This window comes from Trachemys scripta, chromosome 7 (genome assembly GCF_013100865.1).
Source record: "Trachemys scripta elegans isolate TJP31775 chromosome 7, CAS_Tse_1.0, whole genome shotgun sequence".
NCBI lineage: Eukaryota > Metazoa > Chordata > Testudines > Emydidae > Trachemys > Trachemys scripta.
In genome coordinates, this window is record NC_048304.1 from 30,926,976 (window position 1) to 31,050,956 (window position 123,981).

At 52.5% G+C, this 123,981-nt stretch overlaps 8 protein-coding genes across 25 annotated transcripts; 6 read left to right on the plus strand and 2 right to left on the minus strand.

The window, feature by feature from the left end:
- The first annotated feature begins 578 nt into the window (after positions 1–578).
- LOC117880856 (dual specificity protein phosphatase 10-like) lies at positions 579–11,149 on the plus strand. 3 transcript variants are annotated; one of them, XM_034777422.1, is made up of 4 exons: positions 579–749; positions 5,298–6,472; positions 8,181–8,513; positions 9,410–11,149. In XM_034777422.1, exons 2-4 carry the CDS (start codon positions 5,311–5,313, stop codon positions 9,679–9,681), a joined length of 1,767 nt encoding a protein of 588 aa, XP_034633313.1. In that variant the 5' UTR covers positions 579–749; positions 5,298–5,310; the 3' UTR covers positions 9,682–11,149. The 3 variants fall into 3 exon arrangements, with proteins under 3 accessions (XP_034633313.1, XP_034633314.1, XP_034633315.1); XM_034777423.1 differs by lacking the exon at positions 579–749 and adding an exon at positions 1,344–1,469; XM_034777424.1 differs by lacking the exon at positions 579–749 and adding an exon at positions 3,151–3,646.
- A 1,276-nt stretch (positions 11,150–12,425) lies between these two features.
- Positions 12,426–18,071, minus strand: SPINDOC (spindlin interactor and repressor of chromatin binding). Of its 3 annotated transcripts, none has more exons than XM_034777552.1 (8): positions 17,989–18,071; positions 15,704–15,890; positions 15,301–15,561; positions 14,929–15,042; positions 14,669–14,815; positions 14,390–14,509; positions 13,861–14,004; positions 12,426–13,611 (listed from the first exon to the last, which is right to left on the minus strand). In XM_034777552.1, the coding sequence occupies exons 1-8, from the start codon at positions 18,058–18,060 to the stop codon at positions 13,169–13,171; spliced, it is 1,488 nt and encodes a 495-aa protein (XP_034633443.1). In that variant the 5' UTR covers positions 18,061–18,071; the 3' UTR covers positions 12,426–13,168. The 3 variants fall into 3 exon arrangements, with proteins under 3 accessions (XP_034633443.1, XP_034633442.1, XP_034633444.1); XM_034777551.1 differs by lacking the exon at positions 17,989–18,071 and adding an exon at positions 16,690–17,684; XM_034777553.1 differs by lacking the exons at positions 15,301–15,561; positions 17,989–18,071 and adding an exon at positions 16,690–17,684.
- A 351-nt stretch (positions 18,072–18,422) lies between these two features.
- On the plus strand, positions 18,423–29,896 carry C7H11orf95 (chromosome 7 C11orf95 homolog). Its single transcript, XM_034776683.1, has 5 exons — positions 18,423–19,634; positions 20,586–21,050; positions 21,896–22,291; positions 22,656–23,081; positions 24,451–29,896. Exons 1-5 carry the CDS (start codon positions 19,568–19,570, stop codon positions 24,990–24,992), a joined length of 1,896 nt encoding a protein of 631 aa, XP_034632574.1. The 5' UTR covers positions 18,423–19,567; the 3' UTR covers positions 24,993–29,896.
- Positions 29,897–30,762: 866 nt separating this feature from the next.
- RTN3 (reticulon 3) lies at positions 30,763–65,911 on the minus strand. 3 transcript variants are annotated; one of them, XM_034776491.1, is made up of 9 exons: positions 65,636–65,911; positions 54,467–54,517; positions 44,411–46,693; positions 37,981–38,188; positions 36,290–36,428; positions 35,715–35,784; positions 35,002–35,048; positions 34,584–34,642; positions 30,763–32,764 (listed from the first exon to the last, which is right to left on the minus strand). In XM_034776491.1, exons 1-9 carry the CDS (start codon positions 65,763–65,765, stop codon positions 32,719–32,721), a joined length of 3,033 nt encoding a protein of 1,010 aa, XP_034632382.1. In that variant the 5' UTR covers positions 65,766–65,911; the 3' UTR covers positions 30,763–32,718. The 3 variants fall into 3 exon arrangements, with proteins under 3 accessions (XP_034632382.1, XP_034632383.1, XP_034632384.1); XM_034776492.1 differs by lacking the exon at positions 44,411–46,693; XM_034776493.1 differs by lacking the exons at positions 44,411–46,693; positions 54,467–54,517.
- Positions 65,912–66,013: 102 nt separating this feature from the next.
- Positions 66,014–91,286, plus strand: ATL3 (atlastin GTPase 3). Of its 3 annotated transcripts, none has more exons than XM_034776494.1 (13): positions 66,014–66,033; positions 77,989–78,206; positions 78,343–78,486; positions 79,095–79,199; positions 79,823–79,873; positions 81,734–81,790; positions 82,925–83,017; positions 83,713–83,851; positions 85,392–85,519; positions 87,623–87,679; positions 88,321–88,392; positions 88,800–89,231; positions 89,710–91,286. In XM_034776494.1, the coding sequence occupies exons 2-13, from the start codon at positions 78,000–78,002 to the stop codon at positions 89,794–89,796; spliced, it is 1,572 nt and encodes a 523-aa protein (XP_034632385.1). In that variant the 5' UTR covers positions 66,014–66,033; positions 77,989–77,999; the 3' UTR covers positions 89,797–91,286. The 3 variants fall into 3 exon arrangements, with proteins under 3 accessions (XP_034632385.1, XP_034632388.1, XP_034632387.1); XM_034776497.1 differs by lacking the exon at positions 66,014–66,033 and adding an exon at positions 70,384–70,466; XM_034776496.1 differs by lacking the exon at positions 66,014–66,033 and adding an exon at positions 70,429–70,540.
- Positions 91,287–93,182: 1,896 nt separating this feature from the next.
- Positions 93,183–98,787, plus strand: LOC117880705 (phospholipase A and acyltransferase 3-like). 6 transcript variants are annotated; one of them, XM_034777104.1, is made up of 6 exons: positions 93,205–93,362; positions 94,210–94,335; positions 95,456–95,580; positions 97,149–97,251; positions 97,549–97,817; positions 98,482–98,787. In XM_034777104.1, the coding sequence occupies exons 2-6, from the start codon at positions 94,233–94,235 to the stop codon at positions 98,581–98,583; spliced, it is 702 nt and encodes a 233-aa protein (XP_034632995.1). In that variant the 5' UTR covers positions 93,205–93,362; positions 94,210–94,232; the 3' UTR covers positions 98,584–98,787. The 6 variants fall into 6 exon arrangements, with proteins under 6 accessions (XP_034632996.1, XP_034632995.1, XP_034633001.1 ...); XM_034777109.1 differs by lacking the exon at positions 93,205–93,362 and adding an exon at positions 95,260–95,338 and having other exon boundaries at positions 94,208–94,335; XM_034777107.1 differs by lacking the exon at positions 93,205–93,362 and adding an exon at positions 95,178–95,338.
- Positions 98,788–101,848: 3,061 nt separating this feature from the next.
- On the plus strand, positions 101,849–106,312 carry LOC117881009 (phospholipase A and acyltransferase 3-like). The gene is made up of 4 exons (XM_034777760.1): positions 101,849–101,988; positions 103,227–103,329; positions 104,270–104,538; positions 106,045–106,312. The coding sequence occupies exons 1-4, from the start codon at positions 101,968–101,970 to the stop codon at positions 106,144–106,146; spliced, it is 495 nt and encodes a 164-aa protein (XP_034633651.1). The 5' UTR covers positions 101,849–101,967; the 3' UTR covers positions 106,147–106,312.
- Positions 106,313–110,743: 4,431 nt separating this feature from the next.
- On the plus strand, positions 110,744–119,773 carry LOC117880937 (phospholipase A and acyltransferase 2-like). 5 transcript variants are annotated; one of them, XM_034777545.1, is made up of 5 exons: positions 110,744–110,812; positions 115,606–115,665; positions 117,528–117,630; positions 118,207–118,475; positions 119,083–119,773. In XM_034777545.1, exons 2-5 carry the CDS (start codon positions 115,651–115,653, stop codon positions 119,194–119,196), a joined length of 501 nt encoding a protein of 166 aa, XP_034633436.1. In that variant the 5' UTR covers positions 110,744–110,812; positions 115,606–115,650; the 3' UTR covers positions 119,197–119,773. The 5 variants fall into 5 exon arrangements, with proteins under 5 accessions (XP_034633436.1, XP_034633435.1, XP_034633439.1 ...); XM_034777544.1 differs by lacking the exon at positions 110,744–110,812 and adding an exon at positions 112,462–112,663; XM_034777548.1 differs by lacking the exon at positions 110,744–110,812 and adding an exon at positions 112,462–112,663 and having other exon boundaries at positions 118,207–118,385.
- Positions 119,774–123,981: the final 4,208 nt, after the last annotated feature.

Here is a 123,981-nt window from a genome sequence, read left to right on the forward strand (position 1 = left end):
TGTATGGGCATTGATAGGTAGATAAATAGATGTGTGGGGGATGGATGGATGGAGATCTGGTTAGATGGATGTGCATGGGGATGAATGGATAAATAGATCGTCTTGGATGGATGGATGGATCTAGGGGATCTATGGGGTTAGGTAGATCGGTTGCTGTCTATGGGAGTGGACGGATGGATCTAGGTCTCTACGGGGTTAGGTAGATCGGTCGCTCTCTGTGAGAGTGGATGGATCTGGGTCTCTACAGGATTTGGTAAATCAGTTGCTCTCTGTGGGATGGATGGATCTGGGTCTCTATGGGTTAGGTAGATCAGTCGCTCTCTATGGGGGTGGATGGATCTGGGTCTCTATGGGGTTAGGTAGATCGGTCCGTGTGTTTCTCCAGCGCCCTCCCCCGTGGACAGACAAACACACAGACAGGGCCAAGGGGGTCTCCTTCCTTCCTTTCACAATGAAGCCAGCTTGGGTCACGTGCCCCTGTGCTTCACCATCCCGGAGATCCGGGCTCGCTCTCATTGGCTACAGATGATGTCACCCCCCCATAGCCCCTCCTCCTCCTCCTCTTCCTGCTCCCCCCCCATCAAAGCAAGGCTTCAACACCAGATAGTGGTGAGGGTGGGGGGAGTAAATAGACAACCCGGGGGGTGGAACCTGCCTGGGCATTGGGGGGACGCAGGGGCTGGCTTCCAAGGACCCCCCTAACCCTCTACTCACATGGGCATGAGCCACAGCGTAGGGATCTGATGCAGGTAAGAGGGTGGCTGGGTATCTTGTACCCCCTCACCCCTGGGGACATGGGGGGCTCTGATTGGCACTCAGTGGTGCTAGGGGGTTGGCACGGAGGCTGCCTCTCCCCGGGGGATTTGTTTTGGGAAGGGGAACGTTCTGGGCAAAGGGGGGGGGCAAACATCTGGCTGGCTCAAGGGGGCCGGGGTGCGAACATGCGGGGGAAGGGCGCAGCGCTTTGTGGGCAAGGGTGCAAAGATTTGGAGGTGGGGTAGAAGCGTGTGTGTGTGGAGAGAGAGAGGAGACCTCCCCGAAAGTGGTGACCCCCCAGCGTAGGGGTTCCTAGCATGGTAGCAGCTTGGGGGTGTATTGTAAAACAGCTGGTGGGGGGGCGCCCATCTGGAGCGGGGGCGCCGGGCGCTAATGAAGGAAGCTGGGGCAAGGGACCGGTTGGAGCCAGGGAAGGGTTAAGCTGTCAAAGGTGGTGACTGGCAGACAGAATGGCGTGGGGTGGGGGTGGGGGGATCCTGCTGTCTAAACGCGGGGGACACGGGGAGGAGGGGTGCGGGAGCGGGGACACCCAGCAGAGCGTGTGGTGGCTGGCAGCACGGCTTGTTACGGCAGAGCTTTGGGGCGCGTGGGAGGGGAAGGTTGGAGCCGCGATCATGGGTGACAGACGGGCTCCCACTCCGGGCAGGGAATGCCAGGCGGGGGCAGGATAGAGAATCGTGATGCCAGGACAGGTGATGCCAGGCTGGAGGGATGATGCCATGCTGGGGAGACGGGGGGGCAATTCCAGGCTGGAAGGGGTGATGCCATGTTGGAGACATGTGGGGGCAATGCCAGGCTGGAGGGGGTGATGCCATGTTGGAGAGACGGGGGGGCAATTCCAGGCTGGAAGGAGTGATGCCATATTGGAGAAATGGGGGCGCAATTCCAGGCTGGAAGGGATGATGCTATGTTGGAGAGACAGGGGGCAATGCCAGGCTGGAGGGATGATGCCATGTTGGAGAGACAGGGCAATGCCAGGCTGGAGGGAGTGATGCCATGTTGGAGAGACGGGGGCAATGCCAGGCTGGAGGGGACCAGAGGCAAAGCAAGATTGCAGGAGTGGGTGGCTGCAATGTCAGACTACGGGGGGGAGGATGGATGTGGGGTGATGGCAGGCTGGGGGGGACCATGGCAGACTGGGGAGATGGGGAGCAATGCCAGGCTGGGGGGATGGGTGGCAACGCCAGACTGGGGGTGCAGGACAAGTGTGATGTCAGGCCTTGGAGGGGTCTGAGTGGGATCCTGCAGCTGCAGGTGGTAACTGGGTTCATGGCTCAGCGCCATGGTGGGAGTGGGGGTATTGTCAGTCTGGCCGGCTGTGACCTTACCTTACAGGGAGCTGGGAGGCCCGTGGGACCTTGTGCCCACTCTGTGCTCAGAGCTGCAGTGACACAAGGGGTTATTTTTGGGTTGTGATACCATATTCAGGGGCTCAGGAGGGAAGTTACTGGTGGCACTCCTGGGGATGGCCAATGAGCTCCTGGTCTTTACACCCCCACCCCCACATGAGCCGTGTACATGAGCATGAAAATGACTGCTAGAGGAACATGCATGATTGCACTCACCTATGCTGTGACACACACACACACACACACACACACACACGCCCATGCTCAGGTATACAAAAATAGACACCCACCATAACCTGCAAAGCTTGCACAAACACACACAAAACACGCAAAGTGTGCACACACACCCTCACCAACCACAACACATGCTTACCACAACACACCCTCCACAACAAGCCAAAGCTTGCAAAGTGCACACACCCACCAGAATACACATTCACCACATCATGCACAAGTGCACAAACACAGACTTGCACAACTCAGCATGCCAAAGCTTGCACACAGATGCATCCTAGCATTGGTGCATGCTCACACCACAGCACGCAAAAAAAGTGCACATGCAACATACAAAAGCTTGCATAGGTACATATCCCACAGTGTACACTCCCTCCCCCGCATGATGTGCCCATGCAGCCCGCTCAGCATGCGTATACTCACACATGCCTGTCCTGACACACACAGACACCCAACCACCTCATGCTCCTGTTAATTACCCCCAATCTCTCCATCAGAGGCAGGCAGCTGCCCACTAAAGAGCCACATGCTCCCAGCACTGGGATTATTTCTCAGCTTGGAATGGGGCAAAATGTGGGAGAGGGTACACCCACCCTATGTGGGATGGGGGCTGTAGCTCTACTATGGGTGTGTGTGCAGGGAGATGGGAGGGGAGGGCTGGGGGTAAGCGAGTAGGAGTAGTGGCATGGGGACAGGAGCTGGAGGGGGGTCTAGGGACAGGAGGAGACTGTAGCAGGAAGGTGGGGTGGGGGGCAGAGGGGCAGGAGGAGCTGCGCAGCATTGCCCCTGTCCCTTCCACTACCCCCAGCTAGAAAAGCAGTCTGGTCCCTAGCCAATCAGAATTTCTGCAGGTGGAAGAACAGCCCTCTCCCCAACCAGTCAGAATCCACGGGGAATCTTTACGGCTGATTGGCTGGCAATGAGTATCACATACTGGGAGATGGGGTGGCCAAGGATACAGCCCCTTGTCCCCAAGAGCTGGGGGTGCTTTGGTTCATGGGATTAGGGCTGCCCCCTGCTGACAGAGATGGGGACAGCTGTCTGAACAGTCCCCTGCCCTCCCACCTCACTCTGCCCAGCACAGCACTTCTGGGGCCAACTGGTGAGCTCACCCCCGGGTGGTAACCTGAGGAAGCACGAGCCCCTGTCGGGCGCTGCCAGCCCCTGAGCTCAGCTGGGTATTTTTAGAAGTGCCGTGATTTTGCTTTTCAGGGAGGGACTAAACATGTTGCCCCAGGGACCTGGACTCGCCAGCTAAAGAGCAGAGCATGTGGGCATGCATTGGGGTGAGCGTGCACCAGTATGAGTGTGCACTGGTGTGTGCATGGGCGTGCACTGGGATGAATGTGCACCAGTTTGTGTGCTCTGATGTAAGTGTGCCTATGCATGCACTGAGGTGGGTGTGCACCAGTATGAGTATGTGCCCTGATGAAGTGTGCCCTGGTGAGAGCAGGCACTGACGTGAGCACACATGTCCATGAGTACAAATGGGAGTGTGCATGGGGGTGAGTGCTGGGGGTGTATGTGAGTTTGACTTCACATAGGCGTGTGCGTGCATGGAGGTGAGTGTGGATACAAATGTGCATCTGTGCGCGTGTGTGTGTCTGAGTGCGTGTGCTGGAGAGCGTGTGTGAGCGTGCATCTGTGTATGCGTGGGGCTGAGTGTGCAGGAGTGTGTGAGCCATAGGCCTATGTATAGCTGCGACTGTGCATGGCTTTCCTCTTACGTGGATGCACGTGGGTGTCCTTAAGAGTAGCTCAGCCCGGGCTCTGCAGCCCTCGATAGCCCCTGGTCTGTTGGGGAAGGATCCCAGGCTAGAAGGGCACAGACACTCCTCTCTAGTGAGGGGGAACCCCCACCCCCAGTTCTGTCCCTCACGTTCCCCCCGCTGCCAGAGGCGCTGATGGGAGTAGCCGGCCCTGTCACCCCGCTTTAGAGCAGAGCTGCTGGCCTGGGGGAGCATGGGGAGCGAGTGCTCTGGGGCTGGCCAGATGGGGGACAGAGTTACGGGGGAATGCTGACACAAGGCAGGTGGTTGTGGGGAAAGCAGAGACCATTACAGGTGTGGGGGGGATGGAGAGGGAGTCAGAATGGAATGGGGGATGGGGCATGGACCCTCACTGGGAGACGAAGAGAGGAGTGGGGGGAGGTCAGAGTCACTCTGGGGGCAGGGGCTGTGTGAAGATGGGGGGGATGGAGTGCTGGTGTGGAGATAGGCTGGGTTGGGGGACACAGAGTGTAATTTCCCACATGATTCCTTCATGGCCCCAGTGGGATACGCTTTCCCCCAGGAGCCCTGCACCCTGGCCACGTGGGTGATGTGGGGCTGCTGGTAGCCCGAGCCCCCCAAGGCATAGGGGAGGGGGGGTTTAAATCTCTGTTGGCGCAGAGAAGGGAGACAAATTGGACTCTTTGAAGCTTACTCAGCCTCAGGGGAGCATGGGGTGCTTGGAACTGATAAGGGACCAAAATGTGTGTGGGGGGGAATCTGCAACCAGGAGCTTGGATCAGGAGGGCCTGCCCAGAGCACCCCCCAACCCATCTACTCTCCCCGCCCCCCAATTGCTATGGTTTATATAGGGACCTCCTTCCCAGCACTGGGATGCAGGCACCTGAGGGGGAGGGAAGGGGACTATTTAACTGCAAAGCCAATAGGGAGCCAGGACTCTAGTGCTCCACCCCCTGACCCTGGCTGCAGTGACTGGACCTCATCTGAAATATCAGAGCCAGAGTGTGAAGGGTTAAAAAACTTTTGGAAGGGTGTGAAATGAGTTTACAGGGTCTCAGCCCTGGTGCCCATAGCATGGGGGGCAGGGGGTTGCACAGGGAGGCACAGCTTGTTTGGGATGTGGGGAGGATCGCTGGTGTGGGGACCACCCCTCTGTGCCCCTTTAGTATCCCACACATCCCTGACCCTCTCTCCCCCCTCTCTGCAGGTCACCCTTCCCAATGCCTCCCTCACCCCTGGAAGACCGCCTCTCCGTCCTCCAGCGCCCCAAGACCTTGGCTTTGCGCCTCAATCACAGCTTCCCTGCCGACAAGCAGCTTCTGTCGCCCCGGGTGCGGAGACCCCCGAGCCACCCACCCCCTAAGGACCGAACCGGGGCTACCCCACCCTATCAGGAGTCCCAGGCCTGCCTCCCACCCCCCCACTCCCACACCATCGACATCAAGCTGACGGTGGGGGCTGGGCAGAGCCGGGCGCGCGATCGCAACCTCTCCCTGCAGCTCGACCTCCAGCAGGGCAGCAGCAGGTCCTGCGGGGGGCCGGAGCTCAAGGTGCTGCTGCCTCAAGCCAAGCTCAAGAAGCGCTGCTTTAAGGAAAACTCACGGCCGGCTGGGGGGGACACCCCGTCACCTGCTTCCTCCTGCCTCTCCAGCCCCAGAGCGGGCACCATGCACCCCTTGAAAGGCGGCTGCCGGGGCTGCTGGCGCTTGATGCGCTGTGACGACACCAGCCCCAAGCCGGGGCTGCGCTCCCTGGGGTGCCTGTCATGCCGCTCCAGTCTGGCCTCCCTCAGCTGCTCCCCGCCCTCGGTCAAGAAGCTGGGGTGCTTGCCCTGTACCCCATCAGCCCTCAAGTCCCTGGCCTGCCTGGCATGCAACCCCTCAGTCAAGTCGGTCAGCTCCTCCTGCAGCTTCTGCAGCAGCGACCCCATTGTGGCCTACGACCCCCCAGCCAGGGGCTCGTCCCCCTCCAGCTACGACGAGGATGACTACAGCGTGCGCACCATCTGGCCCGAGGAGCTGGCCAAGAAGATGAGCCGTTCCCGCACCCAGCAGCAGGGGGCACCACTGATCCTGGATTGCCGCAACCTGATGCAGTACACCAAGAGCCAGCTGCAGGGCGCCATGCACTTCAGCGTTTCGGATGCGGCCGGCAGGCGGCGCCTCCAGCAGGGCAAACTGGCCGTGCTGGACTTCATGGCCTCCAAGGACCCCCACGACTCCCTGCAGCGCCTCTGGCCCAAGGAGCAGCAGAACGGCTGCTGTGCCGCAGTGGGGGAGACCCCTGCCCCTCCGGCCCCTCCCGAGCCCCCCAAAACCCTGCCCGCCCAGAACCTCCACCTGGTGCTGGACTCGCTCAATAAGGAGGTGCAGGGCAGGAGAGGTAGGTGGGCATGTGGTGACAGTGGTGCCAAGGGGGCGGGAGGTGGCAGGCTGTGGTGGGCATGGTGCCCCACCCTCTGGCAGGCTGCAGGGGGTTGGATGGGGGGAATGCACAGAGGGGAGAAGAGAGAATCTGTCTTCTCAAGCATGCCTGTCCTGGCTGAGACCTGACAGGGCTTCTCACAGAGATTCCTAGGGCTGGGGAGAGATTTCCCCCCCCAGCCAAGACCCCTCCCAGTGCACCCTCCCCTCTCCCAGGCTTGACCCCCAGGCCCCTTGCAGTCCCAGACCCTCCAGCTCCTGCACAGTGCGCCCTGCCTTCCCTTCCTGCCCCCCAGCCTTGTACTGCCCCTCCCATGGCCTCCCCTCATCCCCTAGCGCAGGACCCTCTGACCTCATCCCAGCAGGATCCATAGGGAACAGATGGTGGAGTTAAGGGGGGGGGGGGGTTAGTGCAGCTGTCCCAGGCTCCCCCCCTCCCCCACCTGCTCTGAGCCTGTTGAGCGGGATTGATCTCAGCCCAGCTGGTGACATGACATCACTCCCCTCACTGCCCCTCCCCCATTCCCTGCTGGGGCACTGACAGCCATTGGACAAAACTGTGACCCCCGTTTGTGATGGGAGCCAGGCACTGGGCTACTACCATCCCCCAGCTCCCCTAGTTCCATTGGCCCATCCCCCCAGATCCCCCCAGCTCCCCTAGTTCCATTGGCCCTTCCCCCCCAGCATTTCCCTTCCCTGTCCTTTCCCTCCAAATCTCCCCCCTCCCTCCACCCCAGCTTGGGCCCACAGAGAGACTCCTGCACATTTTATCCAGCTGGCCTTAGGGCGCTGACTGCACCCCCAGCCCAGCCCAACAGTGCTTGCAGGCTGCAGAGTCAGGGTGGGTGTGGGGGGGTGCCATTTTCTATATCCCCTTGTGCAGCTCAGAATTTGGAGTGAAGGGTTGGAGGGAGAAGATCAGAGATTGGGGGTTAGTCTGGGTGGGGGTAGTTCAGGGCTTGAAGGTCAGTGTTCGGGGTCTTTGGGGTCAAAGGTCAGGGACTGGGGTGCATGGTGTGCTTGGGGTGAGGGTTCAGGGCTGGGGGGACTGAGGCGATGAAGGTCAAGGTGGAGGAGGTTTGCAATCCGGCTGGGTTGAAGGTTCCAGGGCTGTAATTTGAGCTGAGTTATGAGGCAGGGCTGGTGTTTGGAGGCTCAGGCCAAGTTTGGGGGATTCATAAAAGCTGTCGGGCTGGGAGGGTCTGGGGTGAGTTTCTAGTCTGGAGTTCAGGGCAGAGTAGGAGGGGCTGAGTTTCAGGAGTTCTCAAGGGATGGTTTCAGCTGGGGAAGGCTGAGTGTGGGTGGTCAGAGTGTGGAGTCAGGCAGAGAGAATCTGGATTTGGGGCCTCAGGCCAGAGGGGTTCTGAGTTTGGTGATTCACAGGCTGGGGGGCTCTGAATTTGGGCCAGTCTGAATTTGGGGCATCAGTTGGGAGGCTTCTGAGATTGGGGGTTCACAGGCTGAGGGTGTAAGTTCAGGGGATTCAGGCCAGGGGCAGCTGAGTGTGGGGGTTCAGAGGCCAGAGGTCTGAGTTTAGGGTATTCACAGTCCGGGGTCTGAGTTTAGGGGGTTCACAGGTCAGGGGTCTGAGTTTAGGGGATTCAGGACAGGCACAGTACTGAGTGTGGGTCCATGTGCCCCCTGTGATGTTGAGCCGTTGCCTGCAGGGAGTGTGGCGGTGCCGCCATCAGAGCCGCTGGAGGAAGCTGGGGGGGTCCTGGAGGGGGTGGACGGGGACCCTGAGGGGCCACCCCTCACCCCCGACCTGGAGAGCGCCGAGCTGAGCCCCATCCTGCCCTTCTTGTTCCTGGGCAACGAGCGCGACGCACAGGACCTGGAGCGGATGCTGAGCCTCAACGTGGGCCATGTGCTGAACGTCACCACCCACCTGCCCCTCTACCACGCCCAGAGTGGGCACCTGCGCTACAAGCGCCTGCCCGCTACCGACAACAGCCGCCAGGACCTGCGCCAGTACTTTGAGGAGGCCTTCGAGTTCATCGGTATGGGGGGCAGCTCGGGAGCGGGGCTGGGGTGGTGTCCCCAGGAGTAGAGGGGGTTGGGGACAGGAGCTGTACCCACCCTGAACACTGCACCCCTCCAACCTGAGGAGATGGGCCAGCATGGCAGGGGGGATAGCTCAGTGGTTTGAGCATTGGCCTACTAAACCCAGGGTTGTGAGTTCAATCCTTGAGGGGACCACTTAGGGCTCTGGGGCAAAATCAGTACTTGGTCCTGCTAGAGAAGGCAGGGGCTGGACTTGATGACCTTTCAGGGTCTCTTCCAGCTCTATGAGATAGGTATATTTCCATATATTTTATATTTATTTATATTTAATGCAGGGGATTGGATTGAGGGTATGCAGGGGGTTAGGGGTGCTGGGCATAGTGGGGGTGCAGGGGATTGGGGGTGCTGGGCATAGTGGGGGTGCAGGGGATTGGGAGTGCTGGGCAGTGGGGGGTTCAGGGGATTGGGTAGCAGGGTTGGGGTATGCAGGTGTTGGGGCAGGGGGTGCTGGGCATAGTGGGGGGTGCAGGGGATTGGGTAGCAGGGTTGGGGTATGCAGGGCATAGTGGGGGGTTCAGAGGATTGGGCAGCATGTTGGGGGTGCTGGGCACAGTGGGGGGTTCAGGGGATTGGGTAGCAGGGTTGGGGATGCAGGGCAGAGTCAGGGGTTCAGGGGATTGGGTAGAAGGTTGGGGGTATGCAGGGGGTTGGTGTGCTGGGCATAGTGGGGGTGCAGGGGATTGGGTAGAGGGTTGGGGTATGCAGGGGGTTGAGGGTGCAGAGGATAGGGTAGCTGGGCTGGTGGTGCTGGGGATAATGGGGGCTGGAGGGGGTTTGGTGCAGGGCTGGACCAGTAAGAGGTGCTGACCCCCCATCTCTCCCCTTCCCCCAGAGGAGGCACACCAGCGGGGGAAGGGTGTGCTGATCCACTGCCAGGCGGGTGTCTCACGCTCAGCCACCATCGTCATCGCCTACCTGATGAAGCACACACTGATGACCATGAGTGACGCCTACAAGTACGTCAAAGGCAAACGCCCCATCATCTCGCCCAACCTCAACTTCATGGGGCAGCTGCTGGAGTTCGAGACAGATCTCAACGCAGGGGTCACCCCCCGCATCCTCACCCCCAAGCTCAAGCTCACTGGGGTGGAGACCGAGGTGTGAGCGGGGCCTGGGCTGGACCAGGCCACCCATCTCAGGGCGGGGAGGGGAGGGAAGGGGAGTGTGTGCAATAACTGGACGGACAGGCTTCCAACAGGCCAGGTCTGGGGGCCAGATACCAGGGCACCAATGCCCATCCTGCCCACTTGTGCCCCATGTGCCGCCAGGTGCCCGTTGATAGAGGGCTGAGGAGAGGGGCCAGTTTTTACCCCAGTTTTTAATCCCTGCGTGTGCGTGCGGTGGCGAGGGCTGTTGCCTGCTATTTATTGGGATGTGTGTGTATATTTTGGGGGTCCCCATGGCCTGTTGCTCCTTTGGCCTCTCCGCTCTGGGTGCTGCTTTGCTGAAGTCCACTGCGGAGAAGGGGGGCCCTACAGGGATTTGGGAGGAACACAGGCCAACCCCCCCCCGCCCAAAAAACAAACAAACAAAAAACTAGCAGATTTTTTTGAAAACTCAGGACGATCACAGACTTTCTTCCAGACTGATTCACAGCGCCAACATGGATGGAGTTTGGGGGCCCCCATAGCCTCCCCACCCTATATTCTTTGGATTCTGCTGCTCCATACCTGACCGTCAACCTGTTATACTGACTGATGTCTTAAAATGACAGTAGCACCTTTCCTGTGTACATGGAGGGGGAGGGGATTACATTGGACGGGGAGGTCTCCTCCCCCAGTGCCCAGTGTAGGAGAGAGACCCCCCCACACACTCCCTCCAGGGCAATACAATTTAGTAAATCAGAATAGTCTTCCATTAGGGGATATTTATTTTTAAAGACTTGGGGAGGGGCTCCAAAGTGGGGGGTGCCTCCTTTGCTTTTGTACCATGCTGGTCCATTTCATGAGGCTGCTGGTTACTGTCTCTTTAAGATGCCCTCCTCTGGGGGGAGGGTGAGATTTGGGGGGTCTGGGGAGAATTATGGGGAGGGGAGTTTCTTATTTATCTGAGATGTAATAGGAGTTTTTGGCTTTTAACCCTTTCTTCTCCCTCCTCCCCCAAATGGGGGGGCCTCTACAGTTAATGGTCACACAAAATCCAGGGGAGGGGGAATTTCTCTTCCCCCCATTTTAATGTCTTCCAGTCCCTCCCCCTTCTTTCCAGTGCTAAGTTTGGCTCCCCCCCACCATGGAGGGTACAGATATGAGGGGTGGGTGGGAGTGTGGAGGAGCCAAAAATGAAGGGATGGGGACAGTTTATGTTGGGGAGTGACAGCAAAGAGGGACCCCTCCCCCTGCACAGAAAGAGGCACTTCCCACATTCCCCCCCGCCCCACCATATGCACACTCATCCACACCCCCTCTCAGGCAGCCCTGCACACATACTGCCCACAGCCCCTGTGACCCGGGCACACCCCACAGGAGCCCCCATACATGTCCCCCCCCCCCCGAGCCATGGACATGTGCCCCCTTGTGCCCTCATGAGTTCCCAGGTGCCCCAACACCCCAGCTGGAGCTTCAACCACAGGGAGGGACCCGTTCTGCTGGCTGAGCTGTAAGGCCCAGCTGTTAGCTAAGGCTGCAGCGGGGGCTAGTCAGGGCCCAGCCCCCACTGGAGGAAGGCAGAGCCCCACCCAGGGCAAGAGTGGGTCAGACATGTAGGGGCAGCCATGCAAGTGCATGAACCAAAGCCCCCCACGCACTCACCTGCCCCACCCCCATTACACACACATTCACAAACCCCCCTCTTCTCCCCGCAGACACCGCTCTCCCCATTCACGCAATCCCATCCTGACACAATCACACCCCTGTCTACCCCAGAGCCAGTCATTCAACCCCCCCCCCTGCCCTGCCCTGGCAGCTGGCTAGGGGGCACTGCACAGCCAGGGGCTAGCGAGCGTGCAGCAATCCCTGCCCCCTCATCCCCCAGGGTGGAGGCTCGTATCGGGCTCCCCCCTTTTCCCCACGGATCTCAGAGCTTTGTATTTAAAGAGGCTCTCCCACCCCCAGGCGTAGGAGCTTGGAGTGGCGGGGAGACTCTGCTGTTTCTCTTTGGAATTTGTCTTCATTATTTATTGAGGCCAGGAATAATTTATTAAATGTGGATTCATTTTTGTAACAAGGCTGCCATGTGCTCCATTGGGGGGTGGGAGGGACTTGGGAGGGGACAGGGAGATCTGCGATATGGGGGGGCCTGGAATGGAGGCACCCCCTGGTCACCCCCGTCCTGCAGCACAACCTCACCTAGAGGGATGGGAGCCCCCCCCCGACACTTCTGCACACCAGGGTTGAAGGGGCCAGCCCCCACGAGTGCAGGGCATGCTCTGTGTGGGGCTGCGCTAAAGCTCAGCCAGGGGGCGGGCAATTCGGCTGCTAAATGGCTGTTGGTGAGATAGACCCCCCTCCTTTGGCCATGGGAGCCCCCAGCTGGGCTCCAGCCTGGAGGAGAGGTGGCACAGGACAAGCGGCCTCCAAACAAGGAGAGCGCCAAGCCTGCCTAACACCCACTGACCCCAGCCTAGTGCCCCTCACCTCACCATTCCCCCCCCCCCTGAGTCCTGCCCCCCCCCCCCCCCCCCCCCCCCCCAAGACAGCCTCTGCCCACCCCCATCCAAGCCCCAAGCCTTCCCAGTGATGACCCGGCTGGAATGAAGGGGCTTGCAGCCACCGGGATGGTGCATGAGCCGGGCCGGAATCCAGCTCCCCCAGGGGGCAGCAAACAACCCGCAGCACCCGGGACGGTGAGGGCTCCTCCCTGGAGACAAGCGCAGCATGCAGGGTCAGGGCACTCCAAGGATTAAATGCCACTCGACTTCATCAAAAATAATTTATTGCTCCTGGCTCTATTTACATTCTGTGGGGGTGCCCTCATGTGGCTGCTCTGGGTAATTGCAGGGGGCATTCATCCCACCCCTGCCTAGGCAAGGGTGGAGTGGGAGAGATGGGAGCTTGCTGCCCCCTGCAGTTGGGGCTATAATGCAGCTTAGGGAGGGCCAGTTGGCACTGTGCCCCAGCACTCCCTGCCCCCACTGGCAGGGGGCACAAGGACAGGTATTTTGAGGGGAACAGTGCCAGGGGGCAAGGAGGCGCTGGATCCCCCCAGGCATGGAGGGAGAATGCTGGACAAAGGAGGCAGAGATCAAAGGCCAATTCCATAGGGTAGGGGACACCTATAGTGGGGAGGGTTGGGGGTGTGTCTCAGTATCCCTGTATGGCTGGGTCGATCGGGAGCGTCCTACCTCACCCCCCCAAGATGCTCCTGCCCCCCCGCAGGTCACCCCCGGCAGTATGTGGGCAGCCTCCCCTGTGGCGCCCTGTGCTGGGGTGGAGCAGGGACAGGTCCCCAGGTCCCCGTTCCCCCTTCAGCCTCACTCCTTTCCCTGCAGCGCCCCGTGCTGGGGTGGAGCGGGGGCAGATCCCTGGGTCGCTATTCCCTCTTCAGCGCCCCATGCTGGGGTGGAGTGGGGACAGGTCCCTATGCCCCCCTCAGCCTCACTCCTTCCCCTGCAGCGCCCAGTGCTAGGGTGGAGCAGGGGCAGGTCCCTGGGTCGCTATTCCCCCTTCAGTGCCCCATGCTGGGGTGGAGCGGGGACGGGTCCCCGGGTCTCCCACACCTCACGAATGGCCCGGCGCACCCCCCGAGGCAGGTGCAGGGTCTCGGCATGGCACTGGCGGATGTGGCGCATGACAGTGCCTAATCGAATAGGCAGCAGTGAGTACTCGCAGACCATGCACACCATGGTGCCAGCACCGGCATCGTAGTCCATCAGGAAGTCGGCACGCCATGCTGGGTCAAAGGGCTTGGCCTGGGGTGGGGAGGGTGCTGCTGGGGCCTTGCCCCGCGCCTGCCAGCTCTGCAGGGTGCAGCGGACAGTGCTGGGGCTCAGGCGGAGGCGCCGGGTGATGCCATGGTGAGAATAGCCCTTGCGGCGGAGGCGGGGGACACCTGGGTCCAGATCCTGGCTGGGCAGCGCAGAGACGGGGCAGTTGCCAACTGCAGAGAGGGCAAAGGGTTAATGCTGAGAACCAGCAGCCAGCACTGAAAAGCAGCTAACTCTGGGGTGGGGGCTGTTTATACAGGCACCCGTCACCAGGCACTGAGATGCAGCTGCCTCTGGGATGGGGCGTATAGGGGCTGTTAATATAGGGATCCCATGTCCAGCAGTAAGATGCAGCTGCCTCTGGGCTGGACTCTAGTGGGCCACTAGGGACCCTCCCCACTAACCCACCTTGCCACACTCACCTGGGTTCCCTGCGCCCCGTCTCACGGTCCCTGCTTTGCCCAGCTGCTTCTGTCTCTTCCCCAGTGCCTGGGTTTTGCCCCTGTCCCCTGGGCTTTTCCGTTCCTGGATGCTTGGATTCTTCCTTATTTCTCTCCCTCCAGAAGCTGCAGGCAGAGAGGGGTCAGCGAGGGGGGGGGGATCGCTGTGCCTCCTCTCCCTTCACCACCCACCCATGGGTGTCCTCCCCAGCTCTCCCAAGGCATGTAGGTTGGGAAGGGAGTGCCTGCCCCTTGTCTCCACCCGGGTCAGGATGGAGTCACCAGTGGGTGGGAACTCAGCTGGCCCCCAGCCAAGGGGAACCAGCATCTGGGGCTGGGAGCTAGCTGAGATCCTGGAGGCTGATCTGTGGGGGCTGGGATGCAGCTGGGACCCTGGAGGGATAGGACAATGGGGGCGGAGGGAGGGGGGGGAAGAGGTGTGCCTTCAGCTCTGCTCTGGGGGAAATGGGGGTGGCTGCAGGGGACGCCCTCTTTCCTACAGCGCCCTCACCTGACTGGGGTCTGCAGTACAGCCTGAGCGTGAATCCGGCTGGGAAAGAACCGTCAGTGAAGAGGCGGATTTCGGGGGGCGCTGAGCTGGGGGCAGCCTCCTCTGAGGGGGACGTTGTCCCTGTGGGGAGAGACACAGCAGTAAGGGTAGGGTAGGGACTGAGAAAGAACCAAGATCCTGGCTCCCAGCTCCCCTGCTCTAACCCACAGACCCCACTCCCCTCCCCGGGAATTGAACCCAGGAATCCTGCTCCCTCTCCCCTCCACCCCTACCACTCACCTGGACTCACGGTGCCCCTGTCCCGTCCCTCACTCAGCTGCTTGCTCCTCCGCTCCCTGGCTGGTAGCGCCATGCCCTCCACAGGCCCCACGCTCTGTCGTCTCCTCTGGCCCCGCGGGCGCTGCCCAGGCTCCGGGGCCCTAGCATCTGCGATGAGACACCTGGTGTCACAAGAGGAAGCCCCGAAACAAAGGGGATGGGCACCCACATGGCTGAGCATGGTCCCTGACCCCCAGCACCCGCCCAGGCCTGGCACTCACCTGGGCGGGGGGCAGGGCGCCCTCTGGGCTGCCCACGTTTCCGGGTCACCGTCTGCTCCTCTGGGTCAATTAGAACCTCGATCTCGGCCGGTTCCCTGGCCCCATGGTACTGACCTAGAGGGGGAGTGAAATTCTGGGATGGCTGCATCACTCCCCGCCCTGCTGGTGCCCTTCAATCCCAACCCATAGCCCTGCTCCCTCCCCTGCCACAGCTCTCCTGGTGCCTCTTGCTCCTGGTCTGCAGCTGCCTGCTACCCCAGCCCTGTGCTCCTCCCCACCCCCACTCTGCTGATGCCCCTCAGTGCTGACCCACAGCTCACCTGCTACCCCAGCCCTGGGCCCCCCTGATGCAAGAGGGGCTGGGGAACATACCTGGGGTGCAGGGTGGGGGTGCCCCCTCGGGCAGGTTGCCCCCCTGGCTCCACGCCTCCAGAATGTTGCGCTTCTCCTCCGGGCTGAGGCTCAGCGAGTGGGCGTGGTGCTGCAGAACATGCTCCCGGGCAGCACTCGGCCCACAGGTACCCAGGAAGGTGCCACAGACCATGCACACGGCCCCGCCGCGCCCCGGGCAGTCTCCCACTAAGTACTCCTGCTGCCAGGCCCTACCGGGCCCTGCCTCTGCTGGTGCTCCCCCTAGCCAGAAAGACAAAATGTGCTCAGGGGAGCGAGAACCCAGGAGTCCTCGGCACCCAGCCCCCTTAGCTCTCACCACTAGACCCCGCTCCCCTCCCAGAGCAGGGGCTAGAACCCAGAATCCTGACTGGAAAGTCCATACCTCTGTCTAGAGGCTCCTTGTCAGCCTCCTCCAGCTTGACCCCGGGGGCGAGGCCACCCACGGGGGCACAGAGCTGGGCACAGGCTGCAATTGGCACTGGTTCCTCTGCCTCGCACTTCAGCGAGACGGCGATGTACTCCAGCCGGGGCACCTCTGCCTTCACCTCCATGGCTGGGCCTGGGCAGAGCTAGGAACAATGGGGGGAGGGGGTTAGTCAAGGCACTCAGGAGACCCCGCCCCACTCTAACCACTAGACCCCACTTCCCTCCCAGACCTAGGGAGAGAATCCAGGAGCTCTGAGCCCCTCCCTCCCTAGGCGCTGGCTGACCTTGGGCAGAGCTCCCCCACCTTGCCTTCTCTTTCACTGCCCCCAACTTCAAGGCCGCCCCCGCCCCCACCCCCTTCTTATCTCCAGCCACTCAGGCCTAGCAACAGCCCCTTTGTGCTCTTCTGTGGGAGGCAGAGTCCCAGCTATGGGACAACCCCATCCCCAGTCAGGCCACTGTGGCAGGGAACCCCCAAAAGGACACAGTGTCTTGCCCCTCTCAGGCCAGGGGCCTGGATCCTCTCCCTTTCTACCCTGGGAAATACATCCCTCTCCCCCCGCAATCCCTGTGAGCCTCCTCCCAGTCCCCCCACATCTGCTCACTGACCCCTGAACTAGGGATGCTGGAACAATTTGTATAGTAGGGGTGCTGAGAGACATTGAACCAAATTGTAAACCCTATGGAAATTTCTTCAAGCACTCCCCACTCCAGCACCTAAGTCCTCAACACTTCATTCCCAACCCTCTTTCCCCACTGACCCTGGAAACCTCCCCTTCTTCCCAGACCCCCATAACCCTGGGCATCCCCTCCGAAGCCCCCGCCTTTTCAATTCCCCTGCTCTTGGGAGTGCCCCCCACCCCCAGGAACTGTTGGCCCCAATGACAGTTGGAGCCTTCCCTTCCCAAGTGTCCACCCCCACCCTCTTGACCCTGGGATCACCTCCAGATTCCCTCCTTCCCAGCCTCTCCAGTGACCCTGGGAGCCCAGCTGCTCAGTTGTCCCTTCATCCCCGTCTGCTGGCTGCCCCACACGGGATGGTTGCAGGGCCATCCGGCAGCAGGAAAAAGGAAGGGGGAGGGTCACTCCCACTGGAGCCTGCGTGGGGCCTTTAAGGCACCAGCTACAGGGGGGTTGAAGAGCCAGGGATCCTCTCCCAGAGCCAGGGAGGGAACCCGGGAGTCCTGACTCACTGGCTGAAAGATTCCAAGATGGACACGCCAGATTGCAAAAGATCCCAAAGTGGTTTATAACCAATGCACCAGGTACCAAGATGCAGCCACCTCAGGGGCGGGGGGCAGGGCACAGGGGCTGATTAATAACCAGACATCCTTTGCTATGGAAGAGGGGCCCTCAGAACAACAGACCAAGCTGCACCCCACCCTGCAGGAATAGAGAACCCATCGATCCTTCTATGGGTCTGGCCTCCTGCCCCCAATCCATGCACAATGACACCCCCTACTGCATCCCAGCCCTCTTCAATAATCCACTCTCTCCTCCAGCATAACCTAGTCCCCACCTGGAACCCATTCTTCCCATGAGAGTCTGCTCAGTCCCCTAATTCTCCTTCCATAGGGCCACCCCACTGGATCCCAATGACCCCATGCTAAACCTGTGCAACTCTTCCCATATTGGATCCCACCCCCCGAGTGACCCGCACCATCCACTGGATCCTGATGTCAGCATCTTCTTCCTCCCCAGTGGGACCCACACCCCCACTCGATCCCAGCCCCTCTTTCCTCCCCAGTGTGACCTGTGCCTTCCACTGGATCCCATCCCCTCCCCATGTGACCCATTCATTCCACTGGATCCCAGACCCTACTTCTTCCCCAGTGTGACGCACACACCCACTGGATCCTAGCTATAGGTGCTGGAACTAGGGGTGCTGGGTAGCATCCCATGGCTTGAAGTGGTTTCCACCATATATGGGGTTTATAGTTTGATTCAATGGCTCTCAGCACCCCCACTATAAAATTATTCCAGCACCTCTGATCCCAGCCCCTCCTTCCTCCCCAGTGTGACCCACACCCCCGCTTGATCCCAGCCCTACAGCACCCCCATTAGATCCCAGCCTCCAGCGCCACCCGCACCCCCACTAGATCCCAGCCCCTCCCCCAGCCTCCCCGCTGGATCCCAGTCCCCTCCCCCAGGCTCCCCGCTGGATCCCAGCCCCCTCCCACCACCGGATCCCAGCCCCTCCCCCCGCTGCCGGATCCATCCTGGCGACCCCTCCCCATTCACCGGCTCGCGCTGCTGCTCCCGGGCCCGGCACCATAGAGTTTCGCGGAGGGAGCGGCACCACCCACCTCCCATCCAGCCCCCACAACCTCCCTCTCTATGGTCTCATTGTCCCGGCTCTCTTAGCTTGGGGCTCCCTCCATTGCGCACAGCCAATCGTGAGAAGCCCGCCGTCCTAAGCTCCGCCTCCTTCAGCGCCGGCCAATCAGTGCGTGGATACGGGAAGGAGTAGGAGGAGCCTGGGGGCGGGGCTGGGCCATGCGCCACCTACCGACCGAGAGGGGGATTGCAGGATGTGGGAGGGGAGGGGCGGGGATTGTAGGGGTGAGCCCCGCTCTGTGGGGACAGGGATGGGGACTGGTCTATATGGGGGCATTCTACAGGGGCAGGCAGAGGCCCACCCCCGGCACAGGGAAGGGAAAGGGCTGAGCCCAGCCTCACGGACATAGGGAGAGGGAGGGAATTCTGTAGGAGCTGAGTCCCGTTCCCTGGGCACAGGAAGGGGATTCTATAGGGGAGGGGATAGTATAGCGGCTGAGCCCCGCCCCTGGGGGACAGGAAAAAGGAGAGGGAATTCTATAAGGGATGGGGATTCCATAGGGTCCGAGCCCCACCCCCTGGACACGAGGGGGGCGATTTATATGTGCTGGGCTTTGCTCCCCGAACACAGCGAAAGGGAATTCTTCAGGGACTGAATCGTGCCCCTCAGGAACGAGGAGGGGGAGGGGATTTTATAAGGGACGGGATTCCATGGGGCAGAACCCGACCCCCAGGACACGTATGGGGGATTTTGTAGTGGATGGGGGTTGGAGCAGTGAGACAGTATGGGGATGGCACTGGGGATGCCCGTGGAGTGGGAGACAACGTTGGGGGCAGAGGTTTCGCCCAGGCACAGGGATCGGTCTCCTCAGTGCGGGGGCGCTCTGTGCTGCATGGGGTATAGTCGCTCCCAGCACCCCCCTTCGATCGGGGTAACGGGGGCCTGCAAGGAGCGCACCGCTCTGTGTTAGAACTGGGCGGTGCATTGATGGGAGTAGCAGAGACCTGGGGCAGTTCAGTGTATCGCAAACGCCCCCTTATAGCCCAGCTCCCCCACTCCCTCCTGGGTTGGGGACTCAGAGTCGCGGGGTGTGTGTGAGAGAACTGGGGCTGCTAATAACCATCGGAGCCCCCTTATATCCCAGCCCTCTACCCCATATATCCCCGTTCCCCTCCCCGTATCCCAGTCCCCGCCTTGAGTCCTCGCTCCCCTCTCTAGGGCTGGGGAGGGGACTCAGAGTCGGGGGGGGGGGCGGATGAGACCCGGGGGGTGCCCCCATCTCCTTCCCCCCACGCTGCAGAAATAGAGCGCGGCCCCTTTAAATTTACCCAGGAGCCCTTAAAGGAGCCCCAGGGGCCCCAGGCAGGAATCCCCACCCCGGCCGGAGCAGCCTGGCTCGGCCGCAGCCGCCGTACGGAGCCCGGGAGTCCCCTCCCCGCGCGGGCAGGGCTCTGCGGCAGCCCCGAGCCTGCCCCGCGGCCCCGGCGCGGATGGACAGGCGGCCGGAGGGGGGCGGGTGCTGACGGACGCACGGACAGAGGGATGGAGCCGCCTCCCTCTCCTCCCCCCCGCCGCCCCGTCAAACGGGAGCCCCTGGACCCGGAGGCAGGTGAGAACAAAGGGGGTGGCCGGCGCCCCCTGCCGGCCCTGGGGTGTGCAGGCGCCCAGGGGACCCGGGTGGGGGGTGACGGTCCCTTTAAGACTCCCTCCAATGGTCCTTTGAAGCCTTAGAACCCCCCCCGCCCCTTTAAGACTCTCGCCCCCTCCTTTAAAGCAGCAAGCCCCCCATTTTGTAAGGAACGAATCCTCTCTCCTGCTCCCCCTATGCCCCTTTAAGACCCCCCTTCCTAAAGACACAGTCTTATAGAGCAGGTCTCCCCCCGCCACTGTCCACTTCCCCTGCCGCTTTAAGGCCCCCCACCCATCTTATTGGTCAGGGTTCTTGTCCCCTGCTTCCCTCCCCTCCCCCAGGTCTCTTAAAGGGGTAAGTTCCTCCATCCCTTTTATCCTGTGGCTCTAAAGGTGTCTCTAGGGCATTTAAAGGGGAGGGGGCACCCACGTTTTTGCTGAGGACTTAAAGGGGCAGCAACCTCTTCCCGTTGCGCTCTCAAGCCTCAGCTCTTAAAGGGGCAGGACGGTCGTGCCCTTTGCTGGGGTCCTAAAGGGCATGGAGCCCTCTGGTCACCGGACTTCTCTCTTTTGGGTAGGGGAATGGAAGTTGAGGTTGATCCCTCACCCTTTGTCCCTCTAGGTCTTTTAAAGGGACAAGAGCCCCTTCTCTTCTGAGGACATAAAAGGACAATGTCCCCAAACGGTGTACATAGCTCTGCCAGTGCCCCTCAATCGCCACCCGCAGCCCCCTGCTATCGCAGCCCTGGGCTCCCCCCCACAGCTCTGCCAGTGCCCCTCAATCCCCACCCGCAGGCCCTGGTCTTCCCCCACAGTTCTGCTGCTTGCCCCTTCAGTCCCCACATGAGACCCATCCTCCCATGCATACACTCTTGCCAAGATGCCAGGCTACAGTCTCACACATCCCTGCCCATATGGTTTGTTTCACCAGGGGAATCCCCAAGCCAGGACAACTCCGGCAGCACCGAGGCCCCTGAGTTGATGCTAGGGGGGTCCCTGGCATGGAGGACCCCCAAGGAGCACCCTTTAATAGCCCCAGGGGGGCGGAAGTACTCAGATCACTGTGAGGAGCGGGCATCTCGGCCTGGGAAGAGCCGCATCCCTGGGCGGGACCATCGGCGCTATTATCACGAGCACTGGCGGGCTGAGTACCTGATGGACTTCAACCCGGCACGGCATGGCATGATCTGCATGGTGTGTGGCAGCGCGCTGGCCACCCTCAAGCTGAGCACCATCAAGCGTCATATCCGCCAGAAGCACCCCTACTCCGGGGGCTGGGGCCCCCGTGAGAAGCAGGTCATCATCCAGAGTTGGGACGCCCACCTCGGGCTGGACGGGGAGCTTGAGGGGCACGGAGACCTCGCCCAGGCACCTGACAGCCTGCAGGGAGCACAAGGTAGAGCACAAGTCCTATGCCCCAGGCACGCCCCCCCATGCAGCCCTCCGCACTGTTCCTGCACATCCCCATCTCTGAATACCCATCCCCCTGCCCCTCTGCACCCCCAGCACTCCTCCACTGCCCTGGGCACCCACATACTGCCCTAGGCAACCCCTCCCCTGAGCGCCCCTCTCCTGAATACTGACACATTCCTCAACCCTTGGCACCCCCATTCCCTGGGCAGCCTTCCAAAGCATCTCCCCACCTTTCCTTTCCCACAGGCATGCACCCCCACTCCAGAAATCTCTCCTCTAGTCTCTGGGGGCACCTGGGTCTCAATGAGGGCCTGCCCCCACTCCCTTAGGGAATCCACGTTGCCCAAATCCCCATTAGCACCAGGGACCTCGCACTCCCCCCTGCCCCACGCACCCTTCTTGTTGGGCAGCTAAGGCCCTTCCGCTGTAGGGGATGCTCCACTCTGCCCTGGTGTGAGCCCACGTGGTGCCTAGCCCTCCCATTTGTGATGGGGGCAGCTAGTAGCTGGGGAGAACAAGATGGGGGGGGTTAGTGGGAGGGTGAGGGCATGGCAGGGGATGGGGAACTGGGGGGTGACTGACCCATCTCCATGTCCATCTCTCAGGGGGGCTGAGAGGGAGGGGTATGCAGAAGAGCTGGGGTTCAGGGTTAGGAAGAAAGGGTGGCTGGTGCCAGGGTTAGGGGTATCTGGGGAACTGCCCCATCTCTGGCTGCTCCAGGGCACTGTTGGCAGGGGCAGATACAGCCTGTGCCCCATGCCCATTTTGCTCAGGTGGTGGGGTCAGGGTTAGGGTGATGCAGGGCGCTGACCTGTCTGTCTCCCCCAGGGTTGCTGTCGGCGGGGGGCGGGTTCCGGCGTCGGCGCCGTGCCCCATGCCCATCCCCACGGGGGGCTGCCCGGCGGCCGGCGCTCGGAGGCAGGAAGGCATCACCCAGCGCCCGCCGGCTGGAGCGCTACGTGCGTGAGTCCCTGCAGAGCTGGTTCCAGGCCGAGTTCCTCATGGATTATGATGCCCAGGGCAACCGGCTGCGCTGCATGATGTGTGGGCGTGGGCTGCCCAGCCTCAACCTGGATGACATCAAGCGCCACGTGCTGCAGGCCCACCCCGCCTCGCTCGCCTTCAGCCCCGCTGAGAAGGGCGCCATCCTGGAGGCCTGGAACTCCCGCGCCCTGGTGCTGGCTGCGGGCAAGGGCTGGGCGCTGCAGGGGGAGCGCCCTGCAGGTGAGGGAGCAGGGAGACCAGGTTGAGGGGACCCCCTCGTGGATGGGGGGGCTGGGGTGGGTGTGGGACCTCAGTGGGTGAGGGGGAGGCTGGAGAGACTGGGGTGAGGGCTGGAGAGTCTGTGGGTGAGGGGAACATTCCCTCTCCTGTGCCCTCTCTGAGGGGGTGGGCTGGGGTAACAGCATGTGTCACAGGTGGGGGCAGTCCTAGCCTGTGATGGGGAGGGAGGGTGTGTGTGATATCGATCTGTGGGGATGGGAGCAGAGTATGTCGGTGCTGTTGTGGGACAATCTGTCTGTGCCTATGGGGCACCCACATGTGAACACCCCCGAGCACCTCTGTCTTGATCCCCATCTCTTCCTAGAGCCCGATGCCCCCTCCCCTGGGGACCTTAGTGCTGAGGCCTCTGAGCCAGGCTCGGCAATGGCTGCCCCAGAACCAGAGGAGAGCAGCTCCCCGGAGAGCTGGGCCAAGGAGGAGCCTGTGGCGCCGTGGGAGCTGGATGCGGGGGGGCCGCTGCGGGGTAAAGACCATCGGCGCCACTTCCAGGAGCACTGGCGGCTGGAGTACCTGATGGACTACCACGGCGAGCGGCACGGGCTGGTGTGCATGGTGTGTGGGGGAGCACTGGCCACCCTCAAGATGAGCACCATCAAACGCCACATCCGCCAGCGGCACCCTGACTCCACCCTGCTCAGCCACCAGGTCAAAGCCCTGATCGTGGAGGAGTGGAACCGCAAGGTTGCCCAGCTGGTGGAGATGGGGGCACCCCTGCCAGAGCAGGCCTCAGGTGAATGGGGGTTGGGGCTGGGGCCAACCAGCTGCTGGCCTTCCCATAGGTACTTGAGACGCTGAGGAGCAAGCCCTGCCATCCAGCCCTGGGCACCGGGGTGTTCCATGGGGCAGAAGCCGGGGGCCATGCCCTGCCATCCAGCCCTGGGCACCGGGGTGTTCTATGGGGCAGAAGTTGAGGGCCATGCCCTGCCATCCAGCCCTGGGCACCGGGGTGTTCTATGGGGCAGAAGTTGAGGGCCATGCCCTGCCATCCACCCCTGGGCACCGGGGTGTTCCATGGGGCAGAAGCTGGGGGCCATGCCCTGCCATCCAGCCCTGGGCAAGATGGGTAGGGGGAGCTGCTGCTAGCGTCTCATGGGGAGAGGGACAAGCAAAGAGGATTCAGTGCTGTGTGGCTGTCTCAGAATAGCCAGGGACAGGGTGACAGGTCAGATGGAGGCAGGGCTGCTGGGGACTTCGTCCCCCCAGGGAAGATGCCAGGGGGTGCCTAGTGTCCAAAGCAAGTGCTAGGGCTGCAGGGAGTAGAGGCAGCTGGGACCACATGCAGAAGCCCTGGCCTGTACTCTGAACGGTAACAGCCCTCGTCTGCCTCCCTCTGCTACCTGCAGTGCATGTGCTGCAAGGACCAGAACCCCACCTGGTGGCAGCAGGTGGTACTGCACCCTGCAGCCCCTCCTGTGTTCCCCCACAGTAGCCCCAGGGGTATTGCAGCCTGCAGGAGCGCAACACGTCCCCCCCTAGTGGCAGCAGGAAGCATTGCACCCAGTAGCAGCTCCATGAGTCCCCCTGGTGGTAGCGGGCGGCACTGCAGCCAGCAACAGCTCCACAAATGACCCCCAGTCACCAGCAGAGAAGCTGTGTGCCTGACCCACCCCAGGACCTGTGTGAGCACTGGCTTCTTCCAAACCAGCTCTGAAAAAGACTGGATCAGAATCAGCACCAGAGAGGCCCTTCCCCCACACAGAGCCAAGCTGGATTGGAACCAGTGTCCAAGAGGCCCTGAGTCCCCCTGCATTTGGGCTGGATCAGAACAGCACCATAGGTGAATGTCCCCTCCCCCTCCCAGCCAGGCTGGGCTCAGCAGCAGTGATCTAGAGACACCCCCCACCACACACTGCAGCTGGGCTAATTCCCCCTTCCATGGGGAGGGAGGTGGGATGTGCCATGTGACATATCCCAGCTGTGCGGTGATCTCTGAGCCATGAGGGTGGGGCCATGGAGCTCTGCTGTGGAGCCACAGGGTCAGCAATTCCATCAAGCCCAGGGATGTGGGAATGAGGCCTGAGTCTGTGCAGTGGGGGGGGAAGCAGGGGGGCCAAGCACGGTACCTAGCTTGACTTGACCTCGCTCTGTCGCCTTTCCAGGAGACTCCCAGAATCCTTTGCAGCCATCTAGCCCCGAGGAGCTGGATGAGGATGTGCAGCTACCTGCAGAGGGGGAGGGGGAGGAGGAGGAAGAGGAGGAGGAGGAGAGTGTGTTGGTGGTGGGGACGCCCCCATCCACCCCACAGAGCCCCGCTGACCCCACAGCTGGCCCCCAGACGGGCCCGGCACCTGCACCGCGGCGGGAGCAGCGGCGGAACTACCAGCTGCACTGGCGCGTGGAATACCTGATGGACTACGATGGCAGGCGGCATGGGCTGGTGTGCATGGTGTGCGGGGGGGCGCTCGCCACCCTCAAGGTGAGCACCATCAAGCGCCACATCCTGCAGGTGCACCCCTTCTCCTTGGACTTCACCCCAGAGGAGCGGCAGACCATTCTGGAGGCCTACAATGAGACGGCCCTCTGCTATGAGCCTGCTGTGGGGGAGGAGTCTGAGGTTAAGCCCTGCCCCTTCCTCCAGGCCACTCCTGCTGATGGGGAAGAGGCAGAGTTGGCCTGTGCCCCACCCACCAGCACAGCATAGTTGATGGACAGGACTCCATCTTGACTCTTGGGAGCAGGGGTGGGGGGTCCAGGCTATGGACAGACACCCCTTGCTTAGAGCGCTTGTTTGGGAGTAGGCTAGGGGGTTCTGCACCCACCCATGCTACAGACGTTGCCCCGTGAACTACACAGCACCTTCCCCCACTCCCATCCCCACCCTGATGCATCTGGTCCTCACGCACTGATACTCCATAGCCCAAGCTGCGGGGTGGGGGAAAGGGCCTCGCATGGCCCCCTGTAGCTTTTAATCCCCCCCATCCCAGCTGGGGATGGCACAGAAATGGGGTTGTTGGGGATGGGGACACATGGGGCTGGAACCCAGCTGCTCAGCGAGCCAGTGGGATAGGGTGTTTGCAAGACATGGGTGGTGGGGGGAAGGGATGAAATCATCTCCCTGCCTGGGGCAGGCACTAGTGAGCAAGGGGGCAGCTGCTCTATTTAAGGGGCCAGTTCCAAACCCCTCCTGGGACTCTTCCCGGCCCCCAGGATAGCTGGTTTGAAAAGCTAATGCTCCCCGGCTGCTGCTACCAACTCCCAGCCTCCCCCGGATCCCATCTGGCCTCCAAACGGGGCGCATCTCTTCCTGTCATCCCCCCCCGCATCCTCCCCAGCTGCAGGTTTTCACCCCAGCAGCCTCTTCCTGGCACAGGTGCAGACTGGAATCCATGTCCCTTGGAGCTAATTGGATGTAAGCCCAATGCTCCGATTGACCTCCCCTTTCCCCCACCCACTCCAGGGAAAGTGCCACCCTCTGTGGAGAGTCTAGACTGGCCTTTGCAGTTGTTTATTAGCTTAATTAGCTGCTGGAGTCATCGCACCTCATCTAGATGCAACATCCTAAGAAACTTCCTTGGGCTGAAGTTAAACTGACCCTCCCCCGCCGGCACCAGAGAGCCCCGGTAAGTAACCCGCTCCCCTGCCGAATGCCAAGCAGTGCCGCTCACGTGAGCTGTGCAAGGCCTCGGCCTCCATCACACCCATTTTTATACCAGCCCCAAGGGCGCGTGGATGGTCACCCAACTGGACCACAGCGTTTTATACTCGCTTCCATCTGGTGTCAAGGGGGGAAGCGGGGTCCCTGCCTTGAGCCGTGGGGGCTGGAATTTCAAGTACTGAAGCAAGGTCGGGAGCAGGGCTGCGGCTGGGGGGCCTCGGACGGGGGTAAGAGAGGTCGAGGCTGGGCTGCAGCTGGGGGGCCTCGGACGGGGGGTAAGAGAGGTTGAGGCTGGGGGGCCACGGACGGGGGTAAGGGAGGTCGAGGCTGGGCTGCAGCTGGGGTTGGGGCTGAGGTCTGGAGTGGGGACAGAACTGCGGCCAGGGGCCGAGGCTGGGGGCGGGAGCAGAACCACAGCTGCCAACTGGAAAAGGATGGGTCATTTTCTGCTCGAGCTGCCAGGCTTCACAAGGGTCCTGTCCTAAGCTCCCAGCTGCCCCTTGTGGGGCCAATAGCCCTGTATCCCTCCACCATGCAGAGGCAGCATCTGTTGAGTGGCAGCGATCCCTCCCCTTCATTCTTGGCTCTGCACTGGCCCCCCTGTCCCCAGTGATGGGGGTGGGGATTGATGTAGGTGCCCGTGGCACTCCTGCATGGTCCTGTCTCTGACGTAGGCTGGCAATGGGATACTGGGCTAGATGGGCCTATTGTTGTAATGAGGAGGGGGACACTGGCTTTGATGGGCCCGTTGGTCTGAGCTGGGGCAGGGAGAAGGGAGACCTGGCCCCATAGGATGCAGGATGAAAACTCCTTGCAAATCCTTGACAAGCTGGAGCCGCTGGCCCCTGACTGCCGTAGACAGACAGGGGCAACGCGGTCTCCCCCTTCCCTGCTTGCCAAAGCTGCTCCTGCTGGCAGCAGAGAACATGATGCCGCCCTACACTGAGCACACGGGGGCCTGTTCCAGCTGCTACTTTGCTAATGCTAGCCAATGTGCCCCTCCCTGCTGCATTCAGGGGCAGTGGTAAGTGGCTGCCACTTTACAAGGGGGAAACTGAGGCACAGAGGGGCTTTCCCTGTGCTTGACTCTGGCTTTCTGGAAGATGGCCCAGCCTTGCAACTCCAGGGGGTGGGAGAGCCGCTGGAGACAAACCCACCAGCAACCGCCTGTACTTGCACCCTTGCTCCTAGCCTGCTCTGAGCAGGGTACTGAGCCAGCTGTGGATCCACACTAGTGCACCCAGCCTCCTTCGCACAGGGGTAGAGTGTTACCCTAGAGCGTGGGGGGAGCCCTAGGGTTACCCCACCAACCCCTTGCTGCTGCCCCCACTTCTCCTCCAAGGCACTGGGGCCATTCAGTTTTGCTCATGTCACTCTAATCATCCATACTTGGAGATCTTTCAGTGCTTCCCCCCCGTGTCATCTCTAGGCTGGGGGAGGAGGGGGACCCGCTTTCTGCTCTCTCTGACACAGCAGCTGCCCCCTTGTGCTGGGGCAGCTCTGCTCATGTGCAGCCAGGCTCCAAAGTGATGGGTTTTAAGCAGCCTCCTCTTCAAAGTGCACCGGGACAGCCCCCTTTGAGGCTCCATCTCCGAGCAGCTGCATGAGCCCATCATCTCCACTTGCTGTAGAAGGGTTGCCTATCAAAGAACAGCAAAATGCAGCCCTGGGGCTATAATGCTGCATGGGAGGCAAGAGGGAGGCAGACCTAGTGGTTAGAGACCTGGCTTCAATTCCCTGCTCTGCCATAAACTTCCTGTGGTTCCTTGGGGAAGTTATTTAGGCTCAGTGCCCCTCTCTCTACAATGGGGATAATAGCACTGCTCTGCCTCTTGGGGGGAGGAGGGAGAATAAATGCATTAAGGATTCTGGGGGGCTCAGATCCAGTGGTACTTTAGATGAAAGGTTGCAGCTGATGGGCTGTAGGGGTAGATGGGGGCCCATTGGTCTGATCTGGGAGCATAGGGGAAGCAGCCTGGCTAGGCCCATTGCTCTGAGCCGGGGAAGATACTGGAGGTAGGAGGGGCTCGAGAGGCCTCTGGTTCTGATCCATGCTGCATAATCTAGACCAAAAAGGTGCTTAGATGTTACAGCAGAGTTGCCTTAGCACAGCTGAGGGGGAAGTGAACTGGGGATAGAAACAAGGCCTCATTCTCGTACAGCTCCTCTCCTCTACCGCAAGGAGAAACCCTGGGCCCTGGCTTGGCTCAGGTTGTGACAGTGGAAGGGGGCAGAGCTAGCACGTTACGATCTAGAGCCCATTATGCAGGGCTGGATCTGCTGCTAAACACTCCCCTCCTCAAGGAGGAATAGTCCCCGGACACGCCGGGCTCCGGTAGCTGTGAAGAGCAGAAACCAGCCATAGCACTGGGTGGTGCTGAATTCCCACCCCACACAGCTCTCAGCCGAGAAGGGGCAGGTCCTCCTCCCAGCCAAGCTCTGCTGCAGCCCAGGGTTGGCGGGGGGAGTGAAATGCAAATCTAACAGCCCTACGGCAAGCCTCACATTTACTGCCCCATGGCAAGCCCCTCCTTTCAAGAATAGCTTCGTGCTCCAGCCAGCACTGTGGCCCCTGCCTGAGCTCTTAAGAGCTGGGTGTAGCGATGGGAAGGCAGGAGCTGTGCAGCAGGCAGCTGGTAGAAATACCCAGCTCCCAGCCTTCTAGACTGAATGGCTCTTTCCTGTGAAGCTGCATAGCTAGTGTTCAAGAGCTGCCTTTGTGTAATCACGCTTCCTCACGCCTGGGGAAGTGAGCTGGGTAGGGGCTGCGCTCCCTTGTGTACACCTGGACACCAACAGCACTAGGGCCCATTCGTGCAGGCCCACCCCAGCCACGCATGGAGGTTCATAGCTCTTCAGCTTCAAGGTAGAGGCCTGAAGAGCAAAGTAGGACCGTGAGCCCAGAAATCCCTTACCCCACACAGCAGGTTTGGCGGGAGGGTGGAAGACACAAGTTAACATTCCAGGCCTTCATGGGTAACACGCCAAGTGACATCAAGCCCCTGCCCCATGGCATGGGGCTGCTTTTTCACAGGAGCTGCAGGCTCTCCCTCTGGACTCAGAAGCTGCCTGCACCCTGGAGGCATTTTGCTTGTAGATTCTTACCTTGGTTTTAGTGCTAGCTCCAGCATCTCAGAGCATGCTCTAGTGACCACGCCTGATGTGTTGGAAGTGGTTATCCAAGGGGAGTCTTCGTGGTTCCAACGCTGTTGCATGGTGTTCAGAGCCATCTTCTTGGGCTTCCCTTCTTCCATTCCAGCTCTGTATATACCCTGCTCTGGAGAGCAGGGAAGGTGGGTTCTTAACATACAAAGATATGCAAAGTTGGGACATTTCACCGTCTCCATTGGTGCATGCTGCGGGCAAGTCCAGCAAAGCCGGTTTCAGACTCACATGAAGTCTATAGTGATTGGTAGCTGCCATCGGTTTAGGTTTTTATACTTTACCAGCATAGGTACCACTAAGATGGTAGGTCACTAGGCACGGGAGCAGTCACGCTTGCCAGTGTAGGAGGTAGGTAGCCCAGCGTAGAGGCCTCACTTTCCAGAATTTTCCAGGCGTATGGAGAGTAGCAGCTTGATTCAAATCTCAATCTTCCCTACCATGAATGACGTTACAGAAACCAGATGGCAGGTTGGTGTCATTTGTTACGGACTTAGCTGTGCCCATCTTGACTAGACGCTACAATCATCTCAGTTAAGCCCTACCTGAAGCTTGAGTGGTTCCGAGTGAAATGTTTTTATACACCACCCCTCCCTCCCCCCCAGAGAGCGACTTGCTCCTTGTAGCTACCATGTAAATGTTCTGAATTATATTTATATGCCTATGTTACACTTTAGTGACAGTATTGGAATATTTGTACGTGGTCCTCGTGAAAAGGTGTTTTGCATCAGTATGTTTTTTTATATGCATATGTTTTGTAAACATGTTAAATAAAGCCTTTCAAAAGATGCAGTTTTGAAGTGCATTAATTTGCAGGGTTATCGCCTAAAAAGAACCCTACTGCCATTGCTTCTCCACTGCTTAAGTCTGCAAGATCCTTGCTTTAGGAGCTGGAGTCAATTATAATCCTTTAGGGAAAGAGGAGCATTCAGAAGAATAACTAAATGGCTCAACTGCAGAGTTTTGTTCACTGATTGAACACCTGGTCTAGCGCAGATGCTCTTAGTCACTTTAGCCGTCTTAAAAATGGTTTAGTTTCTTCCTAAACCAGGTGAACTAAATGTGCGTAGAAACAGATTTAATCATTCAGTGCTACACCTCAATGCAGACAGACTCTTCAAAACTGATTCAAGCGTCTGAGATGAGTTTGGATTCCTCTCGACCTGAGTTAGGTTGGTGCCCTGAGCTAAGCAAACTGGTAGAAACGGTCAAAGTGGTGGATGAGGTGAGTGAGTGTTTATAGCTCAATGGCAACTTCAAAATACCACACAGCTATTGCGCCAGGCAGCATGTCTGTGTTGCCATCTTTCCATAGGAGTCTTGCTGATACTCTCCTGCAGAGATGAGCTTTAGCTTGATGACAGAACGGGCCTGAGGAGTGGAGTTGTCAATCACGATCCTCAGCCCAAAGCTTTTAAGATAAGGCCTGAGACTCAATGGCCCAGCCTGAAGAGCAGGCCCGAGACCCTGACGTCAACAGAGACAGTGGAAGAGAGCCAGAACAACGCCCCATGCTCTGCTCCCTGCTCCCCCAATGACAGGTGAGCTATGGGGAATGCAGATGGCTCGCGTATTCCAGCTGCTGAAGCTAACTCCATCCCACCCACCATCTACCCCGACAATCCCCCAAGACGACTGACACAGGAAACGAAGCTGGGACCTGTCCATGGTGTTTTTTATTAATACCACATCATTTGCAGTGTGACAGGAACCGGGTTATCAGCTCCCGGGGCACTACTGTAATTTATGCTGCACGCACGCACACGCACACACACACACAGAGCTTCATTAGTAGTTTGTTTCCGGTTTTTTGTCTACATGTTCTCTTTAAAAAAAACAAAAACAAATTGCCTGGCACAAAGATCTGTTCAACGTATCTCACAACAGCAGTAACAGAACAGATGTAAGAGCTGGGCCGACAACTTCCAGTGCAGAAGAGGTCCTGGGGAAGGGGTGGAAAGAAGTCAGGGCAGGATGATCAGTGCAGTTTCCACAGGGGAAAGCAGAGACTGTGGTTTGTTGCGGTGATGCTGAGAAAAGACCAGGGCAGGAGCAAAGAGGCTTTGAATTCCCTGCACTCATCCCCACAAGCTTTGCTTGGGAGGAAGAGAAGGTGGCCCAGCCAGTTATAAGCCCTATGGCTGTCAGCACGTGGCTTATAAGGCCTGGGGGCATATTCCCTGTAATAGACTACCTGCATCTAGGCTTTGAGTCAGTTGGGCTCAGTTCAAAAGCAGAGTTGTATTTTTTGTTTGAACGCTGCCTCGCAGGGCTCGGAATTCCCATCTCCATTAGCAGATGCTGTGCTAAAAAGGAGCCTGAGCGTCTGTCTCTAAAGCAGCCAAAGCCTCCCTTCTCCCTGCCCCACTAAACTGACACGAGGGAGGTGAGAATCCCCCTCGCCCCCTTGAGCCCAAATGCTGAATGAATGGCTCATTCATCCACTGGGCATTTTCCTTCCTCTCCCCTTAGCAGTGCTTCCTTCCCCCTGGAAAAGCAACAGAGGTGGGCTTTTGGTCTAGGTCTCAGCGCCGCCAGCTTTCACCGGGCACAGCAGGCTGGTTAAAGACTGACTCCTTCTGACCAGAGGAAACTCAAAGCTACCTTCAAATAAAGTTCAGCGAGTTAACAGTGTACAAAAAATACAAATTGTGAAATATGCCGCTCTAAGACTATTCTGCACACTAGAGTGTTAAGTACCATTTCTCCACCCAGCTGGGGTTCAAAGGGACCTTTGCTCCCTGCTGCCAGGACGGCAAGCGGGCAAGGCAGCATGTGGCGCTGTCTCAGTAGTTCAGCTCAGTGGTCACCCGCCCTCCGGGGGCTGAGATAGGAGTTATGACAGCAGAGGAGTCACATGCAGAGTTCGGGGGTTGGGGGGTGGGGTGTTGTTTTTTCTCTACACAAGTTTACAGCAGTGTACAGCAGATACAGACATTTTCATCTCAGAGTAAGAAATAAAAGGTACAACCTGGGAAAGGGGTGGGGAGCACATTGCAGGAACTGGAGAGGAGAGGGATGAACCAGACTAAAGCACAGAACTGATGTCACGTAGGGGTACAAACCCCCCTTTCGATCAGCAAGGGGGAGGAGGCAGTTTCCTGGACTTCCCACCCCACCCTTTTCAGTACAAGTCCCTGACCCCCAAGGAGCTGGCTGGGGGAGTATTTGGGGAGCAGGGAATGTGGAAGTGTAGGAAGCCAAGGAGAGGGAGAGAGGGATGTCTCCTTGCAGCGATTCCCCTTGGCAGGCAGGCAAATGTTTGGTCGAGCAGAGAGCCACCCTGCCCTCATTGGAGGCTGGGAACCGAAGAGGAGCCAGCGTTCAGAGCAGCATTCGGTTCCCTGCGATCGGGGACAAGACCCTTACAATCGTTCAGGTGTGCTGAGGCCTCCCCTAACGGCTTTGACACCAGGTCTCCTTTAGTCTGGTGCACGTTCTGAGCCCAATTCTAGGCTTAGAAAAGCAAATGCCAAATAATAACAAGAAACGCTTGGAATGCAGGCTCAAGCTGACTCAGCATGTTCCTTCATAGGTACAAGTAACAATGGTTATAACTATCGCATGGAGTTTAGTAATGGCTGGATCCTGGGGCTGCCCACCCCCCAGCTTATTCTGGCTTTTTCTTCACCATTCCTGGAAGTTTTGCTTGGATCCTACAGGAAAAGAAGTGGGGAGAGGGTGAGTTTTAAGGGCCAAGAGGTCAGCTGGATGCTCATTAACGTGCGACAGGCTAGTGGTTGGATCATGCAAGACGTACATGAGGCTACAAGCTACTGGACCGGAGGCTTTGGCTCAGGCAGCAGACACCCATGCTTTGAGGCTTTCTACCTCTGCAGACATGACTGGGTTGTCACTGCACTAGGTTTACTGAGGACCCTCTGTGTGGCTCTCTTCTTTCTGTTCAGCACCTGTTCTGAAGAGCATCTTGTGCCCCAAACGCTCTTGGCTTGAGGGCTTGTGGAGGAATTTAGCGCTCACGGAAGCTGTGGAAGAATCAGACTAGACTGAAAGCTTTTGGGGCTGGAACAGTCGCATGTATGTACACACGGACAAGCACACTACACTGGGAGCTACTGGAATGCAACTAAGGGAGGGATTTTCAAAGTGTCCAACTCCCCTTACAAGTCAATGGCAGTCAGGCATCTAGAGCAGAGGTGGCCAGACTATGGTTCGTGAGCCACATGTGGCTCTTTTACAGTTTAATGGTGGCTCCTGGAGCCCACCATGCCCCCCCTTCTCCACCTAACAGACTGGCAGGGAAGGGAGCTTGGGGCTTCTGCTCTCTGGCGGGGCTCTGGGCTTCAGCCCCGCGGGGTGTGCCTGCTGGGGCCCCGAGCCTTGGCAGGCTCCTCCCATGGGGCAGAAGTCTCAAGCCCCACCTCCTGCTGCAGGGCTGAAGCCCCGAGCCCCGGCAGGTGTGCCTGGCTCTCGAGGTTCTGAAGATTATCGTATGCGGCTCAGAGAGTCAGTAAGTTTGGCCACTCCTGATCTAGAGTGTCAGATGGAACAGGCCCAGTAGCTGTAACCGCTGCGCCAACCACCAACATGCCCAGCAGAGATGTTTCTCTTCTGCAGTAGGAAGCAGCGCTCACCAGCAGCGTTCCCTCTAATTTTTTATGTCCATGTGTGGAGTGAATTTTGCTTTGTGCACCAATATGGTGGTGCACAGAATTCATGTGATGGTGGTGGGGCCGAGGGGTTTGGGGTGGGGCTCGAGGTGGGGCTCAGAGCTGGGGCAGAGGGTTAGGGTGTGGGGGGAATGAGGGCTCCGGCTAGGGGTGAAAGCTTTGGGGTGTGGCCGAGGATGAAGAGTTTGGGGTGTAGGAGGGGGCAGAGGGTTGTGGTGCGGGCTCTGGGGTGGGGCCAGGGATGAGGGGTTTGGGGTGCAGGCTGTCCCAGGGCTGCGGTGGGGAGAGAGGACTCCCACAGCCCTCTCTCGCCGCAGCAGCTTGGGGCCAAGGGAGAGGCACCTCTCCCCGGCTGCGGAAGCTCCAGTTGGGCTGGGCCAAGAGAGGGGCTCCTCTCACCAATGGCGCCGATGGGGCCTGGGGAGCTGATCCTCTCCCCCAGCCACGGCAAGTCCAGGGCAGGTCCGCACTGGGGCTGGCGAGAGGGGCGCCTCTCCCCTCCGTGATAGGTCTGCGCTACTTGCCTCCAAGGAAGCCTTACTAGCCAAGAGCAGTTTGAAGAGACAATGAACTTGCATGGTCCATATGAAGTCAGCAGATCAGGTGCACCCCAACCCCTACTAGCAATGCCTCTCAGTCATGGCTCATTCACAACAGCTAAGTCCAGTTCAGATTGAGTCGGTACTGCTGCACCTAGAAGCCCCACTATGCTGGCAGCTGTACAGACAGAAGGTCCAATCCTCAGGAGAGGAGTCGTCCTCTGCCTGGGACTCCTGGCTCTCAGGTGACAGGGAAGGTGCTATTTTGATAGTGGGGTTTTTAGAGAAGTGCTGAGTGGACTCACTTTGCAATAATCGACTTAGTCTGGTCCCGGATGATTCCAACGTAGTGATCGATCTGCGTCTACGGAAGAACCAACGGGTTAGGACAGCTGTAAGGGGAAGTGTATCCAACAGACAGCAGTAGTGCTTCCCTGAATGGCTGCCTCAGTTTACCTTTTAAGGCCAGATAGGGCCATCACGACCAACCTGACCTCTGTAACGTAGCTACCAACTTAGCATAGGCAAACTTTAGCTAGGACCATGGAGACTCCAGATATTTCTGCATTTCTCCTCTGACGAAGCCACTGCCTTAAATTCACATGCAGCACATGGGATTCTGACAAAGTCTATTGCAGGGTATTTTTACAGTGTTTGGAGGAGGATCCAGTAGCTAAACAAGCTGCTAAACGACGCGTGTGCTGGGAGACTGTGATGACTCACCTTATATTTCTCATAGACAACTGGAATACCGAAAATCAGCAATTCTCCTGCAAGAGACAGACAGGTCACTGGGAAGACAATAGCTCTTTGTACTCTGGCTGCCCATGGAAACGTACTGCCTTGTGTAAGGAGCAGCCCTGTTGCTTTCAGAGAATTACTGCAATACAGTCAGCATCAGGACAGGGCTCTATCTATGCCCTCTTTACTTCAGCCCCTCACAATCTCTAACAGAGCTATCCTCCCAGCACCCCGGAGGCAGGGCGGTGCTGTTATCCCCATTTTACAACTGAGTAACAGGCACAGAGAGACCAAGTGACTTGCCCAAGGTCACACAGGATATCTGTGCCAGAGCAGGGAATTGAATCTGGGTCTCCTAGGTTCCAACCTAGTGTGCTAACCACTTGGCCATCCTTTTGGCTCCTTAATACCCATTAGTAAATGCTATGGGGTGCTCAGAGTAGAACCCTGGTTTCCTAACTGCTAGTCCCTTCCCGTAAGAGAACTAAGGGGTTAAACAGAGGTTCGTTGGTTAGGGACGGACAAACTAGAAGCTGATGAAATGGCTCCCAAAGCCTAGTCTTTGAGGTCCACGTTAATCTACACTGGATGGGCTCCTTGACTGACAATGAAAGGAATAGGTTGCTAGATAGACCAGGAAACGCCCCCACCTCACAGAGGCCCATTGCCTTCTTGAACTGAGGCCGCTCTCTTACCAAGAATGAGGAGGGTGATCCCATTGAACACAGCCCCGACGTACGTCATCAGCCACATGACAACTGCCAGCTGGAAAGGGAACAGTGCAGTTCTGTTAACGGGACACAGCCATGCTGCTCAGCAGCACTGACCTGCTTCCATGCAGGCTAGATCGGCGCCATGTTAGCGCACCAGTCACTGTATGCTGATCTGGGCACCTTGGTATTGAGTTTTGTTTTATTAGAAAGGTCACAACAACACTTAGATTCTAAAGTCTTTGGGGCAGGGAATGTCTGTTGTGTGTGTACAGCACCCAGCACAAAGCCTGGCCCATGACTGGGGCTCCTTGGCGCTGTAATACAAATTTCTAATGTTATTTCACCAACTATCTTCCTCAGGCAATGGCCTGTCCCATTGATCTCTGGTTTATCTGTTTGTGCCACTATTTTCCCGCTTCAGATCTGCCCAGAATTTAGCTCGGGCTGCAGAGCAATAAGGAAGATTCCCCAAGGCAGATATCACCAGAGCCAGGCTTCCCTCCTGAAGAGTCACTGCCCAACAATACCCCCTGCCACCAGGGAATCCCCCCACCAACCTTCAGGGAATCCACCAGGTCCTCCACCAGGAAGAGGCGGATGATGAGTTTGAGAGCTCGGTTGACATGCACCATTGCATCATTTACGTAGTTGTGGAAGGCCTCTGAAGAGAGCGTGATATCGAGGTCCAGGTAGGCTCTGGAAGAACAAGAGAGTTGCACCCAATGAGAGACATCCCTCTACTAATAGTATGACTCTCCCCCCGCCCTCGGGGCCAAACCATGCACAGAGGTAGAGGAGTGTGCTATTGCTTATGGTCTAATGAATCCTTTAGCTCAGGCAGTAGAGCCTCATCCTTTTAGATTCGGAGATCCCAAGTTTAGACCCCACAGATGATATGTTCGGGGCATTGTTACTCAGGGAGGACTAAAGGTAAGAAGCCCCAATGGACTGGATCCTTCCAATGCCTTCCACTAGGAGCAGAGAACAACACTGAGCAGGCCCCACGGCCAGGAGGAGAGGGGAAATTATTTGGGATTTGACCCTGGAAGTTCAAACCCGTTACACTTACTACAAGAACCAGATAGGGTGGGAGAAAGGGCAGTGGTGGGGAACTGGGACAGCACCATCCTGAGTGATAACTGAGGGAAGAAGAGGTCTTCAAACACATTTACACTTGCTTTGGAAGCACCTGCTGCATTTGAAGTGGCATCAGCAGGATTAGTGTGGAAGAACATCCCAGTATGGGAAATCTTCAGAATTGTGTGGCTCCGATCCAGTTAGTTCTTCCCTGGAGGATGCGGACATTTGCAGTGTTTATGCACTGACCCCTTCACTGTGGACTTGACATGAATATTGATGTTGAGAGGTGTTTTTGAGAGAGGAGATCACAAACTGTCAACTCTGCGGCAAGGGTAGTCATTTAATGTTTGTACAGCACCTAGCAGAATGGGGCCCAGCCTGGCCGGAGCTTCTAAGTACCACGATGATGTAAGATGGATAGTATGGATATCATCACTGTTCGGGTTCTAAAGCCACAGGTTCCACCAATTACTTTGGGAATCTTCTCTGCTGCAACCACTGGCAAAGTAAGGGCTTGTCTACATGGGGAACTACTCCTGATTAGCTACCTGCATGGATGCTCTTATTCTGGAATAAAAGCACTTTACTCCAAATTATCTTAATCCACTTCCAAAATTCCAAATTAACTGTTCCTAATCTGCTTCAAATTCACATCCGATTTTATTTCAGATTAATTTTCAGGTTTAGATAAGCCCTAAACCATTTGCCTGATTATGGTAGCCACAAGGGACTACAAGTCAGGATTGCGACCCCACTATACATACACAATACGAGGCAGTCCCTGCCCCAACAAGTTTATGTTTAAGTAGTTTTGTTGCCCCACAAAGCTTGCTGTGTGTATAACAACCAGGATGCTGCTAGAAGCTCTTACTCCAGCAGGGGGCACTGACAGCTAGTATCACAAAGTCGCTCCATTCTGGGCAATGGTTCCAGTGGGGTGGGACGGTACCTAGCTCATGAACTGCAGGGCAGTCGCTCTCCTGGCACAGGACACAGATTAACCAGAAGAGGGGAAGGGAACATGATATTGTGTGACCCATCTTGCTCCTATTTCCACTATACCAGTGCTACCACATGCTGAAGAGCTCAGGGCACGTCATTCCAGTTAGCTATGTAACTGTAGGGGCTATCCAATGGCTACACCTATAAGAACAAAGGATTGGCTCACTTGAATGGATGTCCCTCTTCAGACTTCTGTACGGCTTGGATGACAGACTTGTAGACTCTAAAGCTGATAGTGACTGACAGCAGCGCCAGGATGAGGTAAGAAACCACGCTGATGACGCTGAAGGCAGCCAGAGAGAGTAGCATGATCAGTGACGTGCCAAAGACAAAGCCTGTCTTCTTCACATCCCGCCAGAAGATCAGATCGTGCACTGCCAAGGAAAGGGACAAAACAAGAGGAAGTTACGGAGGCGGTAACAGAAGTGGAGAGTGTTGGACAGTGCGGGATCCAGTACAGGCCCTTGTTAATCGTCACTCAGATGTAGCTTTATTGGCCTATAGCATAGGTTCCCTTGCACTATACACTATGGATAACAGGTCCAGAGGCCCAATCATAGTCACAAACGCATTTGCAGATATGTAACATTAAGCAGCTGTATACTTCTTTAATGAAACCAAAAGGGAAAATCCTTTCTAACTAGTGTTTCTTTAGCACCAGGTAATCAGTCTCCATACAACATATCTCACAGAACACAGGGGATGGACTCAAAGCCAGACAAGAGGCAACAAACCCAAGGCAGAATTCTCTTAGCTTTCAAACTCTCGGCCCCACTGAAGAGAGGCAAGTATGAGCCTTGCTTCACACTCCAGGAAGCAGCAATGTTAAGCAGTTTGTGTGAAGTCACTCTGCAATATCAACAGCACAATTGGTAACCTCCCATCCTCTGCTCCTGCTAGGCAATGTTACCCTGTCAGAGAAGTGGGACTGTCCAGAGTAAGTGGTCATGAAAGACAGTCTGAGCAGGGAAATACCTGCTTGTCAGTCACAGTGACAGCTTAAAATCAAGTCTTTAAAAACAGCATGTAAGTTTGCATGGAGAGCATTGCCTTTATCATTGCAGATTTGTGTTTGAGTAAGGGCCTCTCCCTTCCATCACATCCCATTCCTTCGAAGCCTGAATGTGCCAAGAAGTCAGCCCTGTGCCCCAAAGGCCTAGGAATGGTTGGGATATTGCAACACAGAATTCTGATTTTGCTGGAGGGTTAAAGAGCAAGGCCACGCAGTGATGCACCAAGAAATATGATGGAGGGAGTCACCTGAATGGAGGAAGGCTAGCAGTCAAGGACACTCACTAACTGTAAAACGAGAGGAGCCTGTTTAGTGCTGAGCAAGTCTTAGCAAAAGCGACACACTGGGCAGAATTGAGTGAGCCGAACTCCAGAGACTGGAAACACAACTGCAGTAGCTTCAAAATGTCTATTAGCTAGGATGAAGTCATCACAGTCCACTTATTACACTACCGCCCCCATGGGTCTCATTTTCAGTGCAGCCCTTGTACGTTTACCCGAGAGGGACTGAAGATAAGTAACATTTGTCTTTCCCCAAAGCTGATACACCAGGTTAAATCACACCCCAGGCAGCCTTCTCATAGCTTCCCACACCAGTGTGTGGTGGCTGGGTACATCAGCCCCTACCTGTCACCAAATCTACTGCTGGGTCTGTGGTGCTTTCACAGCGCCCACTGCTGTGGTATCGAAGTACTGATAACATGGGTGACATGTCCTACTTACAATACAACAGCATCATCTGCAACTATCTTTGGACTAACTTCCACACCACAAATTGCTCTCTAAAGCTCTACTCTACAAATAAGCTAACTTCTTTAACAGCTGTTTAAAACTGCAATTGGGGAACCTGGTCCATGCCCAGAGTTTAATCTCCGTTCAGAATAAGGCAGATCCCTTTGTGTAGCCCCTAGATTAGAGGGGCTTTGTTTTTCCAGCCCTTGTAAATAATGTCTCCTGATAGGAGGTGCATGCTTTGGGTATTAATTGCTTTGCCTGCAGTATGCTGCTTCCGCTAGAAGAGGGCGCCATTGTCATTAATGGCAACACCAAGCTGAAGGATTTGCAGCAGTTCCCAACCGGTTTCCCCCTGCCGTTTATTCTATTAGTGACAGGCTGCTGGGGGGAGTTGGGGTAGGGGGGTTGGTAGGGAGAAGAGAATTGGGCAGCCAGTCAACCAGCACCACGCCCAGTAACACTGGCACTTGTCCATGCTCCCAGCTCAAACTCTGCAAGAAAACTATTCAGGTCTCCTCCAGGCAGAACAAAAAGAAAAGGAGGAATTTCCAGGGTTTATCCCATGTTTTTCATGGCTGCTTTAGATACGTTTAAGGCAGGGGTCGGCAACCTTTCAGAAGTGGTGTGCCAAGTCTTCATTTATTCACTCTAATGTAAGGTTTTGCGTGCCAGTCATACATCTTAACGTTTTTAGAAGGTCTCTTTCTATAAGTCTCTAATATATAACTATTGTTGTATGAAAAGCAAATAAGGTTTTTAAAATGTTTAAGAAGCTTCACTTAAAAATTAAATTAAAATGCAGAGCCCCCGGACCGGTGGCAGGACCCGGGCAGTATGAGTGCCACTGAAAATCAGCTCGCGTGCTGCCTTCGGCACGCGTGCCATAGGTTGCCTACCCCTGGTTTAAGGGTTTGGTGAAGCCGCAACTTTGAGAGGGAAAGTTTTTTGTTTTGTTTAAATATCCAGAGATGAACCCCACTAGTGTGGCAGCTTATTTAAAAACAGACCCAGCAGCGTAGTGTGTGGGGGCATTGTGGTTAAAAAACAAACCAAAAAAAAAAAAACCTCAAACTCTCCCTTCTGGCCATCTTCAGATTGAAACTGAGCAGAGAGCTAGCCGTCTGGTTGTTTTGGAGAAGCATAAAGGATGTCCATTTTCTCAAGTTCCTCTCCCAGGCAGTTTCTGCACCAGCAGCTTGGCATAATTGGTTTTCAGTAACTGTCAGAACAGCCAGAAGGGAAGTGTGGTAGGAGAGGAAGTGAGAACAATCTAAGATCTCTACGTTTGAATTATAATGCTGTTGAAGGCAGATCACAGGCTGCTGGAGAATTAGCGATTTTATATTTATCTTGTGCAAGCATTAAGGAAAGAGAGACAGGGCTGATGGATGAATTTTGATGAACATGGGAAGTGCAGTAACTCAGATCAGAGGTTAAGGAAACATTCCAGAATCTCTAACAGACTTTGGTTCCATCTAATTGCTCTATCTTTGCCTGCCTGTTTACAATTCCCAGCCTCCTGCTGGTCTGAGGATCATAGGCTGGAATCAGCTGCACCTTCATGTGTATACAGTATTCTAGCTTGGATTCTTGCAGCCAAGCAAAATATGAAAGCGGTGGGTTGGAAGGGAGGAGCCATATTAGGCGCCTGGATTCCTTTAGCATGCAGTAAGGACGCTACATGCACTGTGAGCACAGGACCAACTGCTCAGGTTGTGAAAGCAGATGCTTCAACCCCCTTTGGTTCAAAACACAGCCCTCTCCACTCGCATTAAACTCCTACACTGCACAGGAACCAAACTAGGTTAATGGAGTCCGCTTCGTTCTTTACAATTCATCCCCAGCCAGATCCAGAGCCCTCAGAAGAGGACAGAGGAGCCATTTACAAAGCAGCACAAGGCTGTTACTGTGAGAGACGGGAGAGGCGCTCTCTGTGCTACGAAGGAGCCTGGCAACGGGCCAAAGATAAATTTATAAAAAGCCCTTTTCAAATGGGTCGCTCTCTCCTGACCTGTAGAAAAATAGTTTATCCATGAAGAGATGCCTGGCTGTCAATCTCACATGTAACAATGCAGAAGGGAATCACGTCTGCTAGCCAAATTGCTGGAGAGAGTGAAAGCCAAAAACCACAGTTTGTCTGCACGGTATTAGACTAAAGGAGAACAAAGCCAGCCTCCCATAGAACAGGCAGGAAGAAATACACCGAGGGGATGTAACTGCCTGGGACACATTCTCACCACAGAGAATTTTGGTTAGCAATTCCTAGGTCATCTTTCTTATGCTGGAATTAGAATCCAAGCGTCTCTCAAACATGCTTTTAGCCCAGTATCCAAGGATAAAGCTCTCAGCACAACAGCCATATGAGGTGCCTGGATTTTTATGCCTCAACACAATGCATAATACCTCACTTTTATGAAGGCTGGCTTCACTTGATGAAAGCAATGCCTATGGGTGAAGTGTGGTCTAATTTTCACACAACAGCATCTTTTTGTTTGCTGCCCACACCTCAGGTGAGTAGGTTTGTCAAACTAAACTCAACTTCCACTTGGCTTTCATCTGTTACTTAAGCTTTCCTCACTTCCCTAGAGAACTGAGGGATTCATGACCTTGCATTTGTGAATGTAAGATCAATGATGGGATGCAAATCACTCAGGTCATTTAAAACCCCACTGAGATGTATTCTTGTATGAACACTACTGCACTGGCAGTCTTATCTACAGTTCCTATGGAAATATACCCCTCTGTGGGCTGAATAGAAGATTTAAGAGATTCACAGGAACTGGATATGGAAGGGTCTCATCTCCCAGGCAGTGCAGGATATAGAATTGCTCATTACCATGTATTGTCTAATGCCCAGTCCAAGCAATGCGTCTTCCACTGCTTCCCTTGGAACCTACAGATCACCCCATTTCTCTCAGTTATCCTCCCAAATAACTGAACTGTCCTTGGTGGTTACACCCTTTCCCAACTCATACTATCCTCTCCCAGGGCTGCTTCCATTGAATCTCAAAGAAGAAAGACACATGGTATCTTAATTTTTTTGAAAACATGACTAAAGGAAGATTACACATTCTGGGCCCCACCTCCAGCCGACTCAACCACGCTCTCGGCTTTCCAGCGTTTAATTGTTCCTTGCATTCAGCCAGTATCTGAACACCAAAACAGGGGCTGGTCACACTGATGCTCCAAAGACAGAAGCGATTTCATTCAGTGCAGTTCAACAACTGATCAGGACAGACTATGGCCCCTCGCATTAATGGAAATGTTACTGGTGTCACCAGTGCCGTTCCATTCACTTGAATGGACGCTAACTGAACCCAGCTATAATCTGTGCATGAACTTCTTCCCAATACCCTTGTTATTTTATGTCCATACACTAGATGGGGAGCTTTGAAAACCAGATTGAAATTCATCTTCCCAGCATAACCACACTGGAAGTGTGAACAGAGTTTTTATTCAGGCCTCTTTCCAATACATACTTCCCTGCCAAACCAAGCCTTTATCTTCTGTAAAGAAATTTTCACAATAACCTCTTACAAAATAATCAGTGCTTGTGTTTGCAGACATTTCGAAAATGAACCACATGATGCAAAAGCCTCAGGGGCTTCATGTTATTAAAAGAACTGTTTGTGGCCCTGAGTATTTGCTATTCTAGCGGGCCAGCTGATTTGTAGGTAATCTGGATTAACATAGAAGTACTAGTGGAATGGACATCGGTGGGTCTTTTATTCCCAACCTTCTATGCCCCAAATTATTCCCCAAGCAGAGTTCTGACCCCAAGACTCCAGGGAATCCACTTGGGACATTGCTATTATTTTTTTTACATGGAAGGCATTTAGAAAATACAGAAATGGGTAGCAGTAGATTCAGATTACAGAGCCAGAAGGGAACACTGGGATCTAGTCTGATCTCCTGTATAAACACAGGCCCACAGGGCTGCCCTGAATTAATTCCTATTTACTCTGATTCAAACCTTTCAGAAAAACATCCAATGTGGATTTAAAAAATTGCCAGTGATGGAGAATCCACCATAGCCCTTGGTAAATTGTTCCAATGGTTAATTCCTCACTGTTCACGATTTGCAACTTATTTCCAGGCTGAATTTGTCTAACATCAGCTTCCAGCCATTAGAACTGGTCAGACCTTTGTCTGCTCAACTGAAAGGCCCTCTATTCTATTCTGTTCTCTTTGTAGACTGATCAAGTCACCGCTTAATCTTTGCTTTGTTAAACTAAACAGATAGAGCTGCTTGAGTCTCTCACTATAATGCACGTTTTCAAATAATTTACAACTACAAGACAGACAGACGGACTTCAGCAAGCAAACAGCCCTGTTTGGAGAATGGTAGAAAGCACATGGACATTAATGAAGAAAAGTTCTCAAGGAAGGAGGAAAATATGATTAGAACCACCCAGAACCCAAGATGTGCTCTTATACCCATAATGCAAGTTGGCTGGTTTCCTTTGTAAACCTAGATTTCTAAGGGTACGTCTACACTACCCACCAGATCAGCGGGTAGTGATCGATCTATCGGGGATCGATTTATCGCATCTCGATCCCCGATCGCTCTGCCGTCGACTCCGGAACTCCACCACAGCGAGAGGCAGAAATGGAGTCAACGGGAAGGGGCGGCTGTCGATCCCGCGCCGCAAGGACGTGAAGTAAGTGATTCTAAGTTGATCTAAGATACGTTGACTTCAGCTACGCTATTCTCGTAGCTGAAGTTGCGTATCTTAGATCGATCCCCCCCTCCTAGTGTAGGCCAGGCCTAAGGGTATTAACAAGGTGAGTGTCTGACAAGCAAATAAGGACAAGAGACTGGTATTGTATTTCCAATATAAAACGTTTACCTGAAAACCCAGTCAGTAGCCTCACTAGGGCATGTTCTACTGGAGATCCAGCCACACTATCCCAGACAGCTTCTTTGGGGATTTCACCATCAGTACTAATGTGAGCTGTGGCAGGGGCGGGCTTCATATCTGTTTGCTGATGGATGCAGAGAGGTCTTTTCTCCAAGGGAGATTTCTGAGCTGCTGAGGGGTCATGGTCCTGTGCTTTTCTTCCCCCTCCCGGCAGGGAGATTTTACTTTGTGTTGGAGTCTGCTCGTCATCCAGTTTTCCACCTAGTTCTTTGAGGGCCTTAATTGTCAGCTGCTCCTGCTCAAAGTCTTGAGCTACCGTGGGAGATCTTTGAGAGAACAAAGGTTTCTGGAAGTTGCCCTTGTCATCAGTGATGCTTTGCACAGCATAATCACCATCCACTTTCACATCTGACCTATTTACCTCATCTTTATGAGGAGCTCTTCCTGGAGCAGTGGTTTTTAGAGCTGCAGTTTCAGCCTCTGAGAAGGTGTCTGTCAGGTCCTCCAGAGAGTCATTACCCTTGGACTTCAAGCATTCCCGCATGAAATCCGCCTCGTTCTCCCCACTTAAGGCATCTGGATGATCTTGTTCTTTCAAATTACCCAAGGGCAGAGAGAGGGGGACTCTCTCGTTCGGCATGTTTTTAAGATCCTTCAGTGGAGCTGCTGTTGGAGAAATGCTGAGAATTTCACCAGCCTTGAGTGGTTTCCCAAGGAGACCTGGATCCCAGTGGCCTGAATGCTGCATATTTATAGACGTCAAATCCAGAGTGGATGACTTGGGATATTTTGCTTCAGCAACTGGACTCCCTCCAACATCTGGATGCGCTTCTATAGTTTCAAAGTCATCAGTGAATCCCTGATTATCTTCTGGTGTCTGAGAGGGCAACTGACCCTCTCTGCTGTGTTTGTGCAGCTTGTTAGGTGCCTCTTCATTATCTGCAGTTATCCAGTCTCTTGTTTTGCCAGCAGTAACTGGAGCGAAGGTCAGCTTCTCCACTGGTGCCACGCCGCTATCTGTGGGTTGAAGGACAAGCTTCTTGTTTCCATAGGCCAGATCTACGGGCACATCCTCTATCACTGTGTCATCAGATTCGCCAGAGCTGTCTGCATCTGTGATTTCAGCCAGGCCAGAACTTGGCCAGCTCCCATCAGCCTTCAGTTCAACTGCAGTAGGTGAAGCATTCTTCATTTTAACAGCTTCTTTGTCCAGAGGAACATGTTTCTCAAATCGAGGCGATGCTAAGTCTGTATATGCTCGGTCTTTCTGCTGGACACTGACAGTAACAGGATGAGGCGAGGGTGCTTTGCATGCTTCTGTCCTGTTGCCTGCTGGCTGCGTAGGAGTGCCGCCAAACTCTTTGGAGGGCACTGCAGGTAGGTCTGAGGTTTCAGCAATCTTTTCAGAATGCTCTACTTTAGGAATCAAGTCCCAGTTCAACAGCTCATTCGTGAAGCTGTGCATCTCGCGTACACACTTGGACACTTCTTCCAATGCAGCTGTTGTACCTGAAGACTGGCGTGATAGCCCGGGTCCTGCTGGAATGCTGCTCCCGCTGCGAGGTTTCACCTGGAACTCACAGACACGGTCTTCTGGGATATCCGTAAGAAGCTCTCTCTCACTGTGCATCACCCAGTTGCTACTGAGATCGCTGGAGTTGCTAATTAATGAATCCTTGTACTCTTTATCAAATGCTGCTTTGTCGATAATCACCTCGAATGGCGATTCGGGAGAGTCTTTTTCTAGAGCAGTCTCCCCACCAGATGGAGTGGAAGACTGCGAATAGACACCTTTGCTCAGAGGTTGCTCAGCATCTTGCTTCTGGTCAGTCAGGAAAGTAAATCTGGATTCACTGCCTGTAGTGACTCTCTTGTTTTGGTCCATAAAATCTTGGTCTTTCAGTCTGCTTTGTTCAGCCTTACCATCTTCTGACAGGCAGATAATGGTGCCCCTCACATATGTTTGTTCTGGGGAACTAGTCGAAATCACTGGGCTGTAGGAATGAGGTTCTGCTCCAATAGAAAATGGGGAGCCTTCCGACCCAGGGGACCCAATGGATGTTGCCTCTATTCCAGAATCAGCACTTGGCCCACGGAAGCTATCCATTCTTTTGCTGTCTACAGCAACCACCAGTTCTTTCACGTCATTTGAGGGAGGGGGCTTGCTGTCTATTTCTCTGCTGCTGTCTGCCCAAGCTGTCAAGCCAGGGGTTTGATTTTCAGATCCCAGAATCCCTGAAGCTGCCTTATCAGAGAGAGAAGCAGTCCCCTCTGAGGCCAGGATTTGAGAGAGGGAGAGATTCACAGAGTGCAGTTACAAGTTAAAAGTCAAGCAGGCAACATGCTATCTTGGGATCTAGAGGAAAAAAGACAAGACCCGAGACACCAGCCTTGGCAAACATGCATGGAACTGCCAGTCGTAGGACAGGGAAGCCACTTTACACAAGAGGTTGCAATCTACACCAATACTTTCCAAGCTGCCAGTTTATAGCTGTGATTTCATAGCACATGAAGGGGAGTGTTAAGGCCTGCAAAATTAAGTACGCAAAGCAGCTGTGGAGGAACTTAGGCATGCGGAGAGGGTTAACAAAAGCAATACAAAATAAGTGTGAACTTCGCTGCGTGCTACTTAAGGCACTGATGGGATTGCAAAACAAACAGTTCCAAGAAGAGCCTAAATTCACCATCACCCAAATTAAAGTGACTCCTGAAAAAAACCTGAAAGCATCAGGACACTTGCACTCTAGTGTCAATGCTATAGCTATTGCCTCCGAACTATTCACCTCAGTATATGGAAAGAGTGAGTTCTAGTTCGCTTTCTATGTGGAGTGGAAGGCAACTAGTCCTCCCTTGCTCCACTCAAGCATGTGGGTAGGGTTCTGCCCTGTTCTTGCAGCAGGGGGGCAAGAACGTTAGTGGCAACATACCCTGCAGAGCTGGGATGGCAGTCCCATTCCAATAGTGTCTAGAAAGGCAGTCTGGTTATAACATCATCAGGTGGTGTCTCGTCTACAGCCCTCACAGTCTGAAGTGCGGGAGTTTATAGGGTGTGTGTGTCCCACCATCACCACTCAAATCTCCTTGAGCTTTGATGTGCTATGAGAAAAGCTTCACCCAGTGTTATTGCAGATTTGCTCAGAGCAGTTTCTCTGATTGCACTGCCAAGGGAACTAGTCTGGGCTACATGTGGTGTAGAGTCATTGGGGAAACACTCCCTCCAAACGGAATTACAATTGTGAAAGAAGCAAAGGTGAGGCCAATCCCGTTGCAGGTGGGAGCGAGTGCACCTCTGGCATAATTTAGGTCTATATGGCTGCTGTTCCTGAGTGATTCAGCCATGTTGATCAGCTTCTGAACAACTTCATACAAGATGAATCAGAACAAGTGCCTGGGAAAATATGTGCTGTATGCTAAGTTGAGCTTCGAAAAGCCCATCATAGAAGAAAGCTGCTCAATGCAGAGCCATTAGGATTTCACACGGAATGCTGTCCACTTCCTGATTAAGTTATTTACATTAAAACATGTTGCTGTTTCATATTGAACACAGATGTAACAAGGAATAAACCCTTGAGATCTGTCTTAACCTACATGCGAAGAGGACACCTGTGATGAAACCGACTTCCTTCCAACCACCACCACAACAGGCTTCCCAACACAACACTTCAAAGAAGGGGTTTAGAAAAATAAATGGCCAATTTATTTTAATAGTTTAGCTTATACCCAGATAACATTAATTTCTACTATCTGTTGTATGATCTGTTGAGTCTGGAAAATTTTCACTTATATCCACCTCCCTCTCTGCTGAAAGATGCAAAAATGTAGATTTTTTTTTTTAAGCACACTACCTATATTTCTAGCTTGTCCAGGAAGATCTGTCAGGATGTTGTGAATGTCAAATGTGATGCAAGTATGCTTTACACAGCTCCACAATCACACTTCAGGCAATATACAGCTTCACACATGAAAGTTAGTCTCCAATATAGGGTTAACATTACAAGCAGGACTGCAAATGAAGTAACATATTTGGATACAGCCTGTCTGCTGTGCGGGCTCTGTGCAACAAGCAGATATTGACGGGTCTTGCTACTATTATATGAAAATATTACTAGCATCCTAAAAGGGAAAGGTTTTGTATGGAAAGTTAACTTTTAGCCCTCTGGGGCACCTGGCACTGACCACTGTCAGAAGACAGGACACTGAGCTAGACGGACTTTGGTCTGACCCAGAATGGCCACTCTTATGTGCTTAAATGGCCAATAGGAAACACAGCTTCCCATGATTTCAAAGGGAGGTTTTGGAATCCCCATCAATGGAGGGTTAAAAGAACAGGGGGGAGGGGAGTTTGCGGGGTGGGTGCTGTGGTTCTCAACCTGCAGACCATGTAACACGTTTAAATCTGTTGAGAACCATTGTTCTAATGTAATGGTTTTTAACCTTTTTTCATTTGCAGACCACTAAAAAATTTTAAGTGGAGGTGTGGACTCCTTTGGAAATCTTAGGCATAAGTCCATGGACCTCCAGGGGGTCTGCTGACCATTGGTTCAAAGGCACTGTTTTAATGGATCTATAAAGGTACATTTCACCAAAAACAAGGGTTTACAATTAAAAGGTTCATCTGAAACACAGGCCTCCTATAGGTGATTGACTTGTATTTTCCAAATCAGAATATGCACAAAGAAAGAAACTAGAATCACACTACAAAATCCATATTCAAGTCAGGCAACTTGGAGAGAGTGATCTTTTAGTTTCTAGGGGGAAAACACTCAGATGTTTCTTATGGCTTGAGGGATAAGAGACTGAAGGAAAAAATTCACAGAGTAAGGCCAGAAGGGAACATTAGATCATAAAGTCTGACCTCCTGAGTATCACAGGTCAGAGAATTTCATCCAGTTTGCATTGAGCTCAAATGAGGCTCTGTCCCTATTCATTCATGATGCATTAAGGTGGCATGAAAAGCTGCCTTTTAAAAAACTGTCTCCTTTTGCTTTTTCATTTTAAAATGGAGGATCAAGACATCTCTACCCAGCTTCTCTATGGAAATATGAAAAATTGTTAGTATCTGTTTAACTGCAATGGCAAGCATACACTTAGGGAATACTGATCTGGTATGCAACTCCTCTGTTCTTATAGCCACAGGACTGTCAAACTGGACCAGATCTGAGTCCTATCTAGATCAGTATCCAATCTCCAAGTGTCCAGATGCTTCAGAGGAAGATGCAAGAATCCCACAACAGGTTTCCTCATTTATGAAGTCAAAAAACAGGTCAAAGGTACTAAATTGCCCTCTCGACACTTTAATATGAGCACTTCACAATATTGAATATATTTATCTTCACACCCCTTTGTGAGGTAGGGGAAATGTTCTTATCTTCATTGTACAGAGGGGAAATTGAAGCCTAGAGAAACTAAGTGTATGTTTACACTAGAAACGCTACTGAGGGCACAGCAAAAACACTGTAATGTAAACACTTAACTACAGGGATGGAAGAGGTTCTTCCATCATTGTAGTAAATCCATCTCTCTGAAAGGAAGTAGCCTGGTTGATGGAAGAATTCTTCCTCGACCTAGCACAGTTGACACTGGGGCTTAGGTCAGGTTAACTAAAAGTGTCTCAGGGTTGTGATTTTTTCATACCCATAGCAATGTAGTTAGGTCAACCTAGCTTTCTAATGTAGACTAGACCTAGGTGACTTGCTTATGGTCACACAGGAATCTGTGGCACAGCAGGAAATTAAATGTGGGTTTCCTGAGTCCCAGGCAAACTCCCTAACCTGACCATCCTTCCTCTTTGGGTTCAAAGCCATTTTAAGAAATCCTATAAAAGCTACCCTTAGAATGGGAGATATCTGTAGGAGCCCTGCTCAACTTACAGGTCAAACCAACTTGCTATGGACTCTTCCATGTGATAGAATTCAGTGTTGAGGTCATTTCTCTTTCAGATTTCAGAGTTAGCTTATATCTGATTCTCCTTCCGCAGTGTTCTGCATCTTGCTGTCTATACTGCTTGCTTAGTTTGTTTTCATAAACTCATTAGTAAAATTTGCTACTTTAAAATCTAACGGTATGTTAGCTGATGGAAAAACATGAATTTACATCAGAGATCTGTAGCATGCTAATAAAGTGGTGTAGCAACCACTACATACTTATCACTTTAATAGGGTGATAGACACTTGATTCAGAATCTTTAATAGCACGTGCACGCACACAAACACACACCAAGTGATTAGCTTAAAAAAATATTCAGGCTTTTTTTTGCCACTGAACTAATTTGTGTTATTTCTAATCCAAGCAAATACAACAGACATTAAGATTGAAGCTAAAAACGTGCAAAGCAGTATCAGCACCTGACAGCCACAGCACCAAGATAGGAAGTTAGCCAGCAGACACTTTGCAGTCAAGCTAGGTTGCAAAGGACTTTAGTAACGGAGACAGAATAGAAAGAAAAATGTTTTTTAAAAGGCTGTAACCGGCTAACAACTTTGTTCCCACCGCTTGCCCCAAAGTTCTTCAGTATTGCAACTTCCTATTCCAGATGCTTGGAGTGTACTGTGCCAGCTGGGTGAATTGGTTAGACAGGCAAATAAAGAATTTGTATTTCTGATACTGCATAGCAGGCTTTTCTTTAGATTATCCTATTCATGTAAGTCGGGAATCAGCTCTTTTCCTTAGCCCTTTTTCAAGGATGACCAGCTTGGAAGTTTCCTAACCTTCTAACTAAGGCATGACAATCTTTCATTCTACGCTGGAGTTCTGGTTGTCTCTTATATGCAGGTGTAACAATTTAGTCAAGTTTAACTGTGCACATGAAATCAGGGTTAAATTAGTAACTCTGGTGGCTCCAATAGACCCAACTTTTTGTTTATCAAGTTAAATGAACAGCACCTCCAATGACTGGCTGATACAAGGGCTAAGTTGATGCACTCATATCTTGTCTGAATACTTCTGGTGTTTCCAGCACCCGAAGTTTCCTAAATTTCAAAAGGTCTGGGCTGAAAAATTAGAATTGGTGGATGTAGGTCAAATCCACATGAGAACACACCTAGATTACACTCTTTCGCCCCATTTGGTTTTCAAGAAATCGGATTGCTAAGGGATTGGATCTAGTTGAATTTGCCTATAACTATCTTAGGCCTTGTCTTTACAGAAAACGTGTACCATTTTAACTATGCTGGGATAGTTAGGGCATTACAACATCCCTCCCCTCCCCAAGTGCAGAGGCATTTATATCAGGATAAAGGTGCTTCCTGCTGGTATACCTATTTCTAGTCAGGAAAGGAAATAAGCTTTACTGGTATAGGGCATCCTTCTACTAGTATAATTGCATCAAATACCAGGGGTTGTACTGGTATAACTGTCAGCTAAACATTACAAAATCTATGTGTAGACAAGCCTTTGGTTTAGTGAATGGCTTTGTTCCTGTAGAGCAGTGGTTTTCAAACTTTTTTCAGGCGACCTAGTTGAAAATGTTTGATGCCCGCAACCCAACGCAGCTGGGGATGAGGGGTTTGGGTTATGGGTGGGGGCTCTGGGTTGGGGAGGAGGGGTTTGGGGTGAAGGAGGGGGCTCTGGGCTGGGGGCAGGAGGGCAGGTTGGGGGGGTCAGGGCTCTGGGCTGGGATAAGGGGTTTGGGGCACGGGGGGCTACGGGTTTGGGGGGACTCAGGGCTGGGGCAGGGGATTGGGGTGCAGAAGGGGGGCAGGGCTCTGGGCCGGGGATGAAGGCTTTGGGGTGCAAGAGAGGGCTCCGGGTTTGTGGGGGGACTAGGGCTGGGGTAGCGGATCAGGGTGTGCAAGTGGGGTGTGGCCTTACCTGCGGCGGCTCCCAGTCAGTAGTGTACCAGGGGAGCTAAGGCAGGCACCCCGGAAGCGACCAGCAGCAGGTCTGGCTCCTAGGCAGAGGTGTGCAAGAGGTTCTGCGTGGCTTTCGCCTGCAGGCAATGCCCCCGCGCGCCCTCCCCAGCTCCCATTGGCCAGGAACCGGCCAATGGGAGTACGGAGCTGGTGCTCAGCACTGGAACGCCTAGGATCTGGACTTGTAGCTGGCTGCTTCCTTAGCCGGGCAGCACCGCTGACAGGACTTTTAACGGCCTGGTAGGTAATGCTGACCAGAGCCGCCGTGACCCAGCACCTTACATTCTGCGATTCAGGACTGGGTCGCAATCCACAGTTTGAAAACCATTACTGTATAGAATGGAAACTTAAGTCATTTCAGACCTCAAGCAGTTTTCCTAGCTTAAGTTCCTCCTTATATAACAAACTATGGGCCAATAGTTTATCTCCCCATCCCAGATTAGAAAAAGGTGGCATATTAAGGTATTTGTTGTCTAGTCTTTTCTATTCTGTCAGCTACTGTACTTTAGCATCCTATTAAATATATGGTTTAGAAAATATATTTGGTTGCTTCACAGGTATAGGATGGTATCATTTGCATTCATGACAAGACATGGGATGAGATGTGAAATGGTGAGAGAACACAGCATTCCCCACTCCTACCACTGCCTGAACTATACCGGTATCAATTTCCTCCAGGGAATCCACAGCATAAGCTAAAGCACTGATGCATTTGCATTACTGTACTTACTGTTAGATGCATCACTATACGGTGGATCAGAATTTCATACCAACAGCAAGCTACTGTGGCTACCAGAGAAAACATAGGGAGAGGCTTTGCTATTTTCTCTCCACAGCTGTTAGGTCAATGCCACTAAGACACTGCATATACTAGTAGCCCCAATACCAGTTCTGGTGGGACCCACTGTTGGCAACCAATTTAATCAACAGGTCACAATTCCCAGCTTTTAGAAACATTATCCTACCCAAGCCTAAGCAGAATTATTCAAAGAGGAACAATCACTTATTTTAACTCTGAGCTGAAAGGATTTTACTGGGATTTTCTAAACAGTTTTTCCACTGACCAGGTTACCAGCACAACATACACCTTCCACTAATACAGATATAAGCTATCATCTTTGTAAAATGCTTTCTGATGGATATTATCCCAATTCCACAAACTAGCAAATAAGGAGGGGAAGTGACTTGCCCAAGGCCCATATGACAAGTCAATATATCAAAGGTAGGGGTAGAACCTATGAGCCTCGGTCCAAGTTGTCTTCTCTAACTACTACTTCTCAAATTGGGGGTTGGGACCCCTCAGGGGGTCACAAGGTTATTACATGGGGGGGGGGAGGTTGCAAGCTGTCAGCCTCGACCCCAAACCCTGCTTTGCCTGCAGCATTTATAATGGTGCTAAATATATAAGAATGTGTTTTTAATTTATCAGGGAGGTGGGTCGCACTTGGAGGCTTGCTATGTGAAAGGGGTCACCAGCACAAAAATTTGAGAACCAGTGTACTAGACCATGCTGCCTCCCCTCAAAATAATGATGCACTTCTAGCAGGACAAGTAAAGCACAGTGTTCCCCTCCAACCTTCTCTGCATTGCTGGCAGGACTGCACCCAAGAAATGCGCAGACTACAATGCCAATTCTCAATCAGCAGCTGGATGAAAAGAAAAGCCACAACATACTATGGGCAGCCAGTCCTACATGTCAACCGACTGCCTCCCTGGATTGTGGTACTAATCCACAAAGAATTCAGCAAAAGACAAGACTATCAGTAGTTTCACAGGCGCTTTCCACATGGACAGCAGCAAACCTGTCCTGTTCTTCTAAACCTGTATTTCTTCGGGGTCATTGTGTACATTAGGAAATCCCGCACGTGCTTCTTGGCTCACAGCTATAGATCCCTTTTGCCAATTTGCTGTTGATCGCACTAGCTAACTGCTGTATGAGGGGGGGAAGAGCATGTCTTTATCTTTCTTACACCAAGAAGAAGGTATTGTGCACTAGCAACCAGGCCATAAGAGAGTAGCTTGGCTGCACCAGATCATTAGCCAACAGCTGCTGAGTGGTTCATACGGTGAACTGTTTTGAAGCTACTTATAGATTTTTAAGGGATAATTCTGGACAAGAGAAAGCCTTATGCCCCAGTTACAGCCTTTCTCAACATTTTTCTTTTATTAGTGTACAAGAAAATGACAGACTTGCCTTGTGAAGTTGAAAAGAGAGAGACAGGCTGAGAAGAAGAAACAAAGGAATCTGAAAGAAAATATACAGGATGAGAATTTGACAATTATACACACTGCTTTGCAGTGAATCTCAACAGGTTCAGAAAGGCCGGGGGGGGGGGGGAGAGGAGGAGAGCATCTTGATCCATTCACTCACCTTTCTGCAACAGCTCATTACCTTTTTTTTTTTTTTTTTTAATAAACGAAGCAACTATGAACATTAAGCCAAACAGTCAGTTTCACCCCACTTGCTTAGAAAGGATACGTCTCCATAATATACTGTTCCATTGTTACTTTATGAGGGAAATAGGGGACAGTCAGTGCTTGTGTGAATTCATTAGGGTTTTGCAAGTGTCTTCAGTACTAAGTGCACATCTTCTGAAGTGGTGGTAACTGCATCAGCGACACCCATCTAATAAATGGGTTTTCAGTACTGCCACAATAGACTGTTAATGCAAGTGACACCAATGCAAAAAAGCTTGAACACATGTTAATATATGTGGGGTTACTGAATGATGCTTCCCTTGTTAAAAGTTTGATTCGCACTTGTATGAGCTATAAACTACACATCTCCCCAACCCCACTACAAAACAAAATAAGTTTACTCTAATGAAAGCTGCATGGGAAGTGTACTATAGATCCATTCTAAACATCCAACTTCAATGACAGAATCACCTCTGGCAACTACATAGACCACTTTCTTTAGATATGGTTTTCTATTCTCATAGCATCTCCTAACAGGTATCTAAAACAGCCTTCATTAAAATCAGATACACGTTATACAAAGAAAAGCAAAAGACACATTTTAATTCTGTGCTTCCTAAAAAGAAATACTGAAGTTCTATTACTTCATTTAATGTGTGCACTTTATCTCCAAACCAAAACCCCACCATTACACCACTCTCCCATTATGCACCAGTTCTTATCTTAAGACCGTCTAGAAACAAGGGGATTTATTCTTATTTTTACTTGCAACAGCAGAAAGGAAGTTGTTGGACTCTATTCTAAGAAAGACAGCCAACCCAGTGGGATTTTTGTCTCTCACATGGATGTGAAACTACAGTCTTTAGAATTTTAACTGATTTTACCATATACAGGATGAGTACATCAGTCTCTGCATATGAAATTTCAAAAGCCTATTTTTCACATTTCAAGTACATGATATACCATGTACTGGAGGCAGCATGGTCTAATGGACTGAGCATGGGACCAGGAACCAACTATATTTGTTATCATCCTGTGTGACCTCAAGCAAATGCCACCGCCTCAGTTTCCCACCTCTAAAGCTTTAATCTTGAGGTCCAATAACAAGGCAGTAGCACAGAAGAGAACAGAACCCTGGAGTCCTTACTCCCAGTCTCTTGCTTGAAGCACTAGACCGTGTTCCCTCTGTCGTTTTTTTTTGTTTGCTCAGAACCAGTTTATCCAACTCTTCAGATATCTGCAGATGACTCATTTACCTTCCACTATAATCCTGTGGAAACAGAAGGACAGCAAGTTCTGGAACTTCAGGAACAAAGTTGCAAACGTTTTGCCAAGAATTCCACTGGGTCTACACCATGGGAAGAGAGTCTACCAGTCTAACTTGACAGCCGTCTATTTTTCCCCACTCACAAGGCCCCTTCTTAACAGCAGATTTTAACATAAGAATTATTTATCTCTGCTTTGCATAAACAAAAGTGGCTGTTTATATTTGTTAATCAGTCATGATTGGGATAAGGAGTCTGCACACGGTCTCCTACTGACAACAGCATATTGTATGGCTTCAGATTGCATTCTTCAGTCCTAGGTCTGTATAGCTGAACAGAGATCCAATGGAGAATTATGAAGATTCTTTCATCTCAAATCCCGTGCCTGCATTCATTATGCTTTTCAAACCCCGAGATGCTCTACCAATGAGGCTATTTAATGTCTTTAACCATAAGAATAGCTTCAAGTAAACATTTATTTTGATTTCTCAGACTTTGTAAAAAGCTTGCAAAGAAGTCTCGGAAACCAACTGCAAGCCTGACATTTTTAGTGGTTTGAAACTCAGCTTGTTTTACGACAGACCCTGCATCTCAGACCAAAAAAACCCAGTATGGCCAATAGCTATAGGATTTTGTAGTTTCAAAGGACTGCAAATATTTTCTACCTGGTTGTATCACCTCTCAAAATGCCAGAAAGCATCCCAAAACAAAACAATTAGCTCCATCCAGAAGAGATATACCTTAGTAATATTGATCTCTGAACAAGCCCTTTACTAAGGCCTAGGATTTTCAAAAGTCACTAGCAATTGTGGGCATCTCAGTTTTTGATTAACCAGTTTGCCACACTTTAAAGGAGCCTCATTCAGTAAATGAGGAGCACCTGCCCTCTTCAGATCAAGGTGCTTTAATGGTATCTTAAGGTGGGCACCCAAGAAAAGTTGAGTTACTCAAAACCACTGGGTACTTGTGAAAGTGTTGGCCTAGTGCTTCTTCTACTTATTTCCTTGTTGCACTCTCCTGCCCTTTTATATCAGGAATAACCAACAGGTTTTAACAAGAGATGCTCCAGTTAATTAAGGCTTCCTCTACTCCACAAGAAAGCCTGGAACTGTAGTGTCTCAGTGTTTTTGGTCTGAGTGAAGGCTTTAGGTGCTAGCCTAACAACTATTTAATGCTGTCTAGGAAGATAAAGCTCAACTCAACGACATCTGCTCTCCTCTAATGATGGGCCGGAGAATGGTTTGTGCTGTGATCAAAGTTTCTCATTTAGGAGCTGTGATTGGGTGAAAAAGAGCATGTGAGCTCTCTTCAGCAGGACACCTGTGAAGACAGTCTAGCCAAATGGATTAAGTTTGGAGGCCATATGGGCAGGCTGCCGGCATGGTGATAAATCTGGTTTAGAGAGCACATAATGCTGGGAGCTACACTCACATTCAGACAGATTAAGTGACCTATGGACCATGTGTTCTATGGGTATTATGAGAGGCCTGTAGATTTAGACCCAGTGCTTTAACAATGGAGATATAATAGTATTCTTAAAATACACTAAGAAATATCTAACAGGTGGAGCATAGCAAATTAACCATGAGTGGTGTGGTTATACTGAGACTTAGCAGGATCCAGTAAAATAAAGCATTCTTGTGCGCCAGGAGACCCAAGCTCTCACCCTGTTTCTCAGCACTTGTTATAGGACATCAGAGCACATCACTCCCTATGTGACTCAATTCTCTCATATATAGTACTTAAAACAACTTATTGTGAAGTGCTTTCAGATTCTTGGATATAAAGTGCTGAGTGCTAAGCATTACTGTCGGCACAGTTCTGGGTCCCCATTGGTTAGATGCTGCCTTTTATCTAACAGAAATCCATTATATTTTAGCTATACAACTGTTTATTGTATAAACACAGTACAGCACAATATAACTAAGCAGCGTGATCATTATTTACCTAGTCAAAAATGGTGCTGTTTTCCCAACAAGAACTTGTGATTGTCATCTTTCAGCCTCTCTAAACCAAAGTCAAAGATCTTACTTTCTGGTTTGAAATACAATTTGCTTTTCTTATTAGCTCTGGCATCACTTTATTGGTCTATGTATAATATTACTACTTCATTTCTCCCCCATCATCAAGCTGGTAATTTTTAAGTGGATGCTGATAAGCCTGTGATCTTAACTGCTACAAAACCAAACCAATTACTTTAAAACTCCCAGCTAGGCAACAGCCTGTTGGATTCTGTAAGCAGAGGGGCAACTTATCGATTAGATAAAGCCATTTTGGCTAGCTGAGTTGGAAAGGACTTCTGATTCATAACATGCAGCTTTGAATTGTCACAACAGATGGGTTTCATTATTTAAAAGAAAGTTACATTCTGTAGCTTCAGAACTTCATTCGTCAGACACACAGCCACTGGTATTTTACGTGTTTTGAGATTCAATTTTTCATTAGAAATTAGTGCTGGTTTCACAGCCTGGAGACAGAAGTCCTCCTTATCTATGGATCTATGGATATATGCATCTGAAGAAGTGGGCTGTAGTCCACGAAAGCTTATGCTCTAATAAATTTGTTAGTCTCTAAGGTGCCACCATGGATATATGCATCCGAAGAAGTGGGCTGTAGTCCACGAAAGCTTATGCTCTAATAAATTTGTTAGTCTCTAAGGTGCCACTAGTACTCCTGTTCTTCTTTCTGATTAAATAAAGTTATTGTTAAACTTGATCTGAGCTATGTTAGAAGTTCAATTTCAGGTCACGGAATGGTTATTTGTCACAACTGCATCTGCATCATTGTGTCCCATCAGACACTGAAATAATGGATAAAAATACTTCAAATTAAGCATATTATTTTTATCAAGAGCTACAAAGCCATGCAATAGTAATAACTATGGGTGAGAGGGGATAGCTACAAACTTGACACTAATTCCACACATTGATGCTCCCCAACGTTCAAACCCCAAGCAAGAAGTGGAAGAGGAATATGAACAGCGGCTACACCTCTGAAGCCTTCCATTTAGTTGCAGTCAAACACACACTCCACTAGCTATTTAAAATAAAGCTTTCTGGGGCTCAGAGAAGCTTTCAAGGATACAGAATGCTTGTTACTCACTCAAGAGACTAGCTTCTGAATCTCATCTAAAAGGGCCCTTTAATATAAGGATAATGCTTAAGAAACTACACTTTCATACAAATTCAGATACAGTTGAATAGACTTTTCAGGCACCTCTTATGCCTTTTTTTTTTTTTAACTTTATGTTTCTATCAAATCAAGTGGAGATTTCTACTCCAACTGCCTATGTAACATTCAGTCATGGATGTAGCAATTTTATCAACCTTTTTAACTAGCTCTCGCAATCAACCAATGAAGTTAAGGGGGTCTCCTGGCCTGCAGATTCCTCCACCACCATTTGTGCCCACCTATTTGTATAAAGCCTTGAAATCAGGTTTTATCAGTGAATTTGTAGTGTTTGATAACCACAGACTGCATGGTATAAGTTTCAAAAATACTATGCTTGTTAGACCAAAAGGTTTTACAACCTTAACCATGGAGCCTCGATCACTTTTGTTGTAAGCCACCCCTGTGATTTTCCATTAATTAAGTGCTTGCTTTTGTTGTTAGGACAAATGCAGATTTCCCTAGTTAACAGCAGTTGTGAAAGATTGGCTACAGAATGCGGTACTAAGTACCAGTGCTTGGATGAAGTGTTTCGATGCCTTTGCCTTTACCACTTAGTGGAACCATGGTTATGGTAGCGGTAGAGTTTTCTTACAGCAGCATTGCCATAATTAAGGGTTTCAGTGTTTCTTAATATCTGACCTCTCACGCACCTCCCAATGGAGAATATTAAACAGGATTGACTTGTTTTGCCAACCAAAGTCAGAACCACCAATAGCATCCTCCTTCTCCCTGACAGAGTTTTAAGGACAGCCTGGATCATTATAACTGCCAATTTTGAGATCAGGGACTGGTTGGGGCTCTCTTCAGATCCCCTTTACACCACTTCATGAACATCCAAAGGGGAGAATTAAGCAAAGCACTCCTGCCTATTCTCCCAAGAAATCAGAAGTTAAATCTAGACCAAGGATCGGCAACCTTTGGCACGCAGCCCGCTACGCGGTAAGCTCCTATTGGCCTGCAGTGGCGAACCGCGGCCAGGGGGAGCCGCGATCAGCCGAACCTGTGGACGCAGCAGGTAAACAAACCAGCCCGGCCCGCCAGGGTACTTACCCTGGCGGGCCGTGTTCCAAAGGTTGCCGATCCCTGATCTAGACCTTCCATACAGCAGCAATACTAACTACCATGCCACCTGGATTTAACACCAAAGAATAAAGTTCAAGACTTCTGTCATCCTCTTTAATAAACGAAAAGTTCCTTCCGTTCACAAATGAAGTAGTGAGTCTGTTTTTAAACAATCATGTGTGTTTTCATCCTCTCATTTCAGGTACTCTATCCACTTACCCTTCCATCTAGCTTCATATCACTAGGATTTCCACTTCTTGAAGCCAACAAACTGGCTTAAGGACAATTACAAATTTTTCACATTACTTTGAGCAGGCTGATTCCCAGCTCACACCATGAAAACATCCAGGAATAAAGCCCACATGCTTTCTCCTTAAGAGGATCACACATCATTTTGATTTTTCTAGCTGCAAAACAGGACTATTTGTGTGACTGTCTGGTAACAATGAAGTCTCATATGGACAGCGGATATGTTTTTTCCCATTGTTAGAAGAAAATGAAGGTTCAGGAGCAACACAATAAGCCTGCAGCCAGCGCTTACTGCTGCAGACTGCATTCAGTAGCACCACAAATGCTCCTATGGTGTTCCTACATTGGCAATATTGCAATTACAATATCACTGTAGTGCAACATGTCTATTCACAACACTGCCAGGCTCTGAAACACTTCAGTGATGCAACAAGCAGTAAAGCCAACTACTAGCTATGTAGGTTTCTTTCCAAACAATGCCCAGGACAGCACCCTGATGATACACAGCAGCCCTGCATCTGGTTTGGTATGATAAAGAAAGCAAAAAAGACCTGCCTGCCCACATCTTCTGTCAACTCTTCCATAATTAAGTACAGTAACAGAGTGAAAAGTTGCTGAGAAGTCTATGGTTAAAGTCTGCATATTTCTCAATCTCAGGATTGTTTTCCCACATTATCCCCTAGCACATCTGATCACCGAAGAAAAGAAACTATTATTACTTGCAGTAAATATTCTGCAGCTCTACACCACCTTTCAAGCAAGGATTCATCATGCTTTATTCATTAAGGCTCAAAACCGTCCCCTAAGGAAAATACAAAAATATCATGGGGGAAATTGAGACACAGCAAGGTGAAGTGTCTTGTCATAGTGACTCTGTGACAGAGCTCAGAAACAACAACTATTTTCTACACCCAAGTCCCTGCGCTAGTGACAAGACAAACCTCAATCTCCCTGCCTTCTAAGACCCAGAGAATTATAAAGCTGATTCCCTAACGGCAAAAAGTAAAGTATCTATAAACAGGGCCAATGATTTGCCTTAACCGGGGTTCTGATTTGTATTCCAGTAGTGGAGAGGTTCCAGATGAGCTCAGGGTCCCATGTATAGTGCTTAGCATAAAAAAAAATCCTTGCCCCAGAAAGCTTCATCTGGATCGACAAAATGCGAGGGAAAACTGAGGAATGGAATGGAAGGTACTTTGCTCAAAGTCAGAGCAGGTCACTGGTAGAGCTGGGAATAAAACCCAGGATTCCTGAATCCCAGTTCAATGCCCTAATCATTAGGCTACATCACTTCTGTATAGCTCTCAACACAAACCCTGAGTATCTGGGTTTCTCTGGAACACTGAATGTACTCTGGTATCTTCTTCAGGCTATGTGGGGAAAGGTGGGGAGGGAAAGAAATGTGGACAAGGGTAACAATTTTTAGAGTGAACAATACTGCATCTTGAAATGAAATGCTAAACACGTGGGAAGGGTAGCCTGGTAATCAAGCCGCATCATTTAAAATAGCGTATTAAAGTTATCTTACAGGCTGAATGACAGGGATAAGGCAAGGCCAGAAAGTACAAGGCATTTTGCTGGGTTATAGTGGTAACTATAAGAGTGCTTAAAAAAATTGTGTTCAGTGTAAGACAACCCTGATGACATAAGATGCATATGAGTGGTTTGTAACCAGTAATAAAATCTTAATTAACTTCTTTGCTATTATTTAAGTCAGCAGAAGTCTTTATATCTAAGGAGTTACTGTATAATATTCATAGTGTTATTCTCTCTTACTAAGCATGCACAAAATCTGATTTTTCAGAAGTGCTAAGGACCAACAGCTCTCATTGACTCCAACTGGAATTATGACTGTGCAGCATCAATGAAACTTAGGCACAAGTCATCATGCATAAACAATTCACTAGGCCAGGGGTAGGCAACCTATGGCACGCGTGCTGAAGGCAGCACGCCAGCTGATTTTCAGTAGCACTCACGCTGCCTGGGTCCTGGCCACCGGTCCAGGGGCCTCTGCATTTTAATTTTACTTTAAATGAAGCTTCTTAAACATTTTAAAAACCTTATTTACTTTACATACATAACTAAACTATTGTTGTATTATAGACTTATAGAAAGAGACCTTCTAAAAACGTTAAAATGTATTACTGGCACGCAAAACCTTAGAGTGAATAAATGAAGACTTGGCACACCACTTCTGAAAGGCTGCTGACTCCTGCACTAGGCAAACAGATGGTTTTAAATCTACAGAAGTGTTGCTGTTTCAAATGAAGGAGATAGTCCACATTTTGGACTAACAACACACAGATTTTTTTTTTTTAAATGTTATTTGCAGTGGGATTTAAAAAAAATTCAGGGCAAACAACATCTAGAACAAAAACAAGAATCCAGATAAGATATACAAAGTACTGTAATAAACATTTGGTTTTGTGAATGGAAAAAAAAGCCAGATAGATTTAACCAACACTTTTTAAAATGCAACTGGTAGGCTACCTATGCTTTTAGTATAGATACATTAACAAGCATTGAATTAGATTAATCCCCTGGGTACAGATGGGTAAACTGAACTGAAGAGAGGGCAAGTGATTTGCCCAGGGTCACAAAGCAAGTTACACCCAGGATAAGAACCCAGGATTTCTGACACCCATCCCATCTTCTAATCACTAGATCACACTGCCTCTCCAATAGCCGAAGACATGGATGTTGCATGAAGTTGTACCAAAATGATGTGGCATATCATCCTGCATATGTTTTCATCTGAGCTTAAGGCAGAGACTGTGCATATTTAATCTTCTTGGGGGACAGAGTCCACACCTGATTCTAGAAGTAACATGACCCTGAAACCATTCTGACTCCTGATTACAACTTGTCTCTTAAACAGCAGTGCCAACGGCCATCAAGATGGCTCAACATTTATAGAGCACTAGCTTATCTGGAGGATTTGAGGAGAAAGGTTTGTGAACCAACTCAGCTATCCTAGGAATCAAACAATTGTGGTGAATCAGAGAATAAATAGCCCTCAAATACTGGGTAAAAGGGCTGCATTTCAGAGCAGACAGGGTGATGGATTAATGTATAACCATGAAATCAAAGCACTAAACTGCTGAGTAATAGCCTCCCTTTGCACCCCAGTTCAGACACCAAGTAAAACATCTGGGAGGAGGGGGTGGAAAAGCAGCATGACGCAAGGTACCAGAAAGGCAGACATTCAGACTTCAGCCCCACAACATGCGAGTATAAAGTATGCTGCCTCATACTGCTTCACTTGCCCTTAACCCTACAGATCTGCCCTGTTCACAAGCAGGAAAGCCATTTCATCTCCTTTAAGATTAGACTCGCTTGGCATTTCAATAGGGCGTTGGGGCTTTACGAGGAAAGGTGGAAACTGTTATACAGCTCATACGGTGAGATGAGCAGCATCTACAGCCACCCTGGAAAACCAGCTTCTCAACCAAATGAAATAAATTCTATCTAGTGAGAAAAACATGCCAGGCTGGCATATTCCCACACAGGAGACAGGGAATATAGTAAGCAAATTAAAAAGGAAGCCCCGTGCCATGAATTTTTAAAGCTAATCAAGTATTTCTGCTCTAGATGTGTGTGTCAAAAGATGAAATTGGGTCTATTATTGTTATGGCTGTTATAAGAGGCTCTGCCACTTTAAGAGCTGTCACCTGCCCAGTTCTCCTCCCCGCTCTCCCCCCCCACCCCAAGGCATCTGCACTGCAGATCTTTGCAAGGGAAGCTAGCTTGCCAGCTCCCAACACCGAGCCTGACAGGGATACAAAGGGAACTAAAGCACAGCCTCCTCCTCCTATTTTGGACAGCTCCCCCTAAATGAAGGGGGGATTTAACCACACACTGCTTTGTTTGATATGCTCTCCCTCCATCCCCACTCCATTTAATGAGCTGCAACATGACAAAAGGGAGCATTTGCAATTGTTACCACCCCCTCAAAAACAGAGATCACTGCAAGTTTCCACCAGCTCCCCACCCCTCTTCCACCTGCCTGAGAAATGTCTGACTGAGAAAGGGATTTTTCTAGGAATTAATGTATTTTCCCACTGCCCATGTCTGGTATTAAACAATGCAGGAGGATGGGGTGTGTGTATACACCTTGCATCATCTGCCACCCACCCCTTGTGGAGGGATGGTCCAGCGGGTATTGTGCTCTCTCCACCCTCCTTCATTTTTAGACAATGCCTGCTGTTTTGGAGCACTCCAAAGGGAGAAATGTGTTGCTCTGCAGAAGTGTCCTTTAGAGACAGAGATGGTAAAAGTCATCCCCAGTTTGGGAGGTTCAGCAAGATCTGGAGGGGTGACCACCACCAAATGCAAAGGGAATCTGCTCTATCCCCTCCCTTCAGTTCAGACACTGCTCCCTGACCCAGTCCCTGCTCTGATGCCGGAGGGGTCACTGTCAGAATTAAACTAGAAAGTGCAACACAGACATCCCGCAATCCCTACCTCCCCAGTCTGAGTCCCAATTCCCTGACTCCCACCAAAACTCATCCTGCCCTAAAATCACACCCTTAACCATCCAAAATCCACAGTATCTACCCAGCCCCAATCCAAACCCCACCACAATTCTCTCCCCACCATCTCCGAATGGTGAACCATGCCTTAACTCCCACTATCGCACCAATCCACCCGCTTCCTACGCTAATCTCAGCCCCCTGAAAAACAACCATGCCCCTAAACTCAGTCCCTCGAGCTTCTCCCATCCTCAATTCAAGCCCCACACGCCACATTCCTGCCACCCTTGTACTTCAAAGTCCCTCACTAGCCCCCACAGACCCTTCCCCCAAACCCTACAGCTCTGAACCCCTCGCCTCGATCCATCCTCCTGCCTGAGGCCCCTTGCCCCAAATCTCAGCCCACTGAAATCTTACCGCCCACTCACCCTCCAAACCCAAACTGCCCCCCACCTCCTAATGCCCGACCCCCCCCCCCCCCGGCGGCTCCTCTCTCTCGCCACCCCCCGCGCGGGCTATTCCCTCCTCAACGCCTCCGCCCCCCGCCTGTCATCAGGCTGATCCCCGCCGGCCGCCCGGGCTCTGCCCACCCAGCTACTTACCCGGCTGTTCCACCTCCCCCCAGTCTCTCCGCCGGCTGTTCCCCCCATTCGCCGCCGCTCCCCCCACCCCCGGCTATTTGCCCCCCAACCCGGCTGTTCCTTGACCCTCCCCCCGGGCTCTTACCGGCGCAGGACTGGGAGCTCGTCCCCTTACAGTCGCGGCCGCCCGCGGGGATCGGGGTGCTACCCGGCTCAGAGGGACCCCCTCCGGCGGAGGAGGAGATATACGGCGACTGGGTGGCGGGGTCGGCCATCTCCGCGACAGCAACAGGAGCCTCAACAAACTAAGCGTCCGTCCCTCACGGCGGGAAGATACGGACTGGACTGACGCCGCGCAACGGACCTCGGTCCTCCTAGGACGGATTGGGAGGGCTGCTCACTGCGCATGCGCCATTGGGGAGGGCTGAGAGGAAGGTGTATACTACGCAAGCTCTTGTAGGTGGAGGCCGGACGGTTGGGCACCGGGCATGCGCCGCTGGAACAGAGTGAGGCTCGCAACGCGCAGGCGCCAACGGACGCGAGGTATTCACTGTGCGGGTTGCTGCGCCTCTTGAGTTTCAGGGTTGGAAGCTGCTCGTTACGCTATGGGCAAGGGCGGAGTGCCTCATCCTTCTACGCATGCGTAATGGATATCTCAGCCTGAAACTAGACATATGCGCTCTGGGCACCAGAAAACCAGACTAAGGCGGGTGACGCCCCGCTGAGTCGAGGCAGGCGGGCGCATGCAGCTCTGAATTGATTCTTTGGTTTGAGTTTAATGGGAAGGGAGAATTTTTCTTTCATTTATTTCCTTCCACTCTTTCCCATAATTTCTCTCCTTATTTTGTCGCTTTCATTTTCCTTATTTCCCCATTCCCTCTTTTCTCTTTCAATTTTCTTTTCATCTTCCTCTTCTCTCTCAAATAAAAAAAGGCATTTAAATACATTTCCTTTCAAACAGCCCCTCCCCAGAGCACTGGGGCTGGGACTTAACACCCCACTGAGAGGTGCATGGGGTGGCTCCCCTCTGAGTGATTGTCACAGGCAGGCACGGCTGCGTTGGTCATACTCAGGCTGGCTCCCTGTTCTTGGAGCTATTGTCTCAGGCTCTCTGCAGATGCCACAGCATTAGTTACAACTGGATCATCTTTTCAAACTTTTCTCCACAACCACAGAAGCTAGAAACTTCCTTTGTTTATAAATGGAAATTGAGCTTTTGATGCAATCATATGACTCCAGAAGCTGCTATCCAAAAGTGCCAATAGCCCTGCATGGCTGCACCAGCGCTGTGATCGTCCCAGGATTGGGGCCCCCTACAGTAGCTGTGAGGATTGCTTGCTTCGGATCTGGCTGGAGGAGCTATCTGCACTTTGCTGCTTATCGGTCTGGTTAAGATAATGTCTTTTGTTTCCTTATCACAGTGATTTTACCTTTCCATTCTCTGGTTAAGGAATTGGATCACTGCGTGCCCCAAAGGACAGGCTATCAGTGCCCTTTAGGGCAAAGTGGGAGAGACTGCATTTCAGGTATTTGAATATGTGGCAGGCTTAACTTCATCCACTCTGGAATTTCTGATGCCATCAGCAGAACCTAAACAGTTGCTGATGCATATTTGCTTTCAAACCTATTCCCATCAGGGCTGTTTCTCTTCCTGAGTGCCTACTGGAGGCAATCTTGGTCTCCAGATAGAGAAATACTACATCATTCTGCTGCAGCATTACCTAAGAGGTAGGATCAGAGAAGGGAGTGGCTTCTAGTGTGTTTGGGAACAACCCGCAATCAGAATTCCCGAGTTCTATCCCCAGCTCTAGGAAGGGAGTAGTGTCTAGTGGGCTAGAGTAGGTGGAAACAGGGAATCAGGACACCTGGGTTCTATTCTGAACTCTAGGAAGAGGATGTAATAAGACTTGTAGGCTCCTCAATCAGCTGCTTCTTCCTGCACTGTGTTTAGGGAACAGCACTGTACCACACTGGGTCATGGGGCCAGGATGGAGTGTGAGGGAAGAGTGCCCCCTACTGAATCACTCACCGTGCAGCACAGTGCCCAACAGTGCCGCACTGGAGTCTACAATGACTCTGAAGGCTGAGTGAGCCCTGCTGGCAGCACAGATACTACAAGTAAAATTGCTTGGGAACAAATATTTTCACCTGAGAAACTTGTAGACATTTTGTAATAAATAAGATAAAATCTTTAATTAAAGGCTGAAAGCAAAATTGTTGTTTTTAAGGACATGAAAGTTTCATAAAAGTTGCACAAACATTTTCCATCCATTTCAAATTCACTGTCCTCTTGCAAACAGCAGAATTGCCACCCTTTCCACCCAAACATGAGACAAGATAGTCCAGCGGTGGGGCTGTTAGCTTTCGGCTTGAGAGATCCATGTTCAATTCCCCATTCTGCCACAGACTTGCAGTGTGACCCTGGGGAAGTCACTTTGTCTGTGCCTCAGTTTCTCCATTTGTAAAATCGGAATAAATAACCCTACCTTCCAAGGGGGTTGTCCATTATAGAATATGAGGTGCTGAAATACTATGGTGATGGGGGCAGATAAATACCTTATATTATTATAATACATAGTTCTTCTATAGCATTTTTCATCAGTAGATCTCAAAGTGTTTTACAAAGGTCAGTATCATTATCCCCATTTTACAGAGATGGGGAAATTGAGGCATATAAAAGTTACTTGCTTGGCTTGCCCAAGATTACTCACCAAAGCAGAGGCAAAGCTGGGAACAGAATCCAGGCTTCCTGTTTCTTAGCTAGAGAGAAGCATTCAGAAATCATGCATTGGGCCTTAAAAAAATCAGTTTGAAAATCAGATGTTCTGAATATAAGACAGGGTTGCCTGCAATAGTGGGGGACTGGACTTGATGTCCCAGGAGTGCTTCCTTCCAGTTCTGTGTTCCCATGACAAGGCAGAACGGAGACATAATTTTCCTGTGCCATTGAGACATATGTTTAACCTACTGGTTTGGCATGTTTTATGCATCCCCTCTATGCTCAATCTGCAGGAAATGTGGCTCTCTTACAGCTCTCGGGTGTCTTACACCCCCCTACCCTGACTTTCCAAAGAATATCATAGCAAATGAAAGGTCTTGGGGCTTATCTTCAAGGTGTTCCATGACCGAGACCCAGGACTTCTCAAGGTGCCTAAAGCTCCAGGACAAAGACTGTAGTTAACAACTTGGCCTTGCTAGCACCATGGAGCTCTCTGCAACAAGGGTAAAACTTGTCTGTACAGGGCTTTGGAATGGACTTCCCCAGGAACTAAGGGCCATTCCAAACCTACCCACCTTCTGCTCCAAGTGCCAGGTTCATTTCTTTGACCTTGCCTTCTCTAACGTAAACATGAGACAAGGGGGTCTCACACATTGTAGGTACTGTCAGATGGGTTTATTGCACACACCAGGGCTCCTTGCATCCCTCCCTTCTCCCCCAAGATGCCTGTGTGCAGCTCTCCCATTCTTCTCTGTTTCAGGAAATCCTTGTAACCTGTCCATCATCTCCCTCATGCCAGGAGCTCTCTGTCCCCCCATTCCACCCACCCACCATAACAGTGTCTCTCATTCATGTCAGGGACTCCGTGTGACCCAAATTCCTCACATTTGGAATTTGCCGGGGACTCTGTGTCTCCTCCATTCTTCCCTTCCTGCATACTAGTGTCCCTCATTCTCCCTGCTATGCCAAGGGCTTTGTGTGGCCCCCATGCCTGCATACAAAGGGCTGTGTGCGTTGCCCATTGTCTTCTCCCCACCCCCTTCAATAACAGCAGTAGGTGCTCATGCTTTTGGCTCTGGGAGTTGCAGGGACAATCCCTCCTGTTGCTCAAGATGCAGTATTTCGTGTGAAACTGGTGGTGAACATCCTAACTGAGATGGGGGAGACCTGATCTATACTGGGGCCTCCAGGTACTACTGGAATACATGAATAGTAATTATAACAGTAAATGTGTAAGGGCCCTGCTCTCCAGCCACGCAGGACTCCTCTTCTGCAGCCAGCCCACAGAGCTCCTTCGCTACTACAGTCAGTTCTATCTCTGGAGTCCCAGCCCCTGGGACGGAGACTCTTTCCCAGAAGCTGGGTAGCAAGGTTAACTACAGCATTTGAAGGAGCTGTTTAGAACGGCTGCAAGGTAGCTGCAATGCATGAGCTAAGGGAAGGAGTCATGAATAGCTGCAAGGCAAGGACAATGCACTGGCTAGATTAGAGTGAAGGAACAAAGCACAGCTAGAGGAGAAAAGCCACGCATGGGCTGCAAGGCAAAGGCAGTGCACAAGTAGCAGTGATGGGCCATGCATGGGTTGCAGAGCAAAGGCGGTGCATAGTTAGCAGGGATGGGCCATGCACAGGCTGCAGGGCAGGGCTCACCTGTCTGTGTGGATGATGCTCCTTTCATACAGAGACCTCTGTGCAAAACTCCACCAGTGCCTTGTAGTCAATCTGTGCCCCAGCCTTGCACCCCACGGGGCCAAGCACCCTCTCTTGCTCTCAGAAGCCTGAGTGTCAGCCTGTACTCTGCTCTGGGAATGCTTTGGGTGGCATGGGGCTCAAAGCAGCACTGGTCCACAGCGTGCGACCCTTGGGTGCGAAGGAGTTATTCTCACTCTCCTGAGGAGGCTGCTCGAAGCCATTGTCCATAGACACCTAGGGGTACCCAGGTGAGGACTGGAGCTGGCCTACATTTCCCGGCATATACCTCCCCATGTAGTGAGAATGCCCGCCGCGGCGGTTGCTGGGACTTGTAGTCCACGGGCGCCACAGTTTATTGAAATATACCAGTGGGGAGTTCAAAGGGACTACATCTCCCGGCATGCCTCTCCGGTCGGTCGGCTGGCTCTCTGCTTCCCCCCTCCCGCCTGGCGGTGGCCCCGCCCATCTCATCCTGGCCCCGCGGGGGGGTGGGGGTGGAGGCGGCTCCATGTTGATCCCTACGCGGTGGCGGCAGCAGCGAACGGTGTCAAGCTGGAGGCGGCCGGTAATGGGGCCCCCTCCCCCCGTCCGGGTAGCCTAGGGCCCCCTATGGCGAAGGGGGTATAAGGGTCTCCTATGGTGAGGGAGTCCCCCGTGGAGACGGCGGGCGGGGCTACGGCGTCCCCTCTGGAGCTGGGATTCCCTATGGAGGGGGACAGAGGGGTTCCCTACGGAGAGAGGCGGGGATATGGGGTTCCCAGAGAGACGCGATCCCATATAGAGAAAGAGGATTCCTTATATATAGAGAAAAATGAGGTCATGTGTTCCCTTATAGGGAGAGGGCATATGTGGTTCCCAGAGAGGAAAAAGGGAGGCTATAGGGTCCCTTATATGTAGAGAGGGGGGCAAGTCACAGGGTCCCCCATAGAGAGAGGAGGCCATAAAGTGCTTATGCAGTACTAGGGAGCTGACTAGAGCAGGCACCCCTGTGTACAGAGCAGGAACTATATGTGTTTCTATAATGTCCCCATGACCACCCTACATCAGGACCTGGGTATAGGTGACTGTACTTATGTAGAGTTGGCTGATGACTCTATGCCTTCTCCCTGGATGAAAGGCCCCCTTTATACCAGCACAGCTAGAGTCCTTGAAGCACTTTGCAATCTATATATGTATGTAACTGGGGCCTGATTCTGCAATGGAACACAGAGCACCACTTGGTTCACGTAGGCTGTTGGATACACCACTTGCTTGGGAATCAGGACACCTATGTTCGTTTCCCAGCTCTGTCATTGTCCTGCTGGGTGACTTTAGGCAAATCACTTCTCCTCTCTGTGCCTTAGTTTCCCCATCTGTGAAATGGGGCGAATGCTGCTCTTTGTCCCCCCATCCCATTAGGGCAGGATTGTTCCCTGTAGCCTTATTTCCCCCACACCCTATTGAGGCAGGATCTTTCCCTACAGTCTTTGCCCCCACACCCAGGAGACAGGAACGTAAAGGGATTAGAAGGGGATGAGAAGGATGTGAGGTATAATGTTTGACCCTCATTTGCCCAAGGAGCATGACCTCTGGCTGATGATGGCTGTAAGTGAGGCTGAAAGTGGTTTGACTGCTAACGTCGATGGGATAAAGCCATGCAGAGACTTGGCCAAGGGCTGTGATGGTACTGAAAGTGCTTTCTTCCACTGTCACATTAGGATGGAACCGAATATTTGGGTCCAAGGCTCTAAACCATGCTGCTTCATGCCCACTAAGCATCTGGGGATCAAGTGACCCCATAACTGCTGAGTCTTCTTTTACCTTTCTCAGAATCAGCTTCTAGAGGCTATCTGAGCCCTATAGCCTAATCCAGTGAGGAAAAAGGAATACAGAGGAAAGATAATCCAGAGGGTATGGTGCTAGGGAGGCCTGAGTTCAAATCCCTGTTTGGCCACAGGCACCCTTAGTGACCTTAGGCAAGTCACTTAACTGCTCTGTGCCTCAGTTTCCCCATCTATAAAATGGAAATAATAACTGTCCTGCATCACAGGGCATGTGTGAAGATTATGAGATGCCTAAGGTAATGAGGGCTTTGTAAGTACCATAGAGAGGTAGATAGATCTTTCTATGAGATGGTGGCAGAGGCAAGTATGATGCAGGCAGGGACTGGGCAGTCTTTCCTTTCACCTAGCTCTGTTGATGTTCCTCAGTCCTGACACCCAGTCCCCCGTGAGGTGATAGCTAGATCCATCTCCATGTCTGTTTATCTGTCCCTACCTACACCTTTCTATCATGTGTGCCAACTCCTATGCTGTCTTGAAGCACAGTTGAGGTGAGGCATGATTAACTGCTTATGAAACATCGGGCTGTTTTCCTAGCAATGCATTGGAAACTGGTAAATTATGTTGGATGGCGCAAGGAGTCCTTCTGCTATCCCCTGCTTACTTAATGTGAACCAGGCCTGGATTTCCTGACTGAGGGCAGGGTGGGGAGTGCAGACTGAGTAGCTCTGTTTTCCACTCACTGGCAGTGGAAAGAAACTACGTGCAAGTAATTTTTGGGTGTGCGTGTGTGGTGCTGCCTTTTTCCCTTTCACGGAAGTACGTATTTCAAGAGGAGATGGGGGGTGGTGGTGGTGGAGGGGATCCAGGCCATAGCTTAACGCTTAGTCATCTGTGCAGGCAGAGTTTTTGTAACTGCTTTTGAGTGAATTTAATCTTGAATGAAGGAAGCATTTGCAAGAGAAGCCTGGGGCAGAGCCCTCTGTATGCAGCAGTTTCCCTGCCCTGGTTAACTTCCAGTTGACCTGTGTTGAGTTGCATTTTGACACTCTTGCATTGCAAGTGTTGTGTTGCTTTATGGGGCCAAGGTGTGGCATGGCAAATGTGGTGGGTTGTGAACCTTTCGTGATGTGTTGCAGACACAGAGTGAGGTTGCTGTCAGACCCCATTGAACGGTGTTGCAGATGCATTGTGTTGTTGTGTTAAAGTGTCAAGAATGCTTTGCATCGCCAACACATTGTGTTGTGAATGCTTGGTGGTGAGTTATTTGTACTGTGGTCGTACTAGAGGTCCCAGTCATGGATCAGGATCCCATGTGCTAGGCACGGTATAGAAGCAGAACGTAAAGCTGATCCCTGCACCGACAAACTTCTAATCTAGGGATGAGACAAGAGACAACAGGACAGGTGATACAGACAGACAGGGGAGGAGCCCAAGGAAATAATGAGATAATCCAAGTTGGCATGATAGGCTGTTGTCCCAGCCCACTAACATAACCGTAGTCAAGTGTTTTGTGGGTGTCATGGCAAAGGAGAGTTTGAGGAGGATAACGAGGTGGCTTTGTGGATGTTTGCACTGTATTGCAAGTGGTTTGTACTGCAAATGTATTGTGTCCCGAATCCTTTTCTTGCAAACTCATTGCGCTAGTTTGCAACCAGCCTGCCTTGCTAACACCTTGAATTGCTTCTCTGGGGCTCTAGCTGCCCCCTGCTGACTGAACACCTGTGGCCCTGTGTACCCGGCATGTCTCCCTGAGCATGTCATATGACTGACACTGCTCAACTCTGGTTCCTCTGCTCAGGGGTCCTGGGCTTACATCATGGACCCTCCTAGCTCTGAGGCCCTGTCATTCCTTGCCCCTGTGACATTTTCCTCTGCACTCTGCAAATTTGATTCCAGGCTTGTTGCCTGCAATACTGACTGGAGGATGGTGCCGGCATTGGGTTGTCAGGACTTTGCTGAGCCTCAGAAGTGTTGTTCTTGTTTTTTCCCCATCACTGCTCAGCTGATGACACTGGGTGAAACCTCCTAGAGAATGGTTTGAAATATTGGCTTGTGTTTATATTGTGTTGGCATTATTTGTTTATCACACAGGAAAATGAGAAGGTCGTGCCTGAGAGAGTGAGGCATAATGCAGGGCCAGGATAAGCTTCCTCTTCGCCCAGCTCTGCCAGTGCCCCTCAATCTGGACCTACAGCTTCCTGCTGTCCCAGCCTTGGGCTCATCCTCTCCTCCCCCACACCAGCTCTGCCAATGTCCCATAATGCTGACCTACAACTTTCCTGCTATCCTAGCCCTGGGGTGCCCCTCAATCCTGACCTGCAGCCCCGTGCTATCCCTCTTCTGTGCTCCCCTTACAGCTCTGCTGATACCCCTCAGTTCTGACCTACAGCCAACTTCTGTCCCACTGCTGGGCTCCCCACAGACAGAGCTGTCGGTGCCCCTCACTTCTGGGCTGCACGCTCACTGGGGAGAGTGTCAGTGACACTGAATTTGTTCCTGCAGGTGGCTTTGGGACCTCCGTACTCTGCTTCCTGCCTGAGTCACAGTTAAACCCAGATGCCCAGAGCTCTAGTGTATTAAATTAGTATGGCACTAACGGAGTCAGAAAAAGAATGCTAATTGCTCTTTTACTGCACTGGGTGGCATAGATAAAAACGAGCTGTGTGTGTTGTTGTTTACTATGTGCATTACAGCAGATGCCTTGCCTGAGATTGGAGCCCCATTACAGTGTGTGCTTTATTAGTAGTATTATGGTAGCGCCTCAAGGCTCCAATTGAGATTGGAAGGTCCCCATTGGGCTGGACACTGCACATCCTCCTCCCCAACCGAGATTGGCAGGGTCCTGTCATGCGGGGGGCCCCATTGAGCATGTGGTGCACAGACACCCCATGATCAAGATTCGGGGGTCGCATTGGGCTGGGCGCTGGAGAGAGAGAAACAGCCAGAGATGGACCCTGATCACAAGAGCTTGCATTCAGAGATGTTTGCCTGACCTTTCAGGACCCATTGGTTCAAAGGAGGAGCAGGACTTGTTGAGGCACTGTCTCCAAAATCTGGTTTGTGACTCTTTCCCAGTCACTGCTATCCTTGAGAAGAGCCTGGCCTGGAATCCAACAGCTTTCACGCTAGCCGGAGGTCAGGGTTTGGCTTCTCCAGACATCTGTGGATCCCAGCATGATGTCTGGGTCTTTCACTGGCCTTAACCATTGAGGCACTAGCTGGTCTAGGAGAGACTTGATCTGGGCAGAACCAGTTCCTCCTGCTAGCAAGATTTCAGGTTAGAGGGTTCCAGTTGGTTCCCAGATGATCCCTCACGGATCCTCTCCCTTCCATCCCCAAGGGAAGAACAAGGGAGCAGCAGCATGTGCTGTTAATAAACAAAACCATCCCAAAACAATCCACTCCACTACATGTGCAATTCTCCCTGCCCCCAGGGAGAGAACAAACCACATGTGACACATGTCAGTCACGTGGGGCTTAATTCACAGATACTAGAGTGAGGAGGGCAGGGTAAGAACCTGTACAAAATAGAATGGAGGGGGGAGGAAAAAGCAGCTGAGGATTGAGCCGGCGGGGGAGAAGGGACCATCCCATGCATGGAACCCCCTCTTGCTAACCATCACCTCCACGCTGCCCCAGTCTCCTGGTGAGATCCTGAACTGGACTAGCTGCTGATCAAAGCTCCCTTTTCTAAATGGTGGAGCTAACAAGCAACCTTGTGATCAAAGCATGGGGAGGCTGGGTGCTCATGCCTTGGGGCGAGCCATTTCCCCTCTCTCTCTCTGCCTCTGTTGTTGAAAGAGGCTCATTCCATCCAAGGAAGGGGGGTTGGTGTGGATGCCTGCAAAGTGCTTTGATGGTGAAGAGACAAGGAAAGTGGAAAGTTTTATCCAGAGGCATAGATTGGGTGTTAGTCGCTCATGGACTAGAGTTTTGCTGTAGTTCAAACAGGAATTAATTCAGGGCCGGCCTATGTTATATAGGAGGTCAGGCTAGATGATCACTGTGGGCCCTTCTGGCCTTAGAATCTAGGACTGCACCTGGCCCCATTTGCTGTCCAAATCCTCCCCACACGATGAGGCAGAGGGTCAGACCCTTGGCTGGCCCCAGTCAGAGGGCGAGTGGGCTGTGCTCATTTACCCCAGCTGAGGAACCAGCCCAAGGCAGCTCTCTCATGGCAGCATTCCGCTTTCTGGCATATTTATCAAATCATGCTAATTTCATTCAACTGGAAGTTCTTTGGGCCAGGGATTGTCTCTTAGTTCAGTATTTTGGACAGCGCCCGACCCCATGGGGTCCTGGTCCATGTCAAGCTTGTGCCGTCCAAAATAATACTTTGTGTAACTGCGGCACATTAGCGAGGTTCTCGTCAGCATCGTGGTAAAATCCCTCTCTGTGGAATTTGCTGCACGAGGCTGTGCTAAGATAACTGCCTCTATTTGGCCCTAGCTCAGGGAGACTCTTAAGACCAACAAAGAGCCACTGTGGTACAAAGCAGCTGCCTAAAAAAACCACTCTTCCCCCCCGCCCCAACAGTCATTCATTATTATGCCCATTTTGCAGATGGGGAATTGGAGGTGCAGAGGGAGGAAGTGACCTGCCCCAGGTCGCATGGGGAGTCAGCCACAGAGGCAGGAATAGAACCCAGATCTCCCGAGCCACCAGGGCCTTACCCTGAGCCTGGGTTAGAGCTGGGTTAGAAGTTATCTGTTCACTGGAAGTTGTTTGGGCCAGGGATTGTCTGGATGATCTGCACACACGTTGGCCTAGCCCAGGCGTGAGCAGCCACACTGCAGCACCATATCTGTGTTACTCTGTCCTCACTCGTGCTGCACTTTCCTGTGTGTGAGACTAGGACTTCTGAGGGCGTATTCCATAGTTCTTTGTGCTGCAGTATGATAAGCTGCTCTGTGATTCTTTCCCAGTGAATTGTGGGAGAACTTGTCTGTCCTGGGGACACAGGGAATTGTGGGAAGGCATGGGAGGGCTATCAGCCTTCCAGTGATTTTTCCAGCATCCTCACTGCAAAGTGGGCCAGTTACCAGCCTGAGTGAGAGCAGAATCTGGGCTGTAATCCACCCCCCTGCTGGGCTACTAAATTTGGGGGAGAGGGTTTTGTATGTGGATGGGAGTGGGTTGGGATAACACCCAGGTAAAAAGCCCGGCAGTGAAGACATACTCTGAGGACAGAGTACAACCCTAGCAAGAGAGCACCAACTTCCACCTGCTTGAGCCAATTACTCTGGCAGAAAGTCTCCCAGACTGGCACATGTTCCTTGGGCTGCAGGATGAGTATTCACGGCTCTGACTGGTGGCCAGGCCACTCCCTGAATTAATCCTGCCCCTGCAGCCCCAATGGGTTCAGGGGTGTGACTGGCAACAGGGTGCCGCTCGGTACAGGCTGCAGCAAATATAACCCGGCCCCACCCTGCTCTCCAAATATTTCTGGTTCCAAGGCTTCCCTGTCCTGAGAAAGGAGCAGATCCAAGCTCACTCTCACCAGCTGGGACTGCCTTGGACATCCCTCCCTTGGCTGTGTCCCGCCCCTTTGTGTGGTGGGTTGCCCTGAAGATTGGGAGGGAGAGGAGAGGGGTTGTCATCTCTGGTGCAGTGTTGACATGGAGTATTGTAACCTCAGTCCTCATGAGCTCCTGGCGTGGGGGGGAGAAGGGGAAACAGCCAGGCTTGCGATGGGAGCTCTGGCCCTGGGGGCTTTATATGGCATCCCTGGTGCACTAGATGCTGCTGAGCTTGGGTTTTATCTTCCAAGCTGCTGAGCGCCCCCCAGGCAGCAGGATTGGGACTCAGGTTGCATGTAGCCAGGTAGTTCAGCTTTCCCTGATCAGCTTGGTGTGGAAGGTACAGGCCCCAGTTTAGGAGAGGGGGGACCTGTAGCCACACAAGTGCATCTCTTCAGACGCTCCCAGGCCTTGGGAACGGGAGAGATCCACAATCCCTTCCGTCGCGAGGGTGGAACTAAGCCCTCCAGGTCTGCGTTCGGGAGAGGAAAACAAGAAGCTTTACACCCTAACCCCACCCTTGGTGCTTGGGGGATTTCTGGTGTGTAGGTCAGCCCAGGGCTGTGGTCCCCTGCTGTACAGAGCGGAATATAGGAATAGTCATATTGGATCAGGCCCATGGGCCTGACTAGCCTGTTATTCCATCTCTAATCAGCATGAAATGCTTCAGAGAAAAGTGCAAAAAACCCCCGAAGCAGCCGGATGTGGGATAATCTAAACCCTTGCTTGGAAGATTGTTCCCAAGCCCCACCTCCCCTAGGGCATTTCCTAAGGAGCCCCCCAAGCAATGTATTTGTGCCCACAGGAGGGGACGCCATGGGGCGAGGGAAGCCTGGGCCAGTGCAGATCGTCTTGGTGCACAAAGAAGCCCATTCCTTTGAGCTGGACGAGAAGGCGCTGAGCCAGGTGCTGCTGCAGGAATCTATCCGGGACATGGACGTGGTGGTGGTGTCGGTAGCTGGGGCCTTCCGGAAAGGGAAATCTTTCCTGCTGGACTTCATGCTGCGTTACATGTACACTCAGGTAAGCTCTGTTCCCATGATGCCCTGCTGCTGCATTACATGTACACTTGGATGAGCACTGCCCCTTCCCACAGTGCTTTGCATCCAGCTGACCTAGCCTTGCTCTCAGCTGAGAATCCACCCCTCTTGTTCTGCAGAAGGAAGGTGGCACGTCCAGCTGGCTGGGGCAAGAGGACGAGCCCCTGCTGGGGTTTTCATGGCGTGGGGGCTCAGACCCCGAGACCACCGGGATCCAGATCTGGAGTGAGGTGTTCACCGTGGAAAAACGAGATGGGAAAAAGGTAAGGGTGGGGGGATGGGGGTGGGGAGTGTGTCTGGTCGGGTGGAGGCATGGGGTGGGGGGAGCGTGCGTAGGGGGATGTGGCACCTTTGTGAGTATGATGCACAGATGTGGCTGCACCCCCAGCTTTGCAGCATTATGGAAGAGAGTGCACAGATCCTGGCAGTCAGCCAGCCTCTGATCTGCAGCCAGACCTCTCCTCTGCCTGCTTTGCTTTGGCCCCCTGCCGTTTGCTGCAGGCCAGTGCAGCTACTCACAGAATCTGCAGGACAGTGCAACCTGGGCCAGGATGGCATCGGGTCATCGAGCGGATCCATGTGCCATGCTAGGGGGAGGGCTAGCGTTACTGGCTGCTGGTGTGCCGGAGGTGTGGGGGTGTCAGTCTGGGTGATGCCATCTTGATGCTAAGCCTGTGGAAGGGGCAGGCCATACCGATGGTGCCCCACACACCCTTGGATGCCGTCTCCCCACTCGGGAGGGGAGCATTATCCCCACATAATGAGCCGGAGCTGGGCACTCCCTGGGTTCCAGCATGGGCATGTTAGTGCGCTTTCTCTGGTCTCATCTGGCCCACACCCTTCCATCCCAATCTGTGCCCCTCTCCCCCAGGTGGCAGTGGTTCTGATGGACACCCAGGGCGCCTTCGACAGCCAGTCGACCGTCAAGGACTGTGCCACCATCTTTGCGCTCAGCACCATGACCAGCTCCATCCAGGTGGGCCCTGCAGAGGGGAATGCCCTGGGGTTAGACAAGGGGACCATTCCTAGACTGGAGGTGCCTGGCGTGTGGCACTGCTGGCCGGGACTGTGTCTTGGTGTCATCAGGGCATGGGGCTGTGCACAAGGGCTGCCATCTCCCAGCCCTTAGGGGAAGTGCGCAGATGGTTACCTCGTGGCTCGGGACCTTAAGCAGTGCAGTGAGGGTTCTGAGCATGGCGTGTGGCTGGGAGATCTCTGCTCCCACTGTGAATAGAGTGGGTGGCGTCCCACCTTGCTCCGGGTTGGTGAGCCCCAGTGGGAACTTGCTGAGATTTCAGGGTGAGAGTTTGGGAGCCAGGAGCTTTAACCAGACACAATGCGCTTGGCTGGGTGATGCGGTAATAGCCTTAGGGGCGGAGGGGCCTTGCTTACAAGAAGAGGCCAAAGAAAGTGACATGGAGATGGCTGGAAAGGGGAGAGATGTGGACACAATGCTAGGATACCAGCACCATGACTGGGGAGCTCAGTGGCACCATTCCCATCTGATTGTCTGGCAGGGATGGCAGGGGAGGTTTGAATCTCAGCTCTGTGGCTTCCCTGGTGGATGCTTGACATTAACAGCATCTTCTTTCCTGGCAGATCTATAACCTGTCCCAGAACATCCAGGAGGACGACCTGCAGCAGCTGCAGGTAACGGGGGAAGGGCCTTGTAACATGAGGATGTGGCAGGGAGGTTAAACCCAGAACTGAGGGCCAGGGGAGCTTCCTCAAACAGCTTGGGTGACACAGAAACAGTTCTTTGAGCTGCAGCACCTGACTGGCTTTGATAGGCCTGGCTGGGGTGTAGGCGAGGCAGGAGTTGCTAGGTACCTGGCCTGGAGTTGCTAGGTACATGGTGCCTGGCACTGGCTGCATCTCCATCTGGCGCGTCAAGAGGGTAATGCCAGTTCCAAGCTGGCTGGCTGGGTCAGCAGGGTAAGATCTTTCTCTGCAGCTACGGGATGCTGTGTCCAAAACGGCCACTTCAATTCATGATGTATAAACCGGGGAGCAGTGAGTCGGAGCAGGGAGGGGATATTCTACCTCTGAATACGTCATTGTTGAGACCAATACTAGAGTAATGCGCAGTTCTGGAGTGCACTTTTTAAAAAAGCACGTTGAAAAATTGGAGAGGTTGCAGAAAAGAGCCAGAGAAATGATCAGAGGGCTGGAGAAATGCCTGACAGTGAGAGACCTAAGAAGCTCAATCTGTTTAGGTTCTCAAAAAGAAAATCAAGAGGTGACTTGATCACGGTGTACAAGTAACTTCACGGGGAGAAAATCCCAGGTACTAAATGGCTCTTTAACCTAGTGGGGAAAGGCGGAACAAGAACCCATGGCTGGAAGTTAAAGCCAGGCACATTCACATTAGAAATAAGGCACCAGTGTTTCACAATCGCCCAAGAAAAGTGGTGATGTCTCCAAATCCAGACTGGAGGCCTTTCAGGAAGATGCTTTAGCCCAGTGGTCACCAACCGGTCAATCGTGATCTCCAGTGGTGTAGTGGGGCTGCCGCTAAGGCCCAGGGCGGGGCTGGGGGCAGGGGTCTCGGCACAATGCTCCTGCCTGCAGGCACCACCCCCGCAGCGTCCACGAGGGAACTGTGGCCAATGGGGGGGCAGTGTCTGCAGAGAGGGGCAGTGTGTGGAGCCACGTGCCCCTAATCCTCCTCCCAGGGGCCTCAGGGGTGCATTGGCCCCTTCCGTGAGCGGCGTGGTCCACGGGGCCAGGGCAGGCAGGAAGCCTGCTTTAGCCCACCCGCAGTAAGTGCCACCCGGTGGGAGGCCGCACCCCCAGCCCTGAGCCCCCTCCCAGAGCCAGCACCCCAAACCCCCTCCTGCATCCCAAGCCCCTGAACCCCCTCCCAGAGCCAGCACCCCAAATCCCCTCCTGCACCCCAACACTCTGCCCCAGCCCAGAACCCCCTCCTGCACCCCAACCCCCTGCCCCAGGCTCAGCCCGGAGCCCCCTTCCACACTGCGAACCCCTCGGCTCCAGCCCAAAGCCCGCACCCCCTCCCGAACCCCAACCCTCTTCTGCCCCAGCCCAGTGAAAGTGAGAGAGGATGGGGGAGAGCTAGTGACCAGAGAGAGGAGGGGATGGAGTGAGCAGGGCAGGGCCTCGGGGAAGGGGCAGGGCCTCAGGGAAGGGGCAGGGTAGATCCTGGGTTGCCCTTAAATTCAAAAAGTGATCTTGGGGGTAAAAAGGTTGGAGACCACTGCTTTAGCCAAATCCAAGTTTCTGGGCTCAGTACTGGGGGGAATGGTGACATTATCTGGCCTGTGTTATACAGAAGGGCAGACTAGAAGATGATCTAATGGTTTCTTCTGGCCTTAAAATCTATGACTCTGTGTTGGCCCATGGTGGCTGTTATGGGATGATGACCCATGATATGTGTGTGTGCATGCGGCTTTGTATGTCTGATGGGTCCCCAGTGATCACCGTCCCTGCCCACTCCAGCTGTGACAGCCTTGTCTTGTCCTTTAACCACTGGTCTCTCTGCTTCCTCAGCTCTTCACAGAGTACGGGCGCCTAGCCATGGACGAGATCTTCCTCAAACCATTCCAGGTACGCCCTGCAGCCCACCCTGTCCCCATGTCCCGGCTCTGCATGCCCTAAGGGGTGAATGAGCACACAGGCCAGGTGGGGGAGCTCCCTGCTACGCAGGCCTGTGGGGGGAACTGGGTTAGGCCAGGGCTCCAGGTATTCAGACGTACCTGGAGTGCAGGTATCCAGGGGTTTCGCTCCTTGGGCAGAGGTTTTTGATTGTTACCCACAATCCAGCAGGGCACTGGATTGGAGCGTGACTGCTTTAGCCTTCTTGTTGTGTTATGGAGCTGTTGGTAGTCCGGATACGAACACTTGACCTCTGGATTTAAGCATGAGTCTCTGCTCCCTGAATAGACTGCAGACTGGGCATTAGAGGGCCCAGTTACTCCTGTCGGAGGATCTCTTGTCTGTAGTTCTCCATGGTCTCTTCTCCCCAGGGAGTGTCACATCCCTCCTCTCCCAGGCTGTGGAAATTCACATGAGTTCCTGCTTCTGGTGAGGAGCCTTCGTCAACCCAGTCTCAGGCTAAGCAGCTGGAGAAAATACAAGGCCGGGAACTACCTTCCCTCTGCTCTAGCTTCTGGCTGTGCCCCCTTTCCCGCAGCTGTCTGTGTTTATCAGCTATATCTGATTAGCGAACAGGGCCTGCTGGCTCTAGGCCCTGGGCCTGTTACAGAGGGGTTGGTGGCGCTAACCAGCCTCAAAGCCCCAGTAGCTCCAGTCCCCTCTACCAGGTGTCTGTGGAATGAATTTGAGGGGTCTCAGCCCACTTCCTGTCACAGAAAGCTGATGGAGCATGGAGATTCAATTCTCATCTCTCCCTAGGGGGACAGTACTGGGACAGGGGTGGGGAAGCTGTATCTGTGACTTAGGCTTCCCAGCAAATAAGCACATACATGAATCCCATTCTCCCCAGCTCTGTGGCTTCTCCTTCCCCACCTCTCTTTGGAGCAAAGCCCCATGGGCTATCTAGGTGTCCATCCTTGCTGTGAATCAGTTCTGCCCCTATAGAGGGACCAGGAGGTGGTGCCCCCTGCTGTCACCCTCTTCTATCACTGTTGGCCAGTACAGTCCCAGGCCGGTGGCACAGAGCAAGCGTGTCCCCTAAGCCCATGGCTGACCCCCCATGCCCTGCCTTCCCATCTCTCTCAGACCCTGATGTTCCTGGTTCGGGACTGGAGCTTCCCTTATGAGTACCCCTATGGCCTGGAGGGGGGAAGGAACTTTCTGGAGAAGCGGCTGGAGGTAAGGACTGGCCGGGACAGCCACATCAGCTGCAGATCCTTAAAGGGGGTTGCTGCTTGGCCCGAGTGGGTGAGCATGCTTGGGGCATCACTCAGTTGAGGGCCATTTGCAGCCCAGAGCTTTGAGCATGTGATGTAACTCACCTGTCCTCCAGCAGGTGGGGCCTGGCCTCCTGCCCTGAGACTGGCTTGTCCCATGGGTCTGTCTCAAACCATGACCCCCTGGGGTCCTTGATTCTGTTGATTCCATCCCTTCAAATGTTGCTCCTGCTTTATCCCTTGGCTTTTGGGCCTTGGCACCATGCTTGTGGGCCCTGCAGGATGGCTGAGAGCTGAAGTCAGCAGGGTTGCATGGGGGGGAGGGGCAGGGGAGGATGAATCTGTGTCAAGTTTAGCCCTTTATTCCTGTGGACTGATCCCCCACCCCCCAGGCTTCCATCTTCACAGCAGAGTGATTCAGCAGCACCCCCCTGGGAAGTTATTAGTGGCTGCATCAGAGGGGATGTTCTCCTGCACACCTCAGCCTTGGCATTGATCCAGACTGTCCAGCAAGGCAGGGCAGGATCTTTTAGTCTAGTTCATAATTCCCCGGGCAGCCCTTGCTGGCAACAGGGTGGGAGGAGTCCTTCTCCTAGCACAAGGGTGTGGCTAGCTGGGATGACTGATGGCATGCGGGAGATGTCGGTCTGCCGGTAGGTGAAGACCCATCAGCATGAGGAGATTCAGAACGTCCGCAGGCACATCCACTCCTGTTTCACCAACGTCAACTGCTTCCTCCTACCACACCCAGGTCTCAAGGTGGCCACTAGCCCCGGCTTTGATGGGCGACTAAAAGGTAGGCCGTGCGCAGAATTGACTCTGCTCCCCTTCAACTGCAATCCAGAATGGATAACGCAGCTCCCCTTGCATGGACCCAGTGTGGCCTGTTCCTAACCGGGGCACTGTGGGATTGACAGGATTTAGGCCACAACCACTGAGAGCCGGAGCCCCGCCTCCAGGATCTGCAGGCTCAGCGCTGGGGAATCTGCATTTAGTTAATTATGATCCCTTGGAGACTGGTTTATAAAGGGGCCTCATCATCTTAAAATTCCCCTGTCTGCCTGCAAAAAATGTGCTCTGCTCAGGTTACAAGTTGAGCTGGGTAAATAATGGATTTTCCATTGGCTGTTCTGAAAAAACGGGAAAAAAACACAACATTTTCTGAAAGTTCAAACAGTAAAAAAAAAAAATTCATTTGGGGTCGATCATTTTGAATTTTGTGCTCACCCCCCTTCTTAAAATTTTAAAATATCGAACGAAAAGTAATTTTGAAGTGAAAATTGTTTTTTTGTTTTTTGTGTTTTTTTTGTCTTAAACAATTTGCCACAATGGACACAAATTCATCAGCTGTTTCTATCGCCTCAGATCTGCCTTTTTTGCTGAAAGAAGTTGGGTCAGAAAATGTTGCCCAGCTCTAGTTAAAAATAGCGATTATATTGAATTGTGATCGCGCCTAGGAGCCGCTAGGACACGTGGTGCCAGGCACTGTGCAAACAGAACAAAAACCTGGTCCCTGCCCCAAACAGCTTACACTCTAAGGATGAGACAAGTGACAACAGCTGGATACAGCCCGATGGGGAGCACAAGGAAACCATTAGACAGCCCCCGGCAGCATGATGGGCAGTGATCTTAGTGCAGTAGTGACCTAACTGTGGTCAAGGTTTTTGTAGGCCTCCCATTAGAGGAGAGTTTTGAGGAGGCATTTGAAGGTGGAAAATGAGATAGCTTTGAGGGTGTTTATGGGGAGTCCTCACTAGTGTGACGGTCAGCATGGGAGAAAGCACAAGCGGACTTTTTCTGAAAATGTAACAAGTGAGTGATGCAGGCTGAGCTCAAGCCCCTGCACAGGCTACCTGTAAGTCACTTAGCTGCTCCGTGCCTCGGTTTCCCCATCCGCACAATGGGAATAATAGCGCTGCCCTGTTTCACAACACTGTTGTGAGGATAAATCATCACAGATTGGGCGATTAGCTCAGATATTAGTGATGCGGGCCAGATAATTACCTAAGAGATCTAAGCTCAGACTAGGTTTCATCTCACCGAATTTTCTTTAATTGATGGGGTGTTTTAACTTCTGTCCTGTTTGTTAGGGGCTGAGCATGGTTCAGCACTCTGCTGGAGTTAGCCACCAGCCTGGGAGACTGGGGTTCGAGTCCCAGCTCTTCCACAGACTCTGTGTGATCTCGGGGTGAGTCACATCCCCTCTCTGCACTGTCTGGGCAGTGAGGCTATTTCACAGTGGGCTTTGTAGGAGAAATTCAGGCATTCTGGTGCTCTGATGCAAGTGTATATATGCTAGTTTCTTGACATGTCTCATTCCTTCCTGCCCGAGCCAGACATTGCTACCGAGTTCAAGGAGCAACTCCAACAGCTCATCCCAATTGTTCTGGACCCTCCCCAGCTGTTGGAGAAGGAGATCAATGGTTCCAAGGTCACCTGCCGAGGCCTGCTGGAGTATTTCAAGGTAGGCAGAATCCAGGATGAATGTGAAAATGTAGCTGTTCTGATACATTGCCTTTCCTGAGCCAGCAGGTGGCAGCAACACTAAAGCCACTGGCTGGCAGCCTTTGCAAACAGCTGGTTGGGAGCCAGGATTTCCAGTCTGCAGGGAATTCCAACATATGGGCATTTTTTATTTTTTTCTGCAAATTGGATCAAAAAGCCAAAATTTGCAGCAAACTGAAAATTCTGACACATTTTAATTGGAGACCCTGGAAGTGTTTTGAGAAGGTAAAACATTTCCTTTTTACTTGATCATTTGGATTCTTTTCATTTAGACTTTTATTATATTAAAATATTAATTGTATTATCTCATGTTTACTGTAATTAGCATTGTATATTATTTATAATATATATTTTACATTATATTAACATACATAACTATCCATTACATATACACTTCTACCCCGATATAACGCGACCCGATATAACACAAATTCAGATATAACGCGGTAAAGCAGCGCGCGGGGGGCGGGGCTGCGGACTCTGGTGGATCAAAGCAAGTTCGATATAACGCAGTTTCACCTATAACACGGTAAGATTTTTTGGCTCCTGAGGACAGCGCTATATCGGGATAGAGGTGTATTAAATATTTCAACATAATAATTATATATAACATATATTAATTATAATATACATGTTACATTCAATTAAAACATATGTAATATCCAGTATGGAATGTATACAAATACACTATTCAAATGTGTGCCTTAATATAAAAGTCCAAACAAAATGCTCAAGTAAAAATGAAACATGTTTATTCTATTGCATCGAAACGAGCAGTGACATAATTAGTTTTGACAACTTCCCGTCAAACTCTAGTGAAATCACTGCTCTCCTGTGAAATGTTTTTGATTTTGACGAAACTGCTTTTTTCGACGGAAGACTGTTTTGTTGCAAAATCGGTGACCAGCTCTGGTTATAAACCTTTCCTGCTTCGAGTAGCGAGGGGAGTTGGGGGAAACTTCCCCCTGGGGACAGGTTACCCTGTCACTGCAGGGATCCTGGCAAGCTTCTGGTGCTGCCCCTATCAGAGACAGGATCCCAGAGTAGATGAGCCAGTGGTCTGATCTGGGCTGACTCTGTTCCTGTGATGAAGGTTCCCGGGGAAGTGACTAAGAGATGAACAACAGAGGGTCCTGTGGCACCTTTGAGACTAACAGAAGTACTGGGAGCATAAGCTTTCGTGGGTAATGTTATATATGCCATCATATGCCAGCAATGCCCCTCTGCTATGTACATTGGCCAAACTGGACAGTCACTACGCAAGAGGATAAATGGACACAAGTCAGATATCAGGAATGGCAATATACAAAAACCTGTAGGAGAACACTTCAACCTCCCTGGCCACACAATAGCAGATGTTAAGGTAGCCATCTTACAGCAAAAAAACTTCAGGACCAGACTCCAAAGAGAAACTGCTGAGCTCCAGTTCATTTGCAAATTTGACACCATCAGATCAGGATTAAACAAAGACTGTGAATGGCTATCCAACTACAGAAACAGTTTCTCCTCCCTTGGTGTTCACACCTCAACTGCTAGCAGAGCACCTCACCCTCCCTGATTGAACTAACCTCGTTAACTCCACACTGATATATACCTGCCTCTGGAGATTTCCATTACTTGCATCTGAAGAAGTGAGGTTCTTACCCACGAAAGCTTATGCTCCCAGTACTTCTGTTAGTCTCAAAGGTGCCACAGGACCCTCTGTTGCTTTTTACAGATTCAGACTAACACGGCTACCCCTCTGATAAGAGATGAACGTGGGTACTGGCCTGTGGTTTCCTGTTGTGAGGTATGTGAGGTTGGAGCACTTACCTAAGATTGGGGAGACCTGCATTCAAGACCCTGCTTGACCACAAATGTTCCAGGCGACCTTGAGCAAGTCACTTAGCCTCTCTGTGCCTTGTGTTCCCCATGTGTAAAATGAGAACAGCACTGCCCTGCCTTTCGGTGGTGTAGTGGGAATAAATACATTAAAGATTGTGATGGGAGCCAAAGAAGTGCCTAGCCTAGATCTCCTAGCTCTATACCTTGCTTTCATTGCTGTCGCTCTCTCCCCTCCCAGGCTTATATCAAGATCTACCAAGGAGAGGACCTGCCTCACCCCAAATCTATGCTCCAGGTGAGTTTGGGTGGTTAGGGCTAGCCAGAGCCAGGGAGAGGGGGCCAGTGGGTGGACCCCGAAGCCTCTTCTGACTCTGGCCATTGGGTAGGAAGGGCAGTGAGTGCTTCCCTGCGACGAGCTGAGCAGCATGCCCTGAAGATCAGCTGCCTTCCCCTGTCTCTGAAGGCTCCAGGGCCTGCGTCCCTCTGGAGAGCTGGAAGTGACTCCCATACAGAATGTGAACATTCCTAGCCCCTGCTGGCCCAGAGGCATCTTTCCCAGGGCAGGCAGCATAAATCCAGCCCTGCTTGCCCCTGGTATCAGTTCTCGGCTGGAAGATGGATCCTGCTTATCAGCCCATGCTGTGGGTCAAAACTACCCGCTGGGTGCCAGAGGGTGCTATTGGTGGAGACCAAAGGGGGAAAGGGTTAAGCCTGGCTGCTAATGCAATCCAATTCCCTAGTGATAGCGGATGGAACTGCACTCTGCAGGTCTGTACCAGCCCCAGTGCCTCCCAGAGGCAGCAGGCAGTACTGCACCCAGCATGACTGCAGCAGCTCCAGCACCCCATAGGCATCAGGCGGTACTGCACCATGCACCGCAGTAGTGATGCTCATGGCAGTGCTGATCAGTGGCTTGCTTTTGCCCTCTTTCTGCAGGCTACCGCGGAAGCCAATAACTTAGCAGCTGTGGCCTCTGCCAAGGACATGTATTACAACAAGATGGAGCAGGTGCGTGAATCATGGGGACTGGCGTCCATTGGGCAGCCAAGATGGGTATCCACATGGTCAAACCGTGTATTCCGCTTCCCCCACATGCTGGATGTCGGGTCCCGCCTGAGCCCCCAGCGGGCCTGCTTATTATCAGCAGGACTTGTAAAGATATTGTTAGAGGTGGAGAATCCCTGAGTCCTGACTCCCCGGCCCTCTGCTCTAATGCACAAGACCCCACTCCCGTCGTAGAGCTGGGGATAGAACCCAGTTGTCCTGACTCCATCCCCCTGGTCCTTGCAGTTGCAGGTGAGCTTGAGGGAGGGTGGGGACGAGGGGCATTCTGCAGTCGGGGTATTCTGAACTCTCATAGATTCCATTTGGGCACAGAGATGCAACCTCCCATATGATGCTCCCTTCCCCCCCAGATGTGTGGGGGCGATAAACCCTACATCTCCCCGGAGATCCTGGAGGAGAAGCACCAGCAGCACCGTGCGTCGGCCCTGGAGCACTTCCAGAAGATCAAGAAGATGGGGGGGAAGGAGTTCAGCCAGCGCTATGAGGCGGAGCTGGAGAAGGAGATGGGCGAGCTCTTTGAGCACTTCGCCAAGCACAACAAGAGCAAGAACATCTTCAGCACCTTCCGTACGCCGGCCGTCATCTTCAGCGCCATCGTGGCCCTCTACTTGGGCTCGGGCCTCACTGGCTTCATGGGGCTGGATGTGGCTGCCCAGCTCTGCAACTGTGTGGTAGGGCTGCTGCTAATCGCCCTGCTGGCCTGGGGCTACATCCGTTACTCAGGCCAGTACCGGGACCTGGGCGTGGTCATCGACACTACCGCCGACTTCGTCTTGGAGCAGGTGGGCAGCACTGGGGATGGGGGGGCACTGGGTAGGCATGGCAGGGGGACACAAGAAATGGGGGATGCCTGGGATGAGGCAGACTAGGCCTGGTTGGTATGCGTGGTGTGGGAGGGGGGTAGTAGCTATTTAAAGAGAAGGTGGAATTGGCGAGCCAGGGAACAGGCTGGTCCTTAGGGATTCATAAGGCTCAGCCCCACTGATAACGTGGAGACAATGCAGTGTGGCTGAGGTACTGCAGGGTGCAGTACTGCCTGCTGCCCTGGCGGGGCTGGGCGGGGCCGGAGTTGGAGATCCCTGCAGAGACCTTTCCAGCACTGGGAACGTGGCCCCTTTGACCTCCCCCAGAGCAGGTGAACTAGGAATTTGGGTCACACACCCAGCAGCCGTTTCACCCGTTAGCCAAGGCGCTTTGGTGCGTATTGGGACTTTCCAACCACCCCCACCAACCAATCTCTCTCCTGCATCTTTTCTCCAGGCCACTTCCCGCATGGGCAACACCACCCGGGCCGCTGTAGCTGACACGTCGGGTGCAAGGGCTCCGCCTGACAAGAAAACCCAGTGAAGCTTTCATGCCAAGGCTGAGTTGGGGCTTTGCAAAGTCCTGTGCTCCTGCTGCAGCTGCTGCTGGCTGAGAGCGACTCCAGGCCCGCAGATCTCGACTCCTCTCTTCTTTCATTCCTGTTCCTTTCCCCCTTCATCTTTCCTTCGCTTCCCCCCTTCTTTTTATTTTTTTTGCACTTTAAAAAAAAAAAAGACCAACTGCAGCTTTAACCTCCGACCTGTGCCAGCCAGTGCCTTGTCACCGGGATGGGGCATCCTCCCCACCGGACTCACATTCCTGCTCCTGGGAGCGGCCCCTGGACTGGAGACCATGTCTGGATCCCGGCTCCTTAATGGTTATTTCTCATCGCATGGGATTGGCTCCCCTTCAGCAGGGAGCATGGGCAGGTGCTGTTGTACAATCCCAGGCTCCCCCCTCACTTCCTGCTCCGACCCGGGAGGTGCAGATGCTTTGGTGTCTTCCCTCCAGCCCAGCGGAAGGGATGGGTCCTCAAGGCCTGAGCAGAGTAACCGTCGCTGTTCCTCATTTTCCCTCCCTGCCCCTTGTGCCTTGGTAGAACTGAACCGTGTTGTTGGGTCTCGTGGAGAAGAGGGGAACCTCCCTCGACCAGCTGCTGCCTTAGGGTGTGGTGGGAATGGTACCAAAAAATACAGAGACACCTCCACCCTTCCCCGTGCCAGAGAGAGCCTTCAGCCCACAGCATGCTGCCCAGTCCTAGCTAACATTGGCCAAGGGCCAGCGAGCCCCATGGCATGATTCTGGTGCTGTGCCGCCAGCCAGCCTGGGATCCTTAGGCAGGGCCAACACTGCTTCTAGAAGTGCGACCCACCTGTGGGCCCCTGCCTGCATTGAGAGAGACTCCTAGCCTGTGTCTCTGGTGTGGACCAATGTGGTCCATTTAATCTCCAGCCACACTTTCCCCCATCCAGTGTTAACACCCCTCACCACCACCACTGTTTTCGGCTTTGGGGCAAAAGGGGGCTCTCCGCTCATGGGAGATATGCCCAGGGGCTCCTTTGTGCCGACAAACTCAGTCCTAACCGGCAGCTTTGTGCTGTGGCTCGGTCCTGTGTGGGGTACCAGTTAAAATGCAGTCCTGCCCACATGGGGGTGGATGCCCTACTTAGTGCCACGCGGGAGCTCCCTTTGCTAACGTCTCTTGCTGAGTGACCAATCGTCTTAGCCCTTTTGAGTAGGGAACTTTTGCCATTGGGGCATCACGCTGCAAAATCCTTAGCCTCTTATTGGATTCCCTTCGCCGGGACCGTCGACACCATTCGTCAGCCAAGCAGATCGCGGCCTCCCTTCTCCACTGGTATCTGGCTGGGATCAGTTGGGCAGTGCCAGGATCTGTGATCCGAACCAGGGGACCAGATGCCACCCATTCCCTGCCCAGTCTGACCCCAGCCCCTCCACCCATCCCAACCCTGAAGCACTCACACATTCCCGCTCATGTAAAGCACAAGAATAAAGCTCATTCCATTTCGTGATCACAGTGCCTCATTTCAGGGGGCTGGGGGGGAAGAGGGAGGGGGTACAACCTTTCCCTGGGAGGCTGAACCCTGGCTAACCCCCCTTGCCTCCCAAGCCTTGTTCTGCTGGAGATTTCCTTGGCTCACCAAAATCCTCACCAGTGTCCTGCCTCCTTCGGTGGGCCTGGATTGGTGTTGCAGGCATCTGTTTGCGGGGGATGTAGAACTGCCCTAGTTCCCTTTGAAATCCCCCAGCCCAGGAGCCATATATGTTTCAGGTCACGTTAATGTTGCCCATTTCAAGCCTACTATCTTCCACCTCCCGCTCCAGCCATTCCCTGGTGCCTCAGGCTGGTTCCAACCGGGCATCCCTCTGAAGATGCCCTTCTAACTGGCCCCCTGTGAAAGCCATTGGGTACCTGGATTTCAAGCCTCAAGAGAAGGGGCGAGTACATGGTAGGGGTGTGTGAAATCTGCAAAGGCTTTGAAGAAGGTAGGAGTGAAACTTAGCTAAGAGGGACCAACTGGCATTAAGATTCTTTTGGTGTGGATGGATGATTATGTGGTCAGATTTTCCCCTTTTGTGCTATCTTTGGAAAATTCCTCTCCCAGTGTAAGAATTACCTGTGGCTTTCAAACTGGCTGCATGAAAAGCTTGGGGCGGGGGGGGGGGGGGCAGTGCCTTCTCCAGATGTTAAAAGAAAAGCTACTGTTCTCTGAGAGTGCCCCAATAAAGCCAGGCCCCTTCAATTCTCGGCTCTGCAATGTCATCTTTCAGTTTCCATTCAGCCTGTCAGGCCACCACATGACCAGCTCTGTGTTACTTCCTTCAGCAGGGGTGCAGCATGGTGAGACCGCTGTGTCAAGCTAATGCTTGCTTCTATCCATACAAGAGCAGTAGATTTTAAATTCTTGGCACCCTGTGAGGCAGAATGTCCTGTTCCCATTTTACAGATGGGGCCGCTGAGGCACAGGGGAGCAATGTGGCCTAGTGGATAGAGTGCTGGACTGGGAGGCAGGATATCTGCTTTCTAGGCCAGGTTTTGCCACTAGCCTGCTGGGTGAGCTAGGTTAAGTCACTGTCTCCCCATTTTTCCATCTGTAAAATGGGGATAATGAGAATGACCTGAATAAAGTGCTTTGAGATCTATGGATGAAAAGTGCTTGAGATGATCTAGGGATTGGTATTATAAGCAGATCCAGAAGCCGAAGCTAGACAAATTCAGGCTAGAACCAAGGCTTTTTAAAAAAAAGATTAGCTGTGATTAACCATTGGTGTCTTTTAGGACATGGTGGCTTTTCCATCTCATGGAGTGTTTGAATCGAGACACGAGCTCTTTAAAAGCTATGGATAGGCTTTGATTTAGAAATCCCGGGGCGAGGTTCTTTGACCTGTGCTGTGCAGGAAGTCAGGCTAGATCTTCTGGCCTGAAAAATCCAGGAATCAAACAGTGTGGGTGTCAGTTAGTCCATGAATTCAGTGTATGCAGGGGGGCTATGGCTGCCCATCACCATAGTAGCTGGGCACCTTCCATGTAAAAATGAGTAGTGAAGCCCAGACTGGCTTTTCCTGGAATCTCTGCTGCTCCTTTTCCCCTCAATGCCATTGAAGATGGGGGTGATTACAATAACAATTTTACCCCAGATTCCTGCTATGCCCCATCACAGGAATGGGGGCGTGGGGGGTTCCCTTGCCCCTGGTGTCCCTGTCATTTACACCTCTGCAATGGGAGCCTGGGGTTTAAATCCAGATGGGACCATGGGAGCATCTTCTAGTCTGACCCAGGCCTGAGCCTCACCCAGGTTGCCCTGTGCTGAGCCCCATGACTTGTGTCTGACTAACGCGTCTCGTGATTGGCTCCGGGGTGGGGGGTGGGGGGCAGCCGGCTGCCCTGCTCCCTCCCACAGCCTGGAGCAGGGCGCCGGCGCCGGATCAGCTGGTCTCAGCGCTGTGCTGGGAGGAACCAGTTTGACCCACGCCCTGCGCTGTTGACAAGCTTGAGCTCCGCCGCGTTCGCCCCCCTCGGCCTCATGACGCACCCGTGGAGCGGAGCGCTGGGCCCGGGACCCGCTGCCGCGCGCCCCGGAGGAGAGGTTTGTTGGGGGCTTCGCTGAAAATGTGCCTGTGACCCGTCCCTTCACCCCCCCCCGGCCCCCCCCCGCCCCCGTATGAGTCGCTGCTGTCCTGGGGCCTACCTTCCCCCCGCCCCCCGCCCCCCCCCCCCCCCTTGGACCTGCCCCCCCCCCGCCCCCAGCATCTCCCCCCCAACACACACACACACACACACACACACTCCTGGGCTCCCAGTGCTCTTCCATCCCTTGGATGTGCTTCCCCCCCCCCCAACACAGACACACTCCTGGGCTCCCAGTGCTCTTCCATCCCTTGGATGTGCTTCCCCTTCCAGCATTCCCCCTCCACCACCACACACGCCTGGGCTCCTAGTGCTTGTCCTGTCCCTTGGATGTGCTCCCCCCAGGCTCTCAGAGACACCCCCCCCTTGCCTCTGGGACTTGCCCCCACCCCCCGACCAGCACTCTCCTTGGCTCTCCGCACTCCCCTCAATAGCAGGGATTCACTCCCCCTGGGCTCCCAGTGCCCTGCACCCCCTGCCCTGGGATCCAATCCCCACTGGGCTCCCAGAGCCCCACCCCCCAGCACCTGCCCCCTGGACTCCCAGCATCCTCCCTCCCCTGCCCCAGCACCTGCTCCTCCCAGGCCCCTGACACATTAGTGAACTCGCTGCTTGGGGAAAGATCATTTCCATCCCCTGCAACAGGTGCTCAAGTTGGGAGTTCTCCATCCTTGCTGGGAACGGGCTGGGGCTGCTGGCTGCAGCCTGGAAATAGGTGCCTCGTCAGGTGGTAGTGCCAGAGCTGAGCTGGTGGCTGGGCTGGCGGTTGGTTATTAGGGCCACTGTTCTCTCCTCTTTCACACCAGGCAAGGGAAAGCGTCTGGGGCTCATGGAGCCGATAGAAAGACGGATTCTCCCCAGCCCCCCGCGCACACTGGGGCAAAGCGAGCGTGAAGCACTGCCTGGAGTGTGTGTGACAGAGGCACCCTTGGGTAAGTAGCAGTGGGAGGTGCAAAGGGGGTGGGTGTAGCCTTATTCCCCACTCCCTCACCTGTGCAATCCGAAGGTTCAGTGCTGCTGGACGTGTGTGTCACATTTGTGTGACTGGTGATGTGAGCACAAGGCAGGAGAGGGGGGGAACCAGCCAAGAGTCTCCCCACAGGCCCAAAGAGCTGCACAGTGAGGGCTCAGGTGGCTCCCATTGCGTACTCTGGCAGTGTAAATGGGGGCAGGACCGACGAGATGGGGGGGAATCCGGTACAAATTACCGGGGCCCGGCAGCCCGGAAGGGGGCCCTGGGCCCGGCTCCCCCCCCGCCCACCCGTCGGCCCTGTTTAGCTGATCCGCCCTTGCTGGGGGACCTGAAAATTCTTTTTCACCCGGGCCCGAACCTGTTCTCGGCAGCCCTGAATGGGGGAAGCGGAAATGATCCCCCAAGAAACACCCCCCTGGCTAGCATGTGACTGCTCTCTGGACTCTTGACCAGCCCCTGCCCCCCTGTTGTAGGGGGTGGATTGAGGGTGTGGCTATTCTCCAGGCTCTAGGAAGCCAGGTGGAAATTACAGCAGGCTCAAGGCTGCTCTACCTTACACTAGGAAATGGCGGGGGGGGGGGGGGGTAAGAATATGGGAAGTGCAGAGGGGACTTAAAGCCTCATCTGTGTCCTCCCCATTCTTGCCCCACAGCTGAGAACCAGACCATGTATGTACAGTGGAGACCATGGGAGAGACTTCCCTCATCCAAGATGAGGCTCTATCCCAGCGTGTCAGGGATCAGCTGCCTCAACCAGATAAAGGAGGGAGGGTACAGTTCCCCCCATGTTAATTCATCCCAGCTCCCATTACCAGGGGGTGATCCGCTTGGATGACTGGAGATCTGGCCGTGCTGCTAGGGGCTTCCCTGAATCTGCCCTGCAGGTGTCTTCCCCTACAGCAGTGAGATCTGGCATAAGCCGCAGCCTGCGTGGACCATTCAGTCCCGTGACCTGCCACCAAGGTAACCCCATTGTGATGCGCTTGCCTGTCATGGCTAGGAAGCAGGCTGAGCCCCCACCCAGCTCCCTATACCCATGGGTCGCAGCCCGGCCTCAGCACCCTGTCTCTGTCTCTGTAGATGCATCTGCAGTGAGCTGTGGCTCTGCGCAGTCTGCCTTCGAGACCCTAAGGCCTGCAGACGACGAGATGAAAAGAAGCCCGAAAACAGAGGCCCACGGCTCCTTGAAAACATTCCCTGCCATTGTGAGCATTGTAGGCGCAAACGGGGCCTAGGCAAGAATGTGCTGCACCCGCCATGCTCTCACTGTGTGTCTGTGCAGTGCCCGGCACCCCGGGTCCAGCTCTGTGCCTGGGGCTCCGGGATGCTACCACAGTAGGAATAAGCAGTACTACTAATCATTCATAATTACTTGGGCCCTAGCTATCTATTGAGCTTTGGGTTTTATCCTGCTGCCCAGCACTGTAGCATCTGGGTGCCTGACCTGTAAAATCAATGGGCCTTTCTGTACTTCCCCCTGTGCCTTCTCCTCGCCTCCTCACACCTCAGGTCAGGGTCTGTTGTGCTGTACAGAACCCTGATCTCTGCTGAGGTCTGCACACTGCCTGGCACACAATGGGGGGCCTTGATCTCAGTGGCGGGTCTGTGCAGTGCCCGGCTCCTGATCTCACTCAGGACTGAGATTAGGATTAGGCCCTGCACAGGCTCCCAACTGAGAGACAGCCTCTGCCCCCAGGAGTTCACAATCAAAACAGACAAAGGAGAGGAAACAAAGTCAGAGACCTATTCATGGCAAAGCTGGGGCTAGGAACCAAGTGTCTTGAGTCTTAGCCAGTTCACTCCCCACTAGACCACCCAGCCTCCCCTGGAAAGCGACCAGCGACTCCCTGAGTCTGGATGGCAGCCAAACCCAGAACAGGAAAAATGCGCAGTGGAAAGGTCTCGAGAAAGGTTAGATCAGTTGCTGACTTGGCAAACCCCCACCCTGCAGTTCAAGCTGGGTCTGGAATGGCCTTGCCTTGTGTCATGCAGCCTGGGGCCCACTGGCTCTCATTTTGCTGCACTTGTGCATTTTTCTCCCTTTTTCCTCGGCTTTCTGGCATTTCTCCAACCTCAGCACTTTAGCCCATTGTGTCTCTCTCCCACTGCTAGGAGGCCCTGGTTGGGGAGCCGGGCTCCAGCGGCTGGAAACGGCGGCCGCTCCAGCCTGGAAGCTTTGATCCAACATGGTGGAAAAGGAGATAAGGCACAATATTCCCCCCCAACGAGGCTGATGTGATAATAATAATAATATAAGACCACCTAGCGCTCTCACAGTGCATTTCATCCATAGCTCTCAAAGTGCTTTATAAAGGAGGTCAGTATCATCAGCCCCATTATACAGATGAGGAAACTGAGGCATGGAGCAGGGAAGTGACTTGCCCAAGGTCACCCCGCAGGCCAGCAGCCAAATTGGGAATAGAATTTAGGTCGCCTGATTCCAATCCGCTGCTCTGAAAAGAACCTAGAGTGGTGGATGGGAATTGGGTGGTATCCCTTTACAGCGTAAAGAAGCCTTCTTATGGGGTTCCCTGTGGTCTAACTTCTCCCTGCCCCAGTGTGCCCACATGGTGGCGTTGCTTTTTGCACTGACTGGCACGTTTTCAGACTCTGCCTGAATTTTGTCACCATTTCAACAGTCTGGCTTCACACCCACCATCCTTTGCATTGTGCGACTGTGAACCCCTGTGTGAATTATGCAGGACGTCACTCCATATTGTGCACCTGTGCCGGGCCTGACCCTAACATCCCTCCTCTTTTTCCTCCCCTGCAGGCGGAGCTGGAACTGGGGGACTTGATTGAGATCTTCCGCTTCGGATACCAGCACTGGGTCATCTATGTGGGAGACGGCTACGTTGTTCACCTGGCCCCCCCCAGTAAGGCAGCAGACGGGCCTGATTTCACCATTGCCCAGCCCCCTTACGCCACTGTTCACACCAGTGCAAAGTGCTACCACTGTGCTCGATGGAGCAGGATGACTTGAGAAAGGAATAGAATTGGGGGGAAGGGGGCTTAATGGTTAGAGCAGGGGGGCTGGGAGTCAGGATACCTGTGCTTTATCCCCAGTTCTGGGAGGAGAGTGGGGCCTAGTGGTTAGAGCAGGGTGGGTGGGAATTGGCATTTCTGGGTTCCATTCCCAGGTACTCTTCACAATGTCTCTCTCTCATCCCAAGGTGAGATACCCGGGGCGGGCTTTGCCAGCCTGATGTCCACACTGACCAACAAGGCCCTGGTGAAGAAGGAGCGTCTCCTGGATGTGGTGGGGAGGCACCGCTATCGGGTCAACAACAAGCATGACAGGAAGTTCCCCCCGCTGCCGCCGGGGAAGATCGTGCGGGCCGCCGAGCAGCTGGTGGGCCAGGAGATGCTTTACAAAGTCACCAGTGAGAACTGCGAGCACTTCGTCACTGAGCTGAGATATGGCGTGGCCAGGAGTGACCAGGTGCTGGGGCTGGCTCCCTGTCATCCTGACAGGACTCCTGGGTTCTCCCCCCCACCTCTGGGAGGGGAGAGGGGTCTAGTGGCTAGAGCAGGAAGACCCGTGAGTCAGGCCTTTTGGATTCTCTGCTCATCATCCTGAGCATCCCTGGGCCACTCACTTCCCCCTCTCTCTGCCTGTTTCCACATTTGTAATGACCCTGACTTGGGGGGGTAAGAGGCAAAGGACGCTGGGATGCGGGGCATTTGGGATCGAGGGGCCCAGGGCTGAGATCAGGATCCCACACTGTGTAGAGCAGACACTGGTCCCTCCTTGCTGTGCACTGGGGCAATTTAGCATCCAGTATAACTTGGTGTAATTGGTCCAGACAGCTCTGCAGACCCCTACTGCTCTGCAGTCATCATCCCTCACTCTTCCAGGCACTTTCCATTTGCAGAGCTCAGTGTGCTTTACAAAGCAGGTCGGTATCATCATCCCCATTTTACAGATGGGGAAAATGAGGCATAGAACAGGGGGAAGTGACTCACCCAACAGAGCTGGGAATAGAACCCTGGGGTCCTGACTCCCAGTCCTGTGCTCTAGCCACTAGACCCCACTGCCTCCCATTGCCATCCTTCCTTGGCCTGTCTGCCCCACTTCCTGATTCACTTCCTCTCTTGTCTTACAGGTGCGGGACGTCCTGGTGGGGGTGAGCGTCGCTGGGCTGGGGCTGGCTGCTCTGGGCCTCCTTGGGGTTGCAGTCCAAAGGAGAAGACGCCAGAACCAGTAATGGACTTGAGTGGATCGGAGGGGTTTGAGGGTTTTTTTTTGGTGTTTTTTTGATCCAAGCAGAAGAGACTTTGCAGCTGTTTTGGGGGTGTGGTGGGAACTTCGTATGTGTTGCTCTGTCCCCTCTTTTGGGTGAACACCTTCCCCCCCCGCCCCCCTGCCGGCACCAGCACAAGAATAAAACCAGGAGATTGGTACAAAGTCACCTTGGTCGTGGCCTGTGTGGTGATGGGGGATGTGGTGGATTCAACCAAGGGGGGAGCTGGCCTATGCTGGGGTTTTTCTGCCTGGGGCGGGGCGCTATGTGTGGAGCTGGATGGGTTTGCTGAGGAGTTCAGGGGGCTCTAAGGTTGGGGGGAGCTGTCCATTTGGGTCACAGGGGGAGCTGCTGGGACAGAATGTCTTGGAGATCTTGGTTGCTTCTTAGTGAGCCTACATGATGTTCCGAGCCCCGGGGTGGAGGGAGGGAATCCTGGGTCCAGGGGTAGGGGCCGAGCTGGTGGGAGGAAGGATGTGAGGGAATCCCATGTCCAGGTGCAGGGGACTCCAGGTCCGAGTATAGGAGGCGAGTCATGAGGGGTAAGGGGGCGGGGGATTTGACCTTTGGACTATCTGACCCTAAATAACATAGGTGCTTTTGAGAATTTGACCCTAAGTGAATTACGAGCCTAAGTCCTGTTCAAAGTCAATGGGACTTAGATGCTTTTGAAAAGGTCACCCCTTGTCATCCCAGGTTAGCCCTCCTGGTGTCCCCACAGCCATGAGATGCCCCAGGGCAGCTGGAGTCCTGGAATTAACACTGGCTGCAGCCTCAATGGTTCAGACTGCACCTGCTGTCTAGAAGCCCCTATAAGGATTCTGGCCCTATTGCGCTGGGTGCTGCCCAACCCCCAAATGAGATCGGGGCCCCATTATTCCAGTGTCACAGCGAGGGCCAGCTCCAGGCACCAGCCTGGCAAGCAGGTGCTTGGGGCGGCCGCTCCGGAGAGGGGCGGCCGCTCCGGAGAGGGGCGGCCGCTCCGGAGAGGGGCGGCACGTCCAGGTATTCAGCGGCAATTCGGCGGACGGTCCCTCACTCCCGCTCGGAGCGAAGGACCTCCCGCCGAATTGCCGCCGCATATCGCGATCGCAGCTTTTTTTGGCTGCTTGGGGCGGCCAAAACCCTGGAGCTGGCCCTGGTCACAGCTCTAGTTGAGCGCCCCCTCTTAGCCACTCACCAGATTGCTGTGGATCCCCAAGTGTTTTAATCCTCTGGAGTCTGAACAGAGTCAACATTGCCCCAGTCTTGGGGTCCCTGTACACACTCGTCTGGGGCAGACCCTCTAATATCTCCTGCTGAGGGCTGCAGCTCCTGGAATCAGCTGACTCCTCAGACTCCCCCATAGCGTAAACACACCATGTCCCAGCACCCCCAGAAGGCAAGAGCATTGTGGGTTACAGTTCCACTCGTGCAGGGTATGTGGTGAGTGTAACATAACACACAGAGACACTGTGCCTAGGACTCTACAGCACTACGTGCCTCGCTTAGCTATATGAGAAATATACAGGAAACAACAAACACCCTAACTGTAATGCCCTCTCACTAGTTCACTCTTCCCTTGGGGCACCCTCTGAGGTCAGGTACGCGGGATTCCCACTTCCTCCACCTCAGCAGCCTCCTGTCCCAGCTTCTCTATGCTTGAGTTGGCAAAAAGGGCCAACGCCCACTGCTAGCTCTTCTTCGTTATAACCTCCCAGTCCCTCCAGCAGGTGACACCCTTGTCAGCCTGTCCAGGTCATTCCAGCCCACAGCCAGGTGACCTTGTTGCCAGGCAACCTTGCCCTGATAAACCAGTTCAGCTGAGTCAGAGCTAGCCTGATGTTTAGAGCGGTTCTGTTTCAAAGGTTGCGCACTTAGTCAGTGGTGCTCCCTTATCAGCCCTTTGCCACCAGCCGTGGGGGTTTCAGCCCAATGGGAGGTCACAGGACAACAGAGACAGTAAAAAACTCTGACACAGACACAGGCAGAGAATGCCCCCATCAAACAGTCTTAAGCCATATATACAGATTCCCCAAATCATCACAGCCGGCCCCTGCCCTGAAGAGTTTGCAATCTAAATAGACAAAACAGTTCGCCTGGCACAATATGGCCCTGATGCCAGTCAGGGCCTGTGCAGCATTCAACACGGTGAGGGCCTTTACCATGGTCAGGACCTCTGGTCATTACCATAATATAAACCACAGACATGCTTCTCTCCAGTGTAAGTGACTTTCTCACTAGCCTCGGCGTCTGGATTCTGTATTTCTGATGTAACTAATTTTCCCTAATAACACCTGGATGGTAGGTATGCAATTTGTGTTGGATGTCGGTACCTTGGGTACATAACCGTGGGGCAGTGAGTAGGAGTGTGGTGGTGGTTTTATCTCTGAATACGGCCTCGGAGAGACCCACCCCGGAAAGCTGCGTTCAGTTCTGGGTGCGTATTTTAAAAAGGACATTGAAAAATTGGAGCGAGTGCAGAAAAGAGCCAGAGAAATGATTTGGAGAAAATACCTAGCAGTGAGAGCCCTCGGCAGCGCAATCTGTTCACCGTCTCTAAAGGCGGATCAAGTGATTACTTGATCATGGGGGGTGCGTCTCATTGTGGGGTGCAATTCAGACCAGTGAGAGGCTGTGTAATATAACCCTGGGGGCCCCAGAAAGCTTCTGCTCCTTGTGGCTGCATGCGTAGGACACCCACACACACAGCCTGCAGCCAGCACTCTCTGTTCTGTAAGCCGTGCAGCTCACATTCAACCACTTTGACTCAACAGCCTGCCAGCAGTTATCACAGACACGTGCTTGTCTTACCAGCCTTGGTTGATGTTAGCAGGTGACCCCCAACAAACACCCCAGTCACAAACAAGGCATTTTAAGTTGTTCGTTCTCCTTTATTGGGGTAGGTAGCAGAGCAGTACCATGAGAGGAGTAGAACAGGAAGAAGGCAGAATTGAGACCTTTCAAAATTTTGGCCCACGCAAGAGGAATGGGGGCATCATTTGAGCTCCCCGCCTCAGGTGCCAAAATGTTGTGGGCCGGCCCTTCAGGAGCTCAAGAGCCGGGCAGGATAGTCCCATGGGCCGGATGTGGCCCATGGGCTGCAGTTTTCCCACCTCTGGGCTAACTCATGTGTAAGCTACAAACTGCCTTGTCATCGCTACCGTGTGACAGCTAACATGAATTAGGGACACACTTTTTTTGTAACTAGCAAAGTCACAATCTGGTTCCTTTATTTGGCTCTATGCTGCTGATTAGGCACCGCCCCATTGACATCAGTTCTCCACCTCCCAAGGAAACCAAAAGTGAAATCACAGGGCAGAGAGGAGACGAGAGGCTAGAAGAAACTTACTTGGCCGTCCGGACGCTATGGAGATGCCCCCACTGTTTGTGAGTAGCCCTGTGCAGAAAGCCATGGCCAAATCGCTGCCAAGGCTCTGGGTTCCCCTGGGCAGCGGTTCTCAACCTTTCCAGACAACTGTTCTCCTTTCCAGAGTCTGATTTCAGCTCCCGGTGGCGGGGCTTGGGCTTCAGCTCCGCCACCCCCGGGTTAACCTGTAACTTAGCTACGTGGGGCTCCCTGCGGAGTGGGCAGTATAAACAAGTCATTGTATGACACTTTAGATTGCACTGACTTCGCCTGTAAAACTAGGCAACTATCCAGCTGCGTTGTCATCCCCCCCAGAAGAGCTCTGGGGTACACGTACCCCCTCGGGATGTCAGTGGGGAGCCTGACACGCACTAGCTCTGCTTGAGAACCTGTGCTAAAGTTAGCCGGGTGGACCTTGTGGCCCGAGTGGTGGCTCAGGCTGGCCACCCAAGCAAAGCCCAGGATGTCAGGTGGGCTTGGAGGCAGGTGGCTAGCCTGAGACACTGCTCATGCTGCAATGGCCACGTTGCTATTTCTAGCAAGTTCGCTGGAGCAGAGTTGGGTGTGTCAGTTACCCCCAGGCCAGGAGGAACGCTGCCAGCTGTGGCGCAGACATCCTCTCAACGCCTGGGCTGGTCGCTGGGTGCCTCCTGCTGGACAGTGGCTCAGAGTCCCTGGGGAGCTAGCGCTGATGCCAGGCCTCTCCTGAGGGCGGAGAGAGGAGCCCATGTCCCTGGCTAGGGGGAAGCTGGACGGTGTCAGATGGACAGCTCTCCCCAGCTCCCATGTCCTCCTCTGCCTGACCTGGGTTCCTGTGGTGGGGTGGGGGCCAGTGGAGGGTGGTTGGTGGGGCACAGGGGAGCTGGTGGGAGAGATTAGCAGGGAAGAGAGGGGTGGGTTTAACAGAGAGGTGAGAGGCACCAGCGGGGTGGAGGGAAAGGAAAGATGGGGGTGTTAGCAGGGGATCTGGAGGATTAGCAGTGGGAGCTAGGAGTTATCGGTAGCAAGGGGAGCCAGTGGGGGTTAACAGGGGTAGGGGAAACTGGCAGGGGGGATTAGCGGGGGTTGGGGAGCATGGGGGGGTTAGCAGACAGCAGGGGACAAGGGGAGCCAGTGGGGGATTTACTGGGGGCAGGGGAGTCAGCCACAGGGTTTTGTGGGGCATCTGGGAGGTTAGAAGGTTCAGGGGCAGCCAGTCTGGGGGTACTATCGTGGCTTCCTTGGAGCATTCAGTTTCACTTGGCTCTCACTCCCGCAGGAGGAACCAAACCCTGGGGACCTGATAGAGATTTTTCGCATTGGATACCAGCACTGGGCCCTCTATGTAGGAAATGGTTACGTCATCCACCTGGCCCCCCCCAGTAAGGAATGGCCCTCAATGAGGGAGGAGGGGTGCTGATCCTGTGGGGCGGGGATTTGTCTGGGCAGGGCAGAGGTGCTGGGCATCTCAGGCCGGGGTATGGGGGCAGGGGGCACCATAACAGACTGGGTATGTGCACTGTGATCCAGCAGGAAATCTGTCCTGGAGTATCATGGTGGGTGCCTCTATTTACTGGGGCTGCCTGAGTTTCTGAGCCCCAGCAAGTCAGGCAGCAGGTTGAGGAACATGGGGAGACTGAGATGGGGATGGGGGAGACTGGGATGGATGGGGTCTCTCAAGCTAGGCATCCCCACACATTGAGATGCCCCTAAAAATCACTAGTTGCTTGTGAAAACATCAGCCTGTGCCTCTGCCTGCCAAAGCCTGAGTGCCGCTCAGATGGCCCCGTCATGCCCCCCAGCCCCAGGTCTGCCCCGCATGCGTGGGTCACACTCCCAGCCACTGCCTTCAGGGACAAGGCTCTTCAATCCTGTGACATGGGAGAAGGGAACCCAATGCCAGTCTGGCTCCTGCATTGGCAAGATGGGTGGAACCCAATGCCAGCTGCTAGAACTAAACAGTACTCTGATGGAGCTGTGTGCCAACCCAGTGATGGGGACCGATCCGCCCTGGGTAGGAGTTATGGGAAATCTGAGAGATAGAGAGAGGGTAGGTATGCGGAAGGGTGGATGGATAGCTAGACGGGTGTGTCTGGGGATGGATGGATAGCTAGAGGGGGTGTATGCAGCTATATACATCAACAGACATGTGGCTAGATAGGAACATATAACAATGGATAGACAGGGGTGTGTGTGTGTGGGGATGGATGGGTGGATAGAGAGGAATGTATGAAGACTGGATGGATAGAGAGGGTGTACGGATGGGATCGATAGATAGTGATATATGGATGGTTAGATCAGATGGACAATTGGCACCCCCAGGTGAGTATGCAGGAGCTGGCTCCTCCAGCATCATGTCCGTGCTGACCGACCGAGCCGTGGTGAAGAAGGACCGTCTCTGGGACGTTGCTGGTGGTGACCGGTACCGAGTCAACAACAAGTATGACTGGAGGTGCTCGCCTCTGCCTGTCAGCAAGATCCTCATGGAGGCCGAGTCTCTGGTGGGCCAAGAGATGCTGTACAGCGTCACCAGTGAGAACTGCGAGCACTTCGTCACCAAGCTGCGCTACGGCCAGCCCATGTGCGACCAGGTACGTGCAGGTGCCCCCTCGCGCTTGTCACTGCCTTCCTGAAGGGTGGGCAAGGCGTAAGCCAGCCACACCTGCTTGGTCAGGGTTTGTGCAGCGCTTGGCACAATGGGTCCTGATCTCACTCAGGGTCTGGGCAGTGCCCAGCACAACAGGGCCTTGATCTTAGCGTATAGTTGCTGCTGTAATCCATATAATGAGGATGTGCTCCATGTGCTGTGCAGCAACTGTTAGAGGCCTGGCTTAGTCTCCCCTCGTGGACGATTGGTCACCAGGCTGGTGCATGGGCCCAGCCTTTGGATCCCACGTGTTTTCAAGCAGCGGCTAGTCACTGACTAGTCCTGGCCTTGCCGGCACATGCGCAAGGCACCCCTCCTTGAGATCGTAGGACTCCTGTGCCCAGCTGCCAGGGGCCCTAAGACTAGTGCTAACCCCCCAAATCTCCCCAGTAGCTTCTCTACACACCCCAGTAGCACCACCCAAGTTTATAATTTAACCCTTTGGGGACTGTGTTGCAGATAAAGCAAGGAACCCAGGCTTTGCAAAGGAACTTAACCACACACACTCTCTCTCTCTCTCCTTTTGGGAAGCACAAGAGTGCTACAGATCTGTGGAAAACACCCCCAGCACCTGAACTCAATCCCCTTCCTCAGAGCCCTGCCCACTCTCGAGAGTCTCTTGGGTTCTGGTCAGTGTCGTTCAGGGAATCCAGGGCCCTCCTGCTCCACCTCCTGGTTCTGCAACAGACTGGCCTCTTGGCTACAGCCCATTGCTTTGAAAGGCCACTGCTGGCATCTCTTTGGCGCCGCTCTTCTTACGCTGGGCTTTTCCATGCTCTGGCCCCACTGTGTGCTGCTGGGAACAGGGGCTGTTAAACGTCCATGACAAATAATGGTGAGAAAACTGAGGCAGGGAATGGTGTGTAGGCATTGGGTCTACCTGGATCCGTAGATCTCTTGTGCTGTCTGAACAGCAATGGTTGCAAAAATCCTTCTGCAAGTCTGTGTCTGCTGCCTTCCACTATCATGTGTCCCAAAGGCTTAAACTATAAACCAGAGTGCCCTGCCCACAGGTGGAGTTCTGGGAAAGGGCCGGCATAAGCTACTGGGGTGTCTTTGGGGGGGGAGGGGAACACTGTGGGCCTAAGGTACCTGGGGTCCGGGGTCCCGCTTCAGACAGTCTGTGCCCAGGAACTGCGCCAGAGAGACCAAGGAAAGGGACAGTGACTGAAGTCTGCCCAGACAAAGGTGAGTGTAAAAGCCACACACAGCAGCCTGGTGAGTGTCCAGCAGGGAGTGCTCTGCCTTGCCCAGGGCAGGCTATTCGAGTGTGATGGTGCTGTTCCAGCTTCTCTAACACAGTCTGTTTTCTGCCGCCGAACGGACGGTCTGATCTGCACAGACGGTTGCTGAACACTAGCTATCCTTGTAAACTCAGTGGGCATGGACATAGTCCCCAGACCGGGGCTCCCTGGCAGCTAGCTGACTGGCTCCCCTTTCTGTCCTGCAGGTCAGGGACACCATGCTGACTGTGGGGTTCGCAGGGCTGGGCCTGGCTACTCTGGGGATCATTGGAGCCATGGTCACAAGGTCCAGGCGTCAGAACCAATAGCACAGACTCCCCTCTGGGCCCAAGGCCTGAAGCCTCTGCAGCAGGGGCCCTCGGAGCGGGCTCCTCGTGGGGAGCAAGCTGGACTTGTCAGCATCTTCCTGTCCTTTGTATGTCATCAGGTTTTCTGGACTAGACGTCTCATTTAAAATAAACTAATCTAGCCTCAGACCTTCCTCTCTGTCTGATCCTGCCAATTTCACCCAGACATGGGGTGTGTGAGGAGCGGTACTCAGTCCCCATAAATACCCACCCTATGGGGTGGATTGTGGTGCTGAGTCCATGTGCTGTTCTCCTGGTGTGGTGACTCTGAGTCATTTTGGCCCTAGGGCCAATCAGTAGGATTGCCAACGTTTCCATTTCTCCAAACCGGACATTACAGCAGTTCTCTCCAGGGATCCTCTCCCACCCAGCAACGGGCCAGGCCCCGCTCTCTCACCCCGGCGGCAGCTCCTCTGGGCCCGCGGCCCGCTCGCTCAGGGGCCAGGGCAAAGTGGAACCAAAGGCGCCTGCCTCTGGCTGGGGGCGGACCAACCCCTCCCCAAGCTCCCCTTTCCTGCCTGGCAGGTGCTGCTCTGCCCTGGGATCTGGCGGACGCGGCCAGGCCTGATCCCGCTGAGGGGGCGGAGGGGGGGGGAGGGGAGAGCTGCACCACCCCATTTTTGCACCCCCTGGCAGCTCTGCACCAATGGCAGCTGCCCCTCTCCCACTGCCCTAGAAAATTACAGTAACCGGACTTTTGGTGTCCAGTCTATACTTCAGACTGGAGATAGAACAGATCCCCTTAAAACCAGGCTTGCCGGTCAAAAACCGAACACCTGGCAACCCTACCAATCAGTCCAGGCTGTGGGGTACCCCTGGATCCACAGAATGGCCCAGCCATAGGGACTTATGACTGGAAGGGGCCTCCTGGTGTAGCCCCTAGAGCTAGCTTCAGCATTTATTGTATTCAGCAGTAACACAAGGAACCTACAGGCCTGTCTCCTGTAAGACATTGACTTCCGCAGTTCCCATAAGGCTTGAGGCCTATGAACTTTGGCACATATAAATGACCTAACGGTCACCCCTAAGTTTGGGGAAACTGTGAATGGTGTTTAAGGGGAAGTTTGTCCATAACGACACCAGCCAACCACAGAAACGTGAGCTAACATCAGCTTTTGGGATGTTTTAGGACGGGAACATCTGCAGATGTCTGACCACAAGAGGGCCATGGCAATGAATTGATGGATATGATAATAAGTTGAGATCCTTAATGTACTAACCTATAGGAGAAGGGCACTGCAACATTGGTAGGGTGAGGAAATACAAATAAGGACTAGGGGAGAAACCCTACTGAATATGCATTAGACATAGTGGCATCAGCGCAACATATGGGCAGGAGAGAGAGAGCTGTAACCCTTGGGAGATGCCAGAATGATGGCCACTGGTGAAGAGGAGGAAGGTGACGAGGAAGATAATGGCTAACATTTCTGGTTGTTCTGCAAGGGATGGTGTGAGGAGATGGACATTCAGATGGACATTCTGTAGTATCTCAATCTATCCTGCTGGGTTAGAGGGTTTCTGACTTTGCTAAATGTCTTAATAAACTACTGTAAATACAGAAAGGTTCACAAAGTGTGAAAGTTGCAACTGTGCACATCAGGGTTCCCAACTAAACAGTCATTTTACTAATACTGGGCCTGATCTTGGGACAAGAACTTTTCACACTTCAGAGGGATAACTGGGAATTTGTAAGGAATCAATATAATTAATTTACAATTCATAGATCAGGCTACACTGGGTCACTGAATCCAGTCTCCGCTGGCACAGCAGCCAACCCCATCATAGAACCCCAGTCAGAAATTTATCCAACTCCGGCTGCCAACTAGTTGGGTTGTTTCCCCAACACCCCTCCTATTCAGAGGCAGTTCCAGAACTGGTGTTACCTCCATGGTGTAGTTAGAGAGAGAGCAATCAGAGCCCTCTCAGTCTTCGCCCGGCCAGGCCAAACAAAGCCCAGCTCATTCAGTCTCCTTTCAAAGGATCAGCTCGCCAATCCCCTCAGCAGCCTAGGAGCCATTCTCTGCACCTGGGCCAGTTTGGATTCATCTTCTTTGAAGCAGGGTGACCACATTTGTACATCCAGGACGGACTCCCTAGACATCAAGCCAGAGGTCATGGTCCAGGAAGAGCTCTGGAGGGGTATATTTACATTGCAATTTAAAACCTGCACCTGGCCTGTGCCACCTGACTAGGGTTCAGGTTAATTGTGGTGTAGGTGTCCAGCTTGGACTGCAGCCCGAGTTCTGGGACCTTTCCGCCTTGTAGAGTCCTAGAGCCTGGGCTCCAGCCCGAATATCTACACCACAGTTAAACAGCCCCTTAGCCCAAGCCCAGCAAGCAGATAGCAGCTGGCATGGTTAGGCTTAGCAGCTCAGCTTTGGTCAGTCCCACCCACAGCCTGTCAGCACAAACAACAAGCACCTCCTAGCAACTGCAACACTGCCATCTCTTCCTGCTCCATACATGGTCTAACCACTAGAGGGAGGCAGTGAGCTACAGGGCTTTTGCCAGGGTGCTGCTGTGTTCCATGGGGTGAACGGATTGGGGTTTGTATTGACACATGCCAGTTCTGTGATTTTCAATCAATTAAAACAATAATCACCGCCTCCAATTTTACTCCTGTCGGAATTCTGTGCCAAAAAATTAAAAAGTCTGAAAAATTCTGCAAATTTTATTTATCAAAATAACACTATATAATCATGCCAGTTTCAATTATTTTGGTAATTTATTTCAAAATACCTGTCAGCAAGTATGCCTGTAAACAATACAGTGACACAAACAACCCCCCCTTCCCCGAGCCCAGCCATGGCCCCCCCAGCCCAGACACTCACATTCCTTTTCCCCCAGAGTCCAGCTGCAGTTTCCTCCCTGACCCTCGACCCCCTCATTCAGAAGGAGAAACAGGCTGATGTTGGGTCCTGGGCTTGCAAAGTTTCCTGTGCATTGCCACCTCCTTCCTTCAGGGCATGCTGGGAACTGCAGCTGCTGGAAACCCTCCAGTTGCCTCCCCCTCCCCCTGGTCTTGTATTCTATTTGCGAGATGGGCTCTGCTGGGGCCAGCGGCCCCTAGTGGCGGCCAAAATCTCTGCAGCCCATTTCTGGAGGGGGGGGGGGGAGGAAATTCTGCACGCCCAACGTTAATTTCTGCACAATTCTGCACTGCGCGGTGGCACAGAATTCCCCCAGGAGTATCCAGTAGGAATTGTACCAGCGACCATTGGGGCTAAAAACTGCAACAGGGGATCTAAGCTGGGAACTTTGGCATCAAATACCAATCCCCCTGCTCTGCCCCCTTCCTCCACACCTGTAAAGTATGGCTGTGTGGGTAGCAGCTCCCGATTATGCTTCAAACATATTCAGGGTACAATGGAACAGTGTAGCTTAGCCTTGTGCTAGTTGCAGAACCTTCTTAGGTGCTGACCTAGGCCCACGATATCAGAGCATCTCATGCTCGCTAACATGCAACTTGGCTTTTTTCCTGTTTGTCTGGAATGCGATAACTGGAGAATGACACATCAGCTCAGTTCCAGCCATTCCACACAGGACCCCAAAGAGCCAACCATTGGTAATGGCCAGGTTGGCTTTGGCTCAGTGCCAATAGTGGGCTATAATATCATGTATGGTATGGGGAAAGTGAATAGGAAGTGCTATTTACCCCTTTACACAACACTACAACTGGGGTCACCAATGACATTAATAGGCAGCACGTTTAAAACAAAGGAAAGTACTTTTTTACACAATGGACAGTCAACCAGTGGAACTCATTGCCTGGGGATTTTGAGAAGACCAAAACTATAACTGAGTTCAAAAGAGTATTAGATAAGTTCATGGAAGATAGGTCCACCAATGGCTATTAGCCAAGATGGTCAGGGACGCAACCCTATGCTCTGAGGGTCCTTAAACCTCCAACCACCGGAAGCTGGAACTTGATAATTGCCCAGCTCCGTTCCTTCCCTCTGAAGCTTTTGGCACTGTCCACTGTCAGAGAAAGAACACTGGGCTAGATGGGCCACTGGTGTGACCCAGTAGGGCCGATGTTCTTATGAAGTGTAAGCATAGAGGTGGGTGTTCCTGCTACTCCATGTGAAATCAGACTTGACCCAGCTATTGATTAACATTCTGGTATCCTTCTCAAGCCTACTCACTCAGCTCAAACTTTATAGATTGGAGGGCAGAAGATATGGGTACAGTGCATTGTGGGAATGCTAGTGGAGGACTATTCAAATTTGATACCTGGTACCTGCCCCTCCAACACATCCACATTGAAGAGTGGGGCAGGTATAGGGTAGGCCTCAGCTAACCCGAGCATGTACCCATATCCCTCAGGTGAACTAGCTTGCTCAACACCTACTGGCCCCGAGCATGCGCTTCAGGGGGTTGAGTGTGGACAATAGGTGAGTTTGGGCACAACTTCAATTTGGACACAGGTAGAGTCAGCAGCATAGACGTACATAACCTTCCCATAGGCTGGACTCCAAGCCCTGAATATCCAAACCATGTGGTATTTGCCTTAGATAAATCCAGTGGCAGAATGAAACGGCAAGCTGACAAGAGGGTGTGGAAAGCACAGTCAGGAAAGCCAAGGACATCCGATTCCAGCCCCATGCAAGAGACATCTCTCATCCCTGTAAGTACTGAGGGCAAGGTACTGCAAGAGGGTCTAAAGCAAGCAAGTGATACAGCTTGGGCGGGGGGGGGGGGGGGGGGTTAATACAGCATGGCCAATCCTGGGAACTGTTTGTCCAGCAGCTCTGGGGCAGTTCTATCTGTTCTAGTTCTATTTTTTCTCCAGTAGCAGTTGTGGGGATTTTGTAACCAATAGGTTCTGTGTCAGAGAATCTTTTGGTTCACCAACAATGGTCTAGAAGTCAGGACTCCTGAGTGGTTTTCTCACTTCTCACCTGAGTCTTTATAGCCTCCAGGTGCTGTCCTGCCCTCTTAATTGGCTAAACAGGAGCACCTGTTTTGGCCCAGGGGTGCTGGACCTGCCAGCTGCCTTGTGCCAGGGTGATACACAGCAAACAGCCAAGGGAATAGTATCAGAGGGTAGCCGTGTTAGTCTGTATCTACAAAAACAACAAAGAGTCTGGTGGCACCTTAAAGACTAACAGATTTATTTGGGCATGAGCTTTCGTGAGTAAAAACCTCACTTCTTCGGATGCCAAGGGAATGTGGCAGCAGCCCCGAGCTTGGCTCATGCATCTCAATAAGATTGCGCAGTGCAGGAACGCCAGGCTTACACCAGGGTTAGAGTTGCCGGACTGTCTCGCCCTCACCAATAGCAGAGAGACACAGGACTGGAAGGGATGAGTGTGTGCATGTGCACATGCAATGTGGGCTTCTTGTGGCATGCAGGGCTCAGACTGGGATTGCACGCAGCGGTGTAGTGCAATGTCACCTCTCTCCACTTGCTGTCTTGCTTGCCGAAGTCTGGAGGTGTCCTGGTTGAGAAACAAACCTAAATATATGGACTGAGCGTAACTGACGCGACAGCTGCTTGAGTCTGCAAAGAGCCTGAGCCAATTGCTCTGAGGGGGGGAATTGAGTGTAGCTAGGAGTGTATGGGCTGAATGCTGGCATCGCTGAGCGACATCTCATCTGCCACTGGTCGGGTTTGTGAACATGGAGTCACTTTGTCTCTAGGTCCAATCAGCCCTGGCTATGGGATTTCACATGGTGGCCCCATCCAGAGGTCTTCACTGGAATTAAGCCAGGGATGAGGCCTGGCAAGTCAGTAATGAGGTGGCATGAAATGCAAGTATATACAAGGGCTCATCTTTTTATTAGCCTCTAAACTCCAGGGCTGCTCAGCTCCAGCCAGTCCCATGCCAGCTCTATTTGGCCTCTGGCAGGGAGTGTGAGTTTCATGGCTAGAGCATCAGGACCCCTGGGTTCTACTCTTCGTCTCACAGAGGGGAGTGGTGTCCAGTGCTTAGAGCGGGGAACAGCGTCAGAGCTCCTGGATTCCATTCCCAGCTCTGAATGGGGAATGGGGTCTAGTAGTTTGGGGAGGTGGGAGGAACTGAGAGTCAGAATTGCTGGGTTCCATCCCAATCTTGTGGGCTGGAGCATGGGAGACTGGGGAGCCAGAAATCCCCAAACAGCAGAATCTTAAAGCATATTCCCCTGGGGATCTGAGTTGCACCGGCTCAGAGCTAAGATTGTCCTTTTCTATGAGTCTTCTCCCTTCCCCTCCAAGTCAGCAGCAATAGCAGACCAGCCTGGGCTAGCTGCTCTTTCCTTGGCAGGGCTGGCGTCACCTGATCCCTCCCCCAGACTGTCCTGCCCACGTCAACACCCCGCTGCCCTGCAGCGTGAACTCTAGTGAGTAACAGGGCTGCCTGTGGCTCTGACACGCATCTGCAACCACTTACGCTCATTAAAGAGGAGCGTTCCTCTCTCGGCCCCTTGCCCCACAAGGCAGGCTGAGGACCCAGCCCCCCGCCGCCACGCCAAGACGATCATGCCTCCTTCCTTGGTAAGTACCGGCTGCAAAAAAAAAGCCCCAAGAACTGTCAGTCAAACCTTTTAGCTCAGCTGATCTCTGCAGCTGTTTGTTTGTCCCAGCTGGGCCATGCCAGTCCTAGTATCACTCTCTCATTTGTGGGGTGTATTCAAGAGGTGCAGGGTAGCATCTGGGCATCCGATTACTGGTTACCCCATGAAGGTCAGCTCTTGGCATGTGTCCTTGAGTTAAATATAGTCTTGGCCAGGCTGGCTGGCAAGAAGAGGAGGTCCTGTTACACTGCATCTGGACTTGTTTCCTCTCAATGGAGTGAAATCAGGGAAGGATATCTCCCTTCGTCAATTACAGAGCCGCACTCTTCCCTCACAAACCAGCTGCAGAGCAAGAAGGATTTGGTTGCTTAGTTGCCAGGCATCCAGACCTCTTGATCTGCGGGACCCTCTTAAATTCTGGATTGATTTGCTCAACACTGTGACAACAGATAGCAAGTGTATCCTGCAGTGGGAGGTATGAGGCAGACAGACCTTGGGAGCTCAACTGGGGTTGGCTGGAAAATGTTTGGGTTTCTTTTTCCCCTCATGGGAAGTTTTTGATGAAACATCAAGCTTTTTTTAATCAAAATCTGCTGAAAATTGAATATTTTTGGTTAGAAACTGTATTTTTAGCCAAACACTGAATAATTTTGGCCAAAAACGGAACAGTTTTGAACAGGGTGACCATACGTCCTATTTTGGCCGGGACAGTCCCGGCTTAAAAGTTGGCAAGAGCTAACGGGACAAACGCACAGTTTTGCCAAAAAAGTGGGGTGTGACCCCTAGTAGGTTGTGGAAGAACGTGTGGGATGGAGGGGGGGCAAGCGGCACTGCCAGCCCTGCGTGGGAGAGAGGGCTCAGGAGAGCAGCTTGGGCCGAGCCAGCCCTGGACGGGTGGGTGGCGGGGGGGAGCTCAGGCCGGTCCCATGCATGTGGGGGAGAGGAGGGGCTTGGGCTGGCCCCATGCAGTGTCCTGTTTTCCCTTTGGGAAAATATGATCACCCTAGTTTTGAATCAAAATTGCCAGAAACTGATTTTTTGGCCCTAAACTGCCAAAATCTGAATATTGAAATCATATATTTTCAGTCAGAAACTACCAAAAGTTGAATATTTTTGGCTGAAAACTGCATATTTTTGACCAAAACAGAGATTTTTTTCAGCCAAAACTGATGAAACCAAAACAGTTTCACTTTTTCACAGAAATAAGATCACTTTTTGGTCTTTTGTAGGAAATATGATTTTTAAAAATGAAAACTTGAAGAAGAACATTTCTTTCCATGACCATTTACGTTATGTCAAAACCCCAATTTTCCTTTTGAAAAAAACGTTTTGATGGAAAATTTCCCCCAGTTCTTATTCCCAGCGGCAAAGGAAAATCCCGATTTTTGAACCAATCTCATAATATCTCTTGCAGCTGCACTCCTGAGTTTGAACATGCAGGGTTGTGGCAATACTTTAACATTTCGGTTTTACAATCCATTTATATTATTTCTGGCTATTTCCCCTTGCAACACCCTAAACACTTCCCCTCTGTGATGGGGTTCCTGGGGTGCCGCCTGGCCTGTGGGACTGCTAGCAGAGCCCTCTGTCCCTCCAACCTGGGGTATCCTCACATACTGTGATGCTGTATCAAGTTACAAATCTCTGGCCGGTACTGCACCTATACAGCCATCCACAGACAGGGACACACCCAACAGAGTTACATGAATGCTTCTCCCAGGCAGTCATGTACCATCAACAGGGAGGTTCCAGCCAATTCCCACCAGCTCCCCAGCCTTGTACCCCAGAACTGTACCGTCCTGCCCTGGTCAGAAGCCTGACCAGTGTAAGTTCATTACCCAGTCCACCCCCCATCCAGCCCCTTCCCCATGTGGAGAGGACACTCACTAGCCTTTGTAAACTGAGCTGAGATTTCCCAAGCACTTCAACCAAAACACAGTTTTAGGTAAAATAGAAAACATATTTGTTAACTACAGAAAGATCGATTTTAAGTGCTCATAAGTAGCAAGCATAGAGATCAAAGTTGGTTACCTAAGAAATAAAATAAATTCACAGTCTAAGTTCTATAAACTACACAGATTTGAATCGAGCAGTGTCTCACCCCGATAGACGGTACAACATGTCACAGATCTTCAATACACAAGCTGGAACTCTCCGCCAGCCTGCGACCACCCTCCCCAGTTCAAAGTCTTTGTCCTCCAGACCTTTCTTCCAGGTGGTGAGTGGGGGGTGAGTGAGGCCAAGCTATGATGTCTCTTCCCCTCTTTATAGTTTCTTCCAGCTTGCTGGAAAGATCTATGTTGTGACATGGATGTCCGCTCCCATTGGTCAAGCATTCTCTATCCTCTACGTGATTTTTCTGAGAAGTCTCCATTGTATACAGCTCCTGGGATTGTGGAATCTCTTTAATGGGCATCAGCACGTCTGGCTTCTCCATTGTTGTACCTGAAAGGCTGGTTGTGGGTGTTCCCAACCTCACAACACTTTTCAGTAACACACACATAGCAAAACTTCATAACTTCACATACAATCCAACAGGATATTAATGTTCAACAGATTAAGACCTTTAACGTGATACCTCACAAGGCATACTTTGTGCAAAACATATCAATTATATGACAGGGGTGAGTATGGGGATTTTAGGATGTGTCTTTGAAGTACAGAGTGCCATGCTCTCCTTCCTTGATGATGCTTACGGCAATGAATTTGCCTCACCTCTGGTCTAATTTTAGCTTTTCTTTTCCAGCAATGAGCTAAACAGGTTCCCCCGGAACCACAACAATCCAGTGTCCATTTAAGCTACTTAGATGCGATGCAAACACCTAAGTTTCTTTTATCAATTTCTGAGGATTTACATAGGTGACACATTTGAATTAGTCAAGGGGAAACTGAAACTGAAATCTTAATTTCTTTAAAACATAGAAATTCTGAGAAAATAAGCCATTCTGCTTCTGAAGCTCAACGAAAATGCCACTTAAAGGGGTAAGTACTTACTGAAACGGCTTGTATATCAGATTAACTTGTATTGGGCTTGTCCTTTATTCATCGATTCATAGAACCATAGATTCCAAGGCCAGAAGGGACCATTGTGATAATCTAGTCTGACCTCCTGTCTAACAAAGGCCAGCAAACTCCCCCAAAATAATTCCTAGAGCAGAGGTTTTAGAAAAAACTTCCAATCTTGAGTTCAGAATTGTCAGTTATGGAGAATCCACCACGACCATAGGTAAGTTGTTTCAATACTTAATTACTTGCACTGTTAAGAAGGAACATTTTGACTTTGACAAACTGCAAGTTGCAGATGGAAAAATGTTGCATAGAATCATAGGACTGGAAGGGATCTCAAGAGGTCATCCAGTCCAGTCCCCTGCATTCAAGGCAGGACTAAGTCTTATCTAGACCATCCCTGACAGGTGTTTGTCCAACCTGCTCTTAAAAATCCCCAATGATGGAGTTTTCACAACCTCCCTAGGCAATTTATTCCAGTGCTTAACCACTCTGACAATTAGGAAGTTTTTCCTAATGTCCAACCTAAACCACCCTTGCTGCAATTTAAGCCCATTGCTTCATGTTCTATCCTCAGAGGTTAAGAAGAACAAATTTTCTCCCTTCTCCCTGTAACAACCTTTCATGTACTTGAAAATTATCATGTGCCCTCTCAGTCTTCTCTTCTCCAGACTAAACAAACCCAATTTTTTCAATCTTCCCTCATAGGTCATGTTTTCTAGACCTTTAATAATTTTTGTCACTCTTCTCTGGACTTTCTCCAATTTATCCACATCTTTCCTGAAATGTGGTGCCCAGAACTGGACATAATACTCCAGCTGAGGCCTAATCAGCGCAGAGTAGAGCGAAAGAATGACTTCTCGTGTCTTGCTTACAATACTCCTGCCAATACATCCCAGAATAATGTTTGCTTTTTTTGCAACAGCGTTACACCGTTGACTCATATTTAGCTGATTTTTGGCCCCAAACTGACAAAATCTGAATATTTAAATCACATATTTTCAGTCAAAAACTACCAAAAGTTGAATATTTTTGACTGAAAACGGCATATTTTTGGCCAAAACAGAGATTTTTTTCAGCCAAAACTGATGAAACCAAAACAGTTTCACTTTTTCACTGAAATAAAATCACTTTTTGGTCTTTTGTAGGAAATATGATTTTTAAAAATGAAAACGGATCTTTCCATGAACATTTTTATGTCATGTCAAAACCCCAATGTTCCTTTTGAAAAAAAACATTTTGATAGAAAATTTCCCCTGGCTGTTATTTCCAGCGGCAAAGGAAAATCCTGACCAAGTTCCCAACCCCAGGACAGCCAGAAGAGGGCGCAATCTCAAGTCTGCCCTGAGATTCCGCACCCAGTATGCCATAGACCTTAGTGATGCATGAACAAATAGCCCATCTGGAGATCCTGCCCCAGATGCCTCCTAGTGGCAGGGAGAAATGCCCCTCATAACCCACATGCCTGAGCCAAATCCTTTCTCCAGCTTCTCTTAGACCCCTGGCCTCTGAACCAGTCGCCCTTCTGCCCATTTTAGTGGCAAACCCCTCTCTCTGGTTAATTGCACCATCTTCATTGTACATTACACACCTTCTCCGCATCTGAGCCACAGTCTGCTACAGCTGCAAACTGGACCAGCTGGGTTCCTTAGCTCCAGGGGCAGAAGCTGGTGCTTTGGGCTCTGGTGTTTGCCAGGTCAATCCTCTCCAGCAGTTGGATCGGCCACCCTGCTATGTTCTCAAAGTCTCTGCAGTGAGGGATTCCGGGGCGGAGGGGTAGGTAGGTAGGTAGGTTTGCTCCTCCCCTCTCATTAGTCATGCTGATTTTGCTCCAACAGGTGGAACCGAAGCCTGGGGACCTGATTGAGATTTCCCGCTTCGGATACCGGCACTGGGCCCTCTACGTGGGCTACGGATATGTCATCCACTTAGCTCCCCCCAGTAAGCACCCTGCCTGGCTCTGCCAATGTGTGTGTGCTGATGTAAGGCTATGCCTGGGGCCAGATTGTCGGTATTGGGGATCGAGCCTGGACCTCTGGGTCTAAGATCATTAAGCCTTCAGGGCTTGAGCTCATATAGATGGTTTATTGCTTTAATATCCTGTCTTGTATGTTACACTTTGTTCCCACTGTTAAGACTAAACACTACTTTGGTGTAGGGCAGTGTCTGGTCACCGCATACACCACAGGTCACAGGTTCCCAAAGGGAAGAACTGCAGGTGCCAATCCCAGTTGGACCTGCAGAGTAGGCAGGGCTGATCAACAGGATGCCATAGCCCAGGGCTCCGCTTAAGAGCAGGAGAATCATATGATTCCACTCCCAGAATGCACAAGGCCTGACACCTGAAAGGGTGCACGGGGGACAAAGGTGCAGCCAGCCCTGTAGCTGGGACATGTGCCCTGCTTGGCTTGGGCTAAGACACATCCCAAGTGATGGAGACTCCAGGGAGGGATGGAAATTCCAAAATCAATCCAGATCTGTTAGCACACGGTCCATGTGTCTGTCCCGGATCCCCAGGTGAGTTCACCAAAACTGGATTCTCCAGCCTGATGTCCGTGGTGGCTGATAAAGCCGTGGTGAGAAAGGAACCCCTCTGGGCAGTGGTGAAAGGCGATGACTACCGGGTCAACAACAAGCACGATGGGAAGCTGCCCCGTCGGAGTGTGGACAAGATTATCCAGGAAGCAGAGTCTCTGGTGGGGAAGACGATGCCATACAGTGTCACCAGTGAGAATTGCGAGCACTTCGTCACCAAGCTGCGCTACGGTGTGGCTAGGAGTGACCAGGTGGGGGCAGAGTGGGCCCTGCTGTATGTGTGTGTATGTGTGTACACACACATGCCATATGAGGCCCTGCTATGTGTGCACATGTAACCCACACACCTCTGTCCAATCTAGTGGTACTGAGCCCACTTAGAGATTAATGAGTCTGCTCTACAGCCTTAGCTAAGGGCCAGTTGCATTTTAGCTCATACAGTAGAGGCCCATGCACTAAGATCCAGAAGTCCCAGGTTCAATCCCACCGACCGGGGTCTGTCGGTGTTACACACAGACCCCATCCGAGATAGGGGTCCTGTTGTGCTGGGCTTTGCACAGCGAGAGACAGCCCCTGCCCTGATGAGTTTACAATCCAGCTAGACAAAGGATGGGAAGGGAGGCCCAGAGCCGGGAAGGGATTTGCCCAGGGCCAGGAGTAGAGCCTGGAATAGAACAAAGGGGTCCAGAGACTCAGCACAACTCCTGAACCACAGTTACGCTGCCTCCGGTGAACTGTGGAGGCCGGATGCTCTAAAATGGACTTGAACTCAGCACGGTTCTTGTGCCATTTACTGCTGCGTTTAAACCCCCTGGGCTATCCAGGGCCTCCTGACCAGGTCTCTTCTGTGCTTTGCAGGTCCAAGATGCCATGGTTGCAGGGGCGGTGGGGATCGTGGGCGTAGGAGCCCTTGTGGCAGTTGCTACATTCATTGGCGCATTGCTCTCTGACAACAAGCAGGAGGATGAATAAAGCAAACGTTGGCCTGGGCCAAAGACCTGAGCAAGATCCATGGGAGCTGATCTCTACTGGAGCTGGCTTAGCTTCCCACCCGCTTTCTCCTTTGAGATCACTGCCCTTGGGAGTTTGTTCTAATGGTTAATCACTTGCACTGTGAAACACTGGTGCCTTATTTCTAATTGGAATGTGTCTGGCTTTAACTTCCAGCCATTAGGTCTTGTCCTGCCTTTCTCTGCTAGGTTAAAGAGCTGAGATTTTCTCCCCATGAAGATACTTATACAAAGTAATCAAGTCACCTCTCAACTGAAGCTAAACGATTGAACTCTTTAAAGCTCTCACTGGCAGGCATTTTTTCCAGCCCTCAAATAATTTTTGTGGCTCTTCTCTGCCCCCTCTCCAATTTAGCAACATGAACGTTAAAGCAACTAGTGGTTTTGGACATCTGGGGCATTCTTGGCGAGTGTGTGTATAAATCTAGCCAGAGAGATTCTGCAGCAGATCTACAAGCTTGCATCAGCATTAACAGATTGCCTGGGTCATGCTGAACCACATGTTGTTAAAGAAATAAAAGCATTGCTCACATGCCTGACACTTGGGTACGACCGCTCTCTGAAGGCGTTAGACACAGGCGTGTTTAACAAACACTCCTGAGAAGCCCCAGATCAATAATATTGTCTTGTGATATTTGTTGCTTTTTCTCAAGCCCCGGGTTTAGGAGGCCAATGCTCAAAACACTGAGCTATCCCTCCCCCCAACTGAGCTATCCCTCAGCATCCAAGAAGTACCATTAACTAGCTGGGCATGGATCAGACCCGCTGCCCTAGCAAAGGAATACCTCATAGCCCATTTCCAAACCCACTGAGCCAGCCAGTCCCTGCACCCTCGGACTGGATTGGAGCTGCCTCCCCTGAGAAAGGAAAGACCCTGTATCCCATTCCCCATATCCCTGAGCCAACCGTCCACCCAACTTCAGACTGGATTGGAGCTGGCACCCCCTAGAGAAGAAAGGGCCCAGATCCCATTCTCTACCCCCCTGAGCTAGCCAGTTCCCCACCCTGGGGCCAGATTGGACCCAGCACCCACTAGCCTTTGACCCACTCACAGCCTGAGCCACTCTGAAACTGGAACCTGCATCATGTAAGGTTAGGATCTCACTTTCAGTTCCCTTCGTTGTTCGTCCCTGAAACCACGTGGCTTTTTAGCATCTGAGCAGCAAATGTCAATTGGCCGAGTCATCAGATACAGAAGGAAACTACATTCCAGATCCTGGTCCCTGGTGAGGCAGGCAGCCATCTCCCAGCCTCACGCTGGACTGGAGCTGGTGCACCCTAGAGGGGAAAGGCCCTGTCCTCCATTCCCTGCCCCCCCAAGCCAGCCAAGCCCCTTGATGAGGCAGATTTGGAGCTGGTGCCCCTGTCACAGATCCAGTGGCGTTCCCCTCCCTGGCCACTCGCCAGGCTGCCCTGGGGGGAATCCCAGCCTCTGGATCCCTGGGTATTTTAATCTTCCCTGGGTCTCAGCAGGCTGCTACCAGGTTTCCTCCCTTGGCCTCTGTGGCACATTGCCTGGGCCCCAACCCTCAGTCCATCACCCCTTCACAGAAACAGAGCCCCTCAGCTCATCTGCCTTAGGCCCCCGCCTCCAGTGCTGACCCCAAGACACCCCAATTACTTAATCACACCTCTCCCAGACTCCCACCAAAGGTGTGCGCCTTCCAGCTCCCCACGAACTCCCTCAGGGGCACATGGTAGGTATAGCACATAACACAGACACTCTGCACACAGTTGAGGGTGAGGCCCTCAACTACTAGATTGAACTCCCTGATTGAACTAACCTCGTTATCTCCAGACTGATTCTTGCCTGCATATTTATACCTACCTCTGGAAATTTCCATTACATGCGTCTGACAAAGTGGGCATTCACCCACGAAAGCTCATGCTCCAAGACATCTGTTAGTCTATAAGGTGCCACAGGACTCTTTGTTGCACTCTGCACACAGTTCTGCGACATTGTTGCTCCTTCCTTATACACACGGGAGAGACACAGATCCACACAAAAATAATAACCCCGCCACGCATGTCCCGTTCCTTGGGAGGGCGGGGGCCACCTGCGCTCAGGTAGGCATGGTCCCCCGCCTCAGCCGGCTCTGCAGCAGCTTCCCGCCCCTTAAACCTGTGAAAAATCAATGGGTAAAGAGCAAACAGTGCAGCTCCTGCTCTTTATAATCTTCCAGTCTCTGGTCAGGTGACTTCTGGGAAGCCTCAACAGGGACTCCCTTGCCAAAGTGACCTCTCCCCTGACAACCAGTTCATTGTTTAGAGCGCTTCCTTTCTGAAAGCGGAGGGTCCAGTTTTAATGATCCTCCATTGTTAGGTCTTCCCCAGCCCCACCCCCCTTGGAATTTTGGTTCATCCTGGAGGTGAAAGGCCAGCAAGGAAGGCAAAGGGGCTGTACCTTCCCCATGGAGTTTGCCACCTGGGAAAGCTACATGCAGAGAGCTCAGAATCTCACCCAGGATCCCTCAGCTGTACAGACAGATTCCTGAAATTATCACAGCATGGCACAGACACTCAATGTAGATGCAAGTGGGGGATTGGTCCCGCTATTGTGGGCAACTTTCCTGGCTTATACACTCCCCCGGTGAAATGGGCTAGCGAAAGGATCTGAGTCCTCGCTCCCGCTCCCCCAGAGGCCTGCCTGACCTCGAGGGCTCCCTGTGTGGCAGTGTCCTTGTAACCCCGGCAAGGCTGGGCCCAGAATTCCTGGGGGCTCGACCCCCAACCTTGTTGTGGTCACTTAAAGTAGGGTCTAGGGTGTCCCCACTCCGGGGTGCTCTCTCTGCACTGGACTCTGCCCTGACCCACTGATCATTACATACAGTTCAAAGCTAATACAATTTAGTAAACAGCAACCAATGTAAAAAGCAAGGGAAAAATGGGAAAGGTGAAAGGAAAACCCATCCCCCAGCCCTGTGGCACGGGGACACCACACCCAGCCGTCTCTGGAACGTAAGGGCTGTTCGCAGCCTGTCCCTCACCTGTCCCAGGCCCCTACCCAGCTGGCTGTGCTGCAGGGGTGCAGCAGGTCAGACACTTGCTCTGGCGATGGTCAAACGGCCTCTGGCGCTAGGTGGCAGAACCCTTCTTCCCCTGTGAATCCCCCCTCCTAGTCCGGCCTGCAAGACCTCCTGGCTGGGGGCATCTCCCTGCACTGGGCCCGCTACCCAGAGTCCCCCTCACTCTCTTTAGCTGCTCACCACACTTAGCTCCAGCCCCAGCACTGCTGCCACTACACCTGGGTGGCTCTGCTCCCCCCTGCTCTCTCCTTAGCTCACCCCTCTGGCCAGGCAGCTCCAGCTCACTGGGAGGACAGGACCCCTGACCTCCTGACTCCCTCATTGGACTGCCTGCCTGTCAATCAGGCTGACCTGGAGCATTGGCCTCTCCCCATTGCCCCTGGGGACTGTCAGTCTCAGGGTTCCTGATTTCCCATCGACCCTTCCCCTTTCTTTTGGTACTGGGCGCTTGCAAGCCAAAACCCGCCAGTAAATTTTAGTAATGGGCCAACAGTCCCTTTCCACAGAGGCTGGGGGAGCAGAATGAGCAGACACAATGCATAGCACAGACACATGGAACTGAGATCAGGACCCCCATCGTGCCAACTGCTACACAGATCCCCACCTGAGGTTGGGGTCCCGTTGTGCTGCTGGGCACTGCACAGACACCAACGAAGATCAGGGTCCCTGTTGGCCAGGCACTGCACAGACGCACAGAGAGGCTGTGCTCTGAGACCTTACAATCTAAATACACAAGACAGCCAGAGGAAGTATTATTTTTAACGGGACCACTCAGCACAACAAAAATAAGTTTGCTCGCAGAGCTGCAAGCCAATGTTGACTACATCGTTCACAACAGCATGGGGAGGAAAATGCCCACCCACTCAGACAGGAGGAAGGGAGGGATGGAGCATGGCTCTAGCCCATAGGACTCTGGGTAACCCAGTTAATATAAGGTTAACTTTACTACAGATTATCCCCATTTTGCCATTGGAGACACAGGCAAGGGGGAGCCTATGATTCTCATAAGGATTCAAAGGCTTTCCAAATTAGAATGCAAGTATTCCAAGACTTTTCAAATGAGGCAACAATTCCAGTGGGATGTGGGGTGGTAACTTCTTGATGCTCCTTTGAACATCCCAGTTTAAGGCCTGCGCGCCTCACAGATGTTGTACCAGCGTCACTGTGGCTGTTAGGGGGTGATATTGTTAACAATACTGGAACAACCTCTAGTGTGCATGCAGTTAGACCAGTATAAAGGTGCCTCATTCTGGTATAGATTACTGCCCTGCAGGAAGAGGACTAAGGAAGCAGGGAGGCTGTGTGGCCTAGTGGATAGTGCAGTGGCCTGGGACTCAGGTGGCCAGGATTCCTGGATGTGCCACTAACCTGTTGGGTGACCTTGGGCAAGCCACTTCCTTGCCTCAGTTTCCCCACCTGTAAAATGAGGGTAATTCGGCAGAACTGCTTTGAGAGCTATGAATGCCAAGTGTTACAGAAGAGCTAGGTAGCTCTCTGCTACAGGTCTAAGGCATCTCTGTAAATGCTGTGCAGAATAAACTGTTCACTCACCAGACCACTGGGGGAAATCCCACACAAGGGTGGGCAGCTGTTACCTGGTAACCAGAGATGGAGCAAACAACCCCCTGTGATGTCATGATAAGTCCTCCACATCCCCCTCCCCAACAGATAATGTTACATTAACCCACTACAGAGAAGGTGTGAGTGCCTCCTACAGGTAC

Bases quoted from the DNA above. Each gene is read 5' to 3' on its own strand.
- LOC117880856 (XM_034777422.1), top strand. From the start codon at position 5,311: ATGCCTCCCTCACCCCTGGAAGACCGCCTCTCCGTCCTCCAGCGCCCC. The intron at 6,473-8,180 runs GTAGGTGGGCAT...CGTTGCCTGCAG, and splicing joins GGAGGTGCAGGGCAGGAGAG to GGAGTGTGGCGGTGCCGCCA. The intron at 8,514-9,409 runs GTATGGGGGGCA...CCCTTCCCCCAG, and splicing joins GGAGGCCTTCGAGTTCATCG to AGGAGGCACACCAGCGGGGG.
- SPINDOC (XM_034777551.1), bottom strand. From the start codon at position 16,800: ATGGCCCTGCAACCATCCCGTGTGGGGCAGCCAGCAGACGGGGATGAA. The intron at 15,891-16,689 runs GTGATCCCAGGG...CATTGTTCCTAG, and splicing joins GGGAAGGAGGGAATCTGGAG to CTCTGCCCAGGCCCAGCCAT. The intron at 15,043-15,300 runs GTATGTTCCCCA...CTCCCCCTCTAG, and splicing joins ACCCCCACCCTGCACCCCAG to GTCAGTACCATGGGGCCAGG.
- C7H11orf95 (XM_034776683.1), top strand. From the start codon at position 19,568: ATGGAGCCGCCTCCCTCTCCTCCCCCCCGCCGCCCCGTCAAACGGGAG. The intron at 21,051-21,895 runs GTAGAGCACAAG...TGTCTCCCCCAG, and splicing joins CAGCCTGCAGGGAGCACAAG to GGTTGCTGTCGGCGGGGGGC. The intron at 22,292-22,655 runs GTGAGGGAGCAG...ATCTCTTCCTAG, and splicing joins GCAGGGGGAGCGCCCTGCAG to AGCCCGATGCCCCCTCCCCT.
- RTN3 (XM_034776491.1), bottom strand. From the start codon at position 65,765: ATGGCCGACCCCGCCACCCAGTCGCCGTATATCTCCTCCTCCGCCGGA. The intron at 46,694-54,466 runs GCAAGTCTGTCA...TCCTGGCCTCAG, and splicing joins TCTCTTTTCAACTTCACAAG to AGGGGACTGCTTCTCTCTCT. The intron at 32,765-34,583 runs GTGAGTCCACTC...CTTTTCCTGTAG, and splicing joins ACTAAGTCGATTATTGCAAA to GATCCAAGCAAAACTTCCAG.
- ATL3 (XM_034776494.1), top strand. From the start codon at position 78,000: ATGGGGCGAGGGAAGCCTGGGCCAGTGCAGATCGTCTTGGTGCACAAA. The intron at 79,200-79,822 runs GTGGGCCCTGCA...CTTTCCTGGCAG, and splicing joins CCATGACCAGCTCCATCCAG to ATCTATAACCTGTCCCAGAA. The intron at 89,232-89,709 runs GTGGGCAGCACT...TCTTTTCTCCAG, and splicing joins CCGACTTCGTCTTGGAGCAG to GCCACTTCCCGCATGGGCAA.
- LOC117880705 (XM_034777104.1), top strand. From the start codon at position 94,233: ATGGAGCCGATAGAAAGACGGATTCTCCCCAGCCCCCCGCGCACACTG. The intron at 97,252-97,548 runs GTAAGGCAGCAG...TCTCATCCCAAG, and splicing joins TGTTCACCTGGCCCCCCCCA to GTGAGATACCCGGGGCGGGC. The intron at 97,818-98,481 runs GTGCTGGGGCTG...CTTGTCTTACAG, and splicing joins GCGTGGCCAGGAGTGACCAG to GTGCGGGACGTCCTGGTGGG.
- LOC117881009 (XM_034777760.1), top strand. From the start codon at position 101,968: ATGGAGATGCCCCCACTGTTT. The intron at 103,330-104,269 runs GTAAGGAATGGC...TGGCACCCCCAG, and splicing joins CATCCACCTGGCCCCCCCCA to GTGAGTATGCAGGAGCTGGC. The intron at 104,539-106,044 runs GTACGTGCAGGT...TCTGTCCTGCAG, and splicing joins GCCAGCCCATGTGCGACCAG to GTCAGGGACACCATGCTGAC.
- LOC117880937 (XM_034777545.1), top strand. The intron at 117,631-118,206 runs GTAAGCACCCTG...CCGGATCCCCAG, and splicing joins CATCCACTTAGCTCCCCCCA to GTGAGTTCACCAAAACTGGA. The intron at 118,476-119,082 runs GTGGGGGCAGAG...TGTGCTTTGCAG, and splicing joins GTGTGGCTAGGAGTGACCAG to GTCCAAGATGCCATGGTTGC.